The sequence below is a fragment of the Drosophila navojoa genome, chromosome 3 (genome assembly GCF_054131105.1).
Source record: "Drosophila navojoa isolate 15081-1374.11 chromosome 3, UAZ_NAV_1.0, whole genome shotgun sequence".
NCBI classification, from domain to species: domain Eukaryota; kingdom Metazoa; phylum Arthropoda; class Insecta; order Diptera; family Drosophilidae; genus Drosophila; species Drosophila navojoa.
In genome coordinates, this window is record NC_142891.1 from 22,762,831 (window position 1) to 22,904,698 (window position 141,868).

At 39.6% G+C, this 141,868-nt stretch overlaps 16 protein-coding genes and 1 long non-coding RNA gene across 22 annotated transcripts; 11 read left to right on the top strand and 6 right to left on the bottom strand.

The window, feature by feature from the left end:
* The first annotated feature begins 10,103 nt into the window (after positions 1-10,103).
* Positions 10,104-11,655, top strand: LOC115564773 (casein kinase I). The gene is made up of 2 exons (XM_030389469.2): positions 10,104-10,161; positions 10,224-11,655. The coding sequence occupies exon 2, from the start codon at positions 10,347-10,349 to the stop codon at positions 11,490-11,492; it is 1,146 nt and encodes a 381-aa protein (XP_030245329.1). The 5' UTR covers positions 10,104-10,161; positions 10,224-10,346; the 3' UTR covers positions 11,493-11,655.
* A 26,466-nt stretch (positions 11,656-38,121) lies between these two features.
* On the bottom strand, positions 38,122-66,001 carry Dhc36C (Dynein heavy chain at 36C). The gene is made up of 22 exons (XM_089257761.1): positions 65,317-66,001; positions 65,033-65,257; positions 62,804-62,966; positions 62,491-62,724; positions 60,449-62,028; positions 60,268-60,390; positions 59,970-60,123; positions 58,428-59,723; positions 57,930-58,376; positions 56,232-57,859; positions 55,382-56,168; positions 55,118-55,300; positions 54,694-55,040; positions 53,753-54,592; positions 53,036-53,401; positions 48,545-48,832; positions 48,069-48,484; positions 47,822-48,000; positions 45,062-46,438; positions 43,960-44,209; positions 39,791-39,942; positions 38,122-38,704 (listed from the first exon to the last, which is right to left on the bottom strand). The coding sequence occupies exons 1-22, from the start codon at positions 65,844-65,846 to the stop codon at positions 38,198-38,200; spliced, it is 12,072 nt and encodes a 4,023-aa protein (XP_089113887.1). The 5' UTR covers positions 65,847-66,001; the 3' UTR covers positions 38,122-38,197.
* LOC115564125 (uncharacterized) lies at positions 40,014-47,016 on the top strand. Of its 3 annotated transcripts, none has more exons than XM_089257759.1 (4): positions 40,014-40,462; positions 40,522-40,759; positions 40,829-43,722; positions 46,611-47,016. In XM_089257759.1, the coding sequence occupies exons 1-4, from the start codon at positions 40,174-40,176 to the stop codon at positions 46,664-46,666; spliced, it is 3,477 nt and encodes a 1,158-aa protein (XP_089113885.1). In that variant the 5' UTR covers positions 40,014-40,173; the 3' UTR covers positions 46,667-47,016. The 3 variants fall into 3 exon arrangements, with proteins under 3 accessions (XP_089113885.1, XP_089113886.1, XP_030243941.1); XM_089257760.1 differs by having other exon boundaries at positions 40,829-43,695; XM_030388081.2 differs by lacking the exon at positions 46,611-47,016 and having other exon boundaries at positions 40,829-43,952.
* On the top strand, positions 51,260-52,204 carry LOC149091834 (uncharacterized). The gene is made up of 2 exons (XR_016196531.1): positions 51,260-51,430; positions 51,492-52,204. It is a non-coding gene; the product is annotated as an uncharacterized LOC149091834 (long non-coding RNA).
* A 50-nt stretch (positions 66,002-66,051) lies between the features above and the next one.
* On the top strand, positions 66,052-67,896 carry mEFTs (elongation factor Ts, mitochondrial). 2 transcript variants are annotated; one of them, XM_030388075.2, is made up of 4 exons: positions 66,052-66,382; positions 66,445-66,756; positions 66,819-67,067; positions 67,228-67,896. In XM_030388075.2, exons 2-4 carry the CDS (start codon positions 66,589-66,591, stop codon positions 67,756-67,758), a joined length of 948 nt encoding a protein of 315 aa, XP_030243935.1. In that variant the 5' UTR covers positions 66,052-66,382; positions 66,445-66,588; the 3' UTR covers positions 67,759-67,896. The 2 variants fall into 2 exon arrangements, with proteins under 2 accessions (XP_030243935.1, XP_030243934.1); XM_030388074.2 differs by having other exon boundaries at positions 66,052-66,756.
* A 773-nt stretch (positions 67,897-68,669) lies between these two features.
* On the top strand, positions 68,670-69,505 carry LOC108658651 (uncharacterized). Its single transcript, XM_018111307.3, has one exon. The coding sequence runs from the start codon at positions 68,766-68,768 to the stop codon at positions 69,426-69,428; it is 663 nt and encodes a 220-aa protein (XP_017966796.1). The 5' UTR covers positions 68,670-68,765; the 3' UTR covers positions 69,429-69,505.
* Positions 69,506-69,928: 423 nt separating this feature from the next.
* qua (villin like protein quail) lies at positions 69,929-84,954 on the top strand. 2 transcript variants are annotated; one of them, XM_030388082.2, is made up of 7 exons: positions 69,929-70,671; positions 80,902-81,111; positions 81,181-81,383; positions 81,451-82,438; positions 83,321-84,364; positions 84,445-84,636; positions 84,715-84,954. In XM_030388082.2, exons 1-7 carry the CDS (start codon positions 70,645-70,647, stop codon positions 84,826-84,828), a joined length of 2,778 nt encoding a protein of 925 aa, XP_030243942.1. In that variant the 5' UTR covers positions 69,929-70,644; the 3' UTR covers positions 84,829-84,954. The 2 variants fall into 2 exon arrangements, with proteins under 2 accessions (XP_030243942.1, XP_030243943.1); XM_030388083.2 differs by lacking the exon at positions 69,929-70,671 and adding an exon at positions 76,965-77,587.
* Positions 84,955-85,059: 105 nt separating this feature from the next.
* Positions 85,060-86,081, bottom strand: LOC115564130 (uncharacterized). Its single transcript, XM_030388090.2, has 4 exons — positions 85,950-86,081; positions 85,639-85,889; positions 85,188-85,561; positions 85,060-85,136 (listed from the first exon to the last, which is right to left on the bottom strand). Exons 1-2 carry the CDS (start codon positions 86,008-86,010, stop codon positions 85,864-85,866), a joined length of 87 nt encoding a protein of 28 aa, XP_030243950.1. The 5' UTR covers positions 86,011-86,081; the 3' UTR covers positions 85,060-85,136; positions 85,188-85,561; positions 85,639-85,863.
* Positions 86,082-86,214: 133 nt separating this feature from the next.
* LOC108649462 (mitochondrial inner membrane protease ATP23 homolog) lies at positions 86,215-87,668 on the bottom strand. Its single transcript, XM_030388088.2, has 2 exons — positions 86,879-87,668; positions 86,215-86,472 (listed from the first exon to the last, which is right to left on the bottom strand). The coding sequence occupies exons 1-2, from the start codon at positions 87,506-87,508 to the stop codon at positions 86,272-86,274; spliced, it is 831 nt and encodes a 276-aa protein (XP_030243948.1). The 5' UTR covers positions 87,509-87,668; the 3' UTR covers positions 86,215-86,271.
* A 221-nt stretch (positions 87,669-87,889) lies between these two features.
* GCS2beta (glucosidase 2 subunit beta) lies at positions 87,890-89,956 on the top strand. Its single transcript, XM_030388086.2, has 2 exons — positions 87,890-88,994; positions 89,050-89,956. Exons 1-2 carry the CDS (start codon positions 87,998-88,000, stop codon positions 89,688-89,690), a joined length of 1,638 nt encoding a protein of 545 aa, XP_030243946.1. The 5' UTR covers positions 87,890-87,997; the 3' UTR covers positions 89,691-89,956.
* Lamtor3 (Late endosomal/lysosomal adaptor, MAPK and MTOR activator 3) lies at positions 89,880-90,649 on the bottom strand. The gene is made up of 3 exons (XM_030388089.2): positions 90,491-90,649; positions 90,230-90,428; positions 89,880-90,110 (listed from the first exon to the last, which is right to left on the bottom strand). The coding sequence occupies exons 1-3, from the start codon at positions 90,532-90,534 to the stop codon at positions 89,973-89,975; spliced, it is 381 nt and encodes a 126-aa protein (XP_030243949.1). The 5' UTR covers positions 90,535-90,649; the 3' UTR covers positions 89,880-89,972.
* A 169-nt stretch (positions 90,650-90,818) lies between these two features.
* fws (Conserved oligomeric Golgi complex subunit 5 four way stop) lies at positions 90,819-93,464 on the top strand. Its single transcript, XM_030388085.2, has 4 exons — positions 90,819-90,907; positions 90,985-91,600; positions 91,664-92,758; positions 92,826-93,464. Coding segments are annotated over exons 1-4 (2,295 nt in total). The 5' UTR covers positions 90,819-90,905; the 3' UTR covers positions 93,408-93,464.
* A 235-nt stretch (positions 93,465-93,699) lies between these two features.
* On the top strand, positions 93,700-96,338 carry cass (apoptosis inhibitor cassowary). The gene is made up of 7 exons (XM_030388087.2): positions 93,700-93,903; positions 94,060-94,221; positions 94,341-94,874; positions 94,940-95,140; positions 95,204-95,406; positions 95,467-95,653; positions 95,712-96,338. Exons 1-7 carry the CDS (start codon positions 93,835-93,837, stop codon positions 95,964-95,966), a joined length of 1,611 nt encoding a protein of 536 aa, XP_030243947.1. The 5' UTR covers positions 93,700-93,834; the 3' UTR covers positions 95,967-96,338.
* Positions 96,339-97,515: 1,177 nt separating this feature from the next.
* Positions 97,516-98,861, bottom strand: Sgt (small glutamine-rich tetratricopeptide containing protein). Its single transcript, XM_018098466.3, has one exon. The coding sequence runs from the start codon at positions 98,733-98,735 to the stop codon at positions 97,695-97,697; it is 1,041 nt and encodes a 346-aa protein (XP_017953955.2). The 5' UTR covers positions 98,736-98,861; the 3' UTR covers positions 97,516-97,694.
* A 985-nt stretch (positions 98,862-99,846) lies between these two features.
* Reph (Regulator of eph expression) lies at positions 99,847-106,618 on the top strand. 2 transcript variants are annotated; one of them, XM_030388079.2, is made up of 4 exons: positions 99,847-100,065; positions 103,446-103,533; positions 104,003-104,433; positions 104,554-106,618. In XM_030388079.2, the coding sequence occupies exons 2-4, from the start codon at positions 103,524-103,526 to the stop codon at positions 105,199-105,201; spliced, it is 1,089 nt and encodes a 362-aa protein (XP_030243939.1). In that variant the 5' UTR covers positions 99,847-100,065; positions 103,446-103,523; the 3' UTR covers positions 105,202-106,618. The 2 variants fall into 2 exon arrangements, with proteins under 2 accessions (XP_030243939.1, XP_030243938.1); XM_030388078.2 differs by lacking the exon at positions 99,847-100,065 and adding an exon at positions 102,018-103,295.
* Positions 106,619-107,999: 1,381 nt separating this feature from the next.
* LOC108658759 (uncharacterized) lies at positions 108,000-110,794 on the bottom strand. The gene is made up of 4 exons (XM_030388076.2): positions 110,630-110,794; positions 109,703-110,560; positions 108,583-109,573; positions 108,000-108,518 (listed from the first exon to the last, which is right to left on the bottom strand). Exons 1-4 carry the CDS (start codon positions 110,669-110,671, stop codon positions 108,022-108,024), a joined length of 2,388 nt encoding a protein of 795 aa, XP_030243936.1. The 5' UTR covers positions 110,672-110,794; the 3' UTR covers positions 108,000-108,021.
* Positions 110,795-128,943: 18,149 nt separating this feature from the next.
* On the top strand, positions 128,944-130,498 carry slp1 (sloppy paired 1). The gene has a single exon (XM_030388026.2). It carries the CDS (start codon positions 129,096-129,098, stop codon positions 130,122-130,124), a length of 1,029 nt encoding a protein of 342 aa, XP_030243886.1. The 5' UTR covers positions 128,944-129,095; the 3' UTR covers positions 130,125-130,498.
* Positions 130,499-141,868: the final 11,370 nt, after the last annotated feature.

Here is a 141,868-nt window from a genome sequence, read left to right on the forward strand (position 1 = left end):
GCCTGTTAATATGCATAACTAGCTATATATCAAAGAGATCTCTTTTGAATTTTTTAATTCAGCCTATGTCATAGCTATTGGCCTATCATGAATCTACTCTTAAATACCATCCTGTTTATCGAAACTTAAACAACATGAATGCAAAGAACCGATAGCTCATAGCTCAAGTTGTTCAAGGACTCTCCATCTCGAAAAATCGAGTTATATTTCCAAAAAAAAATATATTTGTTTCATAAGATATCGCGAAATACATTTGTACCACAGGAATTATATTTATTGCAAAACTTTATTTTATAGATCTGCCTTTTTCTGCAGATCCACCAAAAGTCATAGTCTAAACTTCCAGCTACTAGCTAGCCTTAGCTTCAATATGTCGTATCCTCTGTTGCACTCATCTCTACATGTGTCTCTCAGTTTTTTTTTCAGTGCACTCATGTCACTCAAGCTTTTATGGTTTTGCTTTTGCTGACTGCTGCCGTGGCATAGAAATTTGTATGCCTGCTCTCTTGTGGAACACACACACACACACACACACACACATACAAGCCTTCACAGACATGCAAATGGTGTCCTGTTCATAGTCTGGCTCTTGCACTCATATATCCCCCAATGCAAAACTGTCTCAATGGCTAGCAATTAGCTGTTGTTGTTGTTGTTGTCGTTGTCCTCGTCGCTGTTGTTGCTCTGCAGTCGTATTGCTGTCATATGAGCACTTAAACATGATTTTAATGTCAATGGTTTCCACGCTTCGCCATATTGCCACAGCCTTAACTAGAGAGGAAGATGGCAATAAAGAGAGGTAGAAAGAGACGGCGACACAGCAAGAAAGAGAGATAGATAGCTAAGCCAAGCAAGGGAAAGGACAACGAGCGACAGTTTGTTTGCACGCAAGGAAGATGAAAGTGTTAGAGGTCGTAACACCTCTTCTATATCTTTCTTTCCTTTTTATTTTTTTTTTTTTTTTTCTTTTATAGATTTTCCCATTCACCCCAGCAGCAGAGCTGCTTCTTTAATATGCTGTTGAATATGCAGCAAGAAAAGTGTTTGTTTTAGTAGTAGAGACTTTAAAAATGTGAATACATACGATGCTAAGAGATAAATACTGTGTTTATATATGAATAGTATATAAACTGTAGTTGAAGGTACAAAGTTTTTATATATTATGAACAAATAGTAAAGAAACTATTTGATAACAAACTAGATTGTAGCTCTAGTATTTTCTAAAGAACTGTGACTAACAAATATTGTGTATAATGAATTACACTTGATTAAGCATGACAACCATACAAAAGAGTGGCTCCTGAGTTATTAGATCAGTCTAACGAAAGAATAATAAAATAAATACTATTTCTATTCTAGATATGAATGTAGTATGGCTATATTTTTGTTATTTTTAATTTCAATATTTTCCCCATCTTAAACTCCCCTAAACAAGAATCTAAATTCCATTTGAAATCGTTTTTATACCATAAGCCACAATTTCATTACATGCTTACCTCATCTTCACTAACTTCTCTCATAACTTTTATTCTAAGTAGATAAAACATCGATAATGTAATTTACACCTGTCAAACTTTTCAGCTTTAAGAACCAAACTCAATTTAGCATTTGGGGAAACAAAAATAAACTTTGCTGGTTTAAAAATTGACTTCAAAGCAAATGGCTTTATCACTTGTGAACAAGAATTAAGTCGACGTGAACAAAGTTCAAGTGGAAGAGCACAAATACGTAAAAGAAAAGTAAATAAAAAGCGCAGCCAACAAATTTTCAACACCAGCCAAGCGTATCAGATAGAGCTAGGGAAAAAATGTAAGAGAGAGTGAGAGGGAGATAGACAGTGAGAGAGCGAAAAAGAGAGAGTGTGAGTTTGCCTTTTATGCAAAGCACGTAGTTAAGTCTCATCTTTTTCATGCAAAAAACTTGCAGACCGTACAGTCAGGCTTGGGTAAGGACAAACGAGCAGCATAAAAATGTCATTTCCTCGTGCACACCTAACAACAACAACAACAACGATGGCAACAAGGACAACAGCAATGCCAACAACCTGCCATTAATGCTTGCATATGCACACACACACACACACACACATGTGCAGACCGTAAAGCTGCTTCCACAAATCATCTAACAGCATCCACGGAACACCTCATCAGAGCCAGCCTCGGCGCGCACCCATAAAAAGGGATGAGTGAAAACGAGGGAAAAGCAAAAGAAAAAGAATTTACGAGTATTTTTGGGTGCGGTCCTTGACATCGCGTACGACGCATGACGCTCGCCTCGCTCCTGCCTCAGCTCCTGCTCCCGCTTCAGCTCCTGCTCCTGCTACTGCTTTGTCTGTGCTTGAGATTCGCAGAGTTCGCAGCGTTCGCTCGTTTCGAATTCACGATGAACTCGATTTTACGACAGCACCCACCATCCAGCAATACACAGGCAAATGGACACAAACACGGACACGGACACGGACACGGACACGGACACGGACACTGACACAAATGCGATGCCGATTCTGTCCAGAGAGACGCTCTGTGTGTACGTGTGCGTGGGTGTGACTCTGTAGTTGTAGTAGTCAGTCACACGCCCACACACACACACACACACACACACACACATAATCATATACACACTCACACACAATTTTTGGCAGCTCCACCAGGCCCAAAGGCAAATCTCCAACTCATTTATTAGTCGATATTGTTTGTGAAATTTTCACATTCCCTCAAGCGCTTTCCAAAGGCATTTGCTTTGTGTAGCACATCATCAACTTCATATTTAATTAGATTCCTTAATTGGTTTAGTTTGAAAACCTTTTTAGTTGCTATGCGAATAAACTAAAGTATTTTAGCCATAAATACTATATTGAAGGCGTAAGAAAAAATTGTTTTCCTAAATAATATAAATATGGAAAAAAAAATCTCGAAAAAAAGTAATTATTTTTGTTAAGCATTTAGCGTAACTTTAGCAACAGTTTTTGAATCCAATCAAAAAAAATTTTTTGACAGATTTTATTCGAGATCAACAAGCCTTTAGACGAAGTTTAATTAAAAAAATTAATTTCTGACAAATAAATTTGCGAAGCTCTTCAAGTGGGCTAAAAGAAAAATGTAAAGTAACTAAATATATAAATAAATATTTATATAATACATTAATATTATTAATGCATATATAATATTAATAAAATGGTAAATAGATGGATCAAATAATAGATAGATAAAAAAAAACGCATTTTTCTGTAGAATAAAAATATATCAGTACAAAACTATTTTAAATGCAATTTACTTTTTCAAAAAATCTTTAAATATTATAGTAAAATAAAAATAGTAATTATATTATTTGGTAAATTGCATTTCATAAACTCCATTATTAATTATAATTTTTGATGAGAGATATTTATATACATATTTATATATACATATATATATAAAAAATAATACTTGAGGTAGCAAAAATTTAAAATAATATCAAGTTTCAAGTCCATATAAAGCTAATTTTCATCATCTTTGGATAATTTCTATATTTTCCAAAATGTGTATCCTAATTTATTGAATAATATTCATAATTTATTAACAACAATTTGTACTCACTTTCTAAGCTTGTCATTAATTAGTATATCTTGTTCTTTGCTTCTTAGTATGCATTTATTTATTTGTACATTTACAACAATAACAACAACAACAACAATGACAACACCAAATGACAAATTTGACAGACATACAGTAGTAGTAGACGTAGTATATTCCATTACAACATCAAGTACATACCCAATTGGCGTTACGACGCGCACGAAACGTTCGACAAGTTTTTCAACATAAATTTTCTTTTCGGTTTTTATTTTGACAAAAATGAATTTCCGCTTCTTGCATGGGTTACAATCGCCTTAAGCTTTATTGAGTGACTGTGATGGGTTAACACTTTTTCGTATTTATTTAAAATTATTAGTATTATTTTTATTTAAAGCACAGTGTTTCACTTTGGTGGATTAACAATTTTTCATCAATATTTTTCCAGCTTGCTGTTTTGTTAAAAATATTTATGTAGCAGTCGGTGTTAAATTTCCTAATTAAAATTTGTTTTCGTGTGTTTATGTGTGTGTGTGTCTGTGTCTGTACGTATGCATTCTTTGTGCTTTAGCAGCTACTCTGTCTGAATGTTTGAAGTTTTCGCTTGGTCCAGTGTCGAGTGTCGCGTTGTCTCTGGCGTTGTTCTGATTTTGCTTTCTTTCATTTTTGCCAGCCTCTCTGAGTGTGAGTGACGACGAGTGTGTGTGAGTGTGTATGAGTGTGTGTGTGTGAGTGTCTCTCAGTGCGTGTGTGTGCTCGTGTGTGTGTGTTTGTGTAGCAGCAGCAGGAGAAACAGTTGATAGCCGTGGCAGACGTTGATCGCTGAGCGTGGTTACGTGTGTAAGCGCAGCACCAAGCGCACTAGTTGACGCCTAAACGTCTACTACGAATTGCGTTTGTTGTAGCGAACCCCAATTTCGAAAAATTCCAAATGGCGGCACACGCATACAGCTGCAAAAGCAGCAGCAGCAACAGCAGCAGCAGCAACAGCAGCCGCAGCAGCCGTAGCACCAGCAGAGGCAGCATCATCAACAGCAGCAGCAGCAGCAGCAGCAACAAAAGCAGTCGTAGCAGTCGTAGCAGCAGCAGCTGAGGCAGCAGCAGCAACAGCAGCTGCAAACGCGCAGCTCTCAGCTCTCAGTTAGCTGCTTGTGATTTATGTACAAAATGGCAAAAGCAACAACAATATCCTACAAAATACACGCACACTGCTGTAGCTCTGTATATACGTACACAAGTACAGCAGCCGATACACACGTATAGGAGACAGCGCTGCTCGCAGCATCGACTTAATCCCAGTTGTGTCCTGCTTTTGGGGGTGGCATTGCCAAGCTCCCGGTTGTGCCTGCTTTTATTACATAGCTGCTTATATATAAAGCAATTAGTGTATGAGTGTATGTATGCATGTGTGTGCGTGTATGTATTTATGTGAGCATTTGAGTGTACCCACACACACACGCACACCAGGCAGACTGTTGCTGCCGGCTTACGGTTTTGAGTTGAATCTGTCCTTAAAAGCTTTTTTGAGTGAGTTTATTTGGGGCTTTGATGTTTTTGTTCGCCTTTGAATTGAAGTGAATGAAATAAATATTAAAAATAGCTTTAAATTTAATTGAAATGGTATGTAAACATTTATAAATTTGTAGACTTACTCTCTCTCTATACATATATTAAAAATCTGCTCTCTCTCTCTCTCTGTCTCTCTTCCTTCACACAATGTTACTGTCTTCATCGCAGTGCTCTGCGACCATAAAATACAGCTTTAAATTTTCGCTGACAATTTATGTGCCGTATTTTTCTTTAATTATTTAATCAAATTCAACTTTCTAAATAGCGCCATCTCGCTCGCACGCACGCACACACATAAAGCTTTGCCACAGCTTGGTCAAACTTTTGCTCAAAGCTCAAAGCGCTTTCAATGCTAACTGTTATGTACGCGTGCTGAGAGAAAGTTTTCAGCATCTCAGCCTTTGCCCACAGAGATATCAACAACAAAGAGAAGAAGCAGCAGCAGCAATAACAACAACAACAACAACAACAGCAGCAGCAGCAGCAGCATAATAAAAATCCATTTTTATAGTCCCGGCAACATCGCAGCCGCAGTCGCAGTCGCCGTCGCCGTTGCTGCACACACGCACACACACATACTCAACCCACCCCACTGACAACAAAAAAAAGCAAAAAAGATTTGCTGAAATAGGCAGAGGGGAGGTCACGGGATGTTGCTGCCTCTGCTTGCTCCTGGGGTGGTGCTGCCAAAATGTATGGAATTTTACTGCCTGCCAACGTCAACAGAAACTTCAAACTTTTGCTGTTGCAGCTGGCAGCGCTGCCTCGGCTGCTGTGGCTGCTGCTGCTGCTGTTGCCGCTGCCGCTGTCGCTGCTTGTGCTGTTGAGTGAGCGCGTGGAATGTTGCCATATGCCGCCATATGTACATCTATACATATTAAATGCTGCTCTCTGCTCTCTCCAATTTATACCTTTCTCGCTCTTCGTCTCTGGCTGTCTCTTTCTCTCTGTAGCAGTCAGCATACACAGAGCTAGGCTCTCGCTGAGTTGTTTGCGCTGTATACGCTGGGTACAGTCGCTGCCACCAGCAGCAGCGACGGCGACGCTGGCAGCAGCAATAATGTCCGTCCCTTTACCCAAATCGTCCAGACGTGCAGACTTTTGACTGTGTATGTGTGTGTGGGGGGTGACCACTTTTTCGTGCTTGACGATGTTGCTGCTGATGCTGCCTGCCGCCTGCTGCCCGCTGCCTGCTGCCTGCTCGTGCTGCGTGTTGTTTTTGTTGCTGCTGTTTCTTTGATTGCCATAAACAGGGTGTCACAGTTGTTGCTGACACGAAATGGAAATCGGGATTGGACTGTGAGCATGGTTAAATGTGATATATTAAAGCAGCGCAAAATGAATTAACATTGCATCAAATTGTTTTTACCGACTGACATATAGACTGACTTGATTGATGAGTTGGGGACTTTTGGAAAAGCAAAGGGCTTGACTTTTTTGACAGCTGTGAAAAGCAAAAACCCAAAAACGAAAATTAGCTCTAGTGAGGGTGTAAGAGTATTATATAATATAAGAACTATTTTTTTAGTACTACTGTTTATTTTGTACTGTTATATAATCTGAATAAAAATGGCTGCTCATGGAAATTTAGGCAACAGCTGTACAAGCCGTATCATCACCCTATATACGTGTTAAATTTAGAACATAATTTTAAATTAATGCCACAGTCCAATATACAGTAAAAGTAAATTTAACCACCCTGTATGCTTACCTTATTGCTTGGCAAATATTTTGTGCCACCCTGAACACCCTGTTTATGCAAAATTCTATGTTCAACAATGTCTAATAGGCAGCAATTTTGATTTAATAAAGGCAAAATCAATGCACGACCTGCATAACAAGGTACATAGACAAAAACAAACAGAAGCACACACACACACACACACACACACACACACACACACACACACACAAACACACAAGCACATGCAGCACAATGAAACAACAAAAGCGAGACACCCTGTATGCAAAGGATATTTAAGTTTAACAAGTACATAAGCACTTGGCTTCACAAGCACATAAATAGCAAAATGGAATTAAGTTTGCATAGCAAAGAACATAAACTGCTGCAATTACAATAACACCAAATTGAAACTAGTCTAAAGCAACAACAACAACAACAACAAAGATGATAACACACAGACACACACACATACTTGCACATGCAGAAGCGAAACTTTTTCTTTTTTCAGCCAATGGCACTGAAAAAAAAAACAACAACAGTTCAAAAAGAGAAAACAGAAACAAAATATTGTAGCGAAAAAAGTAAAAAGGAAAATAACAGAGTATGTAATTTATAATATCCTTTGTGAGCGAGTGCTTTGTGCTGGTGAAAAGTGAAAATAAGTATGTGTAGAGCTCTCGCTGTGTGTGCATGTGTGTGTGTGTGTGTCCACGGGTGTCTGTGTGTGGCATTAAGTATTTGACATTTACAAACAACAGGCACACACACTCACACACACACACTCGCACACACATTTACAGCTGCTGTCGTTTGTGCCGGGCAAATAGTGAAAACTAAAATAAATTTAGTTGTTGTACACACACACGCACACACAGTCATACACACTCGCACATACAAAAGATAGCCGCCATTTTGGTGCGCGTCCTTCGTGCCTTGGCCGCGCTGATAAGTATGCAATGCTTGTGTTTGGCTGCCGCACAAAATCTCATTATATTTGTTTTATTTTATTTGCTGCCTCATCGTCGTTTTCTTTTACTTTTGCTTCTTCAGCTGCTGCTGCCGCTGCTGCTTTTACTTCTTTCTGTTCGTTTTATTTGACTTATTTTTGCAATGCCCTGTAATTTTTCATTACATTCAGTTGGCTTAACTTGTGAAACATTTCGGTTGTATTCCTATTGAGGAAAGCTTTTAATTTCTTCTTTATACTTTCTTTGGGTATGTCTCAAAGATCTCTCTTATGAGGCAGCTAGAAAACACATTTTTAATTGCTTTGAGATTGAAAACGTGCTGCTTTTTACTGCAATTTTTGCGGCAAAGAGTACCTTCATGTAATTTTTGTTTAAATAATTATATTAGCACTGTTTTTGTATAATAAGAGATTCATTTTGGTTTTTAGAAAAATATGTAACTTAGTAAGGCATGTGTTTATCTTTCCTGCACTCAAATTATTGTTCTTATATAAAATTACATATGAATAAACCAAAAATTTATATCAAGATAAATATATTTCTTTCATATACATATATATCGTGTGCATTGCAGAAGCAAAAGCTACATTCTTTGTACAGATCAACAACATTTATAAACATTTATAAATTTCTGTTAAATTCAATAAAAATTCCTTTAATCCGACAGTTTGCTTACATATCCTAAACTTTGCTTAAGCCAGATCAATATTTTTAATACGCATTTTGTATTGCATACTTTTATGGGCAGCTTTTTGAAATTCTTGAGAAATCAACTCATTAGACTCAATTCCTCGCTATAACTATATTTTCTAGCATAAAATTCAAGTTAAAAACGTACGTGAAATACAGAGCATCTTCTAGTCCAACTCTCGCTCGCACCTAGAACATTATTTCTTGACTTTTTTCCACATTGCCTGCATTCTGTTGCTGTCTATTTCTATGGCTTGACCAAAGTACTTTTATGTATATAAATGTATATAGCTACATATATAGCATATACTATATACTCAACTGACTTTGGCCAGTTGACCGTCTACATCAGCGGCCCGCCTCCCGACCCGCCCATGGCATTGTCATCTACTTACTTACTACTTACTGCCTGCTTAGTTATTGTTTTAGTGTGGCCTTTTGTTTGAAAATTATTAACAATGGACGTTGCCAAGTGAAAGGTGCTCGGCCAGTGGACTAGACGAGGGGCGGGGCAACACTTTTAATAGCATTTAATGCACCTGCACTTACACACACTCACGCATCATGGAAGTTAAGTAGCTTTTTGTTCTTAGTTGGCATTGTGCTGTTGCAATGGCTGCAGCAGATGGACTTAATTGAGAGATATGGCAAGATAGATAGGGAGTGAAAGAGTGAGAGAGAGAGAGAGAGAGAGAGAGAGAGAGAGAGAGAGAGAGAGAGAGAGAGAGAGAGAGAGAAAGACATGCCTGCAATAACAATCGCATCAACATTATTATTATTACTACAACATTATCATTAACACCATCCAAATTAACATTCATGATTATTATGTACTTATAAGCGGATTTCTAAATGCTTCACTTGCCACGTGCTGGTTCATTATTTATTTATTTTTTGATTGCCGCTTCAATTTCACTCACGGCCTGACCTGAATGGCCGTGTCTTTGCGTCGTGTTTAGCTCATCATTTATAATTGCGAAACGATGCGCCCATTATCTAATTGCATAATTAAATAATGTGGCACAAAGCTATTTTAAATTATGTTAATTATGTGGCCATCAAGGCCAACAAACTGTTTTATTCAATCGATTTTTATGTGGCCTAACTAGCTGTTAAATACTTGACATGAAGTTGGCATTGAAGTGGGACAAACATGAATTAGGCTCTGAGTCTTTGAGGACCTTAGCGGAAAATAACTATCGAATCTCTCCAACCTATTGACATAGAGTTGCCAGACCGTCAAATTGCTGCAGTTGAAAATTTGGTTGACTTATTGTCAACACTAAGCTCAACTTAACCGCTCGTCAAATGTGGCTAGTGCTAACAATAACTTCAATTGATGAAGAGTTGCCAGACTACAAAATATTTATATATTGTATAAGTACATACATTTAATAATGAACAAAGGTCAAAAATATTGACAAAGGATGGTAAGAAATACTAACTTTGGTGTGTACTGTTATTAACAGGCAGCTATCCCTGCCAAATATGCCATGATATATAGTATATAACTTGTAATACACAGCATGATAAGTACATAATCATCACATTTTGATGTTCATCATAATGAACATTGTGTGCCTGCTATGCTAAGGCAAATCTCAACAAAATCGTGTATGCCTAACAGTATTGAGTATTATTATTTTAGGCCCACACAGACAGCCTCATAAAGCAGGCACTTCGAATACACACATACGTAATGTTTATTTAGATTTTTCGATTTATTAAGTGAAGAACGTTTTTAACAATCATTTCTAGGAGGTATCCACCCGGACTCCGTGCTCAACAGCAAACAGCTAAATTGATCGCCTCTATCAATGACCGGGCAGCAACTAGACATTGTATTTTACTGTTAGCGACGCCTGATCACCGTCACAGAAGATGGCCACCAAGCCGGTGTCATCCGGTCGCGTGAACCTCGCGAATTTGGCTCTGGAGAATCGCATAGTCGGCGGCAAGTATCGTTTGCTCAAGTCAATTGGCAGCGGTTCGTTTGGTGAGATCTATCAGGGCATTAACACGCAGGACGGCAAGGATGTGGCTGTCAAAATCGAGGCGATCGATGTCAAGTATCCATTGCTGCGCTACGAGGCAAAAGTCTATGAGCAGATCGGCCCGCATGCCGGGCTGCCGGCACTCTTGCACTACGGCAGCGAGAAGCGCTTCAATGCGTTGGTCATGGAGCTGTTGGGCCCCTCGCTGGAGGATCTGTTCAATCTGTGCAAGCGCCACTTCACGCTGAAGACGGTCCTCATGCTGGCCGATCAGCTGCTGATGCGCCTCGAGTGCGTGCATCAGCACTGCTTTATACATCGCGACGTGAAGCCGGATAACTTTCTGATGGGCATCGGCAGGAATTGCAACAAATTGTATATGATTGACTTTGGCTTGGCCAAGCGCTACCAGGATCCGGAGCGCTGCCAGCATATACCGTATCGCGAGGACCGCAATCTAACCGGCACGGCACGATACGCCTCGATCAATGCGCAGCGCGGCATCGAGCAATCACGTCGCGACGACCTGGAGTCCCTTAGCTATTGCATCATGTACTTCAACTTGGGCAAGCTGCCCTGGCAGGGCATTGTGGCGCCGAACAAGCAGCAGAAATACGAGAAAATATTGGAGCTGAAGCGCAGCATGTGCATCGATGAGATCTGCAAGTCGTGGCCCGTCGAGTTCTCCCTGTTCATGAAATACGCGCGCAACTTGCGCTTCCAGGACGAGCCAGACTACGTCTATTTGCGTCAATTGTTTCGCCTGCTCTTTCGCACCCTAAACCACCATTTCGATCATCTCTACGACTGGAGCCACCTGAACCAGCAGCAAAAGGAGCGCGAGCGCGAGCGTGACCGCGATCGGGATCGGGATCGGGATCGGGATCGCAGTCGTCGCGATTCCCAGCAGCAAGTCGAATTGGAGTTGAAGCGTCTGCGGCGCACCCGTGTCGAACAGGCGCGCTTGAGCAGTCGCTTGGAGATCGGCGACGGGCACAAGCACAAGCACCTCGATGACAAGCAACTGAAGTGATTCGGCTGCATCGAAATCTGATTATTGAAAAACAAGCAAAAAAACAAAAACAAAAAACAAATGCTCTTCCAAATTATTTAAACGACTGACTTGCATAGTTGTATGTTAAATTGTTAATGTTAAGCGTTCTTTCACTGCGTTTTATTCAAAAACTTTCCCTTAATACCTGCTGCATATGTGTTTTGAAAGACCCGCCGAGACGTTAACGAACAAATGCTTGGCCAGATTCTTGAAAGTCTGCCTAAAATGCTATATGCTAATATTTATGTAGCACAGCCATTGCCTATCGAGGTCATTGTAATTCAATAAAATTGAATAAAAATCTATTGAATAACTCTACGAAATGACAAACTCTAACGAGCAATGAGAGTTACAGCAATGTGAGCACATTTCAAATTCCGGTTGACTTCTCTACTTAGCTCCCTAAAACATCCAAACTCACAAATTCAGCGAAACAAATTTTTGGTTCTAATAAATTTATATTACTCATTTATTTTAATTTGAATTTCAATAAGTTTTTTATTACATGTATTAACAAAAATACTTGTTCTACTTTATAGTAGTTTTTTCAACAAAAAATTATTTTAAAAAAATGCAATATTTTATTAATAGTGGTTATTGTTTCACAGAGCGAGACCTAATGTTTAACATTTCCCAAAAAATTTATTTCGAACATTTTCTTTTTCCGTGAATTTCAAATATTTATTTTGTTTTGTAATTTATTAACAAGTTGTATTTATGTTATAATTTATTTATGAATACAACTTATTATTTATTTATATTTATTAATGTTTATTTATTACATATTTATTGTTTTCTTTGCTTATTTACAATCATCTACCTATATAAATATTTATATTGTATATATTATAGCTAAGTGAATTTATTTATTTTATTTTTTTTTTTTATATATATATATATTAAAAAAGTAGAATTTATGTTATAATTTATTTATTTGGTTCTCTCTTTATTTATTTATCTATTCATATATGTAGCTTACCACAATTCATTTCATGGATCACACCAACATAATTACGTTAAGGTATACCTACCTGCGTAACGCTGGAGAAGTATTTTATAGTTGATCGAGGCCGATTGTGTGTGGGTGTGGCAAACTGAAATATTTTCATTTAGTATTATCGGAAAACTATCTGTTGTGCTTAAAATTTCATACGATGTTGTTTACTTACTTTGGCTGGCAACTTTTGCAAAGCTCATCAGAAAGGGGAGCTGTCAAATTGTCATGTAAACGCGACCTGCTGCCAGCATCAGTAGAAGCCATTGAAAACACAATACCTAAGTTTTTGCAGTTGAGTTGGGGTTTATTTTCGCATAGTTATTTATTGAGTGGCGGGCACACATAGGGAGAGCGAGGGAGAGGGAGATAGAGAGATAAAGAGAGAAAGACACAACGCAGTACAGGTGAAATAAAAACACTTGCAAGTTATGCGAAAACAAAATAAATTTTATAGCAGCCATGACCCCCAACCAGACCCCGACTCGTGCCGCTACACACAAAGCTGCACAATACACTGGCAAATAGTTTAGCTCCGACCGCACAGCAGAGCGAAAATAAAGCGAAAAATAGAAAATGTTTTTCCTTTTTCTTTTTTTCGTTTCATCTCGTTTTTTTTTTTTCACTCTGCTCAGCGCCCGGGAAAAGTAAGTGGAAAAGTTTTGCTAGCTTTGACTGCGCTGCTTAGTTCTGTTAAAGACGGGGTCGTTGCGTTGCACCTGCTGCCAAATGAAATAGAAAAAAAAAGAATAATATGAAAAGAACGAAATAAAACAAAACAGAAAAGCGAGAGAATACCACAAATAAAAGCGAAATAAAGCCAAAGAATTGCAGAAACTAAAATACAATGGAGTGAAACAGAAACAGGCAACTATGGCTATGACAGACTGGCAATTTCAATAATTTATGATGCCCGGCTTTGAACAACGGGCGGAAATCATTTTGACATTTTCCAGCAATTTTTCTTGCACTTGGCAAAACTTCGTCCTCTGCGCCGCTGCACTGACAAAACATAATTAAGTGTCGTCTTGAGCGTCAGCCTCGCCTACTGCAACATCTTCTCCTTCTCCTTCTCCTTCTTCTTCTGCTCTTTCTTTACGCCTTTCACTCTGCCTGCCTGTCCTATTGTGTTCGGCTGCCAGTTGATGAACAGCAACAAAGCCAAAACAACTCAAATCCTCTTGTCGAGTGTTACTGACTACTTAATACTCTGTGCATAAGGCAACGTCTAGGGATTGAAAATGCTTTTACATAAATAATTGCTTCTATTGAGCTCTACCTATACAGCTTTATAATATGTAAACGTTTTTGCAAACATTTTTTACTAGAGTCGGCATTAACCAAAGAAGCGAAACCATTTTTAAACACTCTCAAACAAATTTTTTTTATTTATTTATTATTTTTTTTACATACAATTTTCATTTGCTTGTTTCTAGGCGAAACAATTAAGCTCATCCAGCTTATGCAAAGAGTAGAGTGCACAATTTTAAGAGCTTTAAATATAGATATCTTTATATACGAAATACAAAAATTATATATAATATAGTTTTTTTCATTTATCGAGAAATAAGTCCATATATCAATAAATATACAAAAAGAAGTATTGTATATATTTTGAAGTTAAATAAAATTTAATATTTTTTAAAAATATAATCTGTTATTTTTTCTTCTTTTTTAATAAAATATATTGCAAATATAATTTTTTATGATTTCATATATATATATATTTATAGATATATTATATATTTTCTTATATATTTTTTATTATATATATATATATATATATATATATATATATATATATATATAAAATTTTTTTTTTAAAGTATTATTAATTTAATTAAATACACCATTTTATATATATAATATGGTAAATATTTAAAATATTTAAGTTTTATTCATTTTAAATTCTATATACATATACATTTATGTACTATTTACTGTAAATGCTTATTTATTTATTAATTCTAAATAACAAGTTTTAAGCCAGAGCGACAAGGCCTTCAGGCTATTCGGTGTAAATATATTTATCTAAACTTAGCTTTAGTTATTTTTGGTTGGTTACGGTTATGAAAACTATATAATATTGTATGTTTTCAATTATTGTAAAGCTTTGTTTACCTGTTGCTTGTGGCTATACCCGCGCCCTACACATAGTTGTGCCTGACAATACCTCAAGGGCATAAAATATACTGTAAAAACTAATCAGAACCAGGCGTGGCTCAAAACCAAGTCTTTAACTAAGGCAAATACATAGCTGGGAAATTAAACAGTATTGTTTTCAAACTTTCAGCTTACTTCGGCCACAATCAAAAAGCCCTTGTATCACTTTCAGAGTACAGAGTATATGGAAAAACAAAAAGTTTACAAGTGCCAGGGGACAGGGAGCTGGCAAATGGGAGCTGGGAGCTGGGAGCTGGGAGCTGGGAACTGGCAATTCGAAGCAACACGGCCAAAAACTTGCAATGTGGCAAATAAAGCGGCATGACAAGTGACAAGTGGCAAGTAAACCGTAAGCCATATTACAAAATGCCACATAATGCTGCAGCATTTTGGTACTGCCTCTGATGCTGTCTATGCTGATGCTGATGCTGATGCTGATGCTGTTCATTCTGCTAGCCTGAATAACTGACTGTCTGTCAAGCATCGGCAGCGGCAGCGGCATCAGCATCAGCATCAGCATCGGCATCGTCACCTCAAGCACTGACAGTTGGCATGTCAACATATATGATAAATTGTGCTGCGCGTCGCGTTGTCTGCTTGAAATGATGTGTTATGGAAATGCGACGTCCGCTGACTGCAAATGTCGGCTGCCAGTTGCGTTTGGTATGTCTGCGCTGTTACTGTAAACATTCATGTAATGTAATTGCACATTTTGCTATCTGCATGCCAAATAGCTGTTTATTTAATTTGCTGAGCATGCCATTGCGAATTGGGCGTCCACGTAGCAGCCATTTAGCATTCACTGCCAGACTGATTTGATGCGACAATCTCGAGTAGTGTAGGAGGCACTCGATGCTCGAATGTTTGTGTGCTGGCGCATAGAAGATGAGCAAAATCTCAATCAACTGCTGCAGCTACTTTAAATCCGCTTAAATAGAGAGAACGTTTCAGTAAAGTTGGAGAAAAAAAAAAATAAGAAATTCATTGTAAATTTAAGAAATATACAAATTTTATTGAAATCCTCTTTGAGTTAATTGCTATAAAAGCAAACAGAAAGAAGCTTAAGTACTTAAGCAATAGCAAGGTAAGCAAATATGTATAATTAAGAAATAAATTATTAACTCTAATGCCTATGGGACAAAAACAAAACACATTGGGGTAAACTCAAAGTTTATAAAAAAAAAATTATATATATATTATATATTCAATATATTATATATAAATAATATAAAAATAATAATATAATAAATGTTTAAATATTAAATATATAAAATATATATAACATTTAAAGATGGGGAATAAAAAAATATGAAATATTATGAATAAAATATGAATATGAAATATTAGAAATAAAATAAAAATAAACTTTGCATATTCAAGTATGTGTTAGCTTAAATTACTCTTAAAATTTAATTTTTACGAGAAAGACTCAAATATATGTAAGTAGTAGCTTCAGTAAAAGATAATTTCTTTTGTTATCGATTAAATCACAGTACGAATCAACAGGCATATTTAAATGCCTTAAGACTTAAATATTAAAAAACGAAACACAATGTAAAATTTACTTTCATAAAAAAAGCACGCAATATTATTTTTTTTTTAGCCACCAGCAAAAAGTTTTACATAGTAAAATAAAATAAAAATGTATAATAATAAAAACGCAGTCACTTAGCATTGGCTGACTAATATAGTTGGACAGGTGGAAGCCAGAGTGCTGGGCGGTGCGTGGCAGCAGGTAACCATTAGCAACAACACTAGAGGTAAAAACTAAGCCAGTAGTAAACTACAAAAAGAGCAGAGCTTAAAAACTTTTGCAGCTTCTGCCAGCATTTATATTCGCCCAACTAATGGTAGCTGAAAACGTGAAAACGCAATGAGATAATGTAAGCCAAAACCCAAATGCAACAGCCCCGCACAGCAGAGAGTCTTTGCTTTCGCCATGCCAGAAACTCTCAAAGTTTTTGTTCAAATAATAGCGTCTGCATGCACTAATATAGCCTGGTTACCGCCCGATCGACCCACACACAATGCTGGTAGAAAAAAAAAAATAGGAATCCTTTCACAACTTTTTTTTTTCATTAGAGATGGAAATCTCTGAGAATGTTGTAATAGAAATATATGTATAAGCAAATATTGAATTTAATTCATAAAATAATTATAAATAGGTGAGTACAAGATCAATCAACATAAGACGTGAGATGTAAGAGACCATTAGAAATTATAATCGATAAATATCGATATTTTCTTATTTATTATTATATATATAACAACTATATTAGTAGAACTTATTTGTCTATTTGAACATATTTGCATATAAAATGTATTTTAATATTTAAGTTTAATTTCAAATAACTTTTCAATGCCTAATTTCATCAAATAATGTTGGGTCTTCTAAAGCGCTACCTAATCTACTCTAATCGAAATATAATATACAACGTATTTCATGTTGGCCCTGATCGCTTCCATCTATTGCCATTAAAAATCAATTTTTATTATTTGTACTAAATATGGCTCTACACAGCTTCGTACCGTATGGCATAGAGGCGTGACGCTCTCATCTCCATTTTAGAAGCATATGCGCTTTGAATTATTTATTACAAGACCAGCAGACGCCGCAGCAACAGCAACAGCAACAGCAGCAGCAGCAGCAGCAGCAGAGGAAGAAGAAGAAGCAGTAGAAATAGCAGAGCAGCAGCAGGTTTCATTTTGGCAAAAGCAAGCAATTATGTGTAACGTGGCGTATGCGCAATCTTCAAAAGCAAGAAAATTAATTAGTTCGCCAGCTGCTGGCTGCTGGCTGCTGACTGCTGCCTGCTGGAGGGGTGCTGAGCCGGCCTTTGTGGTTAACAAGCGAGCTGATAATGAATCGATTTGTTTGAGCAGCAGGTGAGCCAACTTAAGCAGATTTCACTGTCTGTTGGCCAGCAGCCAGTGATTGCAACAAACGACCCAAACAAACATCAATGCCAAAATAACTTCTCAAGTTGTTGCTGCCACTCCAACTGCTGCTGTCTAACTAAGCTTGGAATAACAGCATGCCTGTCGAGCTGCAGGATAAACACGAATCGAATGTCATTAAAATAAAGACAAGACAGCACAAGGCAGGGCAGGGCAGGGCAGGGCAACGAGTGGGTGGTTGGGTGGTTGTTAGAGGCACAGGCGGTCGCTGCGGTTCGAGCAGCATCATGTTGAGAGCTCATTAAAACGAATACGAATTTAATGGTACTTAAAGCGGAAATTGCCTGGGAAGTTTCCGCCATGCCAAGCACACTACAGCAGGAGCAACAACAACAACCATACAAAGCAAGTCGAAGCAAGTCAGCCCAAGATCGAAGCAAAGCTTTTACGAGCTGAAAACTATTAGTGGCACCCATTGCACACGCCCACACATACACACACACACACACACAGCAGCTCATCTGTGCATTCACTAGTTTTCTTTTTCGCTCTACGTTATTGTGTGCCAAATGAAGCCATCGCTATGGCACACCGGCACAAAGCCGATGCATGCTGTGCAAACGAAAAATGCAAAAATAACAACAACAACAGCAAGAAAACGAAATAAGAAAATGGCAAATCTCATGCAGCTAGCAGTCCACTCGACTACAGTGTACACTGTTCTTTTTACGGATTTCTTTTTATCTGGTTTTAGATAAAGAGGCCGAGAAGCAACGAGAGGAGAGGAGAAAAATATGGAAGAGCGAAAGTGGAAAAGAGTTATTATGATAGAAAGAAAAGCAAGAGATGACAGAGGGAGAGAGAGAGAGAGACAGAGAGAAAGACTGATACAGCAAAGTGAGATGATATGTATGATGCTTACAGTGAGGGGGAAACACAGCAAAATAATAGAAGGAAGAAGGAAAGAGAGGAACGGTCAGAGGAAGAAAAGTATAGATCAAAACTAAGAACGAGAATCAACGACTTAGACTGCAAAAGACTTAGACAAAAATAGAAAAAACAGAAAAGAACATGCAAATGAATAGTTTTTTAATTGAAGCTGTAATTCTTAAAGCTCTTAAATTTAAAATTATTGAAATTAATTCAAATTTATTTGCAGTCCTTGGCAAAGCAAAAATATCTTTGAGTATAGATATATAAACAATAAAATTGTTGCTAAGCTTTGCTTAAGATTTGTTTGTCTAAGATAACAACTATGGACAGAAGATTTTTGTACCAGTAAACAGCAGATTGCTCAAACCCTCCCAAAAGTGGAACCAAACAGGTTTTTAATAAAAAGCCTTTCATACTATAGAGTAATCCTTTTTACTTTTATCTTAAACTAACTAGACTTTTATATTTCTATTATATTTATAAAAATCATTTAAAATTTAATAAATCCAACAGAAATACATATATTCATTTCAGATTAATAAAAAAATATATATAATTGCATAAATATAATAAATATATATATATATATTTCTTAGATCGGACATTCATCTGAGAATAAATGCAAATTTCTTATGGATGAATACATTCACATTTCATTTCTACATCACATGCAAACATTTGTTACAAATGACTTTTTAAATATGATATGCCCAATGCTAATCTAAGGGTACGGCTAACAGAGCAGAGCAACGAGAGGAGAACAAAACATAAAGGAAATAAAACAAAAACCAGCGACAAATGTAACTCTGCTGACTGTGCGAAAATGCGCGACGCCATTTTGAGCGAACGCACAAAAGTATGCTATAATTGAATGTTTGTTTGCGTCGCAGGTGTTTACGCTTATGTGTGCATGTCTTTAGATGAATGTGCGTGCACACACACACACACACACACACATGCCCACATCTACATTTATGCAAAGAGCTGGAAAATTTGCAGCACATATGCATGTCAGCAGCGCCCATAATGGCAATAGCATTGTATGTACTTTGAGTTTTCAATTTCAGCTTTGGGCAAAACAGCAAGAGACAGGAGGGAGGGAAGCGGGAGATGGTGAACCGAGCGTGGGATTATGCGGCATATTGACTGAGGCATACATTCCATACTGGGTCTGCGTTTTGCCATCATGCGACAAACAAAAACAGCCCAAGCTCAAAAAAGTCAATTCAAATGGTATTTGCTTGTTTCAGCTTATGGATTTTTCGCAAAAACTGCCAGCGGGGGTAAATAAAAACGGTCCACAAGCTGCGACGACTGACGCAAATATCGCCTGTCAACCAAAAAGCATGAGTAAAAATATCATCGAAATGAAAATTGATTGCGAATTTCGAAACCGATTTCAATGCCCAAAAGTGTGACGACAACTTTGCCAATTCTAACAAATGCAATAAATATTCAATAACTTTGACAACTTAATTGGGAAGTTGATATACACTGAATGCCATGGGCTACATAGAAAAAAAGATTTTCTGCATATACTCGACTATTTTTTTAAAAGAAGAAATATACAAAATTACGAAGAGATATAAATATATACAATATATTAATAAAAGAATTCAAAAGAATATACTGGCATTTAAAAAGATAACTATCGATATATATCGATTATTCCAGAATCGATTACCATGGCTTGCCTATCTTCCGTTTAGAAATAATCTTCGGCTGTCTTTCTGAGAATCTTAGCAACTCTTTCCTCTATCTCCCAACAAAGCCCATGTTTTTATATATTTCCTAGTCCATCCATTCGTATGATAGAGCATTTAGAAGCTATGAAGTTTCAACAGCTTTTGAAATTTATTATTATGTTTGTAAATATCACGCACAGCGTAGAATGGCCGAAAGACAATCCAAGTGAATCAGATGATTCGTTCACATAACAACCGACAGGCTCACACACGTGCACACCCACTCAGAGAAGCAGACACACACGCACACACCCACACAGAGGAACACACACACACAGTCAAAACGTACTTTGAAGTGCACTTAGTTGCCAAAAAGTTAATAAAAATAAGTGCCTCTTAGCCGTTGCCAAGTGCCAAAGTCCGGCAAGCATATGAAGTGGCTGGAACCCGAATTTGGACATGAGCTTCCAGCATCCGGAGCCGGAGTCAGAGCCAAAACGGGAGCCAGCGCCAGCGAGTCAGCCCAGTTGGAGCCGTACCGACATAAGTAATTTAGATTTAGCTGCCGTGTAGCTTGGCCGCACTTCAGCCATGCACAGCTGCAAAATGTTACCGTTGTTAACTTGAAGGCCCTGGACCAAACTGGCCAGGAGGGAGCATAAGAAAAATACCACAGACTTGAAAATATATAATAACAATAGCCCGAGCCCAGGCAGCCATGCATAAATGTTGATCATAATTTCTCTTTGCGAAACAACTTTGGGACTCTCTATCTCTCTCTCTCTGTGCCACCCAAAATCTCGACGAAATTCACAATTAAATGGTCGAAAATTGTGAATTGCAATTATTTTCTAGATTATTTCGTCTAAATTGTGTAGAGCATAATTTCAGAAGTGTATGTGCGAAAGATTTCAATTAAAATTTAAGTCAGTTACGAACTTTTTGGAACTACACAAGTTGCTGTTAAATTTGATGGACAGTTTAACACTTAGAATTTAATTTGTGTTTCAAAGTTTAAATGAAGCTTAAAGGAGTGAATTTTAAATAACTGTAGAAATTTGTATGTATATGAGAATATTTTTATGATAAACTGTGATTAACCAAGTATGCTTGAGCAACAACGCAAATAGCCAGAGCTGCCATATTGACTTCTACAATAGGTATGGGCAACGCCAAGCAACATATCTAAGACAATTCGTAATGCTGCCACTTGGCTATAAATTGTATGCGTGGCAACAACAATTCATTTAAATAATTCCAATGTCTAACAATACGTAATCCTTTTCGATGATAATTTTCATATTAGGTTTGTCTTAAATATATATATATATTGTATATCAGATATCCGATAAATTATATATGCTACCACCTAACACTACATATAGCAACTCCTAAATGTAATTCTCAGCAATACTTCATGATTTTAATAGCTATATGCAAAATTATCGATTTAAAGGCGTGTACATACATACATCAAAGCATACATCTTCATATATATACCTATGTACATTTAAGCTTACAAAGTGTTGCCACTAGAGTCAACAACTCTTCAGTTTATTTCTCTGAATTAAAAATAAAAGAATCAATTTAAAAATTCTTTTTAGGGTTATATCCGTCTAGCCAATGAAAACAAAACAAAAAAATTGTTTTCAGCTTGTTAAAAATGCTTATCTAGCTTATCATCAAAGCGCTGCCAATGGAATGGACAATTCTACAATTTCATTCACTCAATTTGAATTAAAAAACGAATTTAGAAAATTGCTTTCGGCGAAAAGGCTTCGACCCAATCTGAGGGGAGAGTGGGAAAAAAGTGTTGTATTACGTGCGCCTGCTCAGTTCCATTAAACGTGAAATTGATGTGAGTGGGCGGGCGTCTTTAAAACGACTGTGACCCAGCAATTTAATTAAGCTACGCAAAAATGTGCCAACTACTTGAAGGAGAGCTACAAAGCCGCATGGACTAAGACCTCGTAATCGCAATTCTAATTAAGTGCGAATATCCAGGACAAGCCCCGGCAACAAACCTAAAGGGAATATGCCCCGCAAAAATGTGTTGTCGCCTAGTTTATTTCATCTGGAGTGTATATATATACATATATATTTCTTCCTTTTTTTTACCACGCCAGCTGAATTTAATTAAATTTCCACACTTCAAAGCGTGGGCAATGTGCAAAATTGTGACCCCGCAGCTAGTCAAAAGGACGAATAAAAAAAAGTAAAAATAAATTTGAAAAAAAAAAAATGCTGTATAAGAGCAAAAGGAAATCTTAATTTTATTTTTCCTCCAGCTGTGTGAGTGTGTTTGTTTGTTTTTTTTCGTACTTTTTGTACTTTTCTGTTGGCTTCGTTATTTTCTTCAACTTTGTTTCCGTCAGGTTACAAATTGTTGGAATCTGCCATTTCCTTTGCCTTTACGTTTGCCATTGCCATTGCCGTTGCTTAGCTTAGGTTTCTCTTTCTAGGGCTTTTGCTTTCGCCATCCCCCACTAATTAATTTCGATTCATTGAGCACTTTACAAGAAATTACACACCCACTCAACGCTCTGTGTCCTTTTTGCTTGTCATTTCTATTCACATTTCTAGCACTCGGCTGCCATTCCGAAATGCGATGGCGATTCCGATTCCGATTCCCATTACGCTTTCAACTATTAGTTGCAAACTTTATTTTCTGTTTCTGTTTTATTTCAACATTCTTCTTGCTGGGCTTTGCTCTCGTTTCACTTCTATCCAGCATCAAAGGCACGCCCCCGCCCCACCCCCACAATGGAACGTATCCAGTTGATGGCAACGAATTTGCAGCCATTGAGCGACAGAGCGCGTCGCATAGCTGGCTAAGCAATGGAACTGAATAGGGTGCATCAATTTTTCGCAGCCACTGTACAACAGTGGCGACCAGCTCGCTGTGGCGACCAGCTCCGCTCGCTCCGTCTTATCGATGTGTCAATTAGAAGGTCTTACTGTAATCCACGATGTTCGCATTAAGTAACAGTACATATCGTAGCTGTCAAATGGCTCGAAACAGCAAACCCAATTCTCATGTATTCCCCAGCTTATGTCGCCATCTCACTGTACGTCTACCGCTCTCTGTCTCTCGTGTGCCCTCTCTTTCTAGGCAAGCGGATTGCACAAGCGGTTCCATTCATTTGACAAACTTTTGTATACTCTATACGAGTTTCACATCAATTTCATATATTTCTGTTATTGGTTTTACTTTCTTGAATCAACACTCATTCGAAAATTAATTAAGTTGAAATTAAATAAGCCTGAATATAGGTGACTCGAAGATACTCTATATTTGTCTATATAAAATATATCAAATGTTTTAGACTAAGAGATTCAGAGACATATAAATACATAGATCACTTTCGACGGGCCTTTATATGATATACATATGAATATTCAACACTAATCCTACATGTATTTCAAAAAAATATAAATTCCTTATTAAACAGTTTCCCTCTGTACAGGGTATGCAAATATTATTGCCAACTACAAATATGTACATGTATACACATACATATATGATATGATATGAGAGCAGAGTTTGCCAAGCGCATTCTCAAGCGCTCGAACAACAGCAGCCACATCAGCGGAAACTAATTGAAAAGTTTATGAAACTTCAGTTTCCATATATTTATTTTGCTCCATAGGCAATGATGAAGCACCTTTTGCGGCATCAAAGGTTTCAATTTTTTCATCATTAATTGCTTAGCAAATAGAAACAACTGTCAAAGCTAAGTATATATAGTTTATGATATGAAAAATGGGGAAAAAAAAATAAAATAAAATTAGCTGCACGATGCTGAGGAGAATGCATACATACATACATATGTAGCCACATTTAGATGCCAGGCAAAAATTGAAAATAAAATAAAGTGAATATGAAATTTGCCTTAAATAGCTGAGATGCCAATGGATAAACTTTCCATTAACTGAAGGCCCGCAAAAGCCTCAGTAGCATAGCCACATGCGAGAGAGCGTCGAGTGCTCGCTCACAATAAAACAGTGAAAATAAAAAATAAATACCATAAAAAAATATGAAAAACAAAATAAATGAGAGGACGCAAATGCAAGTGTAGCAAAAACAGCAACAGCAGCAGCAAAAACAAAGACCCCGCCACATATACCAAAAATGTATTAAATTTTTAGCATGCTCATTAAAAAAATATTAAAATAAAATTTCTATGGTAGCACACACACACACACGCATGCACACATGCACACTTTTAATGCCCACATGTATTGTGAGCAATGAAAATAAAAATGTGAGACCCGTCTGCTAGCTGGCAATAATATATGCTCCCTCCCCATTTTGCACAGTGTATGCACGTGGCTGTGTGTGTGTGTGTGTAAAAGGGTGCATGGAGACCGCATGAAAATTGGCAGAACACACATACACACACACTCATACGGATACACACATGCACACTCAGTTAAACAGTACGCCTGCACATTAAACCAACGCCATGTACTGCCAGCTAAGGCCCAGCTGCCACGCCCCTTTGTGAGACGAGACAGCAGGGCTGTGGCAAAGGGCGCTGAGGGTGAGGTCAGAGGCGGGGTGGAGAGCTGGAGTCAACGATATGTGAATATCAAGATTTAATTTAAAGTTAACTAAGTAAGATTAAGCTTTAGCAATGCACACACACACACACATACATTAAAGAGATACACACACACATACACATACACAGAGAGAGGGAGAGAAAATTGACAGGGTGTGTGCGGCGAGGGGGCTGGGCTCGTATCAAGTAGAGCAGAAACTCTTAATAAAGCAATTGCCTCTGGCAGTCAAAAAGTAAACGTCGACGTCGTACAGCAACCTGATTACGACAGGGACGGAGGCTGAGGGCGGTAAGCGCCTCGGTCCAGGGCCACGACCTCACACATATATATATATGTGTGTATGTGTGTGAAATGTGGGTGTACATGTGTATGTGTGTGTGTGTGTGTGTGAGCTCTCATACAAACGACCTTTTTTCTTTTTGAGAGCCATGACATAGCGGCAGTTAGTTCGGCTAGTTTATAGAGACTTCTAAGGTGGCCGGGTGGTTCGGGCAGTTTGGGTGGTTCGGGTGGTTCGGGTGGTGCTCGCTGCGGATGCTTTCAGCTGCAGATGAAAGTTACAGGAACAACGGACCACAATATCATAGAATAATCATATATCGAATAGCACAACCCAAAGAAATTCGAAACGTCAAGCAAAGCAGAATCAACTATGAACAGAATTTAATTAGCATTTTACAGCGGATGTGCAGGGCATAGTGGAACGGATATAAACATACAGTGCACAGAAAAAACTTATTAATATGAAATAAAAAATATTATGAAACCAAATACAAAAACAATATACGTGTATATACAATTATTAAGTATTACTAATTATTTATTTATTATTGAAGATAGGATATCCCCTCTAATGTCAATAAATAGACAGTACAAAGTAGCTTTCCGAATTTACAATAGAGAAGATTTAAGGATTATGTCTTGTGTCTTATGTCTTATGAATATTAGGAGAGAGAACCTTCAAAGTCTGAAATAATTAAATATCTTAAGTATCCTTAAAATTCCAAAATCAATAAAGCAAACAACAAACTATATTAATATAATTTGTATAGATTTATTTACAATTTTTGTATATTTTTTGCTCAAATATTTTAAAAAATTTATAAAAAGAAATATTCGTTTATAAAACTCAACTCAAGTTGAGCATAATATACGATCCATATTTTTCCATTTCTGAACCACTGTGCGCTGCAGCTAAAAAATCTGTGCAGCCAAAGGCAAATTATAGCGCAGCAGCAGCGGCAGCATATAATTTGCAGCAGCTCGGACACATGATATACAGCATCCACAGCAACAATGACAACAACAGCAACAACAACAACAACAACCAGAACAACAACAATGATTTTAAAGGCTATAAGGACTTGCCATAAGCCCAAACTACAAAAAATCTCTTCCACTCGCATTATTATCTACATGCATGAAGATATTCAAAGCGCTCTAGGAGAATAGAGAGAAAGAAAGAGAGAGACAGGAGAGAGGACAATGCAAGCAAAAGAGATAGCTGGAGAATAAATTTAATGTAAACATAAAAGCAAGTTTTTTGGGCAAAGCTAGTTTTGCATTTTATAATCAGCGCAAAACGCGGGGGTTGGCCATCTCCCTGGCTCGATTAAGGGTTGAGGCGCTTGGGCGGAAGGTTGAACGATGAACGGTAAATGGTGAATACGTTGACTGATGATGAAGGGTAAAGGGCAAAGGGTGACTACTACTTGACTACTCGACTACTGTCTGCCCGGCATGTGCTGCATTTGATGGTGCTTGGCTGCTCCCTCACAGAGCTCTCCGGCACAGCGTTCGGCCACGACCTCAGAGCCGGCCAGGGAAACGGCGGACAGACAGACGCACATAGCCCAGAGCTTTAATAGTGCGGACGATGACGACGAGGAGGACGACGACGACGATGGTTTCGGTATTGGGCTACAGGCTTTCGGGCTCTGCTCTTCATCTTTCTACGAGTTTCCAGCTGCCCTTTGTGCTTTGTCAAAGGGAAATTTTATATGATTTTTAATGCTTCGCGCTTCATAAAAATGTTGCCGTGGCTACAGAAACAGAATGCAAATAAATTGGCTTCACATGGCTTCACATCCCCAATGGCTGCCCCGAAGCCTTTAAGCCAATTTCTGTTATGTTCCTCGCTAGCTCTCTCTTTCCCTCACTCTATTTATTTAATATATATACAGCTATGTCTGTCTCTGTCCCACTGTCGTAACTTGCCAACGCTGTGTTTGATCAACACTCTCAGTGCCAAACTGCGCCAAATGGCAAACGAAATTTTTGAATATTCCCAAAAATTTACATCACAAAATTGCTTCCGTTCAAGTTTGGACATGAATTTATGCAAAAAAAAAAAAAGGGAACACCCCGCATTTGCATATTTTATAAAATTTGTTGAGCGTAAACTTAGCATACTATAATAACAATATACGTATATATACATAAACTTTTATTAGGTGTGCACATAATTGAGTTCAAAATATATCAAGTTGAAACGAATTGCCTTTTTATAATATGGGTTTGGAAACCTTTTTATTTAGTTCAAAATTTTACAATTTTTTGTGATGTCAAGTTTTTTGTACTTTGACTTTTTAATTTACCATTTACTTTAAGATTCTTTAATATAATATAACTATACTAAATGTTTAATTAGTCTTTAAAATATAACAGCAAAAAATTCAAGCTTTTTAAATATTAATACACAACATTTTTCATTGGCCAAGTAAAATGAATAATTTTTTTCCAGCCTTGCAAAAACAATACAAACCCATCAAAATGCAATTCTTTTAATTTTTTTTGCAAAAATTATGTATATTTAATTAAAGCAAATGGTTAAAATGTTCATATTTAATGAAGCCACACTCCATTTGGAGCGAATAAGGCTGCTGAAACAAAATGGGCGCAAAATTACAGTGCATATAAAAAGTGTGCAACCGCATTGCGTTAATGGTTGCCTAGCAACGGGCTCGTTATGCAGCCATTCCGGAAAAGAAAAAAGTAAAACCAATTAAATATAAAAATGCTGAACAAAACCAAAAAGAAAATAAAAAAGAATGACAACAAATAAATGTAAATGATAATAATACTCACACATATACACACACACGCAAACGTACAAACACGGATATATACACACAGAAACCATGTACGCCCGGGAGCAATAAACGATTACGCAATTTAATTGCGCACAAAATGGCAGCCAAAAAAATAACAAAAATTATAATAAAAATAAGAAGAGAAAAATTAAATATAAAACCGCCAAAAGCTTATTTTAAAATAGCGGCATAATTAATATGAAATAAAGTCCGAGCGGTCGAAGCAGACGCAAAACTAATTTTCTCCAATTTATATGAATTGCCCAATATGGAATGGATACAGATACAGATACAGATACAGATACAGATACAGATACAGATACAGATACAGATGCAGATACAGATACAGATACAGATACAGATACAGATACGATACAGATACAGATACAGATACAGATACAGATACAGATACAGATACAGATACAGATACAGATACAGATACAGATACAGATACAGATACAGATACAGATACAGATACAGATACAGATACAGATACAGATACAGATACAGATACAGATACAGATACAGATACAGATACAGATACAGATACAGATACAGATACAGATACAGATACAGATACAGATACAGATACAGATACAGATACAGATACAGATACAGATACAGATACAGATACAGATACAGATACAGATACAGATACAGATACAGATACAGATACAGATACAGATACAGATACAGATACAGATACAGATACAGATACAGATACAGATACAGATACAGATACAGATACAGATACAGATACAGATACAGATACAGATACAGATACACTTAAATTTATTCCTGAATATCTTATCCTTATTCCATTATACAAATACTTAAGCTGATTTATTTCTCAGTTTAAGGTATCCCATGAAGACCTTTTCCTGTACATCCCGCAGTCTAATCCCAACGCATCCATTGAAACTCTTTTGAATATATTTATTTATACGATTACATCACAAGTCAGCTTCGGCATGTACGATGGGAGCGCCCTTAAAACATGCAAATTGAAAATTCAAATTGAGCTTCGCACACGTCAGATATATGTCAATGTATTTGCATAGTATTTGGGGTATATTCGAAGCGAACGAGCGTGTTATCAACTACAACCTGTCGACAGGAGAATTTGAAAATTTGAATGCTCTGACAATTTGTACAACTCGCATAATTCTGATAAATACGCAAATATTTAATGATGCCTCGCACAGATGTCAATTAAGTAAATGTCAGGGCTATTTAGTGCATGGCAATCCGCTTTTATTAGGAGCATGCCACTAAGCCGCTAGGCATCTGAGTGCTTTCTGCTTATTAGGAAATATACGTATATATGTATATACGTATTTTTTATATTTGCGCCAAGTATGCAGCACATTTTGCCTGGCGGCATCGCGTTTCTCTGCATTTGCCTCATTTTCATATTGCTTTCGCTTCGGCTCTTCATAATATTGCGTCGCACCCTTGGCTCAGGCATCAGGATCAGCAGCAAATACCGGGAGCAGGAGCACCCACAGGCCATTCTTCAGTGTCAAAGCCAGCACACACACACTTTTAATGCGTGTCGCTCACATTTTATGAGCTGTCGCAAAGTGCGAGAAGGCAAATGGCAAACAAAAAAGTAAAAGGAAGTGCGCGTTCACCCAGCTGTGACCAGCATCGCAAGTAAATGAAAAAAGTTCACCGAAATCAAGCAAAAAGGCACCGGCCACGAAAGGTCGAACTCCAAATGCCCTAAAATATGGGCATTTGATTAACATTAACATTGTTAAAAAGTATTAATAAATATGAACAAATATATACATACATATATGTATATATGAACAAAAATATATATATGAATAAAATATATAAATGCATCTAATAAAATATGTCTAACATAAATTTTTTAATTTTATAGCAGCTTTGTTTGAAAAGCTAATTAACAGAATGTTTTTTTTTTTTTTTTTTACTATTCCCAATGTCTTTCAAATACAAGGGAATATCTATTTAAGTGCTGGTAAATTTATATTTTTTTAAATTAAAATATACATATTTTTATTAGCAATTTTTGTATTTTTTTATTGCCAATTTTTAAAATAATTACATTTAAAAAATTATTTTCAAGTCATACTTATTAAATATATTATGAGAATAATAATTTTTTATATATCTGCTAAGTAAATAAGTTCACATTAAACTCTTACATTATCAGCGACTAAACCAATATACCCAAATTAAGTGTATACAAAGCGTATAGTATATAAAATCGAGCAGAAAAGCAACAGCAATATTGCGACCATAGGTAGAAAGTTATTGGTCATGTTTGAGTCCCTTCTCTCTTATTTGGCCTTTGCCTTCTTTTTTTTTGTTTGGGTACTGGTCTCTTATTTAATTAAATGTCAAACTCTGGCATTCATCTGTTTGATGTGACTGGCATTTGATTTGATTTTGAAAAAATAACCGAATAAAAGCCAAACAATTGCGCAATTTGCTTTCAAACTTAAAAATTCATTTTGAAACTCGCATTTATTGATACGCAATAAAATTGGATAAATGGGTTATACATTTCAAATCTGTTCTGCCAATTACATTTTTGTTCTCTCTGGTGCATACTAAAAGCTATTGAGTTTCCATGAACTAATTGCTTAGTGCTCGATGGCAGCCCATAGAAAATGTTAAGCAGGGGACTTATAGTGATAATATAAAAATTGAAATTCTTCGGAATTTCTATAATTATATTATGTATTATATGATTATATATATTTGTATGTATGTATATATATTTTATATCTACCTTCCCGTTTTCTACTAGCAGGATATTGAATAGACAACTTTAACGATTTGCTGAAATACATTTTAAGCTTAAACACACTCTGTTAATTAAGAGAAAAATAAATGCAAGCTGAGATTTGTGTGCACAAATGAATTCCACGAAAACATGCATGTTTGACATGCAGTCTTTGAATATTTCTACCCTGAATTATCTCCAAGCTCTCGTTTGCCTTAAATGTATGTATGAGTAAAAAAATGAGTAATTTAACTCGAAATAATACGCATACGCTGCGTGGCTTATGTAGTTCTTTAGAACTGAGTATTTGACAAGGCATTTAATTAAGAGAAATACAATTTACATGCGCATGCCAAAGCCTTTTAATTAGCTGTCAATGAGAGTTTAAGGCAATTCGAAACACACATATACACATATGCAAATACATATAGAATTCGCATTTTATGCACTTCACGCTTCGTGGCACATGTTGAAATCGTATTATAGTTTTAATAAATGCAAATGTTTCGTTAGAAAGTGCATGAAAAAGTTATTTTCTTTCTCATTGACATTAGTCGAGCTGGATTTCATGGCAACAATTTGGGCAGCCAGTGCAGCGAATAATGATGTAATTAGTCACATTCCCCTGCACACACACACACACACACAGACATATTACAGGTGCACACGTATGTTAGAGTAAATGCCGCAAATGTTTGAAATGATTGTGCTAATATGTCATTACATTTAATTAACCACATTTACCGAGGCAGCTCTCTCTACCGCACGCTATCTGTCTGAAATACCACCAAGCTTCTTGCGGCAGGACATCAAAGGATCTCAATGCGACATTTGTAATTAGAAGTAGCCGGAGCCTGGACCCCAACCGAATGTTATCAATTATGCACAGTGGTTCTGGCAATGCCTCTGATTGGCATTCAGGCATTCTGAGTGTTGGCTTTAATTAGCATCGAGTGCAGCACACAAACCAAGACCGAAATACCCATACCCATACCCATGCACACACAGAGAGCCAGCGAGAGAGAGGGAAAGAAATTGAATTAAAGCAAATTGCTTAATTTCTATACAAATACAATTCTATTTGGACAAATTCTTTGTCGAAAAATGTTCATAATTGCATGGCCCAAAAAGTTTCTCAATTTCTGTTTGAGTTCGTAAACTTGATTTACCCTGAAAACGACAACTTGTTGTTCGTTTTGGTTTGCGGTGGACTAAACAATTTTCCAAACTAATGCGCCCCAAAAACCCAAAGGAGCAGGACCTGCACATGTGCAGACAAAAAGCCCCCAAAGAATCCCAAAGAAAGTAAAAGAAAACAAAACAACTTCAAATACTTGAGGTCAGCTATAGCCTACCCAGTACTTAAATCTATTGTAGTTGAAGTTAATTAACGGAATGATAGGATTAATTATACTTTGGATAATCCAAAGTCTTCTTTGATGTGAAATTTAAAAAGTTTCTTATTAATTAACAAGCTGCAATCTTTATGACAATATAATTATTACTTTGATATATTGTGTACTCATGTAAAACAAAATATATAAAATCGAGAATTCTTTTAAAATTTGTTGTCATTAACGCAGCTCACTTAGTAATTAAAAAATTAATAATTCTTTTACATAAAACTTCTTATACACAATAATTCTATTCATTTATAAACTCTCAAGTCTATACTACCCAATCTATCATAACTTGTATAGGATATATCATATATAAAAAGTAAACGAAACTAAGCAAAACCCAAAATCCCAAAAATCCCTTGATTTATTTCTAATGCTAAGCAACACACGCACTCCCACATACACAAACACACACCCACACACACCCCCGCACACATACATACAATCCTCTAATACGTGGCATGGTAAATAGAGCAAGTGAACAACAACAAAAACAGCAACAAGCAGACGAAGAACTTCAACACATCCCGCAGGAACTAAATTGTGCCAGCGGCGGTTTCTTTGCTTGTCCGCCCCCCCAACCACACCAACAGCCCCATCCACAGGCACTCCCATGCCCACGCATACGATCCGCCTGCCATCATTCAGATATTGTTTAGATACTCTAGCATCCTGCTGCCGCTCAAGGCTCTCAAGGAAGTGCGCAAAAAGCACGAACATGCAAAGTGAAGCTAAACGAAAGTGCCTCAATTTAAGTTGTAAGCTGATTTGCTAGAGCATACGAGTAATATGCCCAGCACACACACACGCACACTCTGTCACATTTGTGCATGCGTTCGCTTTGCCGGCGGCTCACTGAAGTAGAAAAACTTTTGGCTCTAACTGTAAAAGCAAATGTTCAAAATTAAGGCAAAACTTTTGCTATTCGTCTGCAGCTCCTTTTATGAAGCTGTTGAGAGTATGTTATGTTTGTGCTAGAGTTTGTATAATGCCGATTTCACATATGTCATATATACATATATCTATGTTATATATGGATGTGGAATATTTTTCTGCGATTTTCTGAAGCTTTTCAATTTTAATGAACAGCCTGCGGAAAAGTTTTGCGTGTCTTTGAATGGAGTACATCAACAGAGTGAGGGTAGAAATGAAGTAAGTGAAGCAGAAATACCTATTTAGATTTGTAATATATCTATATATATGAGGGATCAGAAATAATAAAGAACCCGATTTTGTGGGGTTTTTTATAAACATTGTGCTTTAAGAACTGATGAAATAATATTTATAATGATGATCCATTTCAAATCTGTAAAATATTTTATATGACTTATAGCAGAATGAAAACAAGACCTTAAATATAAACTTAATTCTTGCTCTTGCGCATAAGAAACAAGAAGTTCATCAAAATTTCTGTATTATCTCTACTTTATCATATATATATATATTATGAAGGAACACCTTAGAAGCCTTAAAGTTTTCTAGAGTAGCATGAATTCATCATGCTGAAAGCAGACAATATTTCTCGTGGGCCAAATGCTCCTTGTCTTTGCGCTGGCTTCCTTTTACTCTGCTACTTCCCTTCTTTTCTTTTTTTTTGGGGGGTTTTTTGGTCTGATTTTGACACAAATCCCTTTGGTGCTAAAGCAATTTATGCGGTTGTATCTGCCACAGAGGCGCAGGACGAAAAGGACTCAAGCAACACATCCATACACATCTATTCACATATCCACACGCGCGTGTGTGTGTGTGTGTGTGTATGCATGTATATATGCTTTTTGTATAGGACACATGCACTTGACTGGGTTTTTCGGTTATGGTTGTTTAGTTGTCTGGTTGTTTGGTCGGTCGCTTGGTTTTGGCTGCCCTGGCTGCTCTGCTGCATAAGTGCAATTTTATGTTTGGCCCAGGAGTTGATAAATGGCAGCCGGTGGGTGCCCAGAAGTATGCATTCAATATGCGAACACAAATCTCAAAGCCAAATCCCAGACTCTTGCTGCTCAACTAGTAAGCAACCACAACAACAGCAACAACAGCGACGTATAAAAAATGTAAATTTCTGAGCATAAATCTACAAATTGTCAAACATATTGCGCTTTCATATACGTATATACACAATAAGCATATTGCCATGGCTCTCTACGTGTGCGTGTGTGTGTATGTGTGTCTCACTCATAACACGCACATGCCACGCCTAACGAGCCCACCTAATACGCCCACCTTTAGCCAGAAACTTGGTCGCAGATAAAACCCCCCCAAAAATAATGCCCAAACATTTCATGTCATAAATTCAACGATATAAACGCGAAAAAACCTGCACAAAGCCAATGTTCTAAAAAGAGAAAAAAATATATATAAAAAGCAAAAATGATACCCGAAAAAGGAGGAACAAGTGAACCCTGTTAAGCCGAACCTAAAATGCTCTTAGGTATATTTAAGATTATTCAATCAATAGATTGAAAAATATCTATAGCAAAGCTTCTTTAATAGCTAAATCCTAGCTACAAATACGTGATAAAAAAAAATTGATTATTTTCGTCTTTTTTCTCGTGACGGATAAACAGATTTATGAGAAAAATATCAAAATAAATTAATAAATATATATGTAGAAAAATGATTGAAGTTTTGTATGTTAACAGCTCCTATAAATGTATTAACAAAAATATTATTTTTTTTTTTTCAATACCAATAAAATAGTTTTAATAGCACAATATAAAAGCTATATATTAAAATAGTTTTACCTATGGATATTTTTCTTTCATACCCCATTACATAAATAACAGAAGCAAGTTCGCATCCCGATTCAATTCCCTTCACACCTGTAACCAACCAACTAAGGTATAGACATACATCTATTACCTCCAAATACCCTAACCAAAAAATATTGATTTAAAATTTTTTGTTGTGCTTAGAACATTAATTTATTTGGGTATATCCCGGCCATTGATATGGGCTTTACGAAATGTGTATGCAACGTGGCCGAGCAATAAATTAATTTAAGTGCCACCGCAAACAGAAAAAAAATATATATACATATATATATATATTATATATATATTTTTTTTAACATAAAAAATCAAATAAGCTGATCCGCAAAAGGGCTGAAAAGTCGTCCATTAATGGAAATGAGCTGCATGCATTACTACTTAAATGGCTTCATTTTGTTTGAGCCCAAATTCAAGAGCCTCCCTGTACGTATGTATATATCTATATATGTATATATATATTTATATGCACAGCACTTTGCACATTTTATTTGTCTTACGCTTGAAAATTTAATTAAAAAACTCGGCAAAAACATTTCAAGCGAAGTTTTTAAGAAAATGTTGCCTGGCATTAACGTTGGGCCTGAAGTTGATGCTGAAGGAGCAGGCGCGGGGCGGGGGATGGACACGGCAGATGGTAAGCGAGGCGTGGTAACTTTAGCAAAGTTGGCGCATCGTTATCGGCGCCATCAACAACATCAGCAGATACAACAACCCGAGCAGCAGCAGCAGCAGCAGCAGCAACAACAACAACCACAACAACGAAGCGATTTATCTTCGATTCCTTCTTTAGGAATACTTTTTAGAATAAATTGTTGTGGATGAAGGGGCGGAGATGCTTTTTGGCAGCGGAAGCTGCGTTACGCTTCGTTTGATTTTCTGCCGTTGTTGCGGCTGTTGTTGTTGTTGTTGTTGTTGTTGCTGTGGTCCTCGTCGCTGGGTCCTGGAAAATTAATTGCATGCAAATATTGGCGGAGCGACGCAAGTAAATATAATTTCGTTGTTTGCTCATAAATACGCATTATTATTTGGCAGAATGAAAATGAAAATGAAAACGAATGAAAAACAAAACAGAGACCGCTGAACACTATAAAATCAAGCGGCATTACGTGCGAGATTGCGCTAATTAAAGTTGTTTGACGACAAAGTTACCCTGCAAACAGACTTCTCAATATCAATTTTACGTGCTGTGCTGAGAAATTTAATTAAAAATTTATTAGCGGAATTTGTTACAAAAATATGATTGATACACATATATATGTATATTATGAAATATAAATTGACTATGTTAATGTATAAAAAATTCTACAAAAAAAATGTATAATAATTGCACTGAAGACTTTACTCAGTTCAGTCCACTTCAGTTCAGAATACTATTTGATATATTTAATTTCGAAATATTATTTTATGTATAATCTATTAATTATAAAAATGTTAAGCATATGAGTGTTAATTTTCTTTAAAACCAGCTTGAATGACAGTTTTATTATTATTATTATTATTATTATTATTATTATTATTATTATTATTATTATTATTATTATTATTATTATTATTATTATTATTATTATTATTATTATTATTATTATTATTATTATTATTATTATTATTATTATTATTATTATTATTATTATTATTATTATTATTATTATTATTATTATTATTATTATTATTTAAATTATTTAAAATTGTTTTCCTCTTTCTCTGCCTTTCTCTCTACATTACTCTCCCTCTCTCTCCTCACTATCTCTGTCATTTTCTCTCCCTTTCTCTCTACAAGATTCAACTAGACAGAAATCCACTTTAGTACAACCCATTGCCGTCAGCCTCATAGGCCACAGGGTATTTGAAATCTAGACAGCAACAGCATCTATTTCTGTTCAAGAAATGCCGCAGATTTGGGTAATTTCAAGCTTGCTGCTGCCTCCGACGCTGCCGCTGCCGCTGCCTCTTCCTTTGCCCTCGCATCAGCAGATTTCAAAATCATCTAATCGGTTTAAACAGTTTGCGAAAATGTTGTTGCTTAATTAGCATCATTATCTTTGATGGGGTCACGCACAGTCGAGCGAGCAGGAAAAGACCAAATGACTGAGCAGCTGAAGAGACAACTGGGAGTAGCTGCTGATAAATGGGCTGCTCGACCCGGGAAGGTGGTAATTAATGGCCAAACGAAGTGAATCCATTTTCAAGCGATAGAGTGTTAGAATTAATGGACAGCCCGAACGGCACCCAGTTGCCTAGCGATTGCCAGCAACAATTGGCCCGATATCAGCTCGTGTTACATACTCTGTCGATAATAATTCATAATTGGCCTTATTGCAGGTATCTTCGTTTCAAGTGCTGCGCATAATCGTCTGGCACTTCTGTTTTTATTATCACAACACTTTGGCCCAATGAAAAACTTTGGCCATAAATTATTCGGGAAAATTAGTCGCCCAAGCAGCCCAAAACTGTGGAACAATTTCAAATTGAAAAAAGACGCCAGCTTTAGATGAAATATGGCTGGCAAGCCGGGCTAAAAGTTAAATAATCACAGTCATGTCAGATAATAAATGATTAACGTGCCAGACGACTCCAAAATGTTTCTCTGGCAAGGACTTGAAGCACTTTTATTTACGACTTGAATAAAAACCAAAGCAAAAGTGAACAAGGAAAACAGCTACTTCAAATATGATTAGCTATGTCAATACCCTGTTTATCGACTTATTATAGTATAGTGGAATATAGATGTGCACTGTGCTTGAAATGTGCAAAAGTTAATTTAACAAAAATAAAAATTTAAGGTATTTGGATATTCAAAGATTATTTTAAAATTGAAAAAAATATATATATACTTAATTTTTTATAGTAGTTAATTATTGGAAAATATTTCATACGTATGTATATATACTAGTTCTCGACTAATGTACAATATATAAAAAAAATAATAATAATAATAATATTAAAATTAAAAAAAAAAAATTATAAATATGTTAACAAATATTTAAACATATTTTAAAGATTTATCTAAAAAATAAATTAATAAAAATTCATGTCTGAATAGACTCGTTTAAGATTGCGTACAGGGTATAAAAATAATTATTATAATCACCGTAATAAAATACCGCATACTTCTCTTTGCCATTTCAGACAATTGATAATTTCTTTCCCTTTTAAATTGAAATTGATGAGCATAGCCATAATTAGGCCAATGACGAAATCCTTTAATCAGACAAATCTCAAGCGACCTTAACTCCCTTCCCCAAATAAGGGAAATAAAATCAACTCAAAGACAAAGTTCTAGCCTCTCGCAATTTTAATGTACGTCTGAACAGAGCCAATCGGGCATCTGCAACAGCTTTTTTCCAATTTACAAGCTCAAATAGCAAAGAGTTTGGGATGCGAATTAATATATCGCATACATATATGAGACATATGCTAAACATGGAATTTAGAAACTCAATTGACAGAGAAGTGCCGTGCCACGTATGATCCAATGGGCAATGGCCGTATTCGGATTGCAGTCCAATAGCATGGCGACCACAAAGTTGGTGCTGTGGCCCGTCGTCGAGAGAATACCACGACGCTCGGCCGTCTTATAGAGTGGACACAAATAGTTGTGGCGCTCGGGCAGATCGACGCGCTTCAGGGGCCGCAGCCAGATCAGGGGCATTGTGTCGAAGAGCATGCGTGGACGCGACTCGGCCAGGTACTTGTTCTTGCGATCCCAGCAGGCGCCCTCCAGATAGATGCCATAGACGAAGACACCATCGTCCGGTGCACTGGTGTTACCAATATCTGCCTCCTCCAGCGACAGCACCTCATAGTCGAAGGCCAACAGATCTATGGAAATTACGTATTTACGGGCATAATTTTGCTGGGCGCCCGTGAGGAAAGCCTGCGTGAAGAAGAAGCCCGACAGCCAGAACGTTGATGGTGCGCCATGCTCGTACCAGTGCTGCGAAGTAAAAATATATGAGAACATTGACAACTTGAACAGTTTTAAGCTACCCTAGAAATAGCTTTAAAGTGATTTGTTACTGTTATTTCAACAATTTCGAACAGAAAAGCATGTGTTAATATAAATATAAATATCAAAAATTTGGATGAGATTAAAGTTTTTATATATTTAATTTATATATTCTAAGCTGATCTATGAAAATACAAAAAAATGTCCCTTTCTTCTAAATATTTCTTCTAATTATTTGCTCTAAGTATTTAAGTATTCTCACTAAGTTTTTCCATTCAATTTTCCTGTAAGTGTTTCTTTCAAAGTCTTTCGTCTAAGTATTCCCTCTAAATATTTTCCCTAAAACTTTTCTATATGTATTTTTATCAACTATTTCGTCTAAGTATTTCCTTTACGTGTTTCTTCAAAGTCTTTAGTGCTTAGCTGAACGATCTTTGCCTATTTACACACACTTCACTTTGATACATTGTACAACTGAACCCCAACAGCTACTGCCCTTTATATAGAACGACTTCCAGTCAGACTGTTGACTCAACTCAACACTCAACTGTTCATCAGGTAGGCGTCGTTGCAGTCGAGTCTTAAGTGCCCAATGGAAAAACTCTCTGCTGCTTCAAGCATTCTAGATTCGATTCTCTTAATATAAATACCAAATGGCATACATATACGCAACTTGAATGATCTTCTGTAATGCTTCGATGCAGACGGAGAGGCAGGCAGAGAGACAGACGGTAAATAGGCAAATAAAGAGGCATAGTTAAATCAGATAATCTGATTACGCTTCTCAAGAATATATATGCTTGGATAAGGCTAAATGGTGATATTCTAAATAGCTCATATTTATAATTATTAAATTAAATATATATATTTCTCTTTTTTTGCTCTTATCTGCATCACCTATTTCAAAGGCGTTTTATATTAATTCCCAAAAGTTGATTGACTCGTTAAAGGGGGTCAGAGCTAGGACAAGTGGCCTAGTAAACACTTGTGCTGCCAGGGCAACAGCTGTGCCGTTGCCGTTGCCATGCGATTACTGTTAGCTCGATGTTTTTGGCATTGGTGCAAGGGACTCACCTGAAGGAATTCGAGGCGACGCAGAAAGTCGGCAACGTAGCTGCCAAGCGGTTTTAGACTGGGGTAGGACTTGCTGGCCCACATGGCTGGAATTTTGGCAATCAGCACAGACTTGTAGACCGCCTCCACGGCGGCGGACATGACCACGAGACCTGAAATAAAACAACAATCAAAACTGAGAGAGAAATCGAGCAGGCAACGAAAACTTTGTCAAGTTGAGACAAGAAACGGGCCCAATTAGGAACTACGGAAAATTCAATTAGTAAACTCCAAGCGGACGTGCTTAACACTTAAATGATTAAAACAAGTTTTTTTTTTAGAAATACATAAACTTTTAATTAGCTAGGACAATTAAAACAAAAGTGATATACAAAAAGGAAAAGATGCCAGGGAATCAGCAGGACATCATGAATGTTCTGTTTGAGGCGCGTCGCATGCGCCACACTAGCAACACCTCCATTTACTCCGCGCCCAAAGTTGAGCAGGTCAAAAAGATGTCATCCAAGGAGCAGCTGCTGGTCGAGCCGCCGAAGCATGCCAAGCGTGTGACCTTTGACAAGAAGCGCGAGCACATCAAGCCGCGCCATACCACAGTCAAGGAGAGCGAGATGCAAACGGGCCTCACCTCTTGCCTGATAACAAATCCCTCGTGCGATCCACGCGTCACCGGAGGTACGTATAATCGCATAATTGCAATGGGATTCATTAGTTTCAATGCCAATTACGGGTAGGTGCCAACAATCCGGCGGAGCGTAAAGTTGGCTGGCTGGCCCGCACGGACAGCGAATGCCAGTTCAAGGCACCGGGAATTGATTTTCTAACAGGACGAGAAACCGATGTGACCACATTCGAGGTGAAGATGCGCGAGTCGTTGCCGGTTATCAAGGATTACACCAACAAATGCGATTTCTTTCCCAAATATGTGGACGAACGGCGCTATAAAGATCAAACCACACAAACCCTTTACAGGTAGGTAATTGTAATTGATCTTTCTCCCGGACATGCAAAACTCAATCCATATCCACATCCTTAACGCAGGGAGTCCTCGGCACAGACTGTGGCCTATTTACCCGACATTATGGACAAAGAGGACGGTGAGACCCTAGAGGTCTTCAATTTGTCCAGACTGCTGCCCGGTGATAAGCCACCTGGTCTGTACGAGGTGGAGGTCTTGGAACGCGCCCGCAAACGCTGGGCCTTCAACAAAGCGCTGAAGACGAACTTCAGGAAGCAACTGAATGAGGAGCGCGAGAAAGCGATGAAGAGCAAATATCGTCCCATACTCGAGGCCTTCGAGTGGGAGCACTGGATGGAGCGGGAGGAGTACATACAAGAGTGCCAGATGATGCGACTGGAGATAGTCATACGCATGTTCGACAAGCGCGAGAAGCAGATGCACGAGGCGTCCAAGACGCGCATCGAGAAGGCCTGCGAGTATATCGAGGAGAAGCGTCAGCGTGGCCTCAACAAGAATGAGCTTGAGTATCAGCGGGCATTTCGCCGTCTACAGATTAAGAATGCCGGCATCTCGAGGCGCTGGGTCAAACAGAGTCCTATGTATGCATTGGGTACGCCTTGCTCCGAGTTCTATGGACCCCTCATCCGTCACGGCGTCGATCCAGCTCGGCGCAATTTCGTGGGCGATGGCCGCAAGGCGTTCGATATGCGCATCGACGACCTGGAGAAGCGTGTCAATATGAATCAACTGCAATGCCGCTTTACCAAGCTGAAGGAGTGGTCCAAGCCCAAGGAGTATGTCAAGGAGTACGAGCAGAACTTCTGCTCCGACAAGCATCTACAGAAGCTCTACGAATCGCTTAAGACCCTACGCTCCCAGGCAACCAAGCAGAAGACAGCACCCAAGTGCCTCGTTCGACGACCTAAGCCTCAATCCAACGAATTTCGTCCCTCGTTCAACTACAAGGAAGTGGATCTCCGCGACTTCTTTGCCCCTCGCCGCTCAGATGATGACGAATCAAAACATGAGCTCACCCAAGAACAGTTGCTGGCCATCCAGCAGCATTTGGAGAATGAGAAGCGTATGTCTCGCCGTCCGGAGCTGGCTAAAGAGATGCTTAAAGAGCGACGCAGTGAGGATCTGGAGCATTTGCTACAAATGTATGAGGGCAGCACCATTGGCTGGATAATGCAATTCCTATCCGAGGAAATGGAACGTCTCAAGGAGCAGCGTAAACTCCACTTCTTCTCCATATTAACGCAGAAGGAGCGCTGGCGCCGTGAGGCTGTCGAAGCGGGTCTACGTCAAAAGGAGAACAATATGCGTGCCATCTACGAGGACCTGTACCAGTCGACCAATGCGGTGCATAGTGAAGTGACCGATGACTATATCAATACGATCCTAACAACCGACGTGGCTCACATTGCCGAATGCGAAGCTGAGGAGTCGGTGGTGAAAATTGCCAAACAGGTCGATAAGGATATTCAACGCTGGCTGGATAGCTTCAAGCTCATCCAAACGCCAATGACCTATGTGCCACTTCGTCTGATGCTCGGCAAGATGGTCTTCCCGGAGATGAGTGAAATACTCGAGAAATATGAAAAGTCTCTGATAGCCAAGTACATTGTGGAAGATGTGATCTTCGCAGGCATTTGGGAAAAGCTAGAAAACTATGATATTGCCTTCACTATAGCTAGCGATTTGATTGATCGCCTGATTGACAACGATCTGTACTTGTTCTCAACCGAAAGCGAAAGCGAGTCACCTAAACGAAATGAGGTAGAGGCCATCATACGAAAACTCATACGCCAGGCCGTACCTGGTCGACGCTGGAAGACCGAAACCGAGCGTATTGTCCATGAGAACTATGTCAGTCTCTTGGACGATATATTCGATGCAATTATAGCTAAATACAATGAAGAGCCTCCGCCAATGGAGCCAATAGATTTGCGTAAGGATCGGTCAACGGATCACGTATTGCGCATTGATAACATACACGAATTCAATGATCCATTTGTCGACTCTCGGGCGTCCGTTGGACTCTCCACATTGGACTCTCAAGTGCTGCTCACCACACAGACATTGACGTTAATCAAGAAAATGAAGGAGGATAAGATTACCAAAGAGCTAACTAGAGCCACGCCTGAAGTGAAAGACGATCCCAATGACGATCAACAGGAGGACCCAATGGACAAATTGATCAATACACAGTTTTACGAGCAGATGACGCAACCTCACCGTCTAAGTGAAGAGAGACAGATGTACCGCATATTGAGCACCATTGACATTGTAAATGAAGAAGATTTTCGAGTGTTTCGTCAGATACCGTCCAACCCACCAAGCCCCACAGTCGACAGCATGGAGACTCAGACTCATCAAGTAGATCAATTGATTGGGGCACTTCAAGAATTTGTAGCTGGCTACGATGTTCATGTAGAGGAGGAATATACCGAATATGAGGCAGATGACGAGGGCAGTATGTGGAATGATGCCTCTGGAGAGGATGTTGAGGGGGGCACAGGGGACATGGTGGGCACAGGGGACATGGTGGGCACAGGGGACATGGTGAGCGCAGGGGACATGGCGAGCACAGGGGACATGGTGGGCACAGGAGACATTGGGGGCACAGAGGGCATGGAGTATCACGACAATGTCACCTTCTCCAAAGACGATGGCATCGACCTCGATAGTAACAAGGATTACGACAAAATCAAGGATGACGATAGTGTCGAGAATATCAAGATTCCCGGAGAAATGCCAAGTAGAGTCTCTCTTGCAAGCATGAAAACTATGGGAGCCATTGATGATACAGATTACGAGGACGTACTCGCAGAGGCAAACGACTCAGGTGGCAAGGGCGCTGAAAGGGGTTTGGTTAATCTACCAGATATCGATGCGCACGACTCGTTCCTTACATCTCGCAAGGAGCCTGAATCAATTTTCCAAGGTAGGCTTGGCTCTGATATACAGACCGGTACGTATAGTAATTACGAATTGGAGGTAGCCAGTAGGCCACCATCGGTGTCTCAACCAGTCACTCAGACCAAACGTTCCTCATTGCCGCAAGAAGAACGTGATTAGTTTGGTTCTACATATATATAATATTTAAGTATATTATATATGTGTATAAAAATTATTTTGTCGCCCATTACATTGTTAAAGATAAATTGGTGGAAATTAAAAGTTAACAAGTGCAACATCGAACACTTACCTTTGATGCCCTTTCGCAATGTTATCAAACTGGTGCGTATCGTATTTAGCAGCACATTGAATCGCACCATTTCCTGGACCAGCACCGTGTTCATGCTCTGATGGTATTGGGTCGGGTAGCGAAGTAGCGCCGCCTCGCGATCAAATAGCGGGGGCAATTTATCCAATATATCGGTGGCCACATTCGTAACCACCTCCTCGGGTGTCAGCGCCTTGGAACCCTCGCTGTCGTCTGACGAGCTACTCGTGTCCTTCAATGGGATTTGGTAGAGTGAAAGGTAGGGCGGACATGTGGGACAGTTGGGTAGATGTAGATTTTCAGGATAACGTCGCGACAACACATCTACATAAACTCTCTGGCTTTGCTCCAGTTTCTAAAGCGCAAGCGTGTTAACCAAATTACAGAAGAAAAGCTGTTGGAAAACGAAAAGCAAGTACCAGGCAGCAGATAACTTACGCGTCTCTCATATAGATCCTGTACGGCGAGCATGTTGTTTAATAATATTTTGTTTAAGTTCTCAGAGCTTACAATTCATAAGAAAAAAACATAACTTACCCAACGTTCCTTTTTAGCGGCAGTGAGTGATATAAATAAGCAAAAGTTAAGCAACAATTTAAGCGTTATAGAACACATTCTAGTTAGTGAAGATCTTATAATTACAAACATGAAGTAAGCACTATGGGTGCATTGTTAAGACAGAGAGGCGAATAAAGAGACCCACAAATACAAACCCCGACGGGCAAGACTAACTTATCCTATCCTATCTTTGGGTAAGTAGGAAGATAGTGTATGTATGCCGTAAGGACCGTCAGGAATAGGCAGGACTCTACCATGACTGATTCGAGCAAAATAGACTCTGCCTTGATGGCATATGGGATTATATAAAGGGTACAAAAATCTAGTTTATGACTTAACCCAAGCTAGTATGAAAAGAAAGCAGTTTTTCATTGATCAATTATATTGATCATGACTACTTTGCTTTCATAACGCGCAACACCCAACTTTATAGCTTTTCAAATTAACTAATAAAAGCAAACATTAGTGAAATATGGAAAATGTGTAATATAATGAAGGATAAACTAACAAATTACCCCGCACATACCTGTGTCAATATCGTGTGTGAGAGCAACATATCCGTTTCCTGCTGATCCTTCATGATATCCGCGTTCGCATGGAAGCCAAAGATCGATGGCGGCGATATTTGTGGCAAGTCGCGTGTGAAATTGATATACAACTCAACGTCCTTGAAGACGGGCACATAGTAATGGCCCGTCTCATCCAGATAGTAGGGCTTCTCCAGATCAATGATATTGGGACAGTAAAACCGATCCAGTATGGTCTTCAGTGTGCGACGATCCCAATCGTCCGTGACACGACCTCCATAATTACACTCGCCTGTCAGATAGCGTAGAGCATCGTAGTTGACTGTCTCGTACTGGTTGAGGAACATGCGCAGCTGCATGAGCGAAATACGTAGATCGGTCTCATTGAACTCGTAGGGTATGTTCCAGCCGATGGGTCCGAAGTAGCGTCGCTCCTGGATGACGGCATGGAAGAAGCACAGCGAATAGATCAGCTGCTTGAAGACGCGCGGCTGTGTGCAGGACTCGTACCATTCCAGATCGCTGATCGGATCGCTGAGCATCGAACGTGTTATGTTCGAACGCAGACCCTTGGGCGGTTCATTTGTCATCTTGATGCCGTTCTGCAGCACCACAACCGGAAAGTGCTCAGCTGGATATGAGGTGAGCCAGAGACGAAAATCTGGATGCGTTGAGTCGGGCAACAGATTTTCGCAGACCTTCTCCAGCGACGGCATGAAACTGGCTGCCAAATGGCAATTCTGCAGAACCACCCAATTGCCCAGCTTGACGCCCTCGTCGATCATCTTGATGGCAATGGGTCCCTGGCCCTGGCCCAGGGACAGGGAGAACAATCGATTTGTGCCGAAGCCCTGGTCCTCGGCAAATTTCAACAGAGTGGCTGTCGGATCCGAGCCCGGCGTCAAAATAAATATCAAGGGCACACAGCAATGCGAGTCGCCAAAGGAGGCCATCAAATCGAACTGAGGCGGGTCCACAAATCGCGGCCCCATCTCGCCAGCGACAAAGTTCAGCACAGCTGGCACCAATTTATCCGGCCGAAAGACGCGCAGCAGCAGCAATTGCTGAAAGACACTTAAACGCTTCTGCCACTCCTTGGGTATGGATTGGTTGTCTTGCGGTGTCTTCGCATCGAATAGCAATTTCCAGCTGTCCGGATTTGCGCTGACGTCTTCGCGCAGTCCCTTAAAATTGGGCATGTTCGATAAACGGCAGCATTCATCCCAGTTTTGGACGCCCAGCCATGAGGTGGGATTCTTATACGGATTCTCGAGGCCAATTCCACCGGTTAGGAGGAACATCCATTCGGAATTGTCAATCAAATTTTCGTGCTTCATCAGGTTTATGTTCAATATGAGGGAGAACAAGAGCTTATCCTGTCTCGAAAAAAAAAAAAAAAAGATTGTATTGTATTTCGTTTGTAATACATTTTTTCATTTTCATATTTCGGACACGCATTAAAATGACTTTTCAAATGGGGTTACATAAGCAATCCATAAGCCATGGCTCACAGACACATTTTAACAATTTTCATTTCTTTTTTTGCAGTCAAAATTACAGACAAAGTATCAGAGCACAGCGGACACAGCAGGGACGCTTTATAATTGACTGAAAACATCATCAAGCCAACAAGGACATGGTCGAATTCTCCCTTTTTCCCCCTTTGCCACACCCCCATAATTCCAATTAGGTTCAAATATTATAGCCCTCAGCGACGGCGTACAGTGGAGTGAAACTGAGATGTTTTTCATAGTTTTATACCTCAATATTATCAAAATGTTAATGTTAATTACTATTGCATATTTCAGAGTCGATATTTCATTGCAAATATTGTATGATTGAAAGCAAAAGAGTTGAGCATATTCAAATTTATGTAACAGAAAATCTGCTAGTTGAATATTGTTTGCAAAAAATAAAAGTTATAAAAATTATTGTTAATTACATTGTAACGAAATATTAAGTTTTGTATATTTGCGTTAAATGTTTTTGAAATGAAATTCGTATCAAAGATGAAGTCTTTAATATAAGTATATAGTAAAAAAAAATAAATAATAAATAAAAATTATTTTGGATTTAGCTATTGAAATGCTGATAAAAGGAATTCAAAACTTCTTGTTAAGCTGATAATTTTCAATTTAACCAAATATTAAGACAGTAAAACTGTTTTAAATAAATGTAATAAACAGCTGGATATCAAATTGATTGTCATTATCATAATAAACTCGTAATCAAAATAATTGTTAAATTGTACAGACACTTAAAAATAAATGTTCTGATTAAATATGTAGTTAGGTTTTGTAATCTAAAAATTAAGAGAAACGAAACACAAAAATTAACTTGTAGCTAAAGTAGCTGTCAACATTGACAGGAACTTTCTGCTATTTTCTCTGCTTGATTCATTGTGATGCTCCACAGTGCGTAAGACACGCACCTGGCGCGCAGTACTGACTGAATTCTGTCAATTCAGTGAAGGCAGCAAGTCCTTAAAGCTCATGCTAAGGAATTATTAAAACGCACTCAAGCGCAACGATACGCAGCCACAAAGAAAATTCAAGCACCCAGTAATACGCTTAAAATATAACGCAATAGGATTATATCGCAATTACGTTACATACAAACACACACAAATACACATACACACACAGACAGAGAGAGAGAGAGAGAGAGAGAAGCTCTCTAAAGGGAATGGAAGCCACATCAATGACCCCAGCTGAACTAACGTTTGATGATAATTGACATTGGAGGATGGAAGTACTTACACGCTCGAAGAGACTGCGACAGATGTTGACGTACAGGCTGTAGGTGAAATGATTGCGTAAGTCCAGCAGACGCGCCTCAATATCATCCACCTTCTCCGTATTGTCAATGGAGGCCATGTACAGGTTGACAAACCAAACCAAACTGTATTGGTACATGGGATCAATGTTAGCCAGATTAACTGTAAGGTAACCAATAAAAAAATGTTTACTCCTCTGTAACAGTAGTAACAGTAGGTTTACAGTTTACCTATGGTAAAGAAGAGAATTGTCGAATGCTCCGCTATGGGCACGTAACTGAGGCGAGCCAAATCGATTTGCTTCTCGGTGGCCTCTGTAATGATCTGCTTCTCGCTGATGTCATTGGCCAGAGCCTTGGCCGAGCTTAATATCTGCACGGCCGTCTCATCCTCCAATATGTTCTCGGCCGAGGAGAGCACCTCCAATATCTGATCTTCAGTTTCCTTCAACATGCGCTTATTCTCAGCGCCTTGTACAATGAGATTATTCTTCTCGGCCTCCAGATCGGGCCGTTCTCTGGCCACCGTAATGCCCAGCAATTGATCCTGCAGTCCCTGCGTTGTAATCATGAAGTTCAACAGGGTTACCTTCACCGCCACCTCGGGCAGATAATGAGGATTTCGCAGTTTTGTTGTCATATAGAATCTGTTAAACGATGTGAAGATTCATGTATTTTATTTTAATATATATAAAGATATATTTTACCTGAATGCATTATTATATTCAATAACCGTGTCGCCTAGTTTAATGCACATCGTACCGCCTTGTTTGAACAACTGCTTCAGCAATATAGACTCCAGTATGGGATCCAACTCCTCCCCAATATTCTCGAGCAGCACGGGCAAACCGAATTGTATGGCATTCTCCAGCACGCGCGTATAATCCGCCTGATTCAAGCGTATGACGCACAGCTTGTTGTTCTTCTCATAGTTCTTAATCCATTTATTGGCCTGCCCCTGCGGATCAATCATCAACGGCCAACGGCGCGCATTCCTATAAACCGATTACACAGATGAAATACAATGCGAAAAATTCAGTTTGCAAGCGAAAATTGGGAAAGTAAAGTGCAGCTGTAGCATGGCACTGAAATGTTTTAAGCATCCCTTGATCAAAATCATATTATTAAAAATTCATTTGAAAAACAAAATGAATAAAACATTTTTGATAGCTGAAAAGTTGAGTATTTAATTCCACTGCCTTCAAGTAACGTCGAATTTTTATATATAGTTTGATTAAATCTGCGTACTAAATTTTATGACTGCAGTTCTTAAAGTCTCTCAGCTCGAATATTTTAACTAAAGTCTTCTATTAAAAAAATCTTTATCAAAAAACTCTTTAGAAATTCGCATTAGATTTGCAATAATCATTTATTTATGCAACACAAATTATAAATATGATATCAAACATGCAAATAAATTGATGGAAAAAGCCAGAGAGAAATGACGACAAACACATACAAATATGTCTGTGAGAGTGTGCAAAATGTGTGTGTGTTAGGGTGTGCGTGTTAAAGTCTTTATGTGACTGTGTGATAGCTCACAGATGTACAGTTTTAAAGATACAATAGGCAAATATAACAGCAGCAAACGCAGCAACAGCAACAACAACAACAATACAGAGCAGAGCACATGACAAATTCACACCGAATACAAATTTGTTCATGCGAATGAATGAACATTTTTGTAAATTGAAAACTTGATGAATGAAAAATATTTGATGCAAAAACAAAAGAGCCAATTTTAACCTCTCTCCGCAGAGAGAAAGATACGGAGAGAGCGAGAGAGAAAGTTGGAATGAGAATGACAGAGCGAGACAGAGAGAAAGAGCTGGGTACACAAAAATGTCAGCGAATAAATGCGCATACAACATACCAAACGAGCTCTACATATAAGTATGTGTATATATGTATATATATGTATTTGTATTTATATATATGCAAATATACCTACATATATGTATATGTATATCAATGCATATACCCATATCTGTTTCGCACTGAACGTAACAATTGTTGTCTCAATTGTATAGGAGAGCGACTCATGAATGACTCGACTAATAGATACGCTATAAGCCGGAATGTTTTTTATAGAAAAGAATTTTCTATATATAAAAACAAATTGTTTTCTAAATAGAAAATTTACTAATAATTACTAATAATAAATTTTTATTAATCAAAAAATAGAATTTAGTAGTCTCATAGACCATTGATAGAATCTAAACTAAATAATGCAAAAAATAATTATTCCTTATAAAAATTCCATTAATCAAATAAGCTTTTTATCTAGTAGGAAGAAACTATAAGGAAAATTTATATATATATTCTCTAAAGTAATACTTATATTATATGTAGGAAAACGTAGATAAAATTTATCATGACCGAACGAAAAAACTTTTTTTCAAGAAAGTTTCCTTCCGAGCTATATAAAAAATATTTATCAAAGAGTAATGCTTTGAGTAATAAATAATGGAGACCCAAAGTTAATTCAAGGAATCGAAACATAATTTATAATAGTATATAAATTTTAATTGTGTCGGCTAGGCCTTTACACTAATACACCTCGAATCAATTATAAATGTATAGGGTATCATAACCTTTGCTATCCTCGCTTCCGCTAGACAGTTGAAAATTGTTAAAAAATATATCGAGCGTTGAAAAAAAGGAACACGCACAGGGGAGTACAATCCGAGTACGTTGACTCTGCAAACGCCAAGGAAATCAAAAAAAAAAAAAAATTGTTAAACAATGTAAATGCAATAAAGGAAATCAAAATTGACAACAAAAGAAGAAAACGTTTGTGAATCACAAAAGCTTCCACTTGGTTTGCTACAATAGACAATGAAACTGAAGAACGACTTAAAGCTGGCGCACAAAAGTGTTTCGAACGAAACCCTTAAAGCGAGTGCCTCGAATCCAACTCTCCAAGCGCAATGCTGCAAGGTTTGGCCCTTATCCAAATTAACATTATTTAATCAAACATTTATGCAAAGAGACACGACCCAAAGCAGACCCACAATGTACGACTCCACACCTGCTGCCCCACATTAGCAATTTACGAAGCAGTTGCCGTGGGGCGATGTGTCGACCGCCCCAATAAACCAGGAAGAGCTAAGGAAACAATAAGTAGCGCTGCGATAAATGAGAGTGATCGGCTGGAAAGTACCCTGGAAAAACGAAAAAGAGTTAAGATATAATGAAAAGAGTACAAAGGTGAGCTAGCTAATACCCTGTTCGTTCCATTAAACAATCAGAGCTAATGTTTTTTTATAGAGAATGTGACTCTTTAGAGAGTGATACCCTGTAGAAAGCAAAAGCAGCTAGATCAGCACTGATAAACAGAACTTTGATATGTTAATCACAATCATTAAGAGCTTCATATTTGTCTAAGAACAGACAACTCTGCTGCTTAATATGGGATTATCATGCCCTTTGGCAACATCCACAAAATATAGGGTATTTAAGGACAAAAAGAGAAAAACAAAAAACAAAGAGAAATTCATTCGTCTTGTGTCCGGCAGTCAGAGGGAGTTGCAGATAGTATAACTAGCGGCGCCTGAACAAATCCCTACATCATTCATTTGCCATGTCTATGGGTAAAAATTAAACGTAATGCGCCCGGAGCGCACATTAATCAATTGCTTATCCTTTGTGCAGCAGGACTAGCAACAGCAGCAGCAGCAGCAGCAGCAGCAACACCAGCAGCAAGAGTAGCAGGAGTAGCAGGAGTATCATCAGAGGTGGCTCACACCTCAGGTATTTTGGGCATGCTCCAAATTACTTTGAACACTCGTGGCGTGGCAGCAGCCAGGAATTTCCTTTATTAAATCGAAATGGAGAGACATGGGAAGAGTGGCATGTGGCATGTGGCAGCGCGACGTAACGCAACACAACGCCTCGCCCCTTATATTTTGGTGGAAACTCACCAGATGCGTAATGCTCTCTCTCAAATGCACGCATCAAACATGAAAATTCTTTGCCAGGCCCCGGACCACCTCCTCGCACCGTGGACCATACACCGTGGACCGTGGACCAGCCCTTAGCTGTGTGTACCTTGAGCTAAAGCAACCACCGGTGCTTGGGCAACATGCGGGTGCCTCTCACACTCGCTCACGCACGCACAGAGCCGAACACCCCCTCCGACCCAGCGCCGTGCAGCATCCGGCACAGTTCTCACACTGAACGCACCGAGGCCAAGCGGCATATCTTTAATTTTCGTAATATGCGTGAATTCTAACGTTTTATGTTTTGTAATTAGAAACAAAAACCGAACCGAAACGGGGTATGACGAAGATTTTAATACCCTTACAGAATCATTAATCAAGTAAATTCCGCACGTGGCAGCAATAAAAAACATTATCCACAAAAAACACACACTATCTATAAAAAAAGAATACTCTATTAGTTCTTACCGAGGATTTATTTTAATATAAGCAGATTAAATATTAGGCAGAGAATTCTCTATATAAACCATATAAATCCTATAAGTTCAGCTATAAGAAAAATCATTAAAATTATGACCGTGGCAGAAATGGTAAGATAAAAATCTCTTAAAAATCATATCTTATGAATCTATGGAATGAATCTATGATCTGAGAGCTTCTATAGTGAGCTATAAGCAGATTTAAATTTGACCTATTCTATTTAAGGATTCCGCAGGATCTTGGACTTGAAGCTTTAAATATTAATATATTTGTATTTATAATTATTTTTATAAAACCCTAAAAATTCCATAAGTTGAGCTCCAAGAAAACTTTCTCTATAAGTGTTCCTTAATACCCGCTCCATTAGGGTATATAAACACTGTGAATCTTCTGTATCTGACAAGTCCTCAGCCATAATTAGCGTGTCAGGTTATTTAATTGAAAGTAGGTATATATATACGTATACATATACTTATATACATAAATATTTATAGTGAGTTGGTTGGCTGAGCCACAGCTGCTGTAGCTGAGATGAAATTAATGAAATTCCTGGCGCAAAGCTTTTTGCATCGATTTGTAAGCTAATGACTTTTTGTGGCTTTAACGAAGCGTACTTTCCCATCAAACTTTGCCTGTTGAGCATTAATGTAAGCAAGCACTTTAGTATAAGCGAGCTGCGTAAGGCCTTAAGCAAGAGATTTACGCTAGAATCTGCAGCTAACTAAACTTTCTTTGCAAAATTGATGGAATAAATAAATAAATGTCTCTTGCACTTACTTCATCATGATGGCGCTCTCAACGGAAAACGCATCCGTTGGCAAGCCGCAAATGTTCCAGAAACGTATTTCCACCGGCTCACCCAGCACTACAGCCAACTGGAAGTCCGCCGAGCAGGTCACTCCATAGTCCAGGCACTTCGCTACCCATTTGCGTATTTGCGTTACCCGGAAATCGATGGTGAATGGCCCCAAATAGGCCACAACTCCCGACGATATGAGCACATCGCCCGTCACGCTCTTGAAGCTCGCCTGAAGCATTCGAGCTGTCTCCGACCAACGCGTGCGTTCGCCTCCCAAGCCAGAAATGAGCTCCTGGGCGCGCTGCAACTTCTTTGTACAAGCTTCATGCTCAGCCAGCAAGACACTAAATAGAAATATCAAGAGTTAAAAGTGAAGAGTAACAAAGTAAGAGAAGTGATTGTCCAGTAACTCTTCTTTAGCTTTTAAAATGTACGAGCTATTATTTTATAAAGATTTTAATCGATAACCGATTACCGCGTGCGTATCTACTACAAAAACTGTAAGTCTCTAGATCTTATGAGTTTGGAGATCGATGCGTTCACATATATGGCCAAAAGGACAGACTGAGCTTACTCCTGATCGGGAATATATGGATTTGTATGCTTTATAAGGTCTAGCACGTATTCCTCTGCCTGTTACATACATTTCTCTCGAAGTATTCGGGGTATACACATTATAAAGACGTGCTGCTCACCCATATTGTCTTAGCTGCTCATCGAGAATCTTCTGAATGGCTGCTAAATTGGCCTCGACCCTGGCCAGTTGGGCCAGTTTTTCGTTGAGCAACTTCATGGCCGCATTGTAGTCCGCCTCGGCCGCAGCTAAGGCGATCTTCTTGGGCGCCACAATTTTGGCCACCACATCGTATTTGGAGAGTGCAATGACCCAGCGGCAGAGACCTTCGCACGCCGTGGATGCCGTCTTAATCTTTTCAGGATCGAACGCCTCGTTGTTGAGAATACGCTGTTGCAGTTTCTTCATCACTTCCGGCGATATGTTGTCCTTGTCGAAATTGAGCAAACTGTCCAGGAATTTCATGTCACTGAGCACACGCTTCGATGGACCCCAATAGTCCTCGACGGTGCCCACGCCACTGGGATTGGGCACCTTATCGGGCTTCATTTCCTTCAGAATGCAAACAGCCTCCATAACGATGCGCACACCGATGGGCGGACTCTTCATGGTCTTCACCACGGCGATATCAGCCGTAGTTAGCGTGTTCAAGGCGGAGAGGGCAGCCTCCAGAATGGGCAGCGCTTCACCCAACTTGGCATCGCACTCGTCTTTGATCTCCTGAGCAATGGCTGCCTGCTGCTTGGCTGCCTGCTCATCCTCCTTGACCAACTCTCGCTGCTCGGCAGCCAGTTTACTGTCCGCCGTCACCTTGGCCACCTGCTCGGCCACGATCTCGGAGGCCTCCTTCAGCTTCGGCTCCAGCGCCTGCAGCTGCTCCTGCATCACAGCCACCTGCTGTGCGGCAATATCCAGCTGCGAAATGCCCGTCAAATAACGATTTCGATTCATGGTGATGTTGCTGCAAGTGAAGTTATATATGAAATACGAAAGATATGATATAGTCATAGCGCTAATTATATATTCTATAAGGTAAGCCCTTCAATCATGTTCGACACTCACTTTCTCTTTTGGCTAAGCAGCGCCTTAAATGTCTGTATCAGTTCCAGATAGGACGTGGGCGTCACATAGTTATAGCGGTGCAACATCTTAAAGAACTTGGCTGACAAATCCTGTGTGGAAGTATGGAACTCCATGCACATATCGATGGCCGTTTTGCGCTCCAGCGCAGTTAGCTCCTCGGCAGCCAGGAAGCGAGTGGACACGGCAAGCAGAGCATCCTCGGGCCAGGGCTGGAACCAATCGATCGTACAGCAGTTGACAATCGAGGGAAATTTGCGTATGCGATTACGCAAGGCATCGCCAATCGGCGACATGGCCAACACAATGTGCAGCTGATCCTTACAGGTCTACAGGGATAGATCAAGGCATTATTAGAATCATCTAGGTGGAAGAAATATTATGTAGTTAAAATTTGATCTCCCACCGTAACGAAAAAGTTAAATAGGGCAACGGGACTGCCATCGGTTTGTACGGCCTTGTCGCGCTGCTTGTCGATTTGCGCCATCTTTTCGACCACCTCGATTTTCTCCTCATTGGTGAACAGATTGGGCACCTCGCCGGAATTCAACAGATTGTTAATATCCTCCAGAAAAGATTCGTCTTTGATCTAAAAGTCTTTCAAACATTAGCAAACTGCCCTAGATACGGAAAGTGCAATTGGTCCAAAATGTTGGTTTGCTTAGCCCACCTGTACGTCCGTAAAGAGGAACACGCCGTGCATTTCTGAGGTACCAATTTTACGCAAGATTGATTTGATATCCTCGTGATACTCATACGGACCATACAATCGAGTTATTTCCACTTGAAACAGCTCATAGTCGCATATATGCGAAGCCAATCGAGTCAAGCTCTGGCGCCCGGAGCCGCCGACTCCGATGAGCAGAGCATGACTACGTGGCTGCTTTATGATGCGACATATGCGCGATAAATGTTCGATGGCAAAGCGGAAAAGCACCAGATTCATTGGTTTCTTCGACATGTTATTGTATTCAACTAGATACGCCTCCACAACCGTACGCAACTCTTCCACATCCAGCACCTCGACATAGTTTTTCATATCCGCTTTCGGATTGGTAAAATCGCAGTAGATCAATTGCCGAAAATCGTTCTCCTCCAGCTTTTTACCCTGCGCCACTAAGCGTGAGAACAGACGCGAAGCCTCGATATTGAAGTTATCCTGCACGACCGAGCACAACTTCCCAAATAACCAACTGCGATCGGAATCCTCGACCAAACGATCGCCATAGACACGCAACACCTCATGCACCCACAGACGCCGCATTGAGTTCATGTCCTCCGTAGCCTCCGGCACCGACAGCAGGACACCCTGTATGACGCGTGAAAAGTCACGCAAATTGAACAGATAATGGGACTTGGCCGGGGTGGGCAACAGATTCAATTTGGCATCATTGTACACAGACAATGTTGCACCCACAATCTCATCGATACAAGGATCGAACTCCTTCGAGAAGCCACTAATATATTGATCGAGAAAATTCTGAATTAAATATACTCGTTACACTACAGACCCCACTTACCGCGCATCCAAGTGCCAGAGCACGATCTTGCCGAAAATCGTATTCATAATTTCATCGTTGAAGTCATCAATCGAGATCACATTGAAGAAACGCTGGAAACGCGGCGTAACCGTATTGCCCGTCGAGGGCGGACCCATCGCCACAATCATCTGCAGATCGATGAGCTTCATGGGCACAATATTCTTGCGATCATACCACATCATATGGTCGAGCATCATGCGCAGCAGCTCGATGGGCGGCTGTGCTCCGTAGTTCTCCTTCAGTGGCATCGAGACATCATCCACGAAGATCACAAAGCGACTGTTCAAGGGCGGTCCAAAGACACCTTTACGTCTCTTGTCCAGCTTGGACATGATAATGTCCTGTGTCTGATTGGCCGACGTCTGTGCCGAGAAGCTGATGAAAAGTGGCTTGTACACAAGCAAATCCATTTTCTTTAACATGTAGTCAATGACATAGACGCTCTTGCCAGTGCCGGTGGGTCCGACCAGCATTAGGGGAAATCCATGTCGCACCAACAGGTCCAATACGGCTGCAATGCGCACGCTCTCATTGGTCTGGATGAGAATCTGGTTGACGGGTATATCACGTGGCAGAGGCGGTGCTGAGTTGACATCATCCTGCCAGGGCTTCCATTTGCCCTTGCCCTCCTTTATGTAGCGATAGTCAAAGACCGAACCCTGTTTGGGTATGGGAAAGATGAAGGGCTTCGATAGCGGCTCCACATACAAATCTTCCGTAACACCGTACATATCGTACAGGCTTTGTGGAAAAGTCTTCTCCATGAGCGCACGGAAGACTATGTTAAATTTCTCACGGCTCTCGGCAGTCAACGAACCACCGATCGACCAAATTGCCGAGAATAGGAAAATGCCCTCGGTTTGGGCACGAAAATCCAAATCCGAAATATTCGCCACATACTTCTCATCGCGGAAATCATCGATGAAGCACTCAAAGAAATTCATCAGACTAACCATCAAATTGGTGTCCGACGTAGGCGCGATCTCGCGCAGACCCTTCCGCACGATGAACAGGAGCAGCGGACAGAAGCGAGAGATTAGCGCTGAGATGAGCTGTTTGCTCACCGTGTGGAAGGCAGCGGGCAGCGTGTTCTTCCACGAGGTGACCAGCGGCTCCCAGCCTAGCGAACTGGGCTCCAGATAGATCATGCCACAGCGAGAAACCGTGGCCGGCGAGGCCACCTCCAGATCCATAGGTTCAAATATCAAATTAGTTGTGTTCGACAGCTGGATAATCTCGCCGGACATGAGGCAGAGCTTCTTATTGTCATCCAGCACAGTGTTCATATTCTCAATCCAGATGGCATCCACAGGTCCATCGAAGATGAGCCACTTCCGGTCCGGTGTATCGGACACAGCAAAGATCCGATAATTGACGGCCAAGATCCCATCACTCCACTCATGCGACACGGCATCAAACTGTCCATACAGCTGGCCCATAGTTATGGCCTTTGGGTTAATGACCGTATATATAGCTTTGTTTTCAGATCCATCCTTTTTCTCCATGCACTCGAGCGCCTCGGCCAGGACCCGATATGTTGTGGTCTTGCCACCAAATGGGTAGCCCACCAACATGAGACCATGTCGCACCACAATCATCTCATACAGCTGCCATGTAAGCGAAATATAATAAATGATAAGTATTTTTATTGTAATCATTATTCCTATGCTTACTCACCTGCTGCACCTTCTCGAGGACAAACGGCGTACATTGCTTGTTCTGTTTCTCGCATGCCAACATTGTGCACGCATTGAACACCACGTAGTCCGCCTCGGGTAGAGTGACACCCGGGAACAGATCCGACGTAATGCCCTGGAACAGTGGTATATCCTGGTTCAAGAATTTTGGCAAATTCACATCCTTGATGGAGCGCAGCACAAGGATGTCCTCGCTCTCATCGCGATAGCGCAGCTTCAAGGCGCCAGCTGCCTTCAGCACAGACTTGACAGCTCGCATACCATAATCGTAATGGCACTGGGTACTCAGCTGCTCGGAGCACAGACGATAAGTGGCCACAATCTTCACCGAGAGTGGCTTGGCCCTCAGGAAGCCATAGGAGTACAATTCGATCTCGGAAATCAATGCATAGTCCGGCACCATCATAGCTACGGAACGGAACAGAGCCTAAGGGGCGACGGTTAGAAATTTGTACTGTAAAAACCTAATGTAATTTACCTTCAGATTATCAGGCAACTCAGATCTTCCCGCATAGCCGGGATTCATGGTAATAAACACCGCACAAGTGGGATCTAGAGTCAAAGTCGTACCCTCAAACACCAAGGTGGGGGAGCCCGAGTTGATGCCACGCTGTATGGTGAGAATCTGTTGGGCGACCACGGACAGCACCTCCAGATCGATACGATTGAACTCATCGAAGCACGACCAGGCACCGCAAGAAGCCAAGCCCTTAAAGAACTTGCCCAGGGCCAGATAATCCAAGCCATCGGAGCAATTAAAGACGACGCACTGTTTGGCCACGGCCTTGGCCAAATCCTTGGTGGTCTCCGTTTTGCCCGTGCCGGCTGGACCCTCCGGAGCGCCACCCAAATGCAGATTCAAGGCGGCAAATAGGGTGCGATAACAACGATCTGTCAGGGGAGTAACCACCAATCGCGGCGTATTGCCCAAGTACTCATAGCCATAGGGCAGGGAACAATTGATCATGCGTGTATCCAAATTGTTTTCCTCCCAGTAGTAGCGCAATTGGCAAAGCCACTGGAAGTCCTGCAAGTCTTCGACCTCTTTCTCAACGATTTCCGCCAGGACGTCACGTGCATGGACATCGAGCACGACCAGAGCGCCTAAGGTAATACGATTCTGTGTGTTCAGATCTCCTCTCACCAGATCCACAATCTTCATAATTTGATTCATGCACTTCTGCAGATATTTGGCCAAGCTTTCCTTGGGCGTTTCGCTTAGGAAGCACTCGGTGATCTCTAGGGTCCAATATGTCAGCGAAATTGACTGCACGCACTGACCCGGCCAGCTAAGCACCCAAATGTTTCGCTGCATCTTAACGTAACTGTAGAAGGCCTCCGATATCTTCTGATGCAAACTCTTCTTCATGTCGATCTCAAGCTCCAGCAGCCATTTCTCCACCTGTCCGCGCGCCTTGGCCGTCGAGATGACATCGGCCAGCACAACTTCTTCTCGCTCCGACGAACGCATCGCCGTGACCTCCAATTCCTCGGTGAACGTGAGCGAGCCAATGCCCTCGAAGCACTTCTTGAGATGCGGCTGTACACGCGTGGGATCCTTCGTTTCGGACAGAATCTCGAGCAGCTCGTCGTTAGACAGAAAGAAGAAACGCGGGAAGTACAAACGCTTCTTCTCCAAGTAAGCATTGAGACCTTTCTGAATAATCTCCAGCAGATTATATGCCCTCTTCAGCTTATCATTCATCTTGTCGATTTGGACGACGGTCATTACGCGTGAGTCCAGTGAAACCTGCTTCATCAGCTCCTTCCAAATCTGTGACGAGTGCAAAGAAATATATCAGAGTTGGACTTGAATAATTTAGTGTAACCGACTGGTAGTGTCTAGGAAATACTCTGTCTGATAACACTCAGGCACGCTCAAAAGAAGGGTATTTTGACTTATGGACGACTAACAATAAGTGTACTTAGTATCTATTTGGTAGGTTCAGAACGTTCAGCATATAACATTAAATCAATTCGCATAAATGATCTAAGGACCTCTTTAAAATAATATACAAACCTTATCCACAGCACTGAAGCGACGTCCCTCCTCTGGCATTTGTTGCTGAATATCTGGACTGCTGAAAATGGGCTCCAGATACATCCAGGTGGCCTGCACGCGCAGCCACTCGTCCAAAATTTCCTGCAGCAGCATCAGCTTCGCCTCCCACTTGCTGCAAGCGCACAAAACGAGCATTAGTAAAAGGTGTGAGACGTGAATGGGTGTGTGTGGGTGTCGGTGTGGGTGTGGGTGTGTTTATGTGGGAGTGCGATTGACATTGACAAGTGCTGAACAAACAGCCTTAGAGTGCACTCACAGTATTTCCGCCTCGAATGGCTTGATGTAGGGTGAGCTCTTCATTGTCTGCGTCTTGATAATTTGATCGTCCAACAAAATTTGTATGTCATCCACGGCGGACAGCTTAAAGGTACCAGAATCCCTGTGGGAGACATTTCAATTAGATATACATGTATGCATTTGAAGACTTGCAACATTACCTGTAGGGCGATATGCCAAACTCAACGCCCTCCCATTCGTTGGCCATTTTGGCCATGGCTTTTTCAAGGTTATTCTCCTTGGTGGCACTCTCCGAAATGGCCTCGAACTTGGGCACATACTCGTCCAGCTGGTAGTCAATAATCTTCTCGAGCGTCAGCTCCGGCGACACTTTGATGGGGAAGCCAATTATTTCAGAGACCTGCTCCCAATGGCGCGCCTTCATGCCGGGATTGCCCAGGGTATTGATGATGGGCATATGTCCGCGGAAGAGTTCCATTTGCTCCTTGACATCCATGATAAGCTGCATGGTGATGGGATGATCGCCCATGAGCTTCTCAAGCTTTTGTACAATACGATAAAAGTTGGACACATCCTGATCGATCTCATCCGGGTCGAAGGAGCCCACTTGCGAGTACATCCACAGCTCCCACTTGTCAATGAAGTCCTGGCCGGCATCGAAGAGATTCTTATAGGGCTTTAGCTGATCGTGCGCCTTCTTGCGCACCGCATACTGTGACAGATCCCAGCCATAAGAGGTCTCCTCCTCGTTTATCTGATCGATGGTGTCCATGGCATTGACCAGTCGCTGGTCCAGCAGTCCGGCTCGCTTCTTATACTTCGACAGCTGTTTGATGTCGCCCCACGTATCGTACAGCTGCACCTGGTCGTAATAATTTTGCAGCTCGCGACGAAACATTTCGATGCGTTTCTTGAGCAGTTCCTGGTACTCGATCACCTTCTCGGCAATGATCACGCGGTGCTGATCAAAGATTGAGGCCAATTTCAAATACCATTGGAAGGAATTGCTGTTGTTCTTGATCTCCAGCGGGGAGTACAGCGTATGATCCATTAGCCAAAGGATCTCGGACATGTTGACCTTAAGGCGTGCCTCCATCTCGGGCACCAGATTTTCCTCGGCATGCACCACATAGGCCTTCAGTTCCATTAGCTCGGCCGTATCCTTGGGCACAGTCAGCGCCTTCTTGGCTATCATGTCGTACTCCCTGCCGAGTCGCGAGATTCGCGCCTGCTGATCCGCCACCATGCGAGCGAGCAGATCTGTCTGGATCTGTCGTGCCAGCTGCTCGACATGTATTATGAAATTATCGCGATGGAACTCATAGAGCCCCATGCGTATGATGCCCCACACCTCTCGCGCAATACGGTCCTCCTTCTCTCGATACTCGTAAACCAATTCCGTGTACTGCTGAAAGGTGGCATCGCCCTCCATGAAGCGACCAACACGTTCCGAGTCCATGCCGTTGATCAGATCAATGAACGCATCAAAGTCCTGCAATCGCAGCTCGGGACCAATGCGCTGCTCCTCAAGCATCATGCACACTTTATTCTTCGTATCGGCCACAATGCTATCCGGCACCGTGGGCGTCAGGAAGAGCTTCTTTGAAATTTTCAGATCCGTATAGAGTTTGCCCTCGATGCGTGGCATTATCTGCACCGCGTGCACGATCGAATCAATCAATCGGAGCAGTTCACTCTGTATCTTTGAGAAGCTCGGATTGAATGTTATCGTATCCTCGTCCGCCAATATACAGGAAATTTCAAAACCAGGATTTGATCTCTGTGCGGTAAAAATGGACAAAAAATTAAAAACCCACGAATTCGAAGCGGACATGTTTAAATATAATATTTTTCTTTAAATAATATTATGTAAGCAGTGATTTGTATCTTCCTCCATTATACTAATCAGCCCTACGGTAGAGTATCCTTACTTTATTCTACCTTGCTAAGCACATTGGAGTCAGGGTTAATTAGAAAACATAACATGAAGATAAAGTTAGAAGCCCGAAGGTATAGAACCCTAACTGTATTCTCCTTATACACATTGGGATATAAATAGAAGTCTGACTAGAAAACATTCTCCGCAAGACCCTTAAAGAGTTGCATTCGTAAACTTAGCTCATGAGACCATTTGAAGCGATCTTCCGGCCAAAGCTCCAGTGAGACTGAGCAAGCTCAGTGATAAGTAATCACTGAAGATTACTGGACTCTTCTAGTCAATTATGTGCACTCAGATACTTACGCCAAAATCGCAAACGTAATCGGCAAAGGCTTTAAGGCTGCGTATGCAAATGTCCTCGAGCTGCTGGGTCATCAGGGCGGCAACACAGTTGAAGAAGCGCTTGACCAATGTCATGCGTCGTATATCCGGCAACTGGCCACGTTTGCTGGCCCTTAACAAGGTTGTGTGTATCTCCCCATACCAGACATCCTCCAGCATGGCTTTGCCGCTCTCGATGTGAATGCCGCATAAATACTGTGTGCACGGATGCACACAGAGGAACTCAATTAAGGTACACTCAACAAATTGAATTTTCTGTACTAGTGGAACTCACGATAAAATTGAATAATGTGAAGGGCTCTTCGACCTTGCTCAGTTCTTCAATGTTGACCAAGGTTTTGTTGCTGTACTTCAAGCTCCACACTTCCAAAATGCTGGCCACACTGCGATGTATGGAAAACAATGTGGTTTTCAGCCGATTGCGATTCTCATCATAGCTGCAAATAAATTGTATTGGAAAATTAATTAAAATTACCATTGAGAGGGGCAAAAAGGTTTAAAACTGAAAATTTCTAGAGAAATTTTATATAGGGTTATAGTATAGTAGTATCAATACTAATGGTAAAGGTAAGCCTAATGGTAATGCTAATGCTAATGGTAATGTTAATGCTAATAGACATAATAATGCTAATGGTGATAAGAATAATAATAGTTATAAAAGTAATGCTAATGCTAATACTAATGGTAATGCCAATGCTAATGCTAATTTGGTGTTCATTTTTGTAAGTAATGTTGATTCTAATGATAATAAAAAGAAAATATTTACTCGAATAATTATCAAATATATTATTTGAAAGTAATAATGCTAATAATAATGAAATATGATTTCAATTATAATGATAATTCCCATAATAATGCTACTGATAATGGGAAGAGTGATGACACTTAAAATAATAATTATTATAATAGCTGATAATATTGCCAATAATTATAGCAAGGCTAATGCAATATCTTCTGCTTGAGATTAACAAGTTGTTAAAGTTTCTCATTGAATCATTTCTTTTCATGCAAATCTTGAGAGCTCGCAAAAACTTTTCAGTTGAGCTGCTTTTCACACGGCCCATTAGGCAGCGCATTGGTCCAAGGCGAAAACGCCTACGCCCAACTTGCCCTACATTTTAATGAAGCCAAATGCTTTTGGCTATAAATTAGAAAAGCTCCAACAACTCCTCCCGCTCTGCCATCTCCCTCGCTCACACATTTATCGATGGGCGACCCACTTGGGCAGCAGAACTTTTGCACTTTGACCGCGCCACACCTCGCCCTGACCGGGTGCTCGCCTCCCCACCCCCCTGCACTTTTTCAACGGCAAGTTCAATTCATTCTTAAGCATATCCTTTTTACAGCTTATGTCTGCCACGCCCACAGGCAGCTAACGTCCCACTAGAAGCTACTCCTGGCAGAAGCTTTACTGTTGCTCATCAAATGTCAAACCAATACACAGGAGAACTTAACTTTTCCTTCCTCATTTTTTTTTTGGTAGATGCGGCTGCCACGCCTGTTCTACAAAGCAATAGCTACCCCCACCCCCCTTGAGGGTACCCGCTGGTTTTCCATTTCCGCAGAAGCAGCCATTGTAGTGCGGTTAAAAAGTTTTTTGGCACGACGCAAAGCGATTTCTCGCGTTTCCCATGGCTGGCAGCTCTTAATAAAGTCGCGACAACTTTTCCAACCAGCTACTATATAGTGTATATATGCTACATAAATGTACATATATAGATATACACGTATATAAAAAGACTTATTGTCGAGTTATTTTATCAAATTTAGCGCCAGGACAATTCGTTTTGAATGAAGTTTGCCTTATTCAAGGGGAGACAGAGAAAGAGAGAGTGTATGTGCGCATGTGTGTATGTCTGCGTGTGTGTAATTGCATGTCAATTGCATGGCCATATAAACTCCCTTTCAATTTGGCAAACTTTTTAATGACTTAAAGGATCTCACAATTGCCAGGCAAACGATTTAAGTTTCGAACGTAAAAAAAAAAAAATAACAGCTCTGAAAATATGTTTTATAAGTCGATGGAAAGAACCCACAATATCTTTAACAATCTTTTGTTAAATTGTTATAGACATATACAAATATATTTAAAATATATATTAATATAAAAAAATAAATATATTAAAATAAAATAAAGTAATAAAAAAAACTTATAATGAAAACAAAGAATGAAAGTAATCTCAGAATAATCTAAATGTATACATATGTATATCATATTAATTTGATTAATAATCTTTAATTCGTAAAGAGGATCACAGAATAAAACTCTTGTCATTTCTGACAATGACAAGAATATGGGCAAATGGGGAATTCCTAAATATGCTTGAGCAAAAAAAAATATATATATATATAAATTTTATATTTATGATGGCAAAAAAATTACCTATAAAAACAAATTGGTTTGAAAAAAATTTGATTGGACATTTTCAACAAAGTTGCAAACTGATCATCATTTCAAGCAGTCTTCGTAAATTAATCTTAAAGAAAGAAAGTCTAAGCTTACCGATATCGAAAATGATTCATAAGTTTTTCAATTTCTCGTCTCTCGGCCGTATCGAACTTCGGTGGGGCCCCCTCCTGTGTCAAGCGATCCAAAACCGAATGACGCAAAACAAAATCGACAACGGCTTTCTTCATCGCAAACACATAGTCGGAGCGCACCTCGGCAATATTCTCGACAAAAGCTGAATCCCATTTCTTCAGGAGAACCGGCACCAGATTGTCAATTCTGCAAAGCATGGGATGAGTTTATATATAATAGGTAGACTTGGAAAGGGAGGAACTTGCCTCTTCAGAGTCTTCTTGCTGATGGTTGAAACGTGAATGGTGTCGATGCCATGTTTGATGTAGTAGTAATAGCGTAGAACTTCGCGCTCGTATTGATCGGGAAATGAGTCCTGCTTCTCATTGCCCTCCTGATCATCATCCATGTGCAAGATCAGCTCCACGAGCTTTGTGCGGAAATGCTCGCGTTCCTGCCGCATCACCATATAGTTGGAAGAGGCTTTATTTTTGAGATCGGTATCTTCGGGTTTTTCTGATTGCTTGCGACGCGATCGAGACTTCGCATTGGTCAAACTATCGGGCATGTCCGACAGCATTTGGCCATCGAACAGGTGGCTGGTGCATTCGGGCATATTCAGTTCATACCACAAGCGACGTGATTTGTAATCCGCATTCGCCTTGGATTGCAGAATGCTTTGTAGTACATCTGGCTTGGGGCGTGTGTATAGCATTTTCGATTTGCTGCAGATGCGGTGCACGCCGCAAACAGACGTAAAGCTGGGTATATTCTTGTTTGGGTTCGGTTTCTCCATCTTGTTTATGTGCTGTTTTCAAAGTTGGCGCGCAACAACAGCGACAAGACAAGGTGGCAGCTCTGGTCAAAAATATATATTTTTATCGAATAGAAATATATTTTTAGTGATGCTTTCGATTCATCGAAAGCAGCACAGATGTCTAATATGTCAAATCGATAGGTATGTCGATAAGAACTAGGAACATACAAACAAATACGATTTTAAAGTTAATTAATAACAACTAAGTGTTGCACAAGCATATATATAAATTGACTTACTTTCAGTTAGTTAATTGTAGGAGCGCCGATATCCTTAAGCTATCAAATCGATAGCAAAGCAAAAAGCCGGTGACCGAAAAACACACTAAAAAACGCCGAAAAAATTATTGAAATTAAATACGGGAAACAATGTATTGCACAAGCAAATCACCATGCAAAGCATTCAACTTACTGGCTATTAATTAATTAAAATAGACAATTGTAATATTTACAATTGTTATCAATTTCTTTACACTGTTCTAAAGAACCACAACCGGTGTGCGCCAACGTACCAACGTATATAAAAGGAATGCAAATTACATTGAAATTCAAAAATTGATTAAACAAATTTTGTATAGAAAAGCAAAACAACGAAAATCTCCGTCGTCCCTGGCAGCAGGCTAAGCGCAACAAGTAACGTCATTTCCTATTCCGAATCAAACAAACCACAACTGGTCAAAAACTACAAATTTACAGGAAAAAAAACTACAAAAATAGTCAAAATGTTGCTACAAAAAACTTTGGCACGCGCTTTTCATACCACGCGCCAGTTGTGCAGCGCAGGAGCTGGATTGGAGAAGAGCGCCCTCTCCACGCTGCGCAAAAAGACAGGGTACACGTTTGCCAACTGCAAAAAGGCACTTGCGTTGCATAACAACGATGTCACACAGGTGGGAACACACAGTTACATATATACAGTTAGATATATACAGAATAATCTTTATTTTTCCAGGCAGAGAAGTGGCTGCACGAACAGGCACAGTCGCTGGGCTGGTCCAAGGCCACCAAATTATCGGATCGCGTCACCACACAGGGTCTAGTCGGCATTCTTGTCAGCGGCAATCGCGGTGCCATGGTCGAACTCAATTGTGAGACGGATTTTGTGGCACGCAACGATACCTTCAAACGCTTTGTGGATCATGTATCACGCATTGTCTTGCACTACACCGATCTCACAGAGTTCGACGGTGATCTGTGGAAGGTAATAAAGTCGGCATAAGTATGAGCAAGAAGCAAATAGCTTTTCATCACGTCGTCCACCAAGCGATACACGTTTACAGATCATATTCATATTTTTTTATATATAAATTCTAAGTACAAATAGATTTATATTAATATTCATATATTTCATTCATTTATAGCTTGGCTTCGACGCGGATGCATTGAAGAACTTGGAGACGCCTCAGGGTGGATCGCTGGCCGATCATCTGGCTTTGCTGATTGGAGCGATGGGAGAGAATGCCAGCATTAGACGTGCTCTTTGCTTCAAGGTGAACAACGATTTGAGGCTAGCAGGCTATGCACATCCGGCGCCAACGAATGTCAGCACCACACAGAATATCACACAGGTGGGCAAGTACGGTGCGATTGTTGCCTTTCGGTCGCAGCAGGATGTCGACGATCATGAGATCCAGAAGGGCATATGCCAGCAAATTGTGGGCATGAAACCGCTTAAGGTGGGCGAGTATGGCAAGGACATACCGGCCGAGAATAAGGACGATGAGACATGCCTCATACATCAGGAGTATCTATTGGACGCGGACAAAACCGTTGGCGAGGTGCTCAAAGAGAATGCCATCGAGATTGTCGACTACCATCGCTTCGAGTGCGGTGAACAGACGCAGCGTGACATCAAAGAGATCATTCGTGCCCAGCAACAAAATAGCAACTGAAAACCGATCCTGCATCTGACGTAGTATTCAAATTTTTTTGTACACTTGTTAAAACTTTTCAAATATGTAAATTCTGGCTAGAAAATACCGAGATTAGGAAAGCAACGAAAGAAGAATACTAAAAGAGAAAGAACTACTTATAGGTGCCTTTTGAATCGTATGCGTCATGCTACCGCGGGGGTTGCACGAATGCGGGAAGTACGCTTCAGTGCCTCCTACTGGCCAGCGTTCTCTGCCTCTGTCGTTTTCTACTGTCTACTGTCACTGCTTCGGCCTCTGCCCACTGTCACAAGCTCTGCTTTGGACTCTTCTCTCTTCTGCTATTCCCTCGGCTTCCACTGTTCTCTACCATGCCATGCTACTCCCTCTTTGCCTTTGCTGCGCTCTCTACCTCTATCTCTGCTGTCGGCTCTGCCTCTGCCTCAGCCGCAGTCTCTGCCCTCCATGCCGTTGGCATAGAATGGTCTGTTTATGAATCGAGTTTTGTTCTGCCTGTGATAATTACCCGCACGTCACATTTGGACCCTAAAATAAGATATGCGGAAACACAGGTGGTTAGCGTAACCGAACCCTCTCTCGGCCGCTCTCTCTTCCTCTGTCCTTCACTCACACGCTGAACTTTGCAATGACCCTTCCGATTGGAGTTTCAATTTGAGAAGGTGGTAAATACGATTTTTTTGTGAACCATCCAAGTAGAAACTATGTATAAACTTAAAGCTATAAGACATAAATATTAAAAAAATAATAATAATAATATATCAATATCGATTCCACGGTTTGTGTTTTATTTATTCTTAGGTGTTGTGTCTAGGTTATTCAAATTTCTAGACTCGAGTTCACAGTAATCATTTTATATTACGACTGGGCTTAGTGTCATCTGTCAAATCTAGAGCCAAAATCAGATGAAACCTCGATAAATAACAGGCTATGTCGAGAGATCTGTCACAAGCTCTTATCAAATCTATTTGAGACATACAAAGCAAAAAAATAGTACAATTTTACGAAAAATGGATTATTTGGATCTAGACTCTTTTCGATCCAGATATAGCGATATAACGGTCACAGCTGTGCCCGCCAAGCCAAAAATTGTTGAAGAACAAGAAACTCTACCAGATCGCTGGGATGCAGTTGACGGGGGCGGAGCGGAAGTGATGCCGGCTGACCGCGTGGAAATCTTTCCAATAAACAAGCCAGGCGCGCCAAGCAATCCGATGGTGATGCAACACCAGCAACAGCAGCAGCATCATCAGCATCTGGAGGAGCAGCAGCTAAAGTTAAGCCAGGAGGCTGCGGTCTATTCAAATGAGTATAAACAGGTATTGGCCAAGCTGGAGTACACGAAGTATGTGCAGGCGCAGCTGCAGCTGATATCCAACAATGGATTTGGCGAGCTGTTCTATGGCCAACCTGGCAACCAGATCCAAGTGCCCAGCAAAGAGAGAAGCAACACTGCGAACAGCGGCAACATAGTGGACACCTATGACAATCTGTTGAGTGTCATTGCGGAAATGCAGAGCAATCTGGGTCCGGCGGCAATTGGTTTGCGTGCTCCAAAGGAGCGCTTGTTGCGTGACATCGCACATGCACGCGTCCTGGTCAGGGAATGCAATCTAATGCTAATGCGCGACCATCACCATCAGCAGTCACACCGACTACCGAGCGACGACTGACGTCACAATTGGACGTGTTAATTGCCTGATTTTGTTTTCACAGTGTGTGACATAATAAAAGAGCAAAGCAGCAACAACATGCGTGAAGTTCCCAGAACTAAAACACACACATACAAACGCGATATTCACACTTGGCAGTTACACACACACACACACTATAACTCTAACTATTCACACTCCGCTCACTCACACATTCGTGTGCAATGGTCACACTCCAACAACCAAACTGAAAAGTCGTCCAAAGGGGTAACAAAAAATCGACGCCGGCGTCGCTGGTTTGGAGCTCTCTCTCACTGCGCTAAGGGTCACGAAATATCGAATTCGTCGTCGACGGCGCTGCTTGCAGCCGCGCTTCAATTGCAGCTCTCTCACATACTCATACACTAGTCATACCTCAGCTCTGCCCAAAAGGCTCACAAAACTGAAACGCCGACGTCGCCGTCGTCGTCGCTGTTTTGACATGCGACGAAGCCGCGCTTCAATTGAAGTTCGTGCGCTTTGTACGCGCTCAGTCATAAGCCGACCTTACGCAGGTTAAGCCATCGCTCTGGCGCTCACGCATTAACAATTACTGCTTAAATTTTGTGTGATTGGTGGGGCTCTAGCTTCCGTTTACGATTCGGGTTAATTTGTTTGGAAAGTAAGCACGGGCGTGCTTTTATTTCCGCTGCACAATTTTCGCAGAAAAAATAATAAATTACGCAAAAAAGAAACAAAATTATAAACAAACAGTAACAGCAGCTCAAACTTTAATTGCATACACTGTATACTAGCACGCTGAAGTGTACGCGCGCAAAACAATCTCCCTCTCTCTTTTCTTCGACTTTGAGCACAGTCGTGTGCGTGTGTGTGCGCGCGCGCAACGGTAAATTTGCGAAAAACGAATTAGAAAAGCGGAGCAGCGACAATAAGCAGCGGCATTTGTGTTAGTTGGTGACAGACCACAAAAGGAGTGCGAAAAAGATTAAAATTGTTTAATTTGTTGCTGATGATTGCTGTTTATCTGTAATTGGGGAGCGACTTTTAAGTCATTTGATGCTGGCGCAACAAACGCAATAAACATAATTACAACAGCAATAAAAACAAACAGCTGCATTTGTCGCTTGCAGCTTTTTTAGTTAGCTCTCTTCATTTTCTTTTGTGGTTTGCAGTTTTGCATGACTGCAACAAAAACAACAACAAAGGCAACAACAACTTTAACAAATTAGTGCACAAAATGCCACCGTTTAATTTCATTAAGCAGGTGAGTGTAAAAATTAAAATTAACGTGTTTATTTATTGCATGTGTGAACACTATCCAATTAAAGTTAACTATCTATGCAAATGCATACATATGTATGTATGTATGTATGTTTGTGTATGCCAAAATGTAAAGTAAGCTACCAGCACTCTGGCATCACTGTATTCTAACTGGAAATACTTAAACAGCCATAAAATATCCTATTGGATGGCCATGAATGCTTGATTGTTGAATTCTAATTAGAACTGTACGACTAACATTTATAAAGAAAATATTTATAATAATATGCTTATACTAAATCAGTCTTTTTTAAAATTAAAATTATAAGAGATATTATTTTTCATGTACATTCCTTTGTCTATATATGTAGCTCATCTGCTAGGGTATTTACACTTCTTCACTTCAAAGTCAACAATTGTTGCTTGTTCTAAAGAAAACTTTAATTTTTAACATCTTGAACAAACTGAAGGTTTTATTGTTTTCCAGTTAGGGACAGAAAAAAAGGGTCACGACAAAGCAATCCCAAAAATGAAAAAAAAAACAAAAACAACCAAACAAACATTTTACAATGCGTGTGTAGAAATTGTGTTTTCTAGATCACGACTTTTCGTGTACATTTGATATTCCATTAAACAATTTCGACACCTCAAACCGGAAGGTTTTTGACTTCGACAAGGAGGAGGAGGAGGAGGAGACAGCAATATACATACATATGTATGTATATAGCTGTATTTATTTTCAATTAGAAAATAATGTATATGGAAAACTCTTATGCAAACTGTGAATCACCTATTCAAATAGAGCAATTCAAACTAATCATCTGAGAGCCTTATCTTTTAGATAACAATATCAATAACTACTTTTTCGACACCATGTTTCACAGTTAATTAATTTGAATATCAGCCGCCCAGCTAGCTACTATTACAATGACTTATTAGCAATGTGAGAGAGAGTGAGGTAGAGCATAGATAGAACTCTAGAACTACTCTAAATGTCGGTAGTCATATTTAACAATAGAGCGACAGACGTGTCTAATTGGCGCTACCAAAAAGCAGCAGACGACAGTCAAAACGAGATATGGAAATGGAATCAAACACAACGAAACGAATTTGAATACGATTACGATTACAGCTCATATATATTGGAGCGGTACGAAAATAGATTTATCTGAAATCAACAACAAAATACAAGAAAACCAAAGAAATGCACAGCTGGAAACGGAGACGCGGCTTTTGTAATTAAGCGTGTCTGCTTCAGCTTCTGCTTCTGCGTTTGCTTCAGCTTCACTTGCTTAGAGATGCTCCGGGAGATAGCTTCCGGTGATTAAACATTCAAAACAACAGAAAGATGAAACGAGGCTGACTAGATTAGGAGATGGCTAGACTGAACTATACCCTGCAATGGCTTCCAAAATTCTTGTTTTCTCGGTCTCTTATAGTTTGTATATGATTCCCGTTTAAATAAATAATTGACAAGTGATCTATGTATGATCTGTACATGTCAGATGTGATTTATTATATATTTGAAGAAGAAATTCTGATTGTTGATTCTCTTTCCACTTTTCGTTAGTTATACTCGATATAATATATATGTTAATTGATCTAGCTTACGCCCACAACATGTTGACTCTCAAGAGTTCATCACGCTTACCTTAAAAAATATGCCCAGGGTATCAGAAAACACAAGAAGATGTAAATGGAAAGAGAATAGAACATTATAAAGGTGGGAATAATTTCTACGGATGGTCTAGCCACAGCTGGCTTCGTTGAGCTTTCTACAACTTTGATGTTTGGACAGCAGATCTTTGTCTTAAGACACGAAATGCAAATGGATTGTGTTTTAGGAGGTTAGTCCGGGGATGCGATCATATTTGGTTGCGGCTGCCGTCGGACTTGGGCTGGGCCTAATGAATTTCCAAGACCATTAAAGCAGAATTTTGCTTTAATTTTAAAGGCTTTTCTTTTTTTTTTTTCTCTCTCCCATTTTACATTTCTTTTCTTCTACAACTACTACTACGACTATATTTGGTTTATTTTTTCTGGGCCGTGTGATAATTAAGATGAATGACCCAGGTCCGAGAGAGTTCGAGTCCAAGCTGTGGAGTGTTTGGGAGGTTTGGTTAGAAAGTTATTGCACCATAAAATTTAGACAGCCAAATAGGCTATGGAGTTCAGGTTGGCCCGATCCATATATTTGCATTTTTTCCCTGTCTTTTTTAAGTAACTATGGCTAGGTTAATTGCATGTTAAATAACTGTTAAATAACGGTTAGCGTACATCTGTGCAGCTGACTGTCTCTCGGTCCGTCTCGCTGTCTGTCTCACTCACTCTCTTTGTCTGTCGGCTGTTATGGTTCAACTCAAGCAATTGTTGTTCAACTTCTTGTGCAATTGCCAGCCAGCCTGCTTGCCTGGCTTTCTTTTATTTCGCTCTTTGTGAGCACCCACTGTAATAACTCTGAAATTATTTTGAACTCCATCTCGCTATGTCTTCGCACCCACAACCAAAGCGCGGCGTTTTTTCAGCGTGGGAAGTCAGCAGCCAACAGATCTTTTATTTCGTAAGGGCTTGACTAGCGGTAGCCGTCGAGTGAGTGCAATGCACCAAAATCAATACGAATCCATATCCAAATTAAGTTTTTCATTCTCTCTCTCAACTTTCAAATTCGTATTATTGATTAATGTTGACTTTTATTTATTATTTGGTATACCAATTAACAATTATAAATGCCAAACGCTAATGCATTTTGTTTATTGGAGCAACGCCTCTTATAGCTGCTTGATTCCATAATTATTTTCAAGAGCGAAGTCGAGCTACGCTGCATTTTAAATAATAATTTAATTTATTGTAAAAATGGGTTTGATTTTGAGTTTGTAATAATTTTTTTACATTTTTGTAATTTTATATCATTATAAACAATTATCAACACTTTAATAATTAAAAACCTAATATTAAATTAAAATGGCGTTAAATATATGAACTTAATATTTCAAATATCTAAAAAAAAATATATATATTTTACGCAATTTTTTTCTGCTATAAAATTAAAATTTTAAAAATTAAAGTTTAATGAAGTTTTAACATGATTATAATAAAAACGTATTTGTTTAATTTAATTTCTTTTATTTTTTTTTGTATCTATTGAATGGATATTATTTTTTATTTTAATTAGTAAATAAATTAAATAATTATCATTTTTATTATGTACTCAAGTATTTAATTTTAAGTTTTTGTAATTTATTTAAGATTAAATTATCTTAAGCTGTAAAATCAATGCCTATGCATAAATTGAGCCAGAATTAAATATTTCCAGAGCTATTCTCCCCAATGACATTATTCGCGTCTATCTATCTATTTTCGAATCATCTCTTTTAATCTTAGTTGATTTCTAGCCAGATGGCAAATGCCGTACGCTTCATCTTCTTATTTATCTTGGAGAGCTCGAGAACATTTTAACCATTTGTGATAGAAACAGCTGGATAGCTGGTTATTTAGTCTAGTCTGGCCTGGCCTGGCCTGGACGAGTCGAGTCGAGTCTTTGGTCCGATGAAAAACGCTGGCAATTAACGTGCGGTCGCCAAAGAGAACGCTCTGTGAAATGTCTTGATATTGGAATCGGATTCAAAGACTGGGAGCGTGTGCAGCATGTTTGCCATATTTGAAGCCATCTACAGCCTGGCCGTGGCTGCGCTAATGAAAAGGCCACAGCAGAGCACACAGATCGCAATACGAAAAAAAAAATACAGAATTGAAGCAGCAGATGATGAAGCAAATCGGGGCCAAAGCAGATGGAATACTACAAATCAAAGCGGTATCTCGCACGCCCCTCCCGCACGGTACGGCTGAGCCAACTGCACCGTCTGCTTGCCACTCTGTAAAATGCATTTAATGCGCTCCTCTGGCATTGTTTAAACTTTACGTAAATGTCGTTAATCGTTGTTTGTCTGCAGCTGGGAGCGCATATTGGCCAAACAACAGCAAAAAGAAGTTTAACTAAGGCAAACAATCAAATTGTTGCACTTATTTGTTGTCTGCCTTTTGTTTTGTTTTTTTGTTTCTTTTTTTTTGTTTTGTGAAAAGGAAAAGTCAATTGTTTGCATTTTGGCTTGACGTGTGTAATTACCATAAATTGTAAATTACATTTTTCATCATTTTTCCGCTTTTGTTTGTTGTCTTTGTTGCTGCTGTTAGTGTTGTTTAACTGTATGCTAAAAGTCGCACATTTCCAAATACCAACAAATATTTTGAATTTACAATTTGCTTTCATTTTTGTTCGGTTCACGCCTCAACCTCAATGGTTGATTGAACTTGACTTGCAGTTGGCGGAGATTTGTGTTTGTGCTGTAGGCCAATTCAAGATACCCGTTCAAAGTTAGTATTTCAGAGTATAGTAGATGATATGTTCAACAGTTTTAAGTCGACTCCTGGAGGAGCTATAAGTTCTCATATATCTTTATGAATCGATTATGCCAATCGATAGGAATCGATCGAATTTTTTATTTATTTATTAACACGATACAATTAATATAAAATTAACTCTAACTAAAGACTAAGGACCATACAGCAGGGAGCTTTCGATCGTATTATATATTTGTCTATTCCACTCATATCAGAGGCAGTTAAACTAAATTCTCTATTGTTCAATACTTGATACTGATATTTCGAATTATCAGAGCACTTGAAATCGGAGCTAAAGACCGAAGTTAAAATCAAAGTTTAGCTAAACAAACTTAGCTGCCTACACATACGCTTAAAAGAGAGTATCTTCTGGTCACTTACACTCAACTGGAGTACTCTTGTTTATGATCTTTGTGTTTTTTGAAAGACAACACATTGTTGCAATCGATAATAAGTTCCAGATACTTAGATGCTTGGACACTTGGTTCAAGCCGAAGGCGCTTTATATAGGCCCCATTAGCCTCTTAAGGCAAACTTCATAACTCATTAAAGTGCCACAGCGTAAATATTGACTTAATTGCGCTTTTAAATAACCATATTAAATTGTTGAACAAAACTCATGAAATAAAGTTCGCTAACATTTCGAGTGCTTAACTAAGGCTGCAAGAAATATTGAGAAACAGGGCATTTGAAGTCTTTGGCAATCGGTTCCCGTTAATGATTAAAGCAAATGTTTGTCACAACTCTTTATGCATACATACATAAATCATAAAAGTAAATGTGCCCAGCGAGGCGCAGACAATTGACAGACCATCGGGGGAAACCTGATAGATGCCAGTTACTCTAACTAATATGCATCATACGTTTACCTCTCTCTCTATGCATGATTGCATGTGGAAAATGTCAGCGGCACAGCAAGTGGCTAATACTAATGCCAAACAAGAGTTGAAGACGTTAAGACGACTGGTTGAAGTACTCTAAAGATGTTAGTTAAACATACACAAATTACTAATGAGTAAACGTTGCTTTCCAATTGTTTTTAAAGTTCATGTTAATTTGGGAGACACAAATTTCAATAGACTGATTTTTCGATATGCAAATATGCAGGTCTTATAGTACTTGGCGATAAAAAGTTGATCTGTTATACAGTACATTTCATAAAATTATAAATTATGGCTTTAAAATAAGAAGTAAAAATAAATTTTAAGAAATCCCTTAAATGTGCATTTAAGTTAATTATAAAAGAAATAATATTTGCGATTATTTATACATATTTTTACCGATTGCTTAAGATAGTCAAATTGTATACGATATTAGAAATAAGGAATTTCAAATTGAATTCCCAGCAAGCTGGCATTTAAAGCACATAAAAATTGTTGCCCAACTGCCAGGCATAGTGGCCATACCCTCATGGGCATAACAATTGCAACGACTTATAGGGTAATGACAGAATGACGACAACAGCAACAGCAATAATAACAACAATAACTGCAACTATCAACAACTATCCCTTTTCTAGCTTCGCCTTATCGAGTCGCATAAGCGAATGAGCGGGGCTTGAAGTGCCGTTGCCTTTTGCTAACCGCAAGCAAATGCAGCGCTGCGCTGACGCTGACGCTGACAGTGGCGCTGCGCTTTCTGCTTTTTCTCACTTTTCTCTCCGCAACGACACATAACTGATAATTTCATTCATGTTCCACACGAAGTCGAAGTTGAAGTCGCCAGCGAAGACGCACACGAAGGCACACGAAGTCATCGTCGCAGTCGCAGTCGCAATCGGAGTCAAAGTCGAAGTCGCAAATTGAAGACGAAGTCGTTCTCTGAGTCAGAGACGCAGCAGCGCTCTGCGGGCTGGCCATAAACTTGATGGCACCGCATTTGCTGTGGCCAGTCTGCATTTGTCTTTCTGGCAGCGACGACGCACGCGGCCTGCTAAGTCGCGAACTTTACTCACTTTCCGCTCTCTTGGACTCCAGCAGTAACAACAACGCACGCAAGCACAAGTTGTTAACGGTTCATACGCGACTGTGAGAGTGAGAAAGGCAAACAGCGAGTTGCCTGAATTCGTTTGCACAATCTGTGAGGCCTTTGCCTCCTAATCAACTATACTTCACTTTTATTTGAGCTTTACTTTTCTACAAAACTTCCGTAGTCAACAGATTACCCAGATTACAGTACTAAATTTTTAAGTTATTTTATAAAACAAATTTATACAAAATCACAAAAAAAAGTCAAAACAAGCAAAAAAAAAAACCTGTGCAAATAAAATTGATGTGCGCGATTTTCAAATATCTATCACACATGTCTCTCGTGTATGGGGACCAGGATTTCACTTTTGAGTGCCAAATCGCCGGCAATTGAAAACTAGTTCAAGGCTGCCTACCTGCTGCTGCTCTACACCAATCTTTTTCCGCCACAAGCTGTGACAGACCCAGATTGACAGAAGGAGCCAGAGATTGTAACAGGGGAGGCAGGCAGAGACAGAGAGAGATACTGTCAACATGGAGCTAACGAAAGAAACGGTATTTACAATTTACAGGCTTTTCATTATGCATACTTAGCGCTCGCATCGGGCGTATCTCTTTCATTCGATTACACACTGGACATATCTCTCTTCAAATTCAACAGTAACAACAACTTGATTTGCTTGTTTCTAGCGCTAATCAAGAGCCGACATTTACTATATGTTTTTATCGGTGTTATTAATGTTATTGTGCTTGGATTAGGATGATCTTACTAATTGTTGAAATGCCGAATCCGCATTTAGCATGGATTCTGCAGAATATTTTGCGGTTTTCGACAAAATGGGTTGTCTATTTCGCCAGAATATTTTGATGAACTTTTTTTTTGGAAAGGTCCATAGTAAATAATTAAAGTATGTGATCTTCTAATTTAATAATTATATTTATAAAGAAGAATTCTTTTTAGCTTATAGATAAACGAAAAAACTTTTGTAGTCTAAGAACTCTAGGCAGAATATTTTGAATTTATATATTAAATAGTGATACACTCATATAAATTTTGTTATAAAAATTTTCATATATTTTACAATTGCAAATTTTTACATTTCTAGAAAAATAGTCACTTTTCTTGTAAAGTTTTGCTTCGCTTTTTATCCCCTTCTTTATTATCATTTCGCATTTATTCAAGCAATCAGTTTAGTTCTCTTTTGTTTTTAATTTCATTAATGTTTTCATGTTTGTTTTAACTAATTGCTCTTAAGTAATTATATATACAAATATAAATATGCATATATACATATATATATATATATATACATATATATATGTATGTGAATAAATTGCGTGAGTCTCGTGACGCTCGCTCATTAAAAGCAGACAAAGTACAATATATCATTTCTATAAAGCTACTCTATCAACTGTGACAGAACTCAGTTTAGCAAGCTCTAAGCATTGTGGTATGAATTCAGGCTATTTGTTTTGGGCCTAAAACACATTTTGCATGACTTATGCAATCTCAGCATTTAAATGAATAAATCTGTGGAGAGAAGTATAATTTTTACTAGTAAACCAAAGTGGTATAAAAAAATTAGAGATATAATTTTTTTGTGGATACATTATATTTAAAATAATAGTTATTCACAAAGAGCGTTTATATTTATAATTTCGAATATTTAAAAGTTTGCAACATTTGATGTATTTGAATGAACTGAAGTATTCATTAACGATTTAGCTCAACAATATATTCAAATTAAATTTCAAATTATTATTAGTTTTATATACAAATTGAAGTTTCTTTCAATTTTCCATAATTATTATTTATTTATACTTAAATTAGAATTTCTTTCTATTATTATATACAACAAAGAATTTTTTCTATTTTTCTATTTTTCTTTAATTTAGTTTTAAACACTTATCTTTATAGTTTCACACTAATTGTTAAACATTTAAAAATCTATTCAGAACAATTTGGCCATCATTTTCTTCTCAAGTTTCTCAACAACTTTCAACTGTACCAAAAGTGTTTTTGTTGTTTTTTTTTCAGTCTGTGTTAAGAACATTTCTTTTAGGTCAGATAATTTGTCACTAATTGCTGCCGAGCGAAAACAAAAGCTGTGAAAGTTTTCTACAAGTTGACAAAGTGTCTCAAAATAGTAACTCAAAGATGTATCTTTCTCTATATATACATATATATATATATATTTCTATCTCTATCTGTGTTTCTCTGATGTGCCAGTTAGTTTGAGTTGAGACTCTACCTTGTCCGATAATAAATGCAGTTGAAGCTGTCAACAGTTGCGCTCCTTCATCAATCGTCGTCAGCAGCAGCAGCAAAAGTCACTCTTCTCGTCTTCTTTGTTTTTATCAGATGCCATGGACATACTCCCAATATAATTAAAATGTTTAACATTTGACGAATTGTAGTTACTATGTTTTCTTTTTTTTTTGTTGCTGTTCCTCGTCCGCTCTATGAGTAATTGACAATTTCAATTATAATTGCTATTTGTGGGCTGTGATTTCTGTGTGGCAAAATGTCATCCGAAGTTTATGGTCGATGGCGTCATATTAGTGAGCCATGCCACGCCCCCACGCCCGCTCAACATAGCAGTCAGGCATAGCCTGAACTCGTTTTTGTTCGCTGCACACTAAACACACACACACACACACACACAAAAGATATTTCATTTGGCTAAATATTTATACATAAATAAAGCTATTATGCAGTCAGAGTCAAAGACACGAACTCGGATAAAGATCATTAAGCTAATGCACTATATATATATTTATTATATATACAGATAAATTAATTGAGCTGAGTGAGGAGCCTCCCAATCGTCAATATAACGGCAACCACTTTCCACACGTTCCATAAATATATAAGAAAATTAATGTTCAATAAAAAAATAATAAAAAACTTCACTAAAAAAACTAGAAAGAATGTTAAAGTTGGGTATTACCGACTGCAAAACACTCCTTTAGTGTTCAAGTTGTAGCTTTATATATTTGATAGGTTAAGCTCAAAGGAGGTCTGGAATAATAGGCATCTAGAGGTATATATAGAATATAGAAACTGTATGGAGAAGGTCAATATAAACTAAGTCATTGAATTTTGTGCTTGACTGAGGAAGAGTTTAATGGGTAGATCGTATACCATATCCATATATACCAAATTTAAATTTTGTAGCACCTTAAATAATAGAATACCTTGTGCACTAGAGATTGTAGTCCTTACCGCGTCAGCGAAACAATATACCCACTTCACTCTCTTGAGCGGGTATCTAAACTTGCTGCCCGTCACTCTGGTATAGTTTTCACTATCATTTGACGCGCTCTGGCCGAGGCGTGCAAAGCGCAAACGCAATCGGGAAAAGCCAAAATGCAGAGCGTGCTCGTTCAGCAGGTTTTTCTTTAGTTTTTCATTTTGCTTTTCGATTTTTCTTTTAGTTTTTTTTTTTTGGTGCATCCTTTCCTATGGCGTTGACTTTGGCTTTGGTGGAGCCTGCGAGCTATGCGAAAAGTGTCTCATGTTTGGGAAACAATTGTGAAACATTTGAAAGGTGTTTTCGTTCGGCTGGCTTTTAATAGCCTGACAAGCGTCTTTAATTACTGCATTCAAGTGTTGAGAAACACTTACAGAAAATGTAGCTTCGAAAGTTGATCAGGCTAATAAATATATGTACATATACGTGTATACGGATTGAATAATACACCTAAAATAATTAGCTCTTTAATGTTTTTCTGGAGCATTTAGAGCACTGAAAATACCTTTGATTTTTTTACCATCGACTGACCGGGAATATTATTTGGCAAACTATCATTTGATTAATTAAACTTCAATTCTATTCTAACAACTGAATCTTGAATTTCGTTTTTAGGAGGTGCGTCCGGATTCAATACCGGACCTAAAAGTGGATGCCACATTTCGTAAGGTGCCCAAGAATGCGATCAGCTTTGCGATCTGGAAAATCGACGAGGATCGACTTGAGGCAGTGGCTCGACCACAGTACGGCACCTTCTACGACAACTGTGCCTACATCATCTATGCCGCGAATCTAGTGGGCCACTATGCCAGCCACGAAACGATCGTAAATACATATATCTCTCAATTATTTAAAGATTCTGTAAACTCAAGCAGCATCTGTAATCCCTTGTAGACGCGTGAACAGAAACCGAATGTGCCGCTGGAGCGCTATATACACTATTGGCTGGGCAGTCAGGTCTCCGAGCAGAATCGCTCCAATGTGGTGCACAAAATCCAAGAGCTGGACACGTATTTGGGCAATGTGGCATCGATCTATAGAGAGTCGCAGCATCATGAGAGTGCACGCTTTTTGTCCTATTTCAAGAATGGCTACGAGTGAGTTGGTTATTTATTGCCATTTGCTGGAAATATTGATGTATAATATCGTTCTCCGCTTTTTCAGTGTGCTCTCCGGCAGTTTGTTGAATGCACCGAAGCAAACGCGTCTCTTTCAGCTGTACGGTCGGAAATGGTTGCGTGCCATTGAGCTGGCGAACGTTGACTGGGCGCACTTCAATTCGGACTACATAATGGTGCTACTAATGGATGCCATGACATTCGTCTGGATTGGACGCTCCAGTGCCGGGATCGAGCGACGCAGCGCTCTGGCCTGGGTGCAGCGACAGCAGCGCAAGGATGTGCCGCTCTGCGTCGTCGACGATGGCTACGAGCAGTCGATGAGTGCCGAGCAGAAGGAGCTATGGAACAAGGTATTGCCGCTGCAGCATCGCATGGTCTATCAGGCACGTCAGTCGGGCGGCGATTACGACTCCAGCAACTGCTGCGGCAACGGCATCAATGGCATCAATGGACTCAATGGCTACAACGGCAGCGGCAAGAGCGATGCCAATGCCAACAAGTTTCGCATTTACAAGTGCAATCAGCGTGGCCGGCTGCATCTGGATCAGCTAGACGTGGGCATGCCCAGCAAGGATGATCTGAGCGATGCGAACGGCGTCTATTTGCTCGACAATTTCGGGCAGAGCATTTGGCTGTGGGTGGGCGCTCAGGCGACCCAAGCGGATGCGCTCACTGCCATGGGCAATGGTCGCGCCTTTGTCAAGAAGAAGAAGTACCCGAACACCACCCTGGTGGTGCGTGTGCTGGAGGGCCGCGAGCCCGTTGAGTTTAAGCGCCTCTTTGGCAACTGGCTCAGCGTTTGGCAGGATAACACGCGCGGCCACAAGCCCGTCTCCACCAAGTTTGGCAAACTGGATGCCGTTCTGCTCGGCGAGAGGCCCAAGATGGCTGCCGATACGCAGCTGGTCGACGATGGACGCGGCGAACGCATCATCTATCGCATCTGCGGCGACGAAATGGAGCAGCTGCCACCGGCCAAAGCAACGGTGTTCACCACCAACGCCTCCTATGTGGTCAACTACACGGTGCAGGTGAGTGCGCAAACAGTGTTGGCGGTCGAATTAGTGCTGATCGCTGAGTCTTTGGGCGCTGCGTTCAGCTGGGGTGTAAAGACGCTGTGGGTGGCTGTAAATCTTGGCTTGGTGGTTTATTGTCTGAAATTATAAGCGTGTGAAGTAGTTTGAATTTAGCCTATTCAAGTCTGTGAGTAGGTATACTAAGAGGGTATACTAAGAACTGTATGACACTATAAAATAGTTTAGAATTGCTATTTATTATTTATTCCTTCTTCACTCTCTTTTCCTACTTCTGCGATTTTCATAAGGGCATACAGAATATGAAAATATTGTTATGGTATTATGAAAACATTTAATATATCCTCTCTTATTCCCTCATTGCATGAGCTATCTCTGTGATTTTCATATATGCATATACTTTTATCTTCTCAGTAACTCTCATACCTTCTCAGGAACGTCCTTCCCCCATTCCCTCTCTACTCTGCGATTTTCATATATGTTTTTCCCACTATTTCTTCATATCATCTACGCCCACTTTCACGCACTCATAATCTCTCAACTTAATTCCCTTTCATTTCCCCTCTTACAAACCCGCTATAAAAATACTCGCCTTTCTCTATGATTTTCATTAATCTGCAGCAAAGGTCAAGAGCTTTGTTGGCTCTGTTTGTCAATGTTTTCATAGCTTATGTGGGTGAACTGTTGCATCGGCGTGTTTTATTAGCTCTGTATGCAAATGTTTGTTTGGACAATTCAAGAGGTGAATGAAAGAGGGAATCTCACCAGTCGGGTTCGTTTCGGTTTGCCATTGTATTTTAATAGACGATGCTGCAAGCGCACAATAGTGAGAAAATATCGTTGCATATTATTAACCGAAATATTACGAAAATATTGCAGTGCGCCACCGTTGTGCCCGCTGATCTGGCCTCAGTGGGCATTAAGAGCATCATCTATCAGTGGAATGGCTCCGAGGCGTCAGCCGAGACAATAGCCAAGGCCGACAGCTATGCCATGGCCAGCTTCGAGTCTCTGAAAGAGCCCGGCATGTTTGTGCAACTCTACGAGTTCGATGAGACGCCGCACTTCTTGCAAATGTTCGAGGGCAAATTGATAATCATGCGCGGCCAGCGCAGCGAGCTGCTGCACTCCAATAACAACCTGAACTGGGACTTCAAGACGAACATAATGCTGGAGACGTTTCTGCTGAAGATCTACGGCGATGCCAGCTACAATGCCAAGGCAGTTGAGGAGCATCCGCTGTCCTCGATTAGCTCCAAGGACTGCTATGCCATCAAGACGAACCATGTGTGGGTCTGGTGTGGCCAGAGCAGCACGGGCGATGCTCGTGAAATGGCCAAGGCAGTGGGCGCTCTGCTCGGCGAGAGCTCCCTGGTGCTGGAGGGCAAGGAGAGCAAGGAGTTTTGGCAATCGGTGGCCATGTACTTCAACCAGTCGCTGGTAATCAACGGCCAGTCGTGCTCGAGCAGCACCACCAGCAGCAGCAGCAGCAGCGGCGCCGGCAGCATGTGCAACGGCAGCAACAATAGCAACGGCAACGGCACTGGCAACATCTCCCCGACCCTGAGCAACAACTGCTATTTGAATACAACGATGCCCAGCAAACCGCGTCCGCCGGTGCAGCTCTTCCTGGTGTGGTGGGAGCAAAGGCACTTGCGTTGCGAGGAGATACTCGGCTTCGAGCAGCGGGATCTCAGCGCCGACTGCACATACATACTCGACACGGGCACCCTGGCCTATGTGTGGCTGGGCGAGCATGCGGTCAGCCAGGAGCGCGAACGCTATACGACCGTGGCCCAGAGCTATGTGCAGAATGCGCCATTCGGCAGACGCGCGGCCACGGCGCTGGCTGTGGTGCGTCAGCATGCGGAGCCGAATGTGTTTAAGGGTTTCTTCGAGACCTGGGACAATGAGCTGGGCAAGGTAGAGAGTGCTTACATAAATATATACACATGTATATCTTTATGTAGATCCGACTAAATGTTATTTGTCTATCCCCACAGGGTTTTGTGACCTACGAGCAAATGCGCCAGCAACTGGCCACCATAGCGCCTAGCAATGGCCTCAAGGAAGGCTCCGCTCTAATCCTAAACAACAACCAAAAGGATTTCGACGGACACAAGAAGTATCCGTTGCCAGTGCTGGTGCAGGAAATGGATATGCTACCGCCCGAAATCAATCCGCTGAGACGCGAAGTTAGTCGAAATAAAAAATATAATATCAATATTAAAAGCAAGTATTTAATTGAATATATTTTTCCCTCATCTCCTTAGGTTCACCTCACGCATGACGATTTCGTCTCCGTCTTTAAAATGTCCTTCTATGAATTTGATGAGCTGCCCAAGTGGAAGAAGCAGGAACTAAAAAAACTCTATAAATTATTTTAAGCAATCAATTTTTAAATTGTTTTTAGCACACACTCACACTTTTACACATACCCTGTAAATAGTACGTTTTAAATGGCTTTCTTTACTTATCTGGAATAGTAATAAAGCAATTTTAGGTATATTTTATCCTTCGTAGATTATATATTTAAGCACCGTGTTTTCTGAATATTAATACGAAATTATATCATGCAAAATATAAAACGACGTGTTTTGGTGTATAGCTTATACGGCATATAGGCAGATATGTGAATATTAAGTTGTAGTTTCCACCTCCGACGAATCTGGCGCATCGTCATCATCATCAGAACCTGGGGAAAGTCTGCTGGGATTACTCTATATTTAAAGACAACTCTACTTACTGGGAAATATGAGACCCATGATGAAATCAAATATACCGCCCAAAAGTTCCCAAAACATATTCTATTCGTCACGCCTAACGTGCTGTAACTAAATCACACCGATTCTCCATTTGGAATATTTAGTTTGTGTGCGACAGAGCTCATTTAATGAGCCGTAAAGTTAGCCTTAATCAATCACGATTATATCGCAATTATATTGACCGATGCACATGAACTATTAGGTCAATGGCAAGCTGATTCAATTCCTTTGAAAAATAAAATTATATTACAATTGATGTTCAAAACAAATTTATTAAAAGATTGCGTTGATGTCGGACATTTTTAGTCGTAATAATAATCATCATCATGGTATTCGCCAAAGTATTCCTCATCAGCTAATGCATATATAGAGAGAGAAAGTGGGAGTTTTCATATAGATATATTTATAGATGTATAGATCATATTAACTTACTGATATCCGAGAAAAATAGATCGTTGAGAAAGGCCACAAATATTTCTACAATAGCGCAACAATCCATTTTGATGTAATTTTATAATAATTCCATGATTTTTCACCAGGGTTTTTATAGCTCGAATGTGATTAATTAGTTCTTTTTATTTTTATTTTTTTTTTTAGTAATTTAATTAATGTTTATTTTTATTGTTTTGTCTCGTTTGGCTATTTGGAAACGTCCTTTTAATTGTAATCGTCGCTGTCATCCGCTAGCAAAAGGCAGATTTACATTATTATAAAATGTATATTTTTTCAATCCTTTTTCTTACAGCCAAACAATACATCGCCTATGAATTCGAATATAATGCCAATTATTTCACAATCCTCCATGTTTTGCACGCTGAGAAAAACTTGACCCAACTTAAAAGCCAAAGCGATTTGGCTACATATAAATAAAAAAAAAATATATTTTTTCGCATTCAACCTTGAAAAACATCCATAAAAGCTAATGTGCAAAATTAATTTAATTAAAAACAATTATAGAAACAAATTTTGGTTGTGTAATAATCCATTGCAATAATTGCCCTTGGCGTGGTCTTAAAATTTAATTTTATTGAACTTTTTTGCGCTTTAAAAAAAAATAAAGCGAATCTAATATACATCGTAGCCATACATCGGCGCCTCCATGAAAGCCTTTTGCTGATCCATCGAATTACGCCTTATTCTACGTCCGATGGGCTCCAGATCCGCGTAGCACTTGGGAAAGACGCGCTCGACGGCAGCTACGGCCTGCTCATGGGTTACATTTCTCACAGCTAGCACTGAGGCCAAAGCTTTAGATTTGACGCAGTTCTGAAACATTTAATTTGATGAAGATTAGCAAATAATATTTAAAGAAATACAGCAGTTGGTTTTCCAAAGATAAAATATTAATATATAAATCAATAAAACTAGGTCTTATAGGTTGTAAGATTCAGACTTCACACAGACGTACCAACAGGCAGCTAAAGTTAAAGAGAGAGCCCCGCCTCCTGTACGTAAAATTTAATAATAGGTTTAATATCAAAATAGTATTACTTAAGAGCCTCTTTTTTAAATGCACAACCTTGACTCTAGATTTCATCATCACATTATAATAATTTCAGATCTAAATACGCGTTTATACCTGACTCAGCTCATTGTATTTATATAACATACTAAAGAGTTCTAAAATCCATATTAAAAAATTCTATATATTCTCAAATCTCATTTGATATACCTGATGCGCTTCCTTGACATTGAAGGGCGACGCATCGCCCTGCATCATGGCACTCAGGAAGGAACAGTGAGCCAGATTGGCGGCGCGAATTTCCGTACATGCCAGATGATCCACATTGCGGAAATCCAAATCGTTATTGCAGTAGTCGAACATATGAATCATTTCGTGGGTAAGCACACCATGCACCATGCTCTTGTTTTTCGCCATATTTTGGCAGACAACAATCTGATTGAGCACGGGATCGTAGCCGCCGGTTACACTGGGGTCGCACACCTCGCAGGAGATGTGACGCCGCAGATCCATGGGGCAGCCCGAGCTGCGAAGTGCACCCATCATCAACTTCACCAGTGGGCCATTCTTCACACACCAGTAGACATTCTGTTCACATTTGTAGCGATCCAGGTTCTCCTGACCCTCCATGCCGAACAATATACGCGACCATTTAGGTTTGAAGGTTTCGCCGCGACGTTCCGGATAAAGATCATAACCCCATTCCTTACGCTCCGTTTTGGGTTGCTCAGCGTCTGGCTTTGTGTCCGGCACGGGCTTTTCATTTGGCACCGCGGCATCTGCTGGAGCCGGGTCTGTTGCCGCAGCTGCTTTGGCCCAAACTTGTGTCAGAAAACCCATATTTACAGTTATTCAAGATATTTGCTCCCAATCTAGGACTGGAGGTAAGTTAAATAACAAACCTGCAGCTGATTGCCAGAGTTACCAGTGCGCGTAAATTAATGTGTCTACACACGGTACAATGTGGATATCAGCATAAGTTGCCATATGATCTGCACACATATAACTAATGTAAGCAAACAAGTAGTTACAACTATTCAAACTGTGCTGACACATGTTTGGCATGCTACAAGTGACTGTAGTATATTCATTTTAATTATTTAGTATTTTTTAGTCATCTCTGTTATATCCCATCTACAAGCTTAAGACGAGGTGTCAACATCCACATTCTGACGTGTGTGACCCACATTGAATAACTGCTGGTGTGCGTTGTAAGTCAGATTTGGTATTTTTGCAGCAACAGCTTGCGGCACACTTAATCGCAGACCGGCATTTACGAGAGTAAAAATTCCACGTAATTCTTTAGCAAGTGCGCGGACTGTTTTTAATATGCAGCAAAAATTTTTACCATTACTGTTAATAGCTTTATTAGTATATGCACTAACCGGTGTTCAAGGCATTGATGTACCACGGCCTCGCGGCGTTTCTTTAGTCAAGGCTCCGCTCTACCAACCGCAGCCGGATGGAAAATGGAGTTGCATCGATGGAAGCAGAACAATACCATTTACGCAGATAAATGACGATTACTGTGATTGCGCCGATGGCAGCGATGAGCCCGGCACCGCGGCCTGTCCCAATGGACAATTCCATTGCCTCAACACCGGCCATCAGTCCGTTGACATTCCCAGCTCTCAGGTGCAGGATGGAATCTGCGACTGTTGCGATGGCAGCGACGAACTGGAGGAGTCGCAATGTGAAAACACTTGCGTTGCTTTAGGTGCCGCCGCTGCTATTCAACGTCGGAACGAAGCGGAGCTTCATATGAAAGGTGCCGAGAAGCGGCAAGAGATGATCAACCGGGGCAAGCAACTGAAAGCGGATCGATCAGCACGTCGTTCCGAACTGAATGCGCGCATCAAGGAACAAGAAGCACTCAAAACTGAAAAGGAGCAGCTTAAGGCCACTGCCGAAGCCCTAGAACATGAGGCCGTGGAAGCTTTCAAGGAGCAACAACGTGAACTAGATGCGGACACTGCGCAAGCAGAGCAGGAGCCACAGCAAATGCGACAGGAGGCCTCGCTCACTTTTGTGCGTTACGATACAAACAAGGATGGCTTCGTGGAGATCACCGAATTGATGGTGGACATGAATCTCGATCGGGATCGCAATGGAGTTGTCACTGTGGAGGAGGCCAAATATTTCTTGGACGAACGCGACCGCATGGATCTTGATGCATTCATCACCCTGGCCTGGCCACGTATCAAGCCACTGAAAATGTTAGCTGATGGACTGTTCCAGCCCCCAGTCTCCACGCCAGCGGAAGAGCGAGCGCCTCAGCAGGACAACTCAAAAGATGCCCAGCAACTAGAGCCGGAGCCAACGGGAGGTGAGCAAAAAATGAAATTAGAGTAAATTGATTTACTTTAACTTTTGACTTGCAGAACATGCGGACATGGACGTGCCCGATGAGGAAGACGGCGAGGATGAGGAACAGTACGATGATGAGGAGCCCGATGTGGGAGTTGGCGAAGCTACACCGGATGTAGAGACAACCACAGCGGCGCCCATCTACGATCCTGAAACCCAGCGTCTGATCGAACAGGCGAACGAGGCGCGCAATGCGTACGAGGAGGTGGCTCGACATATACGTGAGATCGAGCATGAAATCAAGGAACTGGATGAACAGGAGGGCAAAGACTACGGACCCAATGAGGAGTGGTCGGTGCTGGATGGCGAGTGCTACACCTTTGAGGATCGTGAATATGTTTACACACTGTGCCCCTTCGATCGGGTGTCGCAGAAGCCGCGTAATGGCGGTGCGGAAACCACTTTGGGTCGATGGGATCAATGGGTAGGCGAGGGCGCCAATAAATATACAAAACAAAGGTATGCACAAGGCGCCGCCTGCTGGAACGGACCGCAGCGCTCGGCGATTATCAATATCAAGTGTGCATTGGAACCGCGCATCACGTCGGTTAGCGAGCCGAATCGTTGCGAATACTATTATGAATTTGAGACGCCCGCCGCTTGCGATAGTGATGCCTACACAGCCTCTGCACAGAGCCAGCACGACGAGCTTTAAGTGAAGGAATCTAGCTAAAACGTTGATTTGGAGCAAACAATCTTTGGAATGTATTCTAGTTTTAAAACAAGCAACAAAGTGAAAAGAGAAAAGGAAAGAAGGATAAGGAAGTTAATTGAAATGTAAAGTGATTTGCTGATCATTCCCCATAGGTGGCGCTCATCATTGTGCGAATCAGTTGTAGACAAATATTATTCAGCGTATGCATTTAAGCCAAGTAAAAAGTTTCATTTTTTAAATATACACATATACTACTACATTCGTAATTGTACAAAGGCGTTTTTATGGTTCTGTTACGGCCAGTTTCATGTCCTCCAGGTAGCCGTCCACTTGGTGCTCCAGCGCCAGAATGTGTCCCGTATTGCAGTCCTCGGCGCCAACGAATGTCAAAATCAATGGCAATTTGTTCATTTGCACCACCTGTCGGAAAGAGTTGAAACTTAATATTTTTATAACTGTCTGTTTGCATGGCCTAAATTGGAGTATTCCGTACGTGCAAATTTACAAATCTAATGCACACTCATAAATCCCTCACCCACCTGGTAATTGGAATACATGGAAATGATTGCTTTATTGCGCCCTAGGCCCAGTTTGCTAGCCTGATCACAGGCTGTGGTAAATGTGGGTATAAATGACGGCATCAATGCGAAGTCCACATTTTTCTCCTGGCTGTTGCTGACCCGTAGGAGTGGCACGCCATCTCGGTCCGTTATCTGTATGACATAGAGGCCGCTGACCCTGCAACCAAGATGCAATTTTTAATCAGCAAGCTAGCAATTATTGCAAAATACAAAACCTACTTATGCAGCAAGCCATTGAAGTAATTTTTGATGTCATCGGACATTGCACAGCTAACAATAAAAAATATATACGAATTTTACCTTGTCCGGAAAACAAAACAAAAATAATAAAATTCCCTAAATTTAGATTCTTTATTAAAATACCAAACAAAGTGCAAGTCAAAACACACAAGCTGTAATTTGAATTGAACTTTATAGTAAGCAAAAAAAGTAATTAATACATAAATAATAATTTATGTTTTTATTTTAAGAATTCTAATATTTAAACATACCAACAGAAATCAAAATAATCAATGAGCAAAGGGCGTAAATTTGCCTCACAAATAAAATACCAACTCCGTACAGAACCAAAACAAACAAAAATTGACTAAAAATAACATAGCGGCTATATAAATACTAATCCAAAGGCAAGGCAATGTACGTGTATTGTTTTATTTGTTAATGTTTAAATATATGATCTAATAATACAAATAGTTAATAAAACCCTTTTCTAGGGTATCTAACACGATGACTGGCAATACAATTAATGCCAGAAATGAGAACTCCAGTTTGGATAGTGATGACGACTACACCTCTGCCATGTCACATCTGACCATTGGCCTGCAAATCCAGGAGCTCTCGAAACGTCTGCAGAACACTACAGAGGAATTGCATCAACAGGTGCGTGACAAGCATGGCGCATTGCTGCAGCAGGCAACACACGCCGGCCGTTTCGATGCAGCACTCAACTCGCTAGCCGAGGACGTGCAACGGGTTCGAGCCACAGGACATCGTCTGAAGAGCCAAGTTGATGGCCAATATCAGTTAGTCGAGAATCAGACACAAGTGCTGGGTCGACTGCATGACGTGTCACACTTGCTGCGCTCTGCTGGCACCTTGCTCACGCTGACGGCCAAGCTTAAGAACACGAAAGATGTGTTAAGGCAAGCGGAGCTGCATTTCGAGCTGGGACAGTTGATAGAAGACAAGGATCTGAAGGACATTGAGTTTATACAAGAGGAACGTGCCTATGTGCTAAGCTCTAGACAAAAAATCCGCAACCTCACCCAGATGCAGCTTGTCACCGGTCTGCAGGAGCGCAACCAGACGCAAGTGGTGAATGCTCTAAAGGTAATCTTATAACTAAAGTCTGTCTGAATTTTGAATTCTACATCCCTTTATAATCGTATGCAGATTTTTATGAACTTCAACACGCTGGAGAAATCCCTTGAAAATTTACTTGCCACATTCATCGCCGACATGGAGCAATCGCTGAAGGAGTGCTTTGCAGGCACTGATATATCCGTGCTCAATAAAGCGGATGCCGTGCGCTCGCCCACCCATAGCAGCAGTAGCTCGAGCAAGTCCCAGGCTAATCGAGGACCTGGCAAGGCGCCGCAGTTAACTACAACTCAAAATTTTCGCGCAAAGTTTTGGAAATCGCTGCACTGGCTGCTCTACGATGAGCTCTATGAGAGCTGCACCCAGATCAAGCTGCTTAAAATGTCGCTGGAGCAAATTAATCAATTTGGCTACACTAGTGAATCATCAGACCAATGCATCCCACAGCTCTTCTGGCAGCGTGTGCAGCAGCTGTTGCGCAAATCTTTTGACGAGTGTACCCAACATGTTAACCAGACCCTGCAGGAGGGTCTGTCGAAACTTCTCACTTCGGCACGTGGACTTGAACAGCGGCTAAACAATGAATTCCAATTTGATAACGAACTTTTTGCGCCCCTAGAGGTGGGCTATGTGAGCAAGTGTGCTGCCAATCTTAAAGCCTGCCTGGCTGGCGTGGATTTGCCTGGGAATGAGACCGTGGATAACTTCATAAGAGTCGCCTCCTCGGAGCTGAGCGCTGCACTGATCGATAGCCGGCTTAGTATCGCAATAGCTAATGTTTTCGTTGCTTGCGGCAAGGAGTTATGCACTAAACTTGAGGCACAGATCAAGCTGGGTGCCGATTCCAAGCAAATTGTAGACTTGCCCAACTTGCAGCAACAACAGAATACACAGCTGGCAAATGTGCTGTACTACTATAAGGATTCAGTGCGTCGCATGTTGAGTGATCTCCAACTGCAGTTCGAGCGGACGCCAGGTGCTGCACGTACGATCATCGCCCGCTCCTTGGATCAGGCGGATTTGTTGATTGGCACTATATTGCAGCAGATTATGGAGTCGATTATCGCAGCCATTAGCATCATTATCCTAAGCATGCATCGGGAGCCGGGACTCAATACGGATCGACTATCGACAACGGGGCCATCTATGTACATGAAAGAACTACAGGTAAGCAGAATCTGTAATCAATTAGTGACATCTCTCAACATCTCAAACGTTTTTTCACATTTTGCAGGAGTTTGTCACCCGCTCGTGGTCGCACCACATCGAACTCTTCGATGATAAAGAGATGACTGGCAAATGTGGCCAGGAGTTGGCAAAGCGTTGTATCGAACTGTTCATACACAACCTGTGCATCCTGCGACCATTAAGTGCGGCGGGCCGGCAGCGACTGAAGCACGATTGTCAGCACATGGAACAGGCATTGAAACCTCTTTGTCCCAATTTCGCGGAGCTGGGCAAACCCTCGCGTTTACTCCGGGCAATGTCGCTTTTGATTGTGCAAAGCCCTCAGGAGCTGGTGAAGCAATCAGTGGGCGCGGATTCGCTGGTACCAAGCTATGTGGTACTCCTTCTCATGTTTGGCCATGCCGGAGCCGAACTCCAGTCACCGCACACAACTGCAAATTGGTCGAATGAACGCCTGATTGAATGGTTAGATGGGCATACGGCAGAGCGCGAGAAATTGGAGTTGATATCGGGTGCACTGCAAAGATATCGAGATAATGCCAGGCGCAAGAATATTCAACAATATGATGAAATATATCCCATGATGGTGGATTACTTTGAGCAGGCCTTAAAGGCAATCAGTGTATAATTTGTTCATTGCAATTTTTAAATATTTGTCTAATAAAGTATTTTACGTGACTACCTATTTGTTATATCTTTTAGATATATTTTATATTAATTACAATTGCGAAGTTATAATTTAAAATAGAGTGACAAAATTTTGAACTTATTTCAGAATTCGTTGATATATTTTCAATACCGGCGATTTTGCATTCAAGCTGTTTTTAATATTTACACTGAACTTTAAATATTTATCGAAGTTCCTGACTATACGTTACTCGATATGTTTGACGATAGCTTGCTCGAACAATCGACATTGCTCATTACATTAAGTGACATCACTGGCTAGACACACCATTTTGTTTGAGAAGAAAAAATCGTGTAAAACGTTTTGCTGTGTTAAACCAGACTGTAAAAGTAATTATTAGTAATAATATTATTGTTAAGCAATAACAATGGACAACATTGAGCGACTTTATAAGTGTTACGAAATATTATCCGAGGCGGGTGATAAAATAACTGAGGTAAGCGGCATTAAAAAAACGCGTCAAAATGAACGGCATTTGCCAATGTGCGCGTATGAGTGTGTGTGTGTGTGTGAGTGTACACATTTGCCAACCGCGCCGGCGCTAGTTGAGTTTAATGCAAACGATTCAATTTGGAATTTTTAATATTTTCAGCATGTTGCGGAATACAAAGAGATACTACAGGCCGTAAAAGGCACATCAAAGGAGAAACGCTTGGCATCCCAATTCATTGGCAACTTTTTCAAACATTTCCCTGAACTTTCAGACACTGCAATTGATGCACAATTCGATCTATGTGAAGATGATGATACACAGGTGGGTTTACCTAACATTTTCATTGAAATACTACATATATTCACTGGGCTCGCGAATGTTGCGATGGTAACTTGGTATTTTATATATTTAACAAATATTTCTGTTATGTCCTCTTTCAGATACGGCGGCAAGCTATCAAAGATTTGCCGAAGCTCTGTCAGGGCAACGCAGAGGCAACCGTGCGCGTAGGCGACACATTAGCACAGCTGCTTATATTGGACGATGCAACTGAGCTGCAGCAAGTGAACAATTCTCTGCTTAGCATCATTAAATTGGATACGAAAAATGCGATAGCTGGCTTGTTTCAACAAATCACAACGGGCGATGAGACAACTCGAGAACGTTGCTTTAAATTTATTGCTACCAAGCTGTTGACAATGGGCCCGAACGTTATTACTAAAGAGATTGAGGATTATATTGTGGAGGAAGTGAAGAAGGCATTGCAGGATGTGACAGCCGATGAATTTCATCTATGCATGACCATTTTGGGTGCCACCAAGCTGGGCAGCACAATAACCGGCCATGCCGAGCTGGTCAGGCTAGCCACAGAACAGGCTGAACTAAACACTGTCGATGCGGATACCCTAGTAGTCGATGATGAAGTTGTAGAGCGTTTTATACAATGCGCTACAGCTGCGGCACCTTACTTTTCGGTAAGAGAATGAAAACTAGTTGCAATTGATAAAATCATATCTAATCTTTATTTACTTTTCCATAGAAAACCATTAAATCAACACAATTTGTGGCCTACGTTTGTGACAAACTGTTGCCAATTAATACATGGAACTTGATTGCCACTGCAGTGGCACAGGATCAAATACAATTGCGTTTACTTAAAGTATTTGCCGAGATGATAACCTACACGGACAAGCTGGATAATGCCAACGAGCGCATTAATGCCGTCTACAACGTATTATTGGTAAATATATTATAAATATATTATTTAATATTTAGTTATTACTAACTTTTCTGTGCTGTATAGGAATATATGCCCTTGCCAAAACTAAGCGATGAGGATACGACCGATGTACCGCCCTCATTTCAATTCTCGCATGCTGAATGTTTGCTTTATGCATTGCACACGCTGGGCAAGAAGCATCCAGGCAATTTAACATTTATTGAGGATGCTGAAAAGCTGAAAGACTTTCGAGCTAGATTACAATATCTAGCGCGCGGTACACAGGGGTAACTATCTATATATAGGAAACTCAAAAAAGTCGTGGTTTAACTTGTTTCATCTTATAGTTACATTAAGAAACTGGAGGAGGCTCTGAAAGGGAAATCAGCGGAGGAACTGAAAACTGAGGAAAATCAATTGAAACAAACAGCTTTGAAGACCACATCAAATATAAACGTTTTAATACGCGATCTATTTCACTCACCGCCCATTTTCAAACACGATATTGTTCTCTCCTGGGTTGTACCCAAAAATGTATGCATTGACTCTAAACTGTCTTGAATATTAGATTTCAACATAAGTTTAATTGCAGACCAAGCTAGGAAAACGACATGTGCCCATCACATTTGGTGACAAGGGCGCCGCAAATGGGAATCAGGAACAGGAACAACAGGATAAAAAAGCGCGCCCATCTAATGAACAGAAATTCTATTCACCACCATCGGGAAAATACTCTGGCAAAGTGAATTCCAACTATGGAAACAACAATCGCACGCGACAACGTGGTGGCGGCGGCGGTGGAGGTGGCGGAGGCAACTTTAGGAATCGACGATACAATAGATATTAGATGTACCAGATATAGCCAACAAACAACTTTTACATCCTAGTCGTTAAACAACAGCAAACTGAAGAAACTACATAAAAAAAAAAAACAAGAACTTAAGGAGATATGATTAGAGATTTGCTCTAACAACGTTCCGCGTTTAATAAACAATTATAAAAAAAAAAAAATTACACAACAATACGGCTATAGATGAAACTTCCTTCAGCTGGTGTCTGCAGCTGCTCCAGCGATCCTGGCTTTCTATTTCGGGTGAGTATCGACTATGATTTCCATGTAACTGTCCACTTTTGATATATTTCAGAGCCTTCAACAGATCCACAAATATAAATGCTGTACGGTTAATAATTCTCTTATTATTTATTTGCAATTATTTTCGTATGAAACCTCAATCACTCACATACACAAAAAAAGAAAAAGAAAGGGAAATACAAAGATGCTTGCAAGTTTTTTAGCTTTGATATTTTAAAACAATGTCTCACGCGTTATTTTATTCGAGCAATGGGTGTGTGCACGTTGTTTTAACATATCAGGCTGTTTCCTTCACTCTGATCTGTCCAAAAAGCTAGATGTAATAATAATTAAAAATAGTTTGTAAACAACTTGCAATATCTCCTCTTAACCACAAATAATCAAGTCAAATTAATGAAAAATAAGTACTCTTTCGCTAATTATATATAAATATATATATTAAAGATATATGCAAACACTCTTATTAACATTTTTACAAACATAAACGAAAGAGTGTCAAATCCAAATCAATATCACAAGCATAATTATCATTTTTCTGTTTTTTTTTTTTTTTTTTTTTGTTCATACGTATTATGCTCCACTATTGTACAACGTAGCCACAGCAAAAAAAAAAAACTAATAATATATTACAGATTTTAAATTTTAATAAATCGGAAAAATAAAGTTTCTAAAGCAACAAAATATATGGTTATATTTTCTATTTGTGCAGTAAAATAAATGGAAGTTAAAGCAAGTATTTATACATTTATATAAATCATATATAAAATTATTTAGTAAAAAGACACCTATATAAAATACTTTATACATATGTGATCAGGTAAGCTAAACTTGTACTCCTCAACGAAATCCTGTTCTCTGGATATATTCGAATAATACTACGCTTTCTTTATGGATACCTAATCAAAGCATGCACACAAGCGCACTGTAAACTTTGGATGCTTAGGTTTTACTATGGGATATTATTTGTTGAATAGCTTCACTCCGATCAAGAATACATACATATGTACATATAATCTGTGCTGATTGCTTTTGCATATACCATGGACTCAGGGTATAAATAAATTCAGGGAAATCCCTGTGTTGCTATTTTTGGCGATACATGCGAATATATTTCACCTAAACAGAAATATGATGTCTTAATTTATTATTTCTATGCGGACGCATCACTCTTTTTACATAAATTCAGACATAAACACACATACATCGTTTGGCCTTATCAAATGAAATATATTCTGTTGTAAATGCACTGCTGCTACGTCTGTATAATATTCAAAGCCGCAAAATAAGCTTCAATATCATATTTGTTATATTTGTGTTTATTATCAATTATAAATATATAATATGTATGTATATCATCTGTCTGTGTGTGTGTATACATATGCGTGTGTTTATCTTTTAATCTTTTAACACAATTGATTTCAGCTTAAGCCATAATAAATGTATGATGCGCTCTTTCGGTTAACACTAAATGGATGCACACATCTAGATGCTGGGTGGCGGCTGGTTGCCCGGCTGCTGGCCACCAGGTGGACCACCAGCATTAGCGCCTCTTGTCTGATCCCGTTGTTGTTGGGCCTCAGCCACCTGAGCGGCCAGGCTCTGGAACAGCTGCAGCATATCGTTAGGCATCGGCGGCACCTGGCCAGGTGCACCGCCAGCCGAGTTGGCTTGCCCAGCGCCTGTTCCGCCCAAGTTGAAGAGCTGCCCGATTGTATTCATGATCATTGGATTCTGTGTCATCGACTGCAAATGCTCCAGATCGATCTCAGCGCTGCCAAACAAATTGCGCAAAGTCGGATTCGACAGCATCGCATTAAGTCCATCGCTCAGCTGCGAGAGCTGGGGCGGCTGATTACGTGCATTGCGCACCACCTCCAGATTGTTCCGGTAATCCGCATTGTCCGGCTCCAGTTCAATGGCCTTGGCATAGGCGTGTTCGGCCTCGTTGAATTTGCCCAAATTTGAATAGGCGACGCCCAGGCGACAATACGCCTTGCTATAATTGACATTGTAGAGCAGAGCGGACTTGCAATCGGTTACGGCTCGTTCGTTGTCCCCGAGGCGAATGTGAGCGGCGGCCCGGTTACAGTAGAAAATTGGGTTCTTGGGGTCGAAAGCGATGGCGCGATTGTATTGCAAGAGCGCCTCATTGTATTTGCCATCCTTCATCAGGCGATTGCCTTCGTTCTTAATGGACTCGGCCAGAGCCAACGATTCAGGATTACGTTCAATATACAACGACTGGAAGAGCTCAAACATATCAATGTTCTTTGTATTGACAGCCAACTGGTTGGCACTGCTCGATGCATTTGCATCGCCAGGTGTGGTGCCACTACCTGCGGCAGCTTCTGTTTCGCTCTGGGACACCTGTTCCGCCTCGTCCTCCCCAACATCGAAAGCAGCTTGCAGGCATTGGATGGCCACTTCAATGCTTTCGCTCTGATCCGGCGACATCACATCCACTTGCTTCTTCAGATAGTCAATGAAAGAGCGCACAAAGCTTTGCTGTACTGCGTCCGGCATTTTTGCTTTTACTTTATATTATTTATATTAGAACAAATTAAAATCACTTATGTGGCTCTGAACATGCGACTGGATTTATAGAGACGAACCAAATGTCTAGGGCTGCTGTATTCCTATAAGGTGGCTGTAGGCGTTGCCAGACTGTCAGGGTGAACAAATGACAAGCAAATTTCAACTTCTCGTTATCGAGCGCGAGAGAACTTAGTTTTTGTTATTAGCGTTGCTGTTGATTGCTTAAGTTTTCCGGATAGTAAGCTTTAAAGCTTTAAAGCTTACTGTGAGTAACATCACTAACCATAAAACCACTAACAATAGAACACACAAGAACTAAAAAATTGAGCATAAAAGCATTCCTTGTTCAAAAGCCGACCATCTCAAGCAAAAACATTAAGCTGAATGAATGTGGTTTGCGTAGGCCGAACCTAAAAGTGCGGGGCCGAGTAAATACAAAGCTGTCTGGGGCTGCAATGCTCGAAAAAATGTGTACAAAAAGCTTTACATTGAGTGTCCGGTCTATGTGTTCTCTGGTCAGTGGTTATGGGTAAATAAATTCGAAATTATGCCCGTCAGGCTTTTATTTTTATTATTATTACTTATATTAACGATTTAATGTTTAATGTCTTTATGTAAGGTAAACTAAATCGTCCAAAATAAATAAATAATATTTTAAATTAATTGTGAACAGCTGATCAGAGCCTAATAATAATAATAATAGATAACGATGGTACACATCGAAACAAAATTCTTCATTGAAGAATCGCTATTTTGTTATCGACCGTAATAGCATTTCTGGAGTTAAATTTATGTTCTTAAAAAAACCTGTAAATATTGTAAAAATCCTAAAAGAATATATTATTCATTTTTCACTGAGGGCAAAACAACCAAATAAACTAAATATTAAAAAATAAAATTTACAATAAACTGTATAGATATACGTAGCTTATTTTTCTATTTTATTTTCTCATTGATATTTCGATTTAAATTTAATTTATACTGTTAAATGCTCAACGTAAAAAAGCTCAGTGCTATAAGTCCATGATACTTGATCAAGCTTCGAGTATTTTTCACCAGCAGGGTCACTTATGACGTCATAAACTACACTCGCGTTTCTTGTTGCCTCTTCCATTGTCGCTCAGCTGGTTTGACAGCCACAACTCTCGTGCTCACCCACTCACTCTCCGATACCGCACTCTTGCTTTTCGTTTGGACAAAACGTTCATATCAGACCACGAACTGAAGCCAATTGAAAAGCAAATCATCAACGCAGCCGATAGCTCTAACATTTACGATGAAGGGATGACGTGCAGTCGAAACTAAGCAACTTGAGCAGGTAAGTAAGTAGGTGGGGTACTGTGTACATTGTGCCGTTTTATAGTGGAATGTAATAGAAAGCCACGCTGTCTGTGCTGTGCTTGTGTGTGTATGAGTGTAAGTGTGTATGGAGGGTGCGCGTCGCGACTTGACATTGAAAAGTTAATTGCATTAGATGTCTAGAGAAATGTCTATTGGGTTGCCATTTTTTGCAAGCCACGCACAAACATACAATAGACTGAGAGCATGAGAGAAACCGAAGAGAGCGCACCACCAGCATCCCAGGCCTGAGCGTTGTGGATTTTGTAGTTGGCGTAAAACCGCTTACAATAGCAACAATTTTGCACGCACACAAACACAGGCGCACATATGTATGGATATGTATATGTGTATACATACATAAATAAGTAGCCTTGTATGCACGTTGGCACGTTCTCGCATTGCTCAATCTCACATTCTCTCAGTGTCTCTCTCTCTCTCTCTCTATCTATTGCTTGCGCTTGTTTTGTCAATTCTCCAAAAACGCGTCGCGTGCTCTAACAAACACCTACCACCCCAAGCAGCGCGCGGCGCGTCTGTCGCTGCTGGTGCTGCCGCAGCCGTAGCCGCTGCTGCCGTCGCTGTTGAATTGTAGTACAAAGCAGCAGCCCCATTCATCGTTCGACACTCGCTGCTACTGCTGCTGTTTTGTTGTCCAGAGTCCGGATCATAGTTTTTGATTCGCATTTCGCAAGCTTATGGCAGGAGCATTCCACACCCCCACTCAAATCAAACCAACCCACCCACCAAGGCATCCAGGAAATCATCAACAAGAAGCTCTGTTTTCAAATTTTGCATAATTTCGTAGAAAAATCGACTCAAGTAAGTTGGGAAAATTTTGATATATTTGCCAAACGGTTTTCGCGTGCAGCACGTATTGCGGTAGTGTGCTTGCATGTGCGTGTGTGTATGTATTGAAAAAGTGTAAAGAAATCCTTGCGAAGTTGCAAGCCAAATGCTAAATTTAGATCTGAAGCCAACAACGCTGCAACACGCAGTCGCTGCTACTGCTGCTGGTGTTGCCTGGCGGCCCCCCACAGCCAAAACACCCACACCATAAACCGTATGCATATATTCATACGTCAGACTCAGTCGCTCTCGCTCGCTCACTGCGTGAGGCGCTGTGCATAAGTGCATACGTGTGCGTGCATGGATGTGTGTGTGTACAGTATGAATGGAACAAAAGTACTTGGCGACGCAACACCAACAACAGCAACATCAATGCGGAATCGATAGTCAGACGACGATGTGGTCGAGCAGTAGGAGGTGAGCGAAGCTCTGCTCCGGATAAAACGTCGGCTGCAAAGACGTTTACGTTTTACTGTCGGTTGCTCTCCTCCACTGCACTTGTCACTGGGACTCTGTGTGAGCAATTGTGTATGTGTGTTTGTGAGTCTGTGCTCGTGGGGCACGTAGACATCATCGTAGTATTTTCCGCGTAAATTTCAAGCAAATTGAATGTGATTGAAACGTGTAGCGCGTTCAACTAACAACGAAAGCCAATCGAACATGTCATCCATATTTGTGTCCATCTCTCTCATGTCGTGTTTCCACATTTTTATCGCAAATAATTTTTGTTTTATATCAACTTTTGTACGCTTTGGTATTTTTTCTTGCTTCTAGTGCTTTTTTGTTGCATTACTCCTCGCTGACAATGATTACTACTGCTGTCGCTGCTGCTTATTCTTCTTCTTCTGCCCATAAATACTATGTACTACGAGCATGCTGCTAAACTCGCTGCATTTCCACAACCGAAGCTCCGTCGAAGGCGCACGAAGTGGCACGAGTTGTGCGCGCATGTTTGGCCCCTAGTCCACACCCCGCAGACCTATTCATACACTCGTACACATATACAGAGCAATTCAGCCAGTCAACCAGTGCAAAAAGCTTACACACAAATACACAATCGCGCACACATACATAAGTGTACAGAAATTGCAAGTGAGAGCGCAGCGACAGCAGCCTCAGTCGGCGGAGCAGAGCTCCAGCGCCAGCGCAGAGATTTTTTGGCCATAATTTTTCAGTTTGAGCACAGCGCTAGCCGGTGACGGGTGATGATAGTAATACGTAGTAGTAATAAGTCGGCGAGCCGAAAAGTCTGCCATAGAGAGAATTGCAGCAACTGAAAAAAATGCAATTGCTTGCAAATGTTGTGTAAAGCAAGTGACCAAACAGCTAAAAAAAAAATTAATCAATACGCATAAGTGTAAACTAAGTCAGAAGCCATATTATTATTTAACTAATAGCCAGCAGCCTTTTCCTGCTTTTTGTTGTTTTTTTTTTTTTTTCGCTTGACACTGCTGCCGACTACTGTCTGGTCGTGAGATCCTGTTGAAGAACTTTTGCTTCCGCAAATACGAGACCGAAAATCGATAATTTCGTGCTGTATAAGTTACGGCGAAAGGTGCGCGTTCGCTCGGCTCGGCTTGGTTCGGTTCGGTTCGGCTCAGTTCGGCTCTTGGCACGAATAAACATATATGTAAAGTGGCAACCTTCTTCTTCTTGCTTTTGTTGCCGTTGTTGTTGCTGTGGGTGGTGCAAAAACAGTGTAGATTACAACAAAACGCCGCGCATGAAACGTGATTGAAATTATTGCACAAAAAGGAAACGGCGCTTACACGCGCCAAACAGGCGCGCGTAGGCGGCAACAGTGAACAACGAGAAAGAGACATCGAGAAAGAACGAGAGTCAGAGAGGTAGAGAGAAAGAGTGAGGGTTAGCGTAAGCGAGTGAGTGAGCGCGCAATCGAGCTCTCGCGTAAATCAGGAAGCAAAGTAAAGCAAAAAATAACAAACAAAAATACATATACTGATGGCGAATAAATAGAAACCGAAAACGAGTGGAAAACGTAACAGCACAAAATGTACTAGCATGTAGTAATAGTAATAGGAATTAGAGTGAGAGGACCCCACGGACACCCAACACACACTCACATATTCAGAAACGTACAAAAGGTGTTGGAAAGGGGGCGTCGCAGTCGCAGTCGCAGCTGACGCCGACGTTATCATAGTAGTAAGTTTTTCTGTGTTGCGGGTGCAGCGTCGCGTAAACACGAACGTGTGTGTGCGCTCTAGTGCGCGAGTGTACGAGTGCGTGTGGAATGTGTAATAAATAAAACAAAGCACACAGCAAAAAATCATGATAAAGTTTGTCAGGCACAAAAATCGCGAGAATTCATTAAAGGCATCGAAAAATTTTCTGCGTAAAAAGGTGGGCGCTAAAAGCACAAATAAACACATACATACATGTGTATACGAAAATAATAATGAAAGTATAATACACAATAATAAAATTAATTGATAATTAAATTATAACTAAAATAAGACAAATTGTTTAATAATTTATTTAATGTGCTTACAGCGTGAATCGAATGACTCTGGCACCGAATCTGATGGTGAACTCCTCGATGTGGAAAACAAACGTCACTTAGACGTGGATATGGAAACTAGTAAGTAAATGAATTGTGATAAACGTAATCAATGAGGATAAAAATGCTAATTTGAAATTATGACTAGAATCTTATCGATATTAATATGAGTATCAATTGGAATCTGATTATGTTTCAAAGAGTGGTGACAATAAGAACTCGAATTTGATTGCGCTTCAAAGAGATGAGAAAGTATTCACGTTCAGTAACAATACATATTTACGAGTTTTCTTGAATAGGAATATGACAGAATTAATCTATTTAGGCTAATATTTGGCACTAATATTTATTGAATCCAATTGAGAATTAAGAATATACAATTTCTTTTGTAATTGATTGATATCGAGGATTCTGTAGCTATCTGCTTTTTGTCAAGAAGAAATTCGTGAAAAATTGTTAAAGCTCTAATTGTTATCGATATTTTGCACCATCTGCATAGACTGTTAAAATGTATCATTAATTAAAAACTTGGTTTGTCCACGCTCAACAGGTTTGAGTTCCTGTACGGATGCTAACTCACCTACTACCGATACTGCATGCTCATCCGAGTCGTCTGCGATCGCTGCTGCTGCAATGATGTGTCACCATCAGACATCGTCGTCGTCATCCTGCGCCCATCTCATGTACGATCAGCATAGTTCGGAGGAGGAGCTTGAGGTGATCAATGGGCCGTCAGCGGTAGCCGCTGCCGAGGCAGCTGCAGCGGCAGCGGCGGCGTTAACAACAACAATCGCCAGCGGTGGTCCAGGGGCATCGTCGTCCAGTGCGTCGCGTCTATCGAATCGAGGCTGCAGTTCGTCCCTGGACACGGAGGCGCCATACGATGAGCGTGCCACGACATCATCCAATTCGAAGCGTTCCAGCTCGACGCTAATGGTTGAGAATCGCAAGCGTTCGCTGGCTCATAGCTCCGATGATGAGGTATGTAAAGAGTATAGAGAGAGAGAGAGAGAGCTAAGTATGATATGAAGATTAACGAGTGTAAAGTAACGAGTTTAAAAAGAAATCAGTAAATAAAAAGCATCAATTTCATTCTTACAGTTGCGCAACTCGCTGGAGCCAATATTGACGCCCGTGAATTTTCGCACATCGCCGCCATTGGAGGCATTTAAGCCAAATCGTAGCCATATGATGTTCCGCTCCACAACGCCACTGATATTATCGGAGGCCAGATGTGGCATCGAAAATATTAAATTATGTGATAATAGTGTAAATGAGGAGAACGGCGACGGCAACAACAGCAACACCAACAGCAACAACAATAGCAACAGCAACAAATGCTCGAAATTCGGAGTTGGCGCTGGAGCCGGCAACGAGGGCAACGAGAACGAGCCGAGCGTTATAAAGGCGTGCAGCAGCTCATTGAAGATGAGCAACAGCTCGCATCACATTTACCAGCCGCAGCCCAAATATAGTTTCCATTATAATAGCTCGAGAAGCAGTCCGGCTTCCACAACCGGCTTGGATATGGAGGTGCGCTCGGTTAGTCCGCCCGCGAAATTATTTCATTGCGCCATTTCGCCGCATCGTCGTCCCAGCAATAATGTTGCCAGCAGCGGCACAGCAGCAACAGTTGGTGCTGGTGGTGGTGGGGATGCTGGCGTTACTGTTGCTGCCGCCACACAGAGACTGCAGCGACCACATAGGCCGTGTTTAGATTTTGATAAGATGCAGCAGGTGAGTCTCTAATGCAGAGCGCGCTAACAGCGAATTAAAAGGAAAAGGCAAATCAAAGACTTTTTATACAAACAACAACAACAACAAACCATCAACAACAACAACTGCAAACTGTAAAAACGTACCTATGCAGCCAGTGTTGATTAACGCGCACTGGCCCCACAATTAGGCGCACAGAACCCGATCAAACCGGCCTGAGAGACAAGCAGGCAAACAGCAGGCATACAATAAACAACAAAAGGCAAAACAACAAACAAATATCATCAAATCAAATTATGTAAAGCTAAAAGTAATTCAAGTTTTAAAACAGACAACAAAATATGCTAAAAGAAAATAACAACTTAACAATAGAAGCAGCTATTTTTTCACAATTTTAAAACAACAAATAATAAAAAAATAAAATAAATAAAGCAGCAGTAAAACAAAATCCTGGTAAAGTTGGCAAAGTTTAGATATATATAACTATATATGTTTGTAGTAGCTACAGAACTGTAAATATTGTATTTGTGTGCAGCAAATAGGTGAGAAGAGCAAGAAGCTGAAGAGGTGAAGAAATCATTTTCAAAATTGGCTAGAGCTACATTTGTTAGCAAGTATTTTAATATTTTTAAATGTGTTTGCAGTCAGACAAACTAAAAGAAAAAAAAAAAAAACAAAAAACAAAACAAAAAATTATTATAAAATAAATATTAAAAAAAAAAAACAAAGAAATTGTGGTGTGATTGTAGAACGAAGACTCAAAAGAAAACAAAAATTATAAAAAACTAAAAAATTATATTTCTATAAAAATTGTGTAAAACGCAAAGAAAAAAAAAAAAAAAAAAAAAAAAAAAAAATGATTTAAGAAGCTGCAAATGTGAGGGAAGCAGAGAAGAGCAAAGAGAAAATAGCGTAGCAAACACTGGGGACAAAAAGAAAACAGCAACAGGCAACAATAGCAAAAGAAAACAACAAGAAACAACAAAAATTAAAATATTACAAAATAAACACAAAAACAATAAACATTTTTGTATGCAAAACATTCAAACCAAAAACTCAGTTGGGCAGTTAAAAACAAAAATTAAAAGTAAATACAGTTTAATATGTGTTGAATGTACAAGATTAAATCAAGCTATTTTATAAAAAAGCTAAAAAAAAATATATAAAAAAAATCAATACACAATAAAAAATATATGTAATACCAAAAAGCTGCCAACACCAGAAACAAAACAACACGATTTTTGGTTGATTGATTGATGATTGATTGATTGAGCTAAACGCAACAAAATAGTCAAAGAAGAACATATAATCAATAAAAAATAATTGGCAAAGAAAAAAATAAAACATTAAGTGTATTAGTAAAGCAGCATTAAATTTTCTTTAACAATTTATGTAAGCAAAACAAAAATGGTAAAGAAAAACAAAAACCCAAAATACCCAAAAAAATAAATCCAATATTAAATTTAAAACCAAAATAACAGTAATTTTTTGTGTGCAACCATAGCAAAAATGCCACAGCTGCAGAACATACATTTTTAAGTACAGCATATAAAAAATTGAAAAAAAAAAAACCTAAAGAAAACGAAAATATTCAAAGCAAAAGTAAAACCAATTGAAATTCATATTCAGCAGCGAAAAGCAAGCAAAACATTTCCGTTTCAAATCCAAAATGTAGTCACAATAATCACATATACCCTACAATTTCCAACACACACTTACTTATACACACAGCGAGATAAGAGAGAGCAAGAGAGATACCTACCAGAAACGCATAATCCACACCACCAACAAATCTGTAATGAATCCATCAAAGATCGAGCAGGATTAGAGTCAAGCGAGGTACTAGGAAAGCAGTTTTCATCATTTTTTTTTTTTAATTTTAAATTTAACGTTTGTGAAACAAAAGAGGAAAACGAAACCCAAGAAATTATATATATATATATATATATATATACATATATATGGAGGAAGGAAGATATCATGGACTGAGCGTATGTTAGAAAGAGAGAGAGCAAAGTGAAGCAACCGATACTAGGTTCTAGTTTTTAAGTTTAAAGTGAAAGGCAAATTGTGAGAGGAAAACAAAAGAAACAAGCACACAAATCAAGACGAACAAGAAGAAGAAGAGTTGAGTTAGGCAGGTTATGTTGAATAATTTTGAAACACAAATGATAAACAAGTTAAGTTGTAAACGAAATACAAAGATTTCATTGTGGCCGCAGGGACAGCAAAATGGCCCCACGGCACTTGTGTTGTACATAGTTACATTAATAATTACGATAAATATACATATATATATATATATACAGATATATATATATAAAGATATATATGTGTGTATAAAATTACTCATTAAACATGATGAATGGTAAAAACAAAAACCCTAAGAATTAAGTCGATGAACGGTACAAGTGCAAAAAGAAAAGAGGAGGAAGTCAAGAAGAAATTATTGAAAAAGAAAAAAAAAATTCGAAGATGATAAAAAATAATAAAGAAATGCTCTGCAATAGTAAGCGAAAAAAAAGAAATTGTGAACCGAGTTTTTTTTTAAGCTGTTGGAACGGTATTTTTAAAGGTGATTAAAATATCGGTTATTTATGTTCACAAAACACTTCCAACTTTATTTGATCTTCCATTTAAATTGAAATTTCCTTAAACACTTTCTTTTGGTCTCTTTGCTTTATCATTGATAACCTCTATGAATTTTCCTAATGCTATTTATTAGCTCTACTTCTCTTAATTACATTCATTGTTGTTCTTTCTGCTTCTTAACTATATACATTGTACAGAGACGTTGTCGTCTTTGTATTTGTCACGCTAATACTATTTGCGTAGAAACCTTTTGGCATTGGGCTATAAGCCCAAGATTTCCTGTTCAGCATCGCCGCACAGGGCTTCAGACTTGTTTTTGATGATCGCCTCGACATCCTCGTCCTCGATTTGCTTCAGCTTGTTGTTGCGTTTCTTTGTCGCCGACTCCGATGTGGTTTGACCCAACCGTGCCGGATCGTGTATGCGTGTGTGGCGCTTCAGATCGCCGGATACGCGAAACTTCTTATCGCAGACGCTGCACGAGTACGGCTTCTCGCCCGTATGCACTTTGGTGTGGGCCAACAAATAGGAGCTGGCCCGAAACGTTTTCGTGCAGTATTGGCAAGCATAGTTCCGTTCGCTGGTATGGATGCGCCGATGCAGCACTAGGGAGTACTTCCGCGAGAAACTCTTGCCGCAGTACTCGCACATGTGCGCCTTCACCTCGGTGTGCCGTGAGATGATGTGGTAATTGAGATCGCCCCACTGCCGGAACTTGAAGTCGCATTTCTCACACTTGTACGGCTTGATGCCGGAATCTGAAATATTTTGAAGAATATTGAAAATGCAAGACATATAAGATCTGTTCTGCACAAGACTAACGTGTTCGTTCATGTGCCTTGAGTGCGCTCTGCGTGTAGAAGGATCGCTCGCATGTGTTGCACGGATAGGCTCGCTCCTTGGTGTGCGTATACTGATGATACTTGAGCGCATTGTATGAATTAAAATCTCGGGCGCAAATATCGCAGTGGAACTTGCGCTTGGTATCGCTAGGCTCATCGACCGGCGGCTTGTCCGGTTCCATGAGATAGCTATCTGCGTTGTCGTCGATGACGTCGGCCGCCGCTGGCGATGAATTGGCGCTGACTGTAGGCGCTGCGGTCTCCACATCCTCCAGCTTAAAGGATTCACTGAGCATTAGAGGCGAACGCTGCAGCTGCTCGATGGTGGAGCCATCGTTGGGCGTGGGCGTGCGTGCTGGCGGCGACATTGAGGTTGCGGTTGAGTTTGTCATGGCAGCCGTTGCTGCTGCCGCAGCTTCAGCTGCAGCAATTGCCTCAATGTAGCTTTTCTTGTGACCCATCTCCAGTTTGGGTTGTGTAGATTGTTTTAGGAAATTCAGCGTCAGCTGCTCATCCTGCGGATGGTCATCCATGTGATTTGACGACTTTAGTAGCGTCGCAGCGGGTGGAGTAGGTGCTGCTGGAGGGGGCACCGGCGGCGGTTCGCCCGGCAGCAACAGACCCGAGAAGGCAATGTCACTGAAATTGTTATTAAACCAAGGCGCATCGCAGGTATCCTCTACAGACACTTTGTCCACCACGTTGCGTATGCCCTCTAACATATCTTCCGTATCGCTGAACTCCACATCATCCACAACGGCCACAGCATTTGTTGCAGTAGCATTCGCAGCTCCGACGGGCGTCAGTTTGCCATCGGCTTTGTGCAGCGACATGGCATCTGCATGTATGACCATATTGACGCCCACATCGTCCACCACATCGTCATCCACATGGCTAATGTTGTGAAAGTTCTCAAAGTTCAGCTGCACATCCTGAAACACTTGATCCAGCTTGGCCTGCTCTTGCTGCAACTACAAAGGAGATTGAGATATTTATTAGTCAAGTTTGGGAATAATTGGTAAGATAAAAAGAAAGTAGATACATTTCAGCTTCTTCACCTTCTTACTCATTCCGGCTGGTGACTAGATGCAGTCGCTTACCTTATCCTGAGCGGACAAGCCGCACATGTCCAGCGGCTCCTTTTGTTGTTGCTGCTGCTGCTGTTGAACCTGCTGCTGCTGCACTTGCTGCTGCTGCACCTGTTGCTGCTGCTGCTGTTGTGGCACATCTAGACGCTGCTGAAGACTGCCCGGATCGTAGTGCTCTTTGAGGTGGGCATAAAATTCGATTTGTGTGTTCACTGCATAGCCGCATATTTCGCAGCTATAGTTGGCCACTGTAGACACGACATGTTGATGCTTATGCTGCTCCAGCTCGCCCTCCATAAGACCACAAACAGAACCCTTGAGCTTGCGTGAGATGCGCTTCTTATGGGGCAGCACCTTGCGTGCGTTCGTTACGGATGCATTGTGGGCGTAGAGCAGATCGTCGCCATGCAGCGCTGCATTGACGTCAATGGGCACTGTCGGCTCGATGGCCAGAGCTGGAAAGGTGGGCTGTGGCACCTGCTGGGCCACCACATTCTCGTTGCCACCAGCTGTTGCAGCTGCAGCCGCATCAGCGCGATCCAAGAAACTGCTGTTTAGTGTGAGAAACTCCACGTCCGTATCTTTGACATAGTTGTTTGTTGTGCGTTCAGGTGACGTGGGCACAGCGTCTGTTCGCGCTCCGTTCGGCTCCTCGACAACATGTTTGTTGACGAACTGGAAGATCGTATTGTGAAAATTGAGCTCCGGCGATGTTAGCGTATGCTTTTCCACATAGCCGCCGCCATTGGTGGTGCTGTGGTGTGTCGTGGTACTAAGATTGGTGGGTCCTTCTGTTTTCGGAAATACACCCGTGTGGTCCATGAGATCCATCATAAAGTTGTTTTGCATCAACTCCGTCGCCAGCAGCGTCTGTGTGTTGCAATTGTTCGAAACATATGTATGTTAATAAGCTCATTGCTAATTGTGACAGGGGCTTACGTGGTCGATGAACTGTTGTGTATCCACTTCTTTGCGCTCCATTTTGTACGTTTCACACACAAATGCATTAAATTTAAGAAACAACTTTTGAACTGGGCAAGAAAAATCTAAATTGCAAAAACGACACAGCTGTTCTACGACTATCGGTTAGAGTTGAGCGCGTGCTGTGAACCGATAACTTGTGGGTGTTATCGGAGGGCAGTATCGGGAATATTCAGTTGGAACTGCAGTATTTTTTGAACGTAGTGTTGTTAGGTGACTAAGAGTGAATGGGTTGCACTTTATTAAGGCGCGCAAATTGAATGTATATCAATTGAAATTGCAGGAAATGTTTTGTGAAGGTAAGTTCAATTAACTGATTTAAGAATATGTTAATGAAATTTACTTTTAAATGAAGTGTATTAATGGTATATAATTAAAAAGATCAACATTAAATGATGCAAATCTTAACATAAGTAATTTTGCAGATATACAAATATTTTTAGTAACTCATCTAAAAATATTTGAATTTAGTGATTACTATATTAGGTTTATATGACTGCCTTTTTTTTACGAAAAAGAAAGATTATGTTTCGTTTTGAAGAATTCTTGTTAAGTTTACGAATTTTCAGCTAGGACTCTACTGATCAATTCCCACACCTTATCGAGTTGCTCTAATGTAAAAGTCATTTCTCAGTCTGGAGCGGCATCAACTTAATGCTTCTTCACTTGAAATTGTTGCCCGGAATTGCATGTCAAACAGTTTCGATGATGATGGATTTGGATCTGTTATTGTTATGATTCGAATGAATTCGAATGCGTAATTGCTTGGCACAATACCTAAACAAGCGGGCCGTGTTTTATTTATTATCATTAAGCGCCCAACTGAATGTGGTATATATGTATGAGCAGATCAAAAGATTTACAACACATTTACAATAAATTGTTTAATAATTGTTTAATAAACATTAAACGACTTAGCCCAAATATTAAACAGCCGCTGCCAACGCATAAAGTCTCAAAAATAAAGTACATAAAATTTTATTCGTTTCCCCAACAGGCGAGCAGACGCTAGTGCTAGAGCCACAGTGAAACCATATGGTGAACAACCACCGGCTGACTCTGAGCGACGACGACGACGACGACGCGTTAAGCCCTCTGATCCATTTACCATAAATATGTTGATATATCACAGCGCAGGATTAGCTTCCTGTTCGCGACCATATGGAGCCGAATCGGGGCAATCGTCGAGCAGCTTACCGAGTCTCTCTGTCTGTAGTCTCGGCTCCCGCTTGACACTTCAACATTTCAAATATATGAAGTGTTAATTTGTAAATGAAATTGGAATGTTTATTGTTATGCGTATGCTTCCTCTTCTTGTGCTTTATGTGAATGCCAATTGGTTTTTGTGGTCCGTTAATCCCCACTGAGTGGGCTACTCTAAGGGCTGGGTGTGTGAAGTCTATAATGAATAAACCCTATATATAGTCCTATAGAGCATAGGATATATAATAAAAAGTTTTAGTTTCTGCTGCCCGATTGATCAACTGCTGATGCTGATTGACTTGAAAGACGAGGAAATGCATTTATTAAATTACTGTTTGATTGACTGATTGAAATAATAGCAGACTGCAAGCTTGATTGACCAATTGACCGATTAGGAGTTCATTGATTTCTGCTATTAACTGATTGAGAGATTGATTGAAAGTCTAACTGATCATTTGGATGATTGAGTGATTGATTAACTAAGTTAGTCAACTTACAGATGATTGGGAGAAACACTAGCTGATTGACCATCTGATTGATTCAGAGTCCTAGTAGAAGATTAGCTAATCTACATATTGATAAGCCCTTTCATTGGGAATATTAGAGTGAAATATATATGCGCCGTTCATTCAATTTCGTTACCAAATTCTCTGCACCTTTCCGTAATGTTTTTTTCCTTTACTCTAGCATGCCTAAACTTTAATCCAATAATTCACAGATGTTTTTCCTCGTCTTCTTCTCCCTTGTTTATTGTTTTTATTAGTTTTCGCCTTTATATTATTTCGATATTTTGTAGCGCATCAATATTATCTTTTCATTAGAGCAAATGCAAATAGTAGATTTCGAAAATTTGGTGAACGCCCACAGCTGCACCGATTCGCTACCTGATCCAGCCACAGATATATATAGATATTTTTATACATATCGAGTTTTCCATTTTTGTTTATTTTCGCTTGGTTTCGGACATTCGCTTTTTTCTTTTGGATTTTCGGTTTTTGTTTTGCGGCTGCGGCAAAAGGTGTGTTTGCTTGCAGTTGAGTTTGTTTTTGGTTTGACTGAATGCCATTCAATCTAAATAAATAATATGCACACAAATATTTTCTACAAATATGCAAAGTCAATATTTATTATAGAGCTTCCTTTTGCGGACTAAAGAAATCCGAAGAAGATAAGTAACCTGTGTGGATAATTAAAAAAACGAAACAAATTGTTTAAAACCAAATTCAATTTTCGTTTGTACTTGTGATTTTTGTGGGTGTATATTGAAATTGTATTTTAGGATATTTTTCTGTGGAAATGTCTGCGCTTTCTCATAGAGATTGTCTGAGCTGCAAACAAATTTGCTGTTCCAGCATTTTGTGTTGAGTAAAGGGAAAATCGTGTGTTTCTTTAATCTATTATCCAATAGAAATTTAATATTATTTTTTATTGCTTTATAAAATTTATATACATTAAAAATCAGATTTGATTTAGATTAAATGTCGAAAATATAATCCTTTCTAGCTCTGTATGTTTATAAATACTTTTATTTTTAGATATTATTTTTCATCATTTTCTCAAAAATGATTTTCAATATATTTTCTTGTTATCCAAATATTGATATATTACATCTTATAAAGAGTTGACCCAATAAATTTTCTTTTTTGGTTTCTCATTCTTCAGCTCACAATTTTCAACTAATGAGCATGTTTTCTTATTATATACAACAAAATCCAGTTAGGTGAAAACTAAAAAATCTATTCAATTTTTGTTCGCATGCACCAAATTTGCTGCTACAATTTTTGCCAGCTCGTTAGAAAGTTTGCGCAAAACAAAAAACAAGTTTGGGAAAAGGAAAATATTTCATTCTTTCTTTTTTTTTCCACTAGACAATACATAATGACATTATTATTATAAGCGTGCTTTTTTGTGGATACAACAAGAGCAGCATGTAAGAAAAGAAAGAAAGAAATAATATAAAGAGAGCACATGGCGCAGGGCAGGAGGAGAGGGACTTGGCTTGGGCTGGACTGGAGGACTTGGACCGCCAAAGGAGCGTGGCGCAGGAAGCACGAAAGTGTCGCAAGTGCCTTCTTTTGTTCTTCGTCACGTTCTGCGGTACACTCGCCAGCAAAGTAAAGTAAGCAACGCAATGGCACAAAACCACCTAACAGCAACATATAGAGAGAAACAAGTGAGCTGTGGAAGCAGGTGATGGACTAGGGCATACCCTGGTGGGTGGGCTGGAAGATGAAGTTTAAATGTAAATTATGATCTATTTGAATAAAAATAATTATATATATTATATATGTATATATGAAAAATCTTTGTATGGATAATAAAAGATATAATATCAATAATAAAACGATCATGTTAACCTGAACCTGATAGAGAATAGATTCCTCTGATTAGAACTATAAAGTAAGAAGTAAAATTGACCATTATTTAAATATAAACTGCAAGAAATAAACAAAAAGTTTAAGGCAAAGAAAAAAACATTTTTATAAGAACAATTTTAAAAATATTTTAAAATAATTTAAAAATATGAAGTCATTAAAAATAATATGTATATTACTTATGTCATACCCACTCCATATACCAACCCCATTTCCGTACAGGGTATAACAATCTATCGAAGCGTTGCCTCAAAGAGGAAGCGGAAACAGCCACAATAACAACAGTAACAACAACAACAAAAGTGGGATGGGGAATATGGAGCATGTCTCACTCTCTCTCTCTCTCTCAGTCTCTGTCTCTGTGTTCGATCCTTGAAGAGTTTATTCAAAAAATGTGTTTTTGCTGTTGCCCTCACGAGTTGGTTGGTTTGTTGCTTGCGGGCGCAAATTACAAAACAAAAGCTGTAAAATGTAACAAAAATGCAAAAACAAACAGCAACAGCAAGTAGATGGGGTGGTAGATGGGTGGCAGGGGCCAGGGTAGGGGATTGGGGTGTGGGGATAGTCGCAGGGCTGTTGGTGCTGCTGCTGCATAAATATTGTCAACAACAACAAGAGCAGCAGCAGCAACGACGCTGCCCCAAACCGCTGCTCAGCTGCTGCTGCCGCTGCTGCTGCCTCGAGGCCTGGCTGCAGCTTTTTGTGGCACACGTTTCTTTACCCTAACAGTGAGCATTATGAAACTGTTATGTCGAAGGTAACTGAGTGGTGATACTATGTGGAAGCCTCACAATTTCTGCAATCGATTATTAATAAAAGTGAAAGCAACACAGTTCTTAAATTCGACTCAGATTATAACTTATTTTTATTGCGTTTATTTTTCCACTTGTTGGCCAATAACAATAATAACAATAATAATAATAATAATAACAATAATAGACAAACGTAAACAAAATCAGATACGATGAGTCTTTCAACTAATTAAGTAAAATAAACCTAACTTGTGAATTTCTAAGTAAAGTTCAGTAGATTTGTTGATTTCACTTTAAATTGTATTCAGATATATGTATGCATTCAGATATATTAAATATTATTTATTAGGTTTTTTTAAATAAAAATTATGGTATTAGCAAATTATGTTGAGAAAAACAAATTTTGTAACTTTAGGGCAAGTCCTGATCTCCTTTATAAGTCGATCGTTTGATATACACCAAATTGATTGAAAGTGTATTAAATTTTCGTCCTTTCCTAAAAACTTTTTCCGCCTGTTATTTTTTACATTTTGTGTTTTGTAATTTTGTGCGCATCTCAGCGAAAAATCTGTTGACGCAATTGTCACGTGCTGTGTTGTTATTTTGTTGTTGTTGTTGTTGTTATTTTTTTTTTATAGTAGTAGTAGTAGTACGTTCGTGTCCTGGGCAAAGGATATGCCAGCGGGTAAGGCACGCGCATAGTTTCTCTCAAATACGTCCGGCCCACACTCCCCCACACACACCCCTGCACACCGCCAGCTCTACCGGCAACGTCATGTCTCGTGCCACATTCGCTCAAGTGCATTGCGGCAGCCAGCGAAGTGGATCGACTATATTATGTTTAATCAGATCTAAATAGGATGAAGAAGTTAGGGCATTGAAAAGCGCATTGTGCAGAGATTATTGAGTAGGTACTTGAGAAACTAAAAGACTTGGACTGAGTTTTAGAGATCGTAGGCGAAAAAATTGAGAAAAATGTTCGACAAGTGTTTGCTATTTGAGAATTAAACGGATTTTATAAGTCTTTGATATGGATATTATTATATTAAATAGAAATTTGATTTGACTTGAATTGAAATTTATATTTGGTAATTTTTATTAAGCAAAAATATATTGCGAGATTTTAAAAATATTGAAAACAAAAAATTTATTTGTTTTGCTTTCACCTCTAATTTTACCATTGACTCGCATGAAAAATATTTTTGAAAATAGATTTAAACATATTTTACCTTAAATTTGAAATCCAGATAAAATAAAACAATTTGTTCCTTTCAATCTCAGTTGAGCCTCTATAGTGCTTCGAGTAGAAAATATTTTCTATACACAGTAATTGCAGTCAAACACTTGGTAAATTCCACGCTCCATAGAGTCCTATATTTTGGGATCATTAAACTCTGGCTGGCCCGCTCAGCCAGCACACGCACACGCCCCGCTCTACCTTTTTGCCAATCCATCGATATGAAAATATTTCAACATTTGTTGACGCACGCAAAACACCCCGAAAGCCATCAAAGGCCAAATATGCCTATTTATACAAATACAAATATATATGTATACACACGAATATACATATATGTATATATATATTTAGTCTGATGATTCCAGTTACCGACTTTGATATAACTGATTTGCTAGCGATAGTTTTCACATGTTTTTGTTCGAGCATTAATTCCGTTTAAATGATTTCCACTTTATTTGCGGCATGGATGCGGTGCACACATTTGAGCATTGCGCGTAATCAAGTGGAAATGAATTTGACCAACACAAGAGGTTTTTTATTTCCTCTCGTATTTACGGTTGATACCCTGTAGAGGTAAATGGCATTGACTTACGGGCGGTCTTGATAAGCCTGTTGGAGACGATAGTAGAAATGTTGTGCTATAATATGGGGGGGAATTTTATTCTGCTTCCTAATCTTATATCTAAAAAGTGGTATATATACGTATTAGACTTTGTAAATAATTATTTAAATATAAATGAAATAAAATAAAATAAAAATTATTCTCCTTATTAGAGCTATTCCATATTGCTGTTTCTATATTTGTTTTTCAATTAACTAACTATATGAACTCTGGAACTATAAGAACTAATGCTCTTAAACTTGGTATGTGAATTGTTTTTAGTCATAATAAAATATTATTCAATCAATATTTCAGTAAAAGTAGTATTTATTAAGAAAATACAATAATACATTTTTATGGAGCAGCATTTTGATTAAATCTTAAGCATACTAGAATTTTAAATATTCCTATGATAGTAAGATATTGTTATGTATATGGGCTCTCTATATCTATATCGATCTATACATGTACATCTATCTATATACATATCCTGTATATATACATACCTTTACCAATCAAAACCCATCTATATCTACATCTATATCTATACGAAATACAGGATATCTGTTAGTCTAACACCAATGGCATTCGATTGATATTTTGTTCAATATTTGCCTGGTTCTTTATGCAGAGTGCGATTATTGTGATTATTTGTGGTGCCCCATTAAAAATGATTTTTTTTTGCTGTTGCCAGGGCCACTGAGCTGTGAAAACCAAAAGTAAAAATATATATAAAATAAGTAAATTGCATTTATATATGTGTGCTGGCAAGCATTTCAGTTGATCGGCCAAGAACTGTGACCAAACAGCTCGGCAGGATCCGCAGCGTGCAACTTTGGTGCAAGGCCGAATGCTGGCCACAAGAACGCGGAGCTCGAGCTGCGTTTCAATGCCAAATGGCCAAAGCTGGGCGCTTGGGTGTAAATTGATGTGTGTGCTGTACGGTTAACCCACATAGGCCAAAATATGCCATTTACATTGGCCACACCAAGGACACTACTTGACAGCGTCGAGCCAAGGCGCTGCTCAAGGACGACGCACAGTGAGCAGGCAGCTGAGATTTCTCGATTTGCTGGCCTGCACCGCTGACAGCCCGTCCACAGCGGGCGCAATGTCCTTTCACGACTCATCAGCGTCCTGTAGCGCTAGCACGTTGCAGCGTTGCAGCGTTTCAACGTTTCAGTGTGGATCGCACTCCGAGCCCTACTACTGTCCATCCGCCTGTCCGGCTGTTGTCCTGACAGTTGGCCTCCCTCTGGTGCGCTGCTGGTGCAAATCGTTGGCATTTAGCACAGTCAACCTTTTGCTGCTCCTCCTGCTGTTGTCCTCTCTGCTGCTGTCTCTCTATGGCAGCCAGCAGCAACAATTGCCAACTCTGATTTCTAATTCAAATAGTTTTTGCTCAAAGGCGAAAACAACACCTGAGGCCGCTTCATACGCTGCATCCTTTTTCCTTTCGCAACTCAATTTGAGGCAATCTACGGAGCGTGCAACAAGTTTCTCAACAAGTTTCTCCACAATTTCTCCACATTTCGTCTTTGATCTATTGTCGGCATTTGTAATTTGAGTGTTTGGTCATGTCTCAAGTGTTTCGGGGTTTTGTAATTAACCGACATTCGAACACATCGTCACAACTTCAGGTTGCCCTGCCCCTCCACGCCCTCCGCCTCCACTTTAGTTCAGTTCAGTTCAGTTTTGGGCGCATGTGTTTCGTCTCTTTCGACCGCTGGTGTCGGATTTCCACATTAGCTGCAGGCGGCGCCCACTGCTCCACGTTTAGCACAATCACATACACACACAGAGAGTCACACACACACACACACACAGTCACAGTCAGTGCCTCCTCTTTCGCGTTAATGAGAAAGTGTCACTGATTTGACGTCTGTCGTCAGCGCCTGCGCCGGCAAAAGACCAAACGATTCGTCAACTCGATTGTCAGCCGAGGCGAGGTGTGAATCCAATTCTATAAAAGGATTGCACTTGCCAGCAGGAAGCTGTCTGCTTTTAGAAGTTTCATCGATTGTTGGCAGCGCCAAAGTTCAGCTAGTTGACATAGTTTTTCATTATGACATTAAGGAACTGAAGTGAGTGTAAATAAATAAGAATTTGAATGATGAATATGAACTTTTTCATTTTGTTATGGAGTATATAAATATTGACAAACATTGACGAAAATGAATAAATGAGTTCTGGGCTATATATAAATACCAAAATTATATAGGCATAAACACTCAATAATTAGATCATCTAATGTAGATTCCATTTGGTAACATTCGAGGTCCTATAGAAAAATAACAACTAAAATCTATGCTAAGAATTCTAAAAAATCATTGCTTGAATATAATCATAGGTTATTTCTGGCTTTTGAGCGAAATTGATTGAAAAGGAAGATTTTAAGATTGCCAGATATAAGTCTTCAATTCATACATGGAATTTAGCATTTCATATCATATGTGCCCAAGGGGTACTTCTGTAATGCATATAAATCTGTGAAACTCTAACGTGGAAGGGGATGCTCATGTCGATTTCTACGTTACTTCTTATTTGATATACATAGATGATATATAGATAAGGCTTGGCTGAAATGCTCTGAAATGATGGATCCAAATATGTATATTCGAAGGCAATCCAAATCTCTAGTCGATTGCTATAAGTGAGAGCTGATATATATGTATACAGACAAATAGTTCCTATGCTACCTCAAAGCAATGTCTCTAGATCCAGCTACCTTTCTCAGCTTAACTTGAATCAATGCCAAGATCCGTTTCTTATTATTTTTGTGATAAGACTGCTTATTGTATAGTTTGGGTTTCTCTTTCAAACCTTTATGTTACAAGTGTAACAACTCCACGAATTAGAGCCTCAGCCAACAGCAAATTCTAACACCTTAAGCTTTAGAGAAAACCAAAATCGATTAGCTCTATAAAGAATCATAGCATTTTCTCTCTGATATCTCTGATGTCGCGTGATTTTGTGCTAATCTTGTGATTTGTTGAGAGACTGACAACATTATCAGGCATTAAAGGGAGGGCGGCAAAAGATGACAACGGCCGCACAGTGGGACGAGCTGAACATAAAAGGACAACGAACACGAGGTAGTTGGCATTATTGCCAACGTGCCGAAAGACGAGACAAAGCTGTTAGCGCAATAAAAGCCGAAAATGTCACCTGAAGCAAATGCAGCCGTTCCCAAAATGCACAAAACAAAACAAAAGCAAATAGGGAAGAAACAACTAGAAGAAAAAGGGAAGAAACTCCCGTGTAAAGGTGCAAAATGTGAACCTCAGTATTGTAGCCACATAGCCGGATCGGTTGACTTTGATGCTTTGTTTTAGGGACACGTTATCACATTGTCAGCGGCGGCAACAAGAAAGCGGCCGCAAGTCCTAGATCTCAATTAAATGCAGAGAAGACGAGCATCCTTAGAGTCCCCCTCGCCCTCGCCCTTGCCCTCGTCGCATTCGTCGTCCAATCTGCTGTCTATTGAGACATCAAGCGTGTTGAGCATTGGACGATGACTAAACCAAATGAAAGCCGAATTGTGCACGTTGCGCCGCAGCGGGTGTCCTTGATTTATGCGACGCTGATCCTTGATCCTAGCGCGCTGAGCACACGCAATCAAAGAGAGCGAGAGACAGCTCTAAATATATATATACATACATATATGTATATATATATTCGATCAATACAGCGCGTGCAAAATGTTAGCGCACAGCTTCACAGGCTGGAGGCAGGCGGGGCTCTGGCTGGATCGTTAAGCCAACAACAAACGAGCTCCGCCACAATTATAACAAAAAACAACAAAAACTAAATTGTGGAAGAAGCAGAAACAACATATGAAAAGGGCAGCCATAAGCGGATTGTTAGCAACGTTTTCGAATTGTTTTCGTTTTTAATAGCCTTAAAGAATTTGTTTTTTTTTTTTGGGTATTTTTTTGTTGATCTTATTGAAATGAGCAGCGCGACCTATTGTTGTGTGTGTGTGCGAGTGTGCGTGTCGGTGAGTGGACGTGTTAACACAGCAATTAACTTTAACAGTCGATTTATGCATCAACAGGATATGACAGGACGAGCAGCTGGCCAACTGGCTGCGTGTAAAGCCATCAGCAGGTTTTATGAAGATTTACAGAGCCGTAAACCGGGTCAAGGCCAAACTGTGTTCGATAGTGTTTAGCAATACAAATAGAAATATTTGCATAGCGATTATAAATCAAGAGTAGGTGTTGTTTTGTTTTTATTTATTTATTTGTTTTTTTTTTTTTTTTTGTTTTTAAATTTAATTTATGGCTATAAATAGAGGAAGTAGCTGTCAAGTTAATTGAATACATTTGTGATAGCTGATTTATTAGTGGACATAGATCTCTTAAATGAACATGACTCAAGAAAAATCGAAAATATTAAAATAAGAAATTTAAAAAATAAATAAAATGTTTAAGAGATAGAATATATATATTTAAAATATTATAAAAGAATTTAAAAAAAATAATAATATTTAATATATTAAAAGGAAAATTAAAATATTTAATTTATAAAATATGTAAAACATTAAAAATATATAATGCATAAAATATGTAAGTGATTTACAACTATAACAAAATTTTAAATGATTATTTAACGGTTTCTCGAATTGTAATTGAAGGCACATAAATTTGTTTTGAAGTTGAAAGTTTTTTTTTTTTTTTTTTTTTTTTTTGGCAAGATATAAAAAAAAGTAAGAAACTATTCAATTAAACTCTATAAGAAGTCCTCTTACCTTGAATTTATTCACTTCAACTCTATAAGAAGTCCCCTTACCATGACTGTGATCTGAAGCTGCTAAAGAAATGAATTCGAAAAAATTAAAAAAAAACCCTAGAAAACTTTCTAGTTTCAACTGAAAACTGTACTTTGAGTTACACACATATATATACACATATACATACATACACATATAAAACATATCATATGTTACATGTACACGCACACAGGCAGCTAGTTGGGTGCTCTACTTAGGGACAGCTGCTTACCATGTCTAACTAGATCCTAACTATGCCCCATAAAACGCTCTCGACTAAATACTTTATGGCTGCGGCTGCAACAATGCTGGCTAACAACCACATTAGGGTGGCCCATAAAATGCGACACAGTGCATAATAGATTCGACTTGTAACAATTGCGAACGCTAAGGCTAACGCTGCTTGCCATAAAACTGACAACACCCACTGTAACTGATCAGTTCCACAAAAAAAAAAATCGAAGGAATTGAAGCCAGGAAAAACTTATTAAGTTGTAGAGAACTGAAACTCAGGCTGGGGCTGGAATCGGGTCTGAGGCACTGAGTATAACATATGCTAGACAGGATACATGCCAGGACAACCATAACGATTTGATCGAATTATAACGGCAACTGGTTGCAGTTCGGGAACATCTATATATATACATATATGCATCCTCAACTGCCTGACTATCGCAGTTAAATTGATTCGTCACACAGATTTCGATACATTAAATGCAATCATTTGACAACAGGACGAAAATATTTTCATCCATTGTGTCCCAACAATACAACAACTACAACGACAACTGGCAACAACAACAACAACTAACAAATGCCTGCAACTCGGTTCGGTTGGATTTCTTGTTGTTCGTCTGTTCGATTGTTGCGACTCCCCCCAAAGCGTAACAAATTATCCTGATGAGGATACATACATATGAGCATGCTGACTCCTTATCCCAGCCAGACTCTGTCTCTCTCTTTGTCTGTGTGTGTGTGTGTGTGCATTGTCTGTGGGTGACTTCGTGTGCATGGTCTAACGCCTGGGAGCCGGCGATAATTGCTCGTTAGTAGCAAACATTTTCATTCCATTACGATTTGACCTGCCTCAAATAAGATGTCTGCCATCAGAGCAGCTGATGAAAGGATGTACATCGCGGCTGACGTACGAAATAATATCATTATAGTATATACAGATGCGGTTTGTGGTGATATTATATAGTTACTTGAAAGAGTTTATTTAATTGAGCCATAATAGTCACAATAGGCAGGGAAATGTGAATACATATACCATGCTTAATATCTATAAATATATATTCATATTTAATATTAATATATATGATTGATATGATGATATATTTTAGCAGCTCTTCCAATATACATATATCTAAAACTGATCAGATTTTAGAAATTTTTATCAGTTTTTTATTTGTGTTTGAGAGAGTTTTTTAATGTGAAGTATTAATATTATTCAAGACGATTTGACAAAGGGTACGTTAAAAATATCTGCGAACGGATTTACTTCTTCAAATATCTTTGAATACATCTTTTAAATATTAATGAAAAAACTTTTATTTATATATGATAATATATTTGTATATTTTTTTATTTTTCTATACCATAAAATATTTATAAATTTTTAAAAGATTTATTTCGAAAGGATTTGCCACTTTAAAATATTTTGCATTTATATTTCTATATGATAAAACATTTATAAATTTTAAAAGGTATACTTTGAAAGGATTTGCTCCTTCAAAAAGATCTATTTAGAAGTTTCACTTTCACACTGCTCAATCTGCAATAAGCAGCCCACTACCTCTATAAAACTAAACTAAATTAACTAAATAATCATTACATACGTCATATCTCGACTTCTTAATCATATTTACTTAATTTCATATGCGTATATGAGAGTTATAGAGAGAGAGCGCTTCGGTAGCGATCTCAACTGCTCAACATATGCAGGTCATATGTACGATCGGAGCAAAACTATTCACAGAGATCAAACGAAGCGAGAAACTACCAAAAAACAACAAAAACAATAGTAATATATGAAAACAACAATGAAAACAGTAAAACTCATGTACAAGTGGCTTTTGTTTTGAGCACTTGCTCGACAAATCAAAATTGAGTATGGAAGTACATGCTATAGGGCATATGTATGTATATGTATATGTATATGGGCCATAGATATCGTGTCTATATGTGGCATGTTTTTGCTAGAACAATTGAGAAAATAAATCGACCGAAAGTCAAGTAGAGACAATGAAGACGTCAGCGCTGTGGGTTATTAGAGGATGTCTTGGCGGAACGCTTTGATATCTAAGACAACTTGACAAAACAATCAAAGCAACGCCAGCACGCACAGCCAACAACAACAGCAACCAGGGAACCAGGGAACAACAACACATGTTTAAATGACTGTCTATTAATTTGCGCCATAGTTGACTACTGTTGTTGTAGTTGTAGTTGTAGTTGTAGTTGATGTTGTTTTTTTTTTTTTTGCCCAAAATATTTTGTACGTGTGCAACAACAATAGAGCAGGGTGTACGAAAACCTAAACAAGAGAAACGCAGAGAGAGTAGAAAGCCGAACATTATATACTCTAACACGCTGAGGGAGGGATATAATAAGCAGAGTATATATGTACACATCTATATACACACATATATAAACAAATATCTGCATGCATATATATTATGTAAAATATATAAAATTTGAGAAATATTAATATCTTGATATGTAAAATATATAAAATTAGAGATATATTTATATTATTTATTATTTATATATTTATATTTATATTGATATGATGTGATATTGTATAGACAATATATAAAATTAGAGAAATATTCATATATTGATATGATATGATATTGTATATAAGAGCTACCAAATAAAATTTTGGTTTTTTGGATCCATACAAAAACAGTTAATATACAAACTTAATTGGGGATTACCAAAGAATTCATGTTAACTACGTTATATAGTGTAATATCATTGTATACATATCGTAAAGAGCATATGAGATAATATGTCTTCAAATACTATATTATAGTGTTATTTGATTAAGACTATATATTGATATCATTAAAACTGTCAATAATTTAAACCAGTCTTAGTGTATAATAAACTACAGTATATAAATTATATAGTGATCTATATAAATCAGATACAAAACTATTATCTAAACTAACTTGTTCGGTTTTCAAGATTTTTTTCATTCCCACACATCTCCAGCTCTAGCCTGGCACATTTCATGCCAAATAGTTAAACTGCTCTCGCACAAGTGTATTAAGAAAGCAAAAAAACACACACACACACACACACACGCACACTCAGACAAAAAAGTAGGCAGCGCACTTTGACGCAGTAGTCCAATTGCCGTTGATAATGATGCACTCAGTCGGCAAAGTTGAAAGGTTGCCAGTGAAAGAAACCAAAACCAGAAAAAAAAAACTAAATAATATATAAGCGAGAGAGAGGGAGCGAGAGACCCTGCGCCGGCCCCGCCTGATTCGTAGCCAAAGTCTGAGGATAAATGTAGATTTGAACGCCTCGAATTTTCATTTCTCTTTTGTGGCCAAGTGCGGCAGCTCTTTTCATATTTCTATGTGCATCTTCCTTTTTTTTGTGTGCGTGGGCAGAGTTCAACTAATTGAGTTGGAGATTTTTGCAAATGCCATGACCAGCGGTCGGTCGACTGCTTCAAAGGCAGCGCCGACTCCACAGAGCCGCAGCAGCAGCAGCGGCAGCAGCAAGAGCAACAGCAATTGCAACTGCAACGGCAGCTAAGCATGTTGCAAGCATGACTTTTCGACTTTTACCTAGTTGTAGGTGTATGGGTGTGGATGGCTCTCTCTGTGTGTGTTTGCGTGTGTGTGTGTGTGCATCCTGATCCTGGCGCATTTTGACAGCCGCGACAAAACTAATTGATTTCAAAACGGCTCTAAAGCCGACAGATCCTCAAAATGCTGGCCCACACAGCCTCACATCAGCTGCTGCTAAAAAGATGATGTCCGATATGGATTCTTAAAAATGCACATTTAGATTTGTTTAGTATATTAGTAGCCATTTTTAATTTTTTTATGTTTAATTCAACGTAAATAATATTAATGCAAACACCTTTAAAAATTTTATTCATTCATTAAATTTGATTAATTTCTGAGAAAAATTTAGTTTAATTAAACTTATTATTATTTTTTTTTTACTCATACATAACTCATCATTTTTTATTAAACTTATTTATTGGTATATATTTATTTCAAATTAAAATTTTTTTTTTTTAGATTTTTTTTTAAATTTATTTTGAATATAGGTTCAAGTTTAAATTATTTTTAGGTTTTTTTTAAATTTATTTAAAAAAAAAAATAAAAAAGCTATCGATATTATTTTTATTATATTTATTTTTATTGAGAACTTTGTAATGTATTGGAATAAATATATAGAATATTAGTATTATAAATTATGTTACTGAAATATTTAATAAATAAATAATAAGAAATACATTTAAAAATAAAAATAGTTTTTATATATAAAATCTTGAGATTTTAATCTAATTTTAAAATAGGAACTTTAATAATATATATTTGTTTGAATATTCCAAGTCTATAGAGCCCGAAACAAACAACAATGAATTACAGTTGATGATGTTAAGAAATCCGATTAATATCATAAAACTACTATAAAACTATCAGTCATATATACAACATTTACGCCGTCTCTATAGTATAGTAAGTATAGTTAAAGTTCTTAAATCATATAGACCACACTCTCATCATAGCTAACCTTGCACTCAAACCGTGTAGTTCCTTGAAAGCCTGTCGAAATGATTAGCACAGTTAGGAGTACTAAAGTGTTTCAGATGCCTCACCATGAAAACGCTCGAAAATCAATTTAATTTCCATAATCAGCAGCTAAGCTATACCTATTCGAAAAAAAGCAAATGCGTGAAAAAGTCGAGGATCTCGCATGGTTGGTTAGGCTGTGGAATCGACTCTGGGTTGCGCACTGCGGAGTCAGTCGTGTCACAGTTGATGATTGGTGATCAGCGCTTGGAAGACGCTGGAAGGCCATGGTGTGGCCGCCTGTTGGTTGACATTATGGTTTCATTGCCAGACCACACTTAGGCGAGCTTCACGCTCATCCTGCCACGCCTGGCGTATTACAAGATAACGAAAGAAATAGCAAAGACATTGGCGAAATTCCACGTAGCTGCCGCAAAACAATGTCCATGTAATTTTGAATTAACGCCACAAGATGCGGCCAGGGGGAAAGTTTGCCGGACTTCGACTCGGAGTCGCACTCGGACTCGGGCTCGGGCCCCCTTGATTCGCTACGCCCCTGGAGTGCATTGAGTCTCATAATTGATCGTAATGTGCATAGGGCCTGTCAACAGTCCTGGCAACTGCCAACTGCATCTGACAACTGTCCTGTCAACAGCAGGACACTTTCGGGCCGTTGATAAGGCATTCTCAACATTCTGCACAATTCGCCTTTGCATTTGTCGCGCTCCGGCCTCAAACTCGCACTTCGTTTGCATTGTGTCCGAGTTTCGAGTCCGACGACGATTTCATGGCCGTACAATGCACATGATCGATCGCTAGTGTGTGGGCCACTTCTCAATCTGCCTCTCTCTCTCTCTCTCTCTCCCTCTCACTCTCTCTCTCTCTCTTTCTATTTCTGCCTGCTTCCCAACTCGATTTGATATGCAACGAGTGCGGCCTGTGAACGAGATTTTCACTCAGGCCAAGGATTCGATGTTTGGATGGATCAAACCATTTTGCTCCCGTGCCCCGCAAATCTTTGCTTTATTGATAAATCGCTAGATTTGAATGAATCCTAGTCTTAACTTCTAGGTATATATCTCTTGCTTTATGGCTGGCTTTATGACCTGGCTTTATAGCACAAGTTTATAGGCAGGCAGGAGAACAGGTAGGTAGCGCTATAGAGAGAGTTTCCTGTTCAAGTAAAATTGTATTTCATTAAAATTCATTTCGAATATTAATATGAAGAAGGCTTTTTATATTTTTATATACAATTTTAAATTTATTAAAATATTAGAATTGAAACTTTTAGTTAAGGACTTCCTTTTAATTTAAGCTCTTACGTTAAATATTCTCTTAACAAACAAATCGTATTGATATGAAGTACTATATTATATATATGTATTTATTATATATGTACGTATTTTCCATGTATCTAATATGTAAATCAAGACCTTTAGATCGACTAATTTAAATCAACTACTAGTTAGTTTATATATGAACTTCATAAACTCTTTTTCCTTACTCTCAGTTCTAATGAAAATATTAAAATAGTTAAATACTTATTTAACTAATATGATATTAGAGTTTTCAAAATGTATTTCTAAGCTCGATACCCTTTGCAAATCTGTTAGAAAGTCAGTAACTAGAGCTCTGCTCTTAAGTCTGTGCATCTGGCAAATATTTACTTGGATCCATTTGCCATAACCATATCAAATTCAATGCTTGCCCAAACACACACATAGTTCTCGAGAAGCGCGATTTAATAATCTTCTGCGAAAGTAGAACAAATCCTGGCTGACGATGCTTGGCCCATGCTTAACCCTTTACTTGGGCAAGGGCAAGGGGATTACCTGCCACTTGAGCTCCATTGAGCTGTTGCAAATCAGCGCAAATCGGCCAAAATGTTAAGCCAATGTGGGATTGTCAAGTAATCCCGCGCACAAGGACAAAGCGAGAAATATAGAGCGAGTGCGATAGAGCGAAAATCCAGCAACTCGAACTGAACTAATTTCTTAACTGGATTAAGAGAATATTCCGCGAATTTATTTTTTGATTAAAACGCGACTCTTCTGCTCTTTCGGCTATTGCTGCGGCTGCTGTAGTATTTATTATTTGTATTTTGTAGCAATTAACTGTGCTGTATGCCAAATCAAAACAAGGGGCTGCAGTTAGAAAGAGAGAGTGCAGTGGAGGGAGCGAGCTAGCGATAGCCATACGCCTACAAGAAGAGAGCGGCGTTCAACCCCTGTTTGGATTGGATGTAATGGATATTTTGACGCCGAGCCAAGCAAAGGGCTGCAAATAAACATCCACAAGTTCCAAAACAAACGGCAACAGCAACAAAAACAAACAGCGGAGCAGAGGCATGCGCATGTGTGTGTGTGTGTGTGTGTGTGTGTCTGTGTTTGTGTGTGGATGGCAAGTGGAACAAAATGGTCAGCCAAACCGGTTTGAGCGAGAGGCGGAGTCAATGCTCGCCGTCTACCTAACACAGCGCGCTCTCTGAGAGCGCATGCGCTCGTGTGCGTGTGTTTGTGTGCGTGTGGATTTTCGTGAGAGGCGTTCGGTATAAATAGTGGGCTGCGCAGCTATGGAGAGTCAGTATTGAGCTACGCATCGCAACGTTCACAACGAAACAGTTACAGCAAAACTCGTGTGTTCTGTTTGAGAAAAATATCAAAGCAATTTGAACAGCAAATATTTGTAAAGACCTACAAGAAACAGAAGAGAAATGGTGAAAAGTGTCTGCGAAATGGAATTCAAGAGCAATTTCTCCATCGATGCCATCTTGGCTAAGAAACCCACAGCACCAGTGATCAAGCACGAGCCCATGCCACATCACCAGCAGCCGTATCATCCATATGCCAACTCCGATGGCGAGCTATCGGCATCCGAAGATTTCGACAGCCCCTCTCGCACCAGCACACCGATGAGCAGCGCTGCCGAGTCGCTGTCGTCGCAGCACAATGATAAGCTGGATGTGGAGGAATTCGATGATGAGGACATCGAGCTGGACGGAGAGGAAAGTGATGGCAGCAGCGAGCTGGCCGGCAATCCCAGCAAAAAGCAAAAGACCAGCGCGGGCAGCAATGACAACAAGAAGCCGCCCTACAGCTACAATGCGCTCATCATGATGGCCATCCAAGACAGCCCCGAGCAGCGTCTGACCCTCAATGGCATCTACCAGTACCTGATCAATCGCTTCCCCTACTTCAAGGCCAACAAGCGCGGCTGGCAGAACTCCATACGCCACAATTTGAGCTTGAATAAGTGCTTCACCAAGATCCCGCGCAGCTACGATGATCCCGGCAAAGGCAACTACTGGATTCTGGACCCCTCTGCCGAGGAGGTGTTCATCGGTGAGACCACGGGCAAGCTGCGTCGCAAGAATCCGGGCGCCAGCCGCACCCGCCTCGCCGCCTACCGCCAGGCCATCTTCTCGCCCATGCTAGCCGGCGGCTATGGCGCGCCCGCTGGCTACGGCTATCCGGGCATGCCCTTTGCTGGCGCCGCTGCTGCTGCCGCCGCCGCTGCTTTGTATCAGCGCATGAATCCGGCTGCCTATCAGGCGGCTGCTGCTGCTGCTGCGATGGCTGGCTATGGCCAGCCCCAGATGCAGTATCAACCGGCTGCTGCACCACCGCCACATCACAGTGCACCCGCTGCCGCCCATCCGCAGCTGCAGGGCTATCCGGGCGCACACATGAATGCCGAGCTCTTTCAACGCATGCAGTTCTTTGGCAAGTTTCCGGCCAGCTAAGGTGTTCACGGCTGTTTGCCACGCCCAGCGTTTTGGTTTAATGGGACAAGGCTTTGATTAAGCCGCCGTCGCCGCCGTCACCTTTGTCGTCGTCGTCGTCGTTGTCAACAGCAAGGAGCCGCGCACAAAATCCCCTTTGACGTCTAAATGATGCATTTAGCAAAAAATCAAATAATTTTTTGTGACCAGCGCCGGCCTGGACAGCCGGTTAGCTATTTGGCTAGCAATTGAGTAGCAGCGCCCCAGGCAGAGAAAACAATTCCGCTATAGCTGCCACGCCGTCTTGGCGGCTTGTGGTTTGACTACATTAGAAATAAGCACTAAGAATTCATACAAAAAAAAAAAAAATAGAAAAAATATATATATTCTCAAAACAAATAAAAAGCATATAAAATTAATAAAATTTTAGTTTTCTTATAATTTATTACAATTTTTGTAAAATTTCAGCTTTTCTAGCTAATTTAAGGTGCTTCTAGCTACTTCTAGCTCTTTTTAGCTCTTTTTAGCTATTTCACGTACGAGCTTAATTCATTTTTGGCTTAAACTTTTAAATCTAGCTTTTATTTGCTGAGCTTTAGCGTGTTTAACCGTTTTCAAGCTACTTCTAGCTTTTTATCTAACTATTTTTCCTACCTTATTTAGCCGCTTTGCTCATCTATTAGCTGCCTTTAGCTGTCTGATGACTTAATTAGGCGGCAAACATCAGATTTGTTTGAAGCTTCTCGCTGCGAGAGAAAAGGGGCGATCATCTTTGTTGTTGTTGTTGTTGTTGCTGCTGTAGTTATCGATGTTGTCGTTGTTGTTGTTGCTGTGTTGTTGTCTCAATTTCTTGGCTCTTTACATGCCCAGTGACAACTCCAGCTGTGCCCCGCACCGCAGGTAATCCAACTATGAACCTTTGCTCGTAGGACACCGCGCCGGGGTCCAGTTCCAGCCAGGCCATTGTCTAAGGCAGCACACGTCTATTTGCCTACACACACACATGTGTGTGTGTGTGTGTGTGTGTGTAAATACAGCAATTTTTCTTAACTTTTGTTATACAATTTTTCAACTAATATGCCTGGGTAAAAGTGAAAGATGAGAACCCTAGCAAAAAGGGCACCGACAATGCCAACCAGGGGCCACTTTTTTCTTACATATATCTTCGACTGCTTCTTCTGCTTCTTCTTCTTCTTTTTCTGGATCTTCCACAAGGCGAAGGCGTTGTTCAAAATATCTCAAACTGTTTTTGTTCTCGTACCCAAATGTTGATGTCTTCATTTTCAAATATTCCAAAATTTTTCAAGCGGCAAACGCGCTTTGATCACTTGCCATAGATGCAGCTGTATGTGTGTGTGTGTCCGTGTCCATGTGTGTGTGTGTTAAGTGCGCATCTGAGTGAAACATGTGAGAAAAACGGAGCATCAACATTATCTGAATAAACATCATCATCATCATTATCAGGCTCGGCCAGAGCCATCGATGGCATCAACAAGTTCTTGATCTAACAAGACCTGCTCATATCAGAAATACTGCACTTTTCTCACTCTCTCTCTCTCTCTGTCTCGCTCACCAGCTTGCCGTCTCTGTCTGGCTAGATTTGTTTAGGAAAATGATAATTAATAACATCGTTAGTCAGTTCAGTTGGGGCACATTGTGTAAGTGAGCGACGGCTGCAGTAGCAATTATCATACTCGTATTTTCATCTTATATTTTTCTTCTCTTTTCTTCTCCCCTCTCTTCCCCCTCCTCTCACATTTTATCCCATTTTCAATAATTGTAAATTATTGTCCGGACTTTGTGTCTGTTTTGGGTTTGTTTGTTGGTAAATCATGTTATTGAAACGATTAGCTGGCACTTTTATAGGGTGCCAAGCCATAGACTGGGGAGGTGGGGGAACGCTCGTTTGTACCATGCGGGGGATACGGTGTGAACAGTTGTTAGAAGTCGAAAATTAGCCTGACAGTTGCTGCCATATGAACATTAGGTAAAGGCTGAGCTGAGATGGATTTATTCAAATATATAGCTATCAGTATTTTAAGTCCTTTGAAGATTGGGAATAATAGGGAATATAGATAAAATATTAAAGGGAACATTTCTTTGTTGGTATTGGTATTATAAGCTGAATCGCCATCGAATTTATAGTTAAATAATTTTTGATAAGTCTGAAGAGTTTGTTTGCAATTAGTTCTCTATATAGATTTTTCCTTCTTGGAATGTATATACATATGTCTATATTTAATCTTGGGCAGATCAATAAAGGAGATCAACAATACTTCATATTATTTCTGCCTCTAAAAGGGTGGCCCCTGATGGGCAAAAATATATACATGTACTATATAAGTATTTCTTTGAATAAATGATATATATTCAAAAGATATTAAAATTGAGAATTCTGTCAGATCTTTAATAACAACATTATTAGATAGAAATAGAAGATATAAAATAATGGTGTTTCTCATATGATAATTTCTACATTCCTTCGAATTATATTTTTAAATATTTATCTATTATCTACCTTTTACTATTTTTTCTAAATCTTATAGTCTGCTTTGATAATCCTCTATAATAAATTATCAATAATCGAGTTGTTTTTCTCTATTCAAGCCACCTTTGCGCATTTCGGTTTTAGTTTATTTGTTGTTTAGCATATTTGGGGCTTATGCACGGCTTAGAAGCATGGAAGAGTTAAATCGGGTTGCGGGCCCACAGATAAAACCCATATGCCATCCAATATTTTGCATATAGAAGCCAAGCTTAGCCAGCGACTTAGCCCATGAAACTTTGTGTACGATTAAAACACACAAAAGAAAAGGAAACCTATATAGCTGGGATAGGTTAGGCTGGGATAGGAGACATTGTTTGATTGGGTATATTTGGGCCTGGGCTTAAGTAGCTGCTTGTTATTGAAATAGTTTGGATGAGCGCATTATATACTTAACACATTTCTGCAATTTGCGCTCTATGGCTGCTCGGGATTTGCTGAATTGGATTCAAAATGAATCCACTTACCTAAGCCACAGCCAGGACTCGGACTGATTGTCCTCAGACTCTGCTTCTGCTTCTGCCTCTGCCTCTGCCTCTGCCTCTGCCTCGGCTTCGGAGTTCGTCTAAGTCGCTAAAGCAGTTTGCGGACTAAGACGGGGTTGCGGCTTGATTGTGTTGATTGTATTGGCTTGTCTCGGGGCCTGGAATTATTGGTGCATAGCTGCCGGGGATTTTGCTTAACTGTATCACAGACACAGCGTCTTAGCAGCGCATTCGCATTGTGAGGTCGCACTGCAGTAGCACGCGTGCAAGCTACGCTTAACCAGTTTCGAGTTGAGTTGAGTTCGAGTCTGAGTTTGAGAATTGGCTTAAGTGCTCGACATGCAATTTACAAAGATAACAAGCAGAAGCAGCCGAAAAACGGATCTGCCTTACTTTATCTTATTACCCGGGTTAAGTGCAGGGATTACGATGTCGAAAGAGCAGCAGCAATGGCAACAGCAGCAGCACCAGCACAAAAGCCAGTCTCCGGGCTAGTCCAGATGCCCAAGCTGATTACCTTTAGGGTGTCTCCTATTCTTCCAGCAGCGCAGCGTGCAACGAGCTGCGTGTGCCGCTTGTTACACTTTTTGTGCATTTAGTCTGTGCCCCAGGATGAGGCAGACGGTGCAGTAACTCATCTCCTGCTTGGTAATCCAAGTCCAGTTTCATTAATGATTCAAGCCCATCTTTGTCTACCTATCTCTCTTCCTCTCTCTCTCTCTCTTCTTTTTTTTTGTGGCATAAATATTTTATATATATTGTATATAGTTCAGCTAGTTGGGCGCTTTGTTTGCCTTGAGGTTTAACCCAACGCGTTTCGGGTTTAGTCGCTTTGTTTCGCTAGGATTGAGCTCTTGAGGTGCTGTAGAGAAAATCGTTAAGAGATTAGATATATGGATTGATAGAGAGTTCGTTAAGGATGTGTGTGTAGGAAGAGAGAAAGAGAGAGAGAGAGAGAAAGTTAGGTGTTGGTTTATTAGAGGGTACATGTATAAATAAGTGAAGAGAATGTAAATTGCAATAATCAGTTATCAAGATTGAAGATATGAAAGATATGGAATAGAAGGTAATGCAAAGCAGGAATTGAAATAATATATTTAAAAACAAAAGTATTTACAATAAAAGTATTTACAAATATATCTAACTTAAAAAGTTGTAAAAATTATTTTAGTATAACAAAAAAAAGTTACTAAATATTTAGGAAAGGATTGAATGTAATATATATCCATTTTTTAATTAAATGGAAACATATGTATATTTAATATTAAATAATACTAATAATACTAAATAATAAATAATATAATAATAAAAAAAATTAATATATATAATTATTATAAAATATTTTGTTTAATAAATATTAGAGATAAACTTATTATTGAATATATAATTTCTATTTATTGAATATTGATGAACGACGTTAAAAAATACTAACAATTAATTAAATATTAATTATTATTAATTAATTAATTTGTAAAAATAAAGCATTAATTTGTAAAAATAATAAACAATTTTATATTATTTATATAAAAATAAAAAATTTTTAAAAAAATATTTCGCAAACAGTTTAAAAAATGTATAAAATATATGGAAATTAAAATTAGCCTGTGTTTATAGATCCACAACAAGTATTTTTATTTCTCTGCTATGTTATTAAAATATATAAATTAAAAGTCTTTGTCTCATTTAATTCTTTGCTTGTGCAAGCTTCACTGTACATGCAGTTTCTGTTGTTGCTTCTCATATTGCGATCACCTTCCTTGGGGCATCGCGTGCGGCATCTGATTGTTAACTGTTGCAGCTGGAGGCATCTGCAGGCGTCTGACATCAGAGTTCATATGGCAAGTTGTCATGCCCATATTGTGTGCTGTCAACCCGACTGAACTCACTTCCGTTCTGTTCTGGGCTCTAGCTAGCATCAGGGGAAGAGTTGGGCACCCAATCAAGTGTGACGAGCGGGCCCAGCCACTGGACTAAGACAGCAGCCTCAAGTGCATTCATTATTCATACTCATTCATAATTTCTTTTAATTGTGCGCGTATTTCGCTGCTCTTCTTCTTTACTCGTTTTTTGTTGTTGTTGTTGTTGTTGTCGATCTAAAGTATTTTTTACGCTAACAATTGGCCAGCAGCTGGTGCTGCTACTATTCATTTATATAGTACATTTATTTATTGCGCTGAATTGGTTCCGTTCCGCGCGAGGTTCACAGTGTCAGAGCGTCAGAGCATCAGAGTCAGAGTCCGAGCTCGAGTCCGAGTTCGAGTCCGAGTGCGCATCTGATTCTGATGCATGGCCCCTGATGCTGCCCCCGATGTGTGGCGCGTAAATTAACTTAATTGAAATTCGGGTCAACAGAGAGGCCAAGATAATGAAAGAAAGACTAATTAGAGAGCAACTCTCGTCACTCGCCTAGACTACTATATACATATATATGGCAATACCCTCCGCAACCCAACCATTCTACCCACATGCTGGCGGTCTGAGTGCCTTTGTGTCTTCGTCTGTGTGTGTGTGTGTGAGTGTGTCGTCTACAAATATTTTTCAAATATTTTCATCGCTAGGCAGCAACAATTTCATTCATTATTTGATTAGGCTTTGTGCCATGGGTTAACAATTATTTTATTAATAAATATTTGAATGTGTGCTCTGCCCCCATCTGTGGCCACTCTGACCACCACACATTGCATTCAATTAAAAACACATTTTGTGGTCACTCGCTGTCACTTACACAGTGAGACGGTGAGAGGGGGAGAGAGGCAGGGGCAGGCAGCTTTCGATATATGTAGGTGACACGCCCGACCAAGACTTGCAAGGCTTCCTTCTATCTGCATATACATATACATTTTTGAGCTGCTCTCAGTTCTCAATTGCCGATCGATAAGTGTCGCACACAATTTAAATACGTAACTCAACTGCTTAGTGCCAGTTTGTGGGTCGCCAGCAACGAGCCGAAGACATAAATCATTGATTATAAATTGACGTCTGACTACTGTATGCTAGCATATCGTATATAGCCTTGAGTTGCACTCGTGCCATAGATTAAAGGTGGCAAATCATAAATATCTCAAATACTTGTCTCTTTCAAAAAACGTTTCTATAGTACATGCAATTGTCTATCCACTTTTCTAGAGAACTGTAGTTGTGTTTTCATTTAGAATTGATAATTATCTCTATTTTTGTGCATATTTATATTTCTTTAAAAAATTGTAATAAATCAATAAATTACAATTTTTTTTTATAAAACAAAGTTTCTTGTTTGTTTTTTTTTTTTTTTTTTTTTTAATATGTATAAGTTATATATATATATGTATATATTTTAATATTGTATGTATATTGTATCAAGAGACTCAATTAAGTTATATTTCTAAAATATTAATTGTTTTTACTTTTATAAATATATAATAATAAATAAATGTTTCTTTTACAAAATATGTTTAGCGTAAATAAATTTAATATATATAATAACATAATTAATTAGAATTACGATTTTATAAAATTAAATTTAATAATATATTTTAAAAATAACTTTGTAATATTTTTGCATTAATATGTTTTCTATACATATATGTAAAATATATATAAATATACATATGTAATATAATAATAATATGTCATATATAAATAATATGTAATATATAAAAATATAAATAAAACCAAAATGTTTTCTATCATTCATATATAATTTATTAACATTTATATTTAAATTAAATGATTAATTTACTGAATCTTAATCAAATATTTAAAAAAAATATATATTTTGATTAAATGATTAATTTACTGAATTTTAATTAAATATTTTTTAAATATATAGAAACATATATATTTTACTTTATTTAAAGATGACTAAAAAAAAAAAACAAACTTTTGACAACAAATTTTTTTATAATTATTATTTTATTTATTTTTTTATTTTATTTATTTTTTTTAATATTACCACAGGTTTTTTGTTCCTTTCTTTTCTTAAGTAACTTCCTGCTAATTGTCTGTTCACGCTGCTTGCCATCCTTTCGATTGCACTTGGTAACCCCCAACTTGCTTTTGGCAGATCTTAGCGATAGAGAGCCCATGTCGGTTGACAGATTTCACACTGATACAGTGGGCGCTCAGCAGGGGCGACCGATGACTGCCAACACATTGGACAAATGAAGCTGGGCCAAAGGCGGCCGGCGTGCTGGACCTCAATTAAATTGATTTGGATCAGCGGCTAGTGGAAACCGAGTGACCGGCCGGGCGAACGGCAACTGGCAACAGGCGTCAGCCACCAGCATAATCAATGTTTGCGCTTGATCTAGCGAATACCCTGTACAGTGAGTGCGAAGTGGCTATGATCAGCTCTGATGTAAAATGCAATTGTTTGCTAATAAATTTGATGGACTCTCAGCTCCATTGCTAGGATATTACAGGGTAAGTTTTAGTCGCGCGTCTCACTATTTACAGCTTCTTGCTGTTGTCCGATTATGCAGCAATAAATCCGCAAATTAACCCGCAGCAGCAGCAGTCGCTTCTCAGTTTAAGTTGTGGATTCGGTATGGGCAATGGCACTGGGAAAGGGACTGGGAATGGGCATTCGGTCTGGGCAGTGGAAAGTGGGCAACGTAATGGGAATCGTGTGCGTGGCCACTGACTTTTAAGCTGAGCTGCAGCCACCGCAGTCGCAGCACCCTTCTGCGTTCTGCTTGTTGCTGCTGTTGCGCTTTATTTGTGCTCGTTGTTGCTGTTAATTGTTACGCAGTTCATTAACGCACACAAACAACAACAACAACAACAACAACAACAACAGCAGCACACAAATCGTGTTTGCCCCTTTAAGTTGCCACCCTCGCGTGGCACACGCGACCAGTTGCCCAGCCCACCCTCCCATACCCCTCCGACGTTTGCCCATTTCAATTTCCCTGCGCCAGCAGCAACATCAGCTAACGATGACATCTAAGCGGTTGCCCGTCGACGCTAACGATGTTCGTCATGTTGTTGTTGTTGTTGCTGTCGGTTGTTGTTGTTGCTGTCGTCTGTTGGTGCTGGCGCTGCGTGAGTTTTGGCAGTGTTTCTTTTCGTTAAATGCGTGTAAATCAGTTTATAACACATTGTCAACAATTATCAAGTGTTAGTCTATAAAAAAAGCAAGAACGAAGGGCTGCGCTCACACAGCTGCAGGAGTAGCGGGCGGAGGCAGAGGCAGAGGCTGAGTTTGCGTTTAGAAAACACAGCAGATTTTGTATTGTGCTTGCCTATATAGTGTATTTTTTAGTGTATGTGCTATGTGACTACGAATGGTATAGAGAATGGGTATATCAAATATCAAGGAAGTCTTGTCAAGAAATCTTTTAGACTAGGGACAACAAGAAGTTTTGATAGACTTAAAACAAGTTGAAGGAAATGAATATAAAACTTAATGTATGTATGTGTGTATATATAACCTAAGACTATTGATTATCTAAGGAGGCTGGAGAGTCCAGTCAGACAATCAAGGGAAGAGCCCAACCAGTGCAACTTATATGGCTTGGACGAGGGATATTTTTTTTTTATCAATTGTTAGTAAATTATATCAAATATATTACTTCACAAAATTATATATATTCGCAAGAACCCAACTCAGCACACCTAATTCCTAGTACTCTAGCGTGAAAGCGCTTAACTTATGTAAAAATAATAATAATAAAATAATACATATATAATTTTTAATTAAAATTCTTAGAGTATTCAATAGTCAAGCACATGAATAGCTTTCCTATTTTGTTTTCCTAGAGTAATCAATAGTCGATCAGCTATACATTAATTTTCTTTGCTTACTCTAAGCTCAAATCTCGCTGCTGCTGCTGCTGCTGTTGTTGGTGTTAACCACCCGTCGTTAACCATACGCTGTTTCTGGCACCCCCTTTAGCATCCGCCCCCTTGCCCCGTCCCCCGTTGCACCCTTGGGCCTTCACACTTGTAGCACACTCGTTTGGCTGTTTATTTGCACAACGAAGCACACGATAATAACAACAATAACAGAGAAAGCGAGAGGCAACGTAAGAGCGAGCGAGAGCGAGAGCGAGAGCGAGATATGCCAATGTCCAAAACTGTCCGTTGTCCTGTGAAAGGAACCCGTTGAGCGGAAAAGCTGTGCTGTGCATGATTTTCACAAAATTTGGCCAATTTGCCAGCAAAGCGGGGCAGAGGCCCAAAGCCACCCACCGCCCCCACAAGCAGGCGCTTAGCAAAAAGCCAGGGTATACTGCTGCAGAGTAAGTGAAAGAGCTCAACTGCGATGCTCTGATGCGCCTTAAACGAAATCAGATGTCAGTCGGGGCCAAAACATAAGGGTTTTAGCCTTAACCCTCAGCCCTTGGCCCTTGGCCCTTGGCCCTTAACTGCTTGTTAACCCTTTGCTGGCTTTAATCGAGACAAATCCCGCGCACTGATGTTGGAAAATATTTGCATGGCTAAGCGACGGCGATTAGGCTGAAAAATAGTCCAATGTCCAGCGTCGGCGTGGAAGTCCACGAATATCAGATTAATACGCGCTAAGCTAAGTCCAGCCAAATCCAAGCCCACAAGGACATGCTAAATCCTTTGCTTAACTCTTTCGGCACGGCGCGGCACGGCCACAAGCGCAGCGAGTCCGGGGCGTGGCTAAGACCAATTTGCAACTCAAATTTTTGGCTACTGTTCAGGCAGCGCTCGGCTGCATGTAAACAGACAATGTAAACAACGGAAGCCGACGTCCTGTGAGAGCTGCTTAACCCGTTAACCCCGGCCGATTCGTTCGGTTGCCTGCTGGAATGCTCGCCTGACTGTCCATTACCTGGCCAGTCGATCCGCCCGCTTAGGTAGCCGCCTCTGTTTGCATGCATCGCGTTGATCCGCTGAGCAAACAAGCTAATCCTGCGGTTAAACTGCCATTGAGTTTATCAAAATAAAGCGGGCATCGCCGCTACCCGGAAGGACATCGCGATCCGTGCGGGCGGACCGTGGGCGCGGCAACTTTGACCAGCCTCGTCGCGAATGGTCTGAGAGCCAAAGGGTTAAGTAAAAGGCCAAGTGATGCTCTGGGATTTATTTGCCCCTCTGGGCAAATATCAAAGGTGCGCGTCTCTGCGCTAACAAAACGAACAAAACTAAATGCCGTCTATAAATCTGGCTGATTAGTAAAGTACTCTCGCCCCCGTAAATACCCGCTGCCCGATAACTGGTTCTCGAATGCTCTATGGCCTCAGCTCATGTGGGTATATTGATTTATTCATGTTTGATTTGCGGCTCTCGACGGTAGCCGCTTTTTAAACAACTCTTTTATTGACATTGCCACTGTTTTTATCAATGAAGGTTTTTAGGAAGCGATGCGGAAGTAAGGAACTTAGGCTTAGGCTCAGGGTTTCCGGTCTAGCGGTGGGTAGGTCTATGATATTTGTAAATGAGGATCTTAAAAAATATATCTATATAATGTACATATAAATGGAACTGTACTGTACTCAAAATTACAAATTCATAGCTTCCTCAAGTGAGTAAATTAACAAAAAAACTAAAAAGGCATTGGAAACCAATATACTCTCATTCGGTACGTGAATCATGTGCATAACAAAACTGTTATGCAAGTAACCAAAACAATAAACAACAATAAAACACTAATATATACACACCCAATTGAAAAACGCGTACGCTGCTGAAGATCCATTGAAATATGTACATATATTGAAGCCAGTAATTAAAATGCCGTTGCGAGCGCCATTTTGTTTTGACCTGCGAGCCCCCATTAAGCTAACAAATGTACATATGTATGTACATGGCGTGAGAGAGAGGGAGAGGGCCTACGTGTATGTGTGGTATGTGTGAGCGCATGCATGGTAAGAGAGTGAGTAAAAAGTTTTGCGCGCATGTCTCCACTCTACACGAAAGTTGAACGTCCAATAATTTTTAGCCGTGCACACACACATGTCCATGGGTTCACACACGTACGTATATCTATATATATATAAGACCACATTCCGTTGTGGGATGCGCCAAAACAACAACAGCAAGAGCAAAAGCAAAAGCAAGAGCCAGAGTCAGCGTCAGAGCTGCAATCCACACAGTACAACAATTGGCCAACATGGCGTCTGATGCTTTTATTTATGCAATTGTTGTTGTTGTTGTTTCTGTAGTTGCTGTTGCTCCTGCTGCATTTTTTCTATGGGTTTTATTTATGTAGTTGATTTTTGCGCAGGTAAAACATGTTATACCTTGGTAACTGCCTGTGTCTTGGCTCCAATCAGAGCGCGCTGTCCTCCTTTTGTGTGCCACACACACACACACACACATAGAGCACAGCTGTGTACACGCCCCCAATGAGCGAAAACAATTATTATGATTACAAAATGATTGCGTTCTTCACTTAGAAGTAGTAAATTATTTGTTCTTTGTGGCATGCCCCATGCGAATAGCAGCAGCTGCTGCCTTCTTGAAGATTCTATGAATTATATGATTGCAGCAAATTGCGATTCGTCGTTATTATTTTATAGAGTTCGATTTAACCGATTAAAAAAAATAATTGATGTTTCATTGAGACCTCAATTATTGTGATTTTGTTATTTTCATATATAATAAAAAATTTAATTTCACTTGTAATTTGTATACAGTTTTCAACCATTTTAAATTTGTTAGACAATTTCATTTGCTTCTACTGTTTTATAAACATGTTATACATAATTTTGCAATTTTTTTTTAAAGAATTCTTGCAAATTAAAGGGGGCAGCAGCTCAAATAATATAGGAACCGTGGTAGTG

Excerpts from the sequence above, each read along its gene's own strand:
- LOC115564773 (XM_030389469.2), top strand. The coding sequence starts at position 10,347 with ATGGCCACCAAGCCGGTGTCATCCGGTCGCGTGAACCTCGCGAATTTG.
- LOC115564125 (XM_030388081.2), top strand. The coding sequence starts at position 40,174 with ATGCCAGGGAATCAGCAGGACATCATGAATGTTCTGTTTGAGGCGCGT. Across the intron at positions 40,463-40,521 it reads CGATCCACGCGTCACCGGAG|GTGCCAACAATCCGGCGGAG; the intron begins GTACGTATAATC and ends AATTACGGGTAG. Across the intron at positions 40,760-40,828 it reads ACCACACAAACCCTTTACAG|GGAGTCCTCGGCACAGACTG; the intron begins GTAGGTAATTGT and ends TCCTTAACGCAG.
- Dhc36C (XM_089257761.1), bottom strand. The coding sequence starts at position 65,846 with ATGGAGAAACCGAACCCAAACAAGAATATACCCAGCTTTACGTCTGTT. Across the intron at positions 60,124-60,267 it reads CCATTCGAGGCGGAAATACT|CAAGTGGGAGGCGAAGCTGA; the intron begins GTGAGTGCACTC and ends GTGCGCTTGCAG. Across the intron at positions 39,943-43,959 it reads ATTGCGAAAGGGCATCAAAG|GTCTCGTGGTCATGTCCGCC; the intron begins GTAAGTGTTCGA and ends GTTTTATTTCAG.
- mEFTs (XM_030388074.2), top strand. The coding sequence starts at position 66,589 with ATGTTGCTACAAAAAACTTTGGCACGCGCTTTTCATACCACGCGCCAG. Across the intron at positions 66,757-66,818 it reads ATAACAACGATGTCACACAG|GCAGAGAAGTGGCTGCACGA; the intron begins GTGGGAACACAC and ends TTATTTTTCCAG. Across the intron at positions 67,068-67,227 it reads TCGACGGTGATCTGTGGAAG|CTTGGCTTCGACGCGGATGC; the intron begins GTAATAAAGTCG and ends ATTCATTTATAG.
- LOC108658651 (XM_018111307.3), top strand. The coding sequence starts at position 68,766 with ATGGATTATTTGGATCTAGACTCTTTTCGATCCAGATATAGCGATATA.
- qua (XM_030388082.2), top strand. The coding sequence starts at position 70,645 with ATGCCACCGTTTAATTTCATTAAGCAG. Across the intron at positions 82,439-83,320 it reads TGGTCAACTACACGGTGCAG|TGCGCCACCGTTGTGCCCGC; the intron begins GTGAGTGCGCAA and ends AAAATATTGCAG. Across the intron at positions 84,637-84,714 it reads TCAATCCGCTGAGACGCGAA|GTTCACCTCACGCATGACGA; the intron begins GTTAGTCGAAAT and ends TCATCTCCTTAG.
- LOC115564130 (XM_030388090.2), bottom strand. The coding sequence starts at position 86,010 with ATGGAGGATTGTGAAATAATTGGCATTATATTCGAATTCATAGGCGAT. Across the intron at positions 85,890-85,949 it reads AGGCGATGTATTGTTTGGCT|CGGATGACAGCGACGATTAC; the intron begins GTAAGAAAAAGG and ends GCCTTTTGCTAG.
- LOC108649462 (XM_030388088.2), bottom strand. The coding sequence starts at position 87,508 with ATGGGTTTTCTGACACAAGTTTGGGCCAAAGCAGCTGCGGCAACAGAC. Across the intron at positions 86,473-86,878 it reads ATGTCAAGGAAGCGCATCAG|AACTGCGTCAAATCTAAAGC; the intron begins GTATATCAAATG and ends TAAATGTTTCAG.
- GCS2beta (XM_030388086.2), top strand. The coding sequence starts at position 87,998 with ATGCAGCAAAAATTTTTACCATTACTGTTAATAGCTTTATTAGTATAT. Across the intron at positions 88,995-89,049 it reads AGAGCCGGAGCCAACGGGAG|AACATGCGGACATGGACGTG; the intron begins GTGAGCAAAAAA and ends TTTGACTTGCAG.
- Lamtor3 (XM_030388089.2), bottom strand. The coding sequence starts at position 90,534 with ATGTCCGATGACATCAAAAATTACTTCAATGGCTTGCTGCATAA. Across the intron at positions 90,429-90,490 it reads TTCAATGGCTTGCTGCATAA|GGTCAGCGGCCTCTATGTCA; the intron begins GTAGGTTTTGTA and ends TCTTGGTTGCAG. Across the intron at positions 90,111-90,229 it reads CCATGTATTCCAATTACCAG|GTGGTGCAAATGAACAAATT; the intron begins GTGGGTGAGGGA and ends TCTTTCCGACAG.
- fws (XM_030388085.2), top strand. Across the intron at positions 91,601-91,663 it reads AAGTGGTGAATGCTCTAAAG|ATTTTTATGAACTTCAACAC; the intron begins GTAATCTTATAA and ends AATCGTATGCAG. Across the intron at positions 92,759-92,825 it reads TGTACATGAAAGAACTACAG|GAGTTTGTCACCCGCTCGTG; the intron begins GTAAGCAGAATC and ends CACATTTTGCAG.
- cass (XM_030388087.2), top strand. The coding sequence starts at position 93,835 with ATGGACAACATTGAGCGACTTTATAAGTGTTACGAAATATTATCCGAG. Across the intron at positions 95,141-95,203 it reads CCGTCTACAACGTATTATTG|GAATATATGCCCTTGCCAAA; the intron begins GTAAATATATTA and ends TGTGCTGTATAG. Across the intron at positions 95,654-95,711 it reads CCTGGGTTGTACCCAAAAAT|ACCAAGCTAGGAAAACGACA; the intron begins GTATGCATTGAC and ends GTTTAATTGCAG.
- Sgt (XM_018098466.3), bottom strand. The coding sequence starts at position 98,735 with ATGCCGGACGCAGTACAGCAAAGCTTTGTGCGCTCTTTCATTGACTAT.
- Reph (XM_030388078.2), top strand. The coding sequence starts at position 103,224 with ATGATAAAGTTTGTCAGGCACAAAAATCGCGAGAATTCATTAAAGGCA. Across the intron at positions 103,296-103,445 it reads AAAATTTTCTGCGTAAAAAG|CGTGAATCGAATGACTCTGG; the intron begins GTGGGCGCTAAA and ends ATGTGCTTACAG. Across the intron at positions 104,434-104,553 it reads CTCATAGCTCCGATGATGAG|TTGCGCAACTCGCTGGAGCC; the intron begins GTATGTAAAGAG and ends TCATTCTTACAG.
- LOC108658759 (XM_030388076.2), bottom strand. The coding sequence starts at position 110,671 with ATGGAGCGCAAAGAAGTGGATACACAACAGTTCATCGACCAC. Across the intron at positions 110,561-110,629 it reads CACAACAGTTCATCGACCAC|ACGCTGCTGGCGACGGAGTT; the intron begins GTAAGCCCCTGT and ends TGCAACACACAG. Across the intron at positions 108,519-108,582 it reads CAAGGCACATGAACGAACAC|ATTCCGGCATCAAGCCGTAC; the intron begins GTTAGTCTTGTG and ends AAAATATTTCAG.
- slp1 (XM_030388026.2), top strand. The coding sequence starts at position 129,096 with ATGGTGAAAAGTGTCTGCGAAATGGAATTCAAGAGCAATTTCTCCATC.